This window comes from Clupea harengus, chromosome 7 (genome assembly GCF_900700415.2).
Source record: "Clupea harengus chromosome 7, Ch_v2.0.2, whole genome shotgun sequence".
Taxonomy (NCBI): Eukaryota; Metazoa; Chordata; class Actinopteri; order Clupeiformes; family Clupeidae; genus Clupea; species Clupea harengus.
This window is the reverse complement of record NC_045158.1, coordinates 24,342,305-24,486,483: the sequence shown is the minus strand read 5'-3', so window position 1 is coordinate 24,486,483 and position 144,179 is coordinate 24,342,305. Positions and strand designations below refer to the sequence as shown.

Below are 144,179 nucleotides of genomic sequence, written 5' to 3'. Positions count from 1 at the left end.
TCTGTTAACAGCCGTCATCCAATAGACTAATAATAATTCCATTACTGTCTTCCATTCGTTTCAGGTCATAGCAATTATTATGTTAAAAACTGCAGATCAGTCATCAGCAATGAAAGACACCACATAAACTGATATTAGGCTAATCATTTGGCTGCCTCCCATGCCCTGAAACAGGAACGATGTGAATGCGCACACCATCGTTGTCAGACAGTTGGACAAGTCAATGTCAATGTGTATGTCGTTATCTGGAATTTATCACGATGTTTAGTCAGATATTGATAACCATAAGTGATGGCTTTGCAACGTGCACGTCTTTCATGTTCATGCTCAGGGGTCTCGGTTAGCAAGAATTGAGGATTATGAATTGTGATGCATGTAGAAATAGAAAATAATGCTATAATTCTGTATATATACTGTTGGTCTGTCATCTCAAGTAGCTATTTATAGCTATTTCTGTGTTGTGATGCACGTGATGGCAGCTCAATACTATGTTGTTTGTCATTCTACAGGTCTAGTCTATGTCAGACAACACTTTGACCGGATAGTAGAGGCTGGAGCAAGTGGGACAACATTCATCAGATGAAGATGATTTATTTTCCTCAATGAAGGTCAGAAGGTACATGGGAGTTAGAAGGGTACCTAGCCTGTGTCTCAGTCAATATGGATCTGCTGAACTCCCTTCAGAATATCAAAAAACTGTCCCTGAAACCCAATACTGGTCATACCTGCCTCGGCCGCCTGCGAGCGACTCTTTAGCTGTGCTGGATTGCTGTTCACTCTACTCACCTTGAAAATCAGCTGCTGCTCAAACTCAACAAGAAGTTCGTAGACTAATGCTCGAAAGGTGGACACAATTAAAGTAACCAAAGTTTAAATATACAGTGGGGCAACACTTTAATGAACAATGTAAAAATGGAGATGATGCTGTGATGACAAAAAGATGATGCATACTATGCATTTACAGTATACTATGTTTTAGTAAAAAGAAAGAAATAACTGACCTCAAGTTTGAATAGAATACATAAAGAACACATTAACATGCAAAACACAATGAACAAACAATTTTCAATGGACACATTTTAGGACCCTTTCCTGTGAAAACAATTATGATGAATTATTATTCTTAACGGGGACACAGGGCTGGTGCTCTGCGAGGCACAACGTCCCTTGTGGATCAAACTTCGGGCCAGTCCCCTTCGGGTCCGTGCTGTTGTACCAGTGCCCCCCAACACCACCACCAACCTGGGAGACCTGCCCCCACCGAGATGGTCCACTCATCCCTGACCCTCCTCTGGTAGGGTGCAGGTTAGTCTGAGTGTGTAGTCAGGCAAGGTAACGAATTGACAAAATAAACATATTCTCATATCTTCTAACGAAAGAGGTTGGCTTCATTTTAAACATATAATATTTCCTTTTTGGGCTTTTTGGTATATACATGTGTGGTTACCATGGTAAAAGTGCGATAATGGTTCTTTGCCTCTGCCTCGTCCATATAAGCTCTGGACAAGAATAAGGAAATGTGATTAATCACAATAATAATTCACCACAGTGAATGCTTTTACCATTGCACTTAATTTTTTTTCAATCGAAAACTGAAATTCAGCCGGTAGATTAAGATAGATTAAGATTAAGATAGATTAAGTCTGCGCTCCATACTTAATGGGTTGCAGGCCACGTTGATATGACTCCTGTTCCACACAGTAGTAAACTTCTTATCCTTGGAGCCCCTAATTGCCTGTAAACACGATGTGGACTCAGAAGCTACAACTTCAGCTCTTTTGTATAGCTAATGCACAGATTGGTTTATTCTAGCATTTGGCCATAGACTTAAAGGGCACAGGTTGCTTTTAAAGCTGACCCAGCAGTAAGGCAGACTATTTACTGTGGAATCATTAGAATTACTACATCTTTTGTCTGAGGGACGAAATTAGAGGGTAACAAATGTTTTACCCACCTGTCACAAAATCAGAAGAATCAATCAAAAAAAAGTTTTTAAATTTTAGTTTGACATGCTTTACTTTGTTTATTCAAGATCTTACAGAAATAATAATTGCTCCTCTGCTGTAGAAAGTTCTCCAGATCACTTCGGCGCTGTCCCCCTGTTAGAAGGTCGACCGAAAACCAAGACCCGAGCTGCCACTGCTGATCGATTTTTATTCTCAACCTCAAAAAGTCCCTGCTAGAGGTGACATCATTGTTTCAACAGGATGTAACCTTGTAGCAATCGGTCCAGTATTGAGGTAGAATGCTATAACTGGCAACCGCAAAACAGCTATACAACTGTGCAACTGTGTCAAAAAGTCAACAATTTTTCAACTGACAGGCCCATAATGTTATCATAAGTGTCTGACTACATGAAAAGGATCCCTACAGATATAGATCTGTGTCTGTTCACCTCAGTAACTACAGAAGCTGTAGAACATTTACATTTAGTCATTTAGCAGACGCTTTTATCCAAAGCGACTTACATATGTGCGACTTACAATGTATACACATTTTACACTGATGGCACACTGCACATCAGGAGCAATTAGGGGTTCAGTGTCTTGCTCAAGGACGCTTCGACAGGGAATCGAACTAGCAACCTTCTGATTACTAAACGACTTCTCTACCACTGTACCACTGTCACCCGCAGTAGAAGCAGTCATTTCCATATGATACACAGTGTTACCAGAGCCATGATGGTGATGCTTCTGTCCAGACAGCGCCATGACCACCGGGGGCATCAGTCATTTACAACAGACCTGATTGATTTAGTGCTCGATCGATGCTCGGAATCAAAAGCTCCTCAAATTCCCAGAGTTTTTTGTCGACGAACAGCTGATCTTTGGAGAGTTGTCCTTGCAGTGGCACCCTGACATGGATGATGCGGCATACATCAAATGGGACGGTGAGGACCGGTCCGAACTGCTTCAGCGTAGAGTGTACTGAAGTCTGCTCCACGCTCCGGGGGTCGATTAGCAGCTTGGTGGGGTTATACACGTACTTCCTTTCTGGCTCTCGGTAGACGTGCTCCAGGATGTTCACACCAGGCACACTCCTCCACCGAGGCAGACGAAATCGGCCGCTGTCATCGAACTGCGTTTTGGGGAATATGTGGTTCTCGATCCTGAAGACCCCTGCGTTGGGATGCTGCTGCTGAAGAGTACCCATTAACTTTTCCAGGTTGGCATGCTTGTAAGGCATAATGATCTCATCAATGTCATTCAGCAAGAGGTACTTTGACTGGTACATGTATCTGTATATGCATTCGTTCAGAGTGGTCAGCTGTCCATAATAATGAATATCCCCATGGTGTAAGTCATACTTCCACCCAGTAGAGGGCGTTAGGAACTTGTCTATTGGCCAAGGCACAACCTCCAGAATGCCCTCTTTCCTGTAGTACTTGAGAATTTTCTCAACGTCTGGGCCACAGCTGGTGTTGTAGATGACAACCCTCTGAACCCCTGTAAGCTTGTACACCTCCATGGTTTGTGCAAATTGGAGGGCATTATTGTACTCCCCAAAAAGGTTAGATATGCATACAGTAAAGTTGTACCTAAACGAATCCTTGACCTCCTGGTTTTGGATTGATAAAAATGTCAAATTGTGGATGTCGTATGGGTTAGTTGTTATGCTGACACGTGTGAATTGCTGTGACATTGGACTCAAGCACAAAACGTCTGAAGTCACAAAAGGAAAGCCGAAGTCATCAGTGTGCACGTCAACTTTTGCCTGTAAATATGTGCACTGACTCAGAGCCCCATCAGTCTTAGCATTAGCATCAGCCTTAGCAGTGGTATCAGCCTTGGCGTTAGCGCATAGGACACAGTAGAGCGGCTGGAGCTCCTGCCTGCAGATGATGCTGATCACCCTGATAGCCCCGCCCAGTCTGTGGTCCTTAAAGGCAGACACCATGAGGTGCCTGGAGCCTGGGATGGGGGTGATGGTGTCCGTGGGCGCCCGTTGCCATGGCTGTACTGAGGTTGTCTCTCCGTTCATCAGGGTTATCACGTGCTCCCACTTCAGCATCAGAAGGATGGTCAAGGCACCGATGCCAACCAGCAGCGCCAGCTTCCTCTGCATCATGTCTTCGCACTGGGATACGGCGTCTACACATCTCTGGAAAACATGGATCATTACACTCATGATCTCTTCTATAACCACACACACACACACCCACACGCTAATGAATACATTTAAACATACTCTGACGTGTTCTTTGATTAAAGAACACATTTACACAAAGAACACTGTTCCTCATTTACAAAGTGGATTTTTGATGACAAAAAATGAAACTAACACTGAACGTAATACAACGATATCATTCTGAAAATGTAAATAAATGCATGAAATCGTTCAATTCAATTGTATATGGATAGTGGCAATAACAATTTAAATGTTCTCTAAATGCTTTACACAGCCCAGAGCCCAAACCCCTAAGGCGACTGGGGCAAGGAAAAACACACTTAAAGGTACAGTGTGTAGTATTAAGTGGCATCTATGAGTAAACAATGGAATGTACTATTCATAATTATGTTTTCATTAGTAGATATATTAATAAAACTTTACATAGTAAAAGTATACATGAAAAGTAAATTTTTTTGTATTACAAGTTTCTTTTAAAATTAATTTCAAATATGCACATGAGCTCCACACTTATTGAATATGTCCATAGGCAGAAACACCATTCATATGTATGACAAATACATCGGCCCAATCTTCATCCAATCATCCTACTGCCAATGGGAGATGGCAATGTTGCTTTTAGACTGGCCTCTAACCTGAAAATTGCCTGGCTTGGTAGTACCTGCCAAGGGTATGGTGTTTCTGCCTATGCAATCAGGACATATGCAATAAGTGTGCTCATGTGCATATTCAAATTCATTTCAAGAGAAACTTGTAATACAAAAAAAGTTACTTTTCATGTATACTTTTACTATGTAAAGTTGTATTGTGGTAGGAGTAGAGGAAAAAATTAAGCCTATGTGGGTGTATTTTGGGCATATTCGATTAGTGTATAGCTCATTTGCATATTAAAATTCATTTTCAAAGAAACTTGTAATACAAAAAATGGTACTTTTCATGGGTACTTTCATTGTGTTAAGTTTTATTTTGATAGGAGTAAAGGAAAAAATTTAATTTTTGAGATGTATTTTTGCCATGCATTATTGGCACAGATCTCAGATTTATGAGAATTAAACATATTTCCTCAACTAGGATATCTTAGGACTTTTCTGGACACCTCATAGAAATGATCTATGCTGAAAAAAATTATTTTACAATTAATTCCTTTTTTGGCTCCAAAATGGGTTACTTTGCCTGGCCTACTGGGGATGATTCCGATGAAGAGATCAAGGGTGAATTCAAGGTCAATAGGTGTGAAGGGTTTGACTACATTGTGTTTTTTGTTAGTTTAGAAATGGTGTTGAGGAGAAACCTTCAGTTATTGTTATTTTTTTTCAAAAATTCATAGTCCAGCTCGACAAAAAATTACATCAGAGACAACATTTTTATCTACTAGGGAGTCACAGAGCTCATCACATCAAAACATTTGAAAGGGTGCAGACGTTGTCACGCAGTCTGATTGGATAGCAACTCAAAGATGTTCTATTCCAATGTTTGTCGCTGGTGCAGGGTTATGAAAGCCTTAAGTGCCGTGACATCTGCCGACCACAAACTTTTTTGTTGAGCGACACTTGGCTTCGCCTGGACCTTGAATTGGGCTTAAGGGTTGTAACACTCTACCTTTCCACCGCATTCGGTGTTGATTAATTAATATTCCATTATACTGTACGTAGTTTTAGAAAAAAACACATGGCAACAGGACACAGATGCAAAAGTTAGCTCACAATCCGTCAGCCACTAGCGCTGCTAACTAGCTTTATGGCTCTGCTACACCAGGACACAGATGCTAAAGTTAGCTCACAATCCATCGGCCACTAGCGCTGCTAACTACAGTCCGTGTGTAGCTCGGGGGATGAGGAGGCTTTTTACTGTGTTAACTTAACTTGATTTTTGAGCGGGCAGTGGTTTTTATCATATTAAATTAGAACAATTATCAATTTAGGATTACATTTAGCGTTGTTAGTGGTCCTGTGGCATGACTGCCTGAGCTAAACCACAATAAAAAGGTGGATAAAAAAAACTACATCAACAGATGGAAACCTCAGACAAAAACAACAATAAGCGTTTGACAATATGCCTTAAAAAAAAAACTTGTGACACTAGAACAGTAATTGTGAATTAACAATGAAATCTGAAAACAGTACAGTTAACATCCTAGATCTGAATGTTTTCATTTGTTTGTTTGAGTTATTTGCATGTGGTCAGCTGTTTCACCTTCACTAACTGAAATAACAGTGAATACACAGTGTATGACAAGTTATTTACAAGAAGTATGAGATTGTCCAAGTAGAACCCAATGGCCCTGACCCCCCTAAAAAAAAATAATCACCCATATTCCAAACATTTACCTGATGTCGGCTATGCAGTTATTAGGAACTGCTGGATATTAAGCCATTTCTCCAGACCCTCTTACATTCCCATTCTCCGTGGTTACTACCTGTCTGTCATACTGGTAGTTTGCTATTGCATCATCGGCATCGTGCTTCATGAATGAGGTGATCATGAGGCTGGCTTCAGCTCTTGTGATGGTGCTGAAGAAGGCCTAATCTGTGGAACTTCACACAATATTGCTGCAGACTGCTGTGTAACTTGGAAACATAAACCCTCCCCATCAAACGACTTCTCCTTGGTACTGTCCTCCTCCTTCTAATTACCCTGCCATATTCACACAGTTCTATTTTCTCTGCAACAGGCCTCCCTAGAGTGGGGATGTTATAAATATAAATATATATAGCAGTGCATGCAGTTAGTCATGCTTTAGTTTATTTATATAATGTAGAGTTGCCTTCATTGGTTAGATCTTCTGATTGGGTCTAAAAAAAGGCCTGCTTGTCTCCACGGCCTGCTAGGGATGTGGTAAGTTTGTGGCCAGAAAAGAATTTTGAAAACAGTTCAGTAGAAATCGAAACGATCTCTGCCAGAAGTGGAAGCCCTGCGGAAACCCTCTGTTTACAGTTGCCTGGTTCCCACCACACTGTTGTGCACAAATTCTACTTTGCTTATAATACATACTGGATGCCAGCCTGTTTACCTGTAATCTAAACAGATGGCATCACCGACATAGTTTTCATTGCATCATTGCTCTGCTTATGCCTGTGACCGTAACCCTATGCATGTCTCAGCTTGCTCTTGATTCTCTCTTCTCCTTCTCTACTCTACTTCTTCTTTGTTCTTCTTCTTCTGCCGTTTTTGTCCTGCCTCGTCTCCACCCACAGTTTTCCACTATAACAACACCATTCTAGAATTCACAGGTCTGCCCTAATGCCTCATACGTGGCTTTCATCTCGCTTTTCGATAGACCAGCTTATTTATTTATTTATTTATTTTTCATCGCCATTTGTAGTCACTTATTTTGCCAGTGTAAATTAATGGGGGCATGTTGATGTCCCATGTCTCATGTCCCAAACAACTTTTTACAGTCCCGTACCCCTTCAGTCATTCAATCTCAATCTCATTCAAGTAAGCCCCCCCTAAAACACACACACACACACACAAACACACACCCACCACAGGTTAATGAGAAGGGTGTGCTTGAGAGGATATACATAACTGCAGTGTCTGGCTGAATTTGAGAAAATCTTCAATCGTTTCCAAAAAATCTCTGCCAGTATTTTGTTTTCATGCTCATCAGAGCTGAGAACCCACTCTCACATAAGTACGTCGTGGCAAAGGGCATCAAAGTCTTTTCACTGAGGTGCGTTGTTATGTCGCGTTTCACAATGTCTGTCACACTGAGTTGATTTGCACACAAAAAAGCTAGTAGCCTGGCTAGCAACAACTGTACTGCTGCTAACATCCTGCTCCGAGGTAGACTTGGAAGAGCAACCTGGGTTGCTGTCGCTGGCAGGTGCATCTTCAATTGTAGGCCTTCTACTAGTAGTAGCGGTTGGTGTCTCTTTGGACCGGGGATTACCCCTTTTTAATCATTTATCCATATTTCTACTAAGGGCATCAGCGAGTGGCATATGGGGTTTGGGATCTTTATCATCTTGTCTCAAGCTGTGCAGGTTTGTGAAAACATGTACATTTGAATAATTTAAAGTTATCAAATGTAACCTACATAAATTAGTGAATCAGTAGTGACCTTAGGCTAATGTTGGCTGACATATGGACCCATTGAAGACCATGAAGATAACATAACATAACAAGATAGCATTTAAAACTATCCTCAGGGTAAATTGTAAGTAGTTCACTTTAAAATCAAATGCATGTTGTGAAAAATGAATGTGCATTAAGGGCTGATTTGTGGTGTGTTGTAAGAGAAGTGTTGGCTTTTAAATTACTGAGATTGTTAGCCAACAAAACGGGGTTGTCTGAACAATATTGTTGTGAATTTAAGCTGTGATACTCATGGGTGTAATTCAGTGTTAACTTTTAAATGTTTTATTTAAGAGGTTGTTTGTTGTTAGTAGTTACTTTTTTAAGAGTTGTTAGGGAAGATGAATGCATTCACCAGCATGCCAATGTGGCTATAACGTTACTCCAACTTGTCAATGTCAGTTCTAACCCTTCTTATATCCTATGACACAATTTTAAAACGTCAGTTTATTCAAGCAAACTGTGCTTCGTGTCTCCAATTGTGTGTCATTAAGTACGCTGTTGAGCAATAGCCAGTTCAGTTTAGCTCTCTTCTTTGTGTGTGTGTGTGTGTGTGTGTGTAACCTGACAGCACAACCCCCGCACCTCAACTTCTGCTGTTCCGCCAGATGTTTAACGGCTATCACTATGAAGCTGGAGCACCACATGTGACACTCCCTCTTAAATAGTAGGCTATGCGCACACTGCTACTTCCCCTTGACCTCACAGCTGACACAATCAATGCACACTGTAATATCTGTATAATATCTGTATACACCCCACTCCCTGTGAACATGTTCTCCCTATGTGTATTGTTTTTCTACTGTGATTTGTGTATGTATGTTTGTGAGTTAAGTTAAGTGTATAAGCTATTTATTAATAAAGGGATTAATAAAGTATCCATCTATCTATCTATCTAGCTATGTTCGATGCCACAGAGCTAGCAGAACACATTAAATATAACACTATATTATAATAACAAGAACGTATCTGTCTCTATCTCCTGCAGGAGAGGATGCAGACAGGTCGATAATAAATGAGCTGTTTGGCACATTTCATACCAGCTGCAAAGGCCTGAATGAGCTGCTAATGAGGCTGACTTCACCTCTTTTGATGTGTATTTATAAAATTCCCACATAATAAAATTAAATATATACAGTATATAAAAAAAATGTCCCCACAAATAAAATAATCCCACACTCCCTTATTCAAACAGTTGTGTTTTCTCTGCAACGGGCCTCCCTAGAGTGGGGGGTAATGTGTGAACATGGCAGGGGAATGAGAAGGAGAAGAGGGATGGTTTGACGGTTTGTTTAAAAAAAAGTTATGTTTTTACATTTTTAGTTTTTTGTTTTAATATATAAAATGTACCTCCTTTAGATCTGTCTCTGTCTAAGCAACACACTCTTGCCAGATCTGGCAACACAGACTACCGTATTTCTTCAACCATATTGCTGCAGCTTCCTGTGTAGCTTGCACACATAAAAAAAAAAATGTAAACCTCAAACCATCCCTTATCTCCTTAGTACCCTGCTCTATTCAGTGGGGATTTATTTATATGAAATTTTATATCGAGTTGCACTTCACTTTTGATTTTATCGAGCAGTCACCAGTCAATATTCATTTAGAACATTCTTTTAAGTTTTTATAGAATCAAGGACCTAGTCCTTTAATGCAAGAGGTGAAAAAGACATAGAGTCTCCATCATTAAAAGAGAAAAGTCAAGTTAAGCTAAATTTTCGTTTTTATTGGTTCATTCTCTGAAGGCAAGAGCCGATATTTCAAAAAATCAAATGACTAGTGTAAAAAAGTTCTGGTTTGATGCTCCCAGGACAACCTCGGCTTTGTTATGCTGTAATAATATCAGTATTGCAACTACTCCAGTCTAAGTCTTCATTATTTTTACACACGAACAACAACATTAGATAAAAGCACTAACCTTTAGGAGAGCAGAGAAGAGGTTGAGTCAGGACATCTGAACAATGTATCATCTGAACAATTATTTGAAACGAGCCGTGTTAGCCCTACCCCTTCCCGAAAGCATCTCACACACACACCCAGCCAGCCCTGCCTGTCTGAGCCTGATACCACCTATCGTTTACAGTGAGGTGCTGGCCTGTGTGTGTGTGTGTGTGTGTGTGTGTGTGAGGTGCTGGGCGGCCGCCCCCTGCCTGTTGTGCCTCCCTGTCATAGGGGATATCTTTGGCATTTATATGATGGCTCAGGTCCCAGTGCACTTTCCAGCAAACACTGACACAGCGGCGATGAATAGGACTGGTTTAGCAAGTGTGTTTAGTGAACTTGCTGAAAGGATGTGCACAGCTTGCATTTGCTGCGTGTTTCGACTGTGTAAGCCTGCTCGTGCCGTGCTTGAGAATATGCCAAGTGCCCGCTCCGATCTGTTGTTACATTAGACATTGGAAAAGGGAGGGCTTTATCGAGTAATTCTCACAGGATTTCCTGGAAGGAAGCATCCAGCCCCCCCCGCCCCCGATGCACTTGCTGCCTCGGCTTTCACGTGTGGGAACATGTCTGGAATGGTTATGCATAGACATATTAGCGTTAGGTAGAGTTAGCTGTTTGTTAGCAGTTAGTTCATGTTTGGAGTGTGTAGTCATGTTGGGGTTGTCAGAGTTAACTAGTGATCAGGAGCAGGGGGAGTTTGAGGACGATGCTGATGCGGTCACCATGGTGAGGCCTGTTGAGTTCTGTAGAGGGAGGATGTCATTATGGAAATGCCTCAGCTCACCAAGTGCATTATGTGTCTCCTGCTGACGGTCTTAAGTGCAGGCATATTGCAACTGGCTCTTTCTGTGTGGTTCACCACGGGTCTTAATGTGCTCTGCAACACTGTTAATGACTTAAGAATGTATTAATGAAGCGCCTTGAAAATTACCTTGTAAGAATCATGTGCTTATGTAAGCAGGAACATGGCTTTTCTGTTTCTGTGTGTGTGTAACTTAGATTAGTTACAGACACCACTTAGTCTGCATATGTGTAAGAGCATATTTGGGTCAGAGGTGATAAGAAGGGTTGAACTGCTTCTTTCAACCTTGTGTAAAACTGACATCCTTGCATGACAGAAAGCATAGTAAGATGAACTCGGACGTCAGAGACCCACCACATGGTTATCCCTGCTGACAAAGTGTTTTGGCGTCAGAGAACGCTAACTTCTATCTAGGGCTGCAACTATCGAATATTTTTGGAATTGAGTATTCTATCGATTATTTCATTGATTATTCGAGTAATCGGATAAAAAGTACTTTTGCGTTTTTAAAAAACAATATCAATAGTGCGTCACGCAACATGACAGGCTTGTTAAAATGACCAAGCAATTGGCTGTTATTCCTGACAAAAACAGGTATTTATTCCAACTCCAACACTTTGATTGGATCAAAGCTCAACAGCTGTGTGTGTGTGTGTGTCCGTGCACGCGAGGGAGGGACAGAGGGAGAGGGAGAGCGAGATGAGGAGTGCATGACATGAGATCTGGGTGCATTTGCTCACTTGTTACTTAACATCATGCCTAGTCATCACTATCGGCATAACATAGGCTACAAATAATCACAAATACTGTAAGTTGTAACTAGCGCTAGTGTTCATGTTAGTTATTAGACTGCTTGCCTTGACTACACAGCACACTCAAGGTCACAGGCATGACCCCACTAGGCCCTGACTGCTTGCCTTGACTACACAGCACACTCAAGGTCACAGGCATGACCCCACTAGGCCCTGCCTGCCTGCCTGACTACCCAGCACACTCTGGGCTTCAGCAGTGACCTCCCTTAGGCCCTGACTGCCTGCCAGGCTACCCAGCTCACTCAGGGTCACAGGCATGACCCCACTAGGCTCAGTAAGGCCTTTCTACCTGGCCTTACTTGACACTTGTTTTTGCACACAGGACTCTCTGCCTCACCTTTCGTGACACTTGTTCTGCAAGGCTGCTCCATGTTCACCACATCACTGCATTACAACCATTGTATTTTTCTACATCCACCTTTCCTGAAACAGCTGAAACAATGAGTCAGATATTATTCTATTCTTGCAACACCGTTATGCTGTGGCTGTTACATCACGTTGTATGTTACAGAATCAGATGATACAAAATAAGTAGAATAGTTATATTTGGTTCCATCAGTTCCCCATATGAGCATTACTATGCTCACACACGAATTACCATGTGGAGGGTCTTTCTGCCATGTATGTTAATGTTCTGGGTGGGCAGTCTCTACCATGACAAGAAGTGCTGAATCAGGAACAGTTTTAAGAGTGATCTTCCAAGGATGTGGCTGGCAGGTTGAAGTGTAAGGGCCATGTATCCCTTTTGGCCATTTGATTATCAACAGTCCTTCACTTTAGTGTGAATATGTGTATCTCTTGACAGGCATGTGGAGTGGACTAAGATCCATCACAGACTACAAAGGGAGGGGTTGCAGTGAGACCCAAGTCCTCTGTCCTACTACCTGACGAGCTGAACGCCTTCTACACTCGCTTTGAGAAGGACAGTGACCCCCCTGCAGTGGAGTTACCTGATGGCCTAGCCAGTGGTGTGCCTACATTAACTGTAGCCGAGCATTGCCGGCATTGCTTCAAAAAGACCAACCCTCACAAGGCTGTGAGGAGATAGATAGACCAATCAAATTGTCAGGGCGGGCTTTATACGATGATGGACAGATGATCAACCCTAACGTAATCAACCACGTCACCAAAGAGCTTTTGGGGTGAATTCGTTTTCAACAAACATGGCTGCCGTTGGAGAGCTGAAATGTGGAAATTCGAGTCTGTTTTAGAAGACATTGACAGCACATTCATTTTGAAAGAGGAACAGAGAAACGCGATCAAGGCATTTGTCGATCGAAAAGATGTTTTTGCCGTCCTTCCTACGGGATCCGGTAAAAGTTTAATGTATCAGCTGGCCCCATGGTCTACATTATGGTCATACTACGTTGCTCTGATTGGTTCTAGATATATCCAATTGAGCGAAGAGGCATTTTTTTTCCTGGTTCGGTTGAAACACGCCCCATAATTACAGCCCAACGGAGCGGTATCAGACTCATATTCTGACTAGAATTAGTATGAGTATGACATCGTCAGGCTACCTCCCTATGCAAGTGGATCTTCGACTTCCTGACGGGGAGGCTACAGGTGGTGAGAATCGGTGACCGCACCTCAGCCACAGTGATCACCAACACAGGCACCTCCCAGGGCTGTGTGCTCAGCCCCCTCCTGTTCTCCTTGTTCACACATGACGTTCACACATGACTTGCGGCAACGCAGAGTTCCAATCTCGTTAAGTTTGCTGATGACACAACCATTGTGGGCCTCATCACTGAGAGTGACGAATCAGCCTACAGAGGGGAGGTTGATACCCTGGCAACATGGTGTCAGGAAAATAACCTGACTCTCTACTAGGGATGGGTATCGTTTGGGTTTTTTCCGATACCGGTGCCTAACCGATACTTTTAAAACGATACCGGTGCCTAAACCGATACTTTATTTCTTTTAAATAGCACAAAACGACGATTGACGACATTAAAGAAAGGCTTTTTTATTGCCAAGGCACATTTTTTTCTTCAAATTGAACAATATTAACTGTTTAAGGTGTACTATAAATACAAAACACGTGGCTTCAAACTACAGCTTCAAACCTTTTAACTTCAAACTGTGAACAATATATCATAAATAAATACAAAACACACACACACTCCGTTACTGCTCGTTAGCTATCGCTAGTTCTGTACTGTTTTGGAACCAGCCTCCGTGTTTCATGTTGCAGCCTGAAATAATTCCTGTTTATAAGACAACATTTTACGTACGTTTTGTTCATTTAGCTGCATGATTTGCTGCTGTTATTTATTTCAATCGGCTCAGGCACCGAAAGGAAGCACCGAAATCTGCGTTGCATTTCGGGCCGGGTAGGTACCGGTTGTATTGGAACCGGTTCTCGGTACCCAACCCTAGTCCTGTCAGTTGGCCTTTGACCGATTGAAGACTGCACTGTTGGAAGCTCTAATCCTGGCTTATGCGGACTTCAACCTGCCCTTCCGTGTGTACGTGGATGCAAGCCTGAGTGGGTGGGTTGGGTGCGGTGCTGTCTCAAGTCCAAGATGGGCAAGAGCGGGTGGTTGCCTACGCGAGCCGCAGCCTGCATCCAGCTGAGCGCAACGATCAAAACTATAGGTCAATCAAGCTGGAGCTGCTGGGTCTCAAGTGGGCAATCACCGAAAAGTTCAAGGATTACCTCTGAGGGGCAGAGATTGAAGTATTCACTGACAACAACCCGCGGGTGCACTTGGCAATGGCAAACCTGGGGCCCGCAGAGCAGCGGTGGGTAGCCCAGCTCTCCAATTATCACTATGTTGTCAAGTATCGGCCAGGTGCCAAGAACGGGAATGCAGATTCCCAGGGGAAGCCGGGGTGACTGCAGTTCAGACTGGCCCAGAAACACTGCCTTCCGGGGACGAAACTCCATTAGGTGCAGCAGAGGCCAGCGAGGCCGTGCTCGCCGCCACTCCACCAAGTCAGTGGAGGGATGCACAACAAGCCGACCCTGACCGTCGGCAGTTGTATGATTGGAAGAGGCCGAATTCCTTGCCCACCAAGGAGGCACGCTCTACCCTTACCCGTCAGGTCTAGAGACTGCTTGCCGACTGGGACCAGATCGAGATCCGAGATGGGGTCCTGGTGCGGCAGACGAAAGGACCAGGTACCGGGATGAACATTCACCAAGTCCTGGTTCCAGGTGGCGAAGCCCAAGGGGTATGGGCCCAGTACCACCGAGCCTCAGGGCATGCAAGCAGCGAGCGAACCCTGAGCCTTCTACGACGAAGATTTTTTTGGCCAGGCATGGTCACCGACAACAACGCTAGGACCAAGGACTGTGTGGAGTGTGCCATCAGCAAGGCCGGCCCTAAGGTGAGACAGCCCTACAGTCCATTCAGAGTAGCTATCCATTTAAAAATAGTTGGATTGGACTATTTGTCATTAGGGAGACCAGCTGACACTTATGCCTATATCCTTGTCATTACTGACCTGTTCTCTCGCTATGCAGTAGCCATGCCGACCCGTGACCAGACCGCCCACACTACGGTGAAGGCCCGGTGGGGCGCATTCATCCAGACATCTGGCTGCCCGGAGAGGATCTTCTCAGATCGAGGTGGTGCTTTTGAGTCAGAGCTCATGCAGCAGTTGTGTGCCCTGTATGGCTGTGTCAAGAGCCGGAGGACTCCGTACCACCCGCAGGGAAACGGAGCTGTTGAAAGGTTCAATCAGACCTTGTTGTCCCTGTTGAGCTCCCTGAATGCTGAGGAGCAGTCCCAGTGGCATCTTAGCCTGCACTAGTGCAGGTGTATAACAACACCATTCATAGTTCCACCGGGCTGACTCCTCATTTTGTGGTGTTTGGCAGACACGCCAGACTCCCCGTGGACTTGTGTGTGGAGGCCCAGCCGTCCCAAGAGCGAGCCCCCCTAGATGGGTGGGTCTCTCACCACCAGCAGGCCCTGACCACAGCCTACCAACAGGTCCGAGCACGCAGAGACAGGCCTGGGACCAGACACGCTACAATAGGAGGGCTCGGGCTGCCCCATCGCTGCCAGGGGAGTGAGTCCTCATACGAAACTTCAGACCTTGGGCCTGAGGAAAGCTTGAACCCAGGTGGGTTCCTTCACCTTTAGTGATTCTTTCTCAGGTGCGGCCTGAACAACCAGTCTACCGTATCCGGCCCGAAGGGAAGGAGGGTCCTGTTCGCACCCTCCATCGGAACAACTTGCATCCCTGCCCTGCTGGTCTCCAAGGGCCTCCCACCTCTTCGCCCAGCGATGCCCCCAGACCAACCAGGGAAGAGAGAGACCTGCCACCCCGATGGCCAGTGCTGGGAGAACACCCTCCTGTGCCGATGCCAATACCTGACCTGAACAACGCGCCTTTTGCCCCAGTGCCAGTCCAGGAAGCTATACCTGAGCCTCCTACTGATGCCCAGGAAGGTGAGGAGAGACAGGAGGAGTCTGTGCCTCTGGTCGCTGCGGTCGCAGCGGCCTAATCTTGGGGTATGTCTGCTACGTTATCAGCCGTGAAGTGGCTCGGGACGACCACCCTTTTAGTAGGGGGGGATTATGTTGTGTGGGCCCTGTGTGTTTTTATGAGGGATGTCTTATGTATATGTATAACTTGTGCTTGAATGTTGGGAGTGACTTTGTGGGCTATCTGCCATTGGACAATGGCTGCCCTTTCTGCTGCCCTGTTCTTTTACCCTCTAATGGTCAGACATCCCGCTAATTGCCGTTCGAGGAATAACTAATAAGACACGACTGCAGGCATTCAGTGAGGTTGGGTGGCGACGGCACAGAGTGGCTGAGCCATAATTGAGGTGGAAATAAGAGGACTTACAGCGGCGAGGGACTGGGATTCCACCACCGAGCCAAGGCCACGGGCTGAGTGATCCACGGTTGCTATCCTCCTCGCTGCTATCGCTGCAGCGTACTGGTCCAACGCCGACTGTAACGTCCGAGTCGCCTTATCGTCCCCATGCCAATGGTAGCGACCGGGCGTCAAGTTAAAAGTCCTGGCCACCCGAGAGTTTACTTAAAGACACTGGCCGTGCATCTAACTAAAAGTCCGGCTGTGGCAAGAGAACTTTGCGCCGGCCCTACACCTAGGTGGACTGGTGTTGCAGCCTGACCGATCCAGTCTTTAGTTTGTCAGTTTCCTTATTTTTTTATTTGTTCGGTCGGGAGGGACCCCGACCAAACGGACATTCTTCTCTGTGTGCCCGAGTGCTAGCCTGCCTGCCCTGACAGGTGATAGCGTTGAGGGTGGGCTATATGGGAGTTACTGGTAGCGGCTTGGTGGTCCTTATGTGCACGTGTGAAGACGGAAGTGCTGTGTGCTATTCGTGTGTAGCCTACCTCTGTTATTGAGTGTCTATACTATTCACCTAATCTAGCGTGTGGGTTAGAGTTTGATGCCCGGTGTACCCTTTTTCTGTGTGCTCTCTTTTACCCTATTTGTAAAGACCCTAGCCGTACTGTGTGGCCACTATTGGCCTGTGGCTCTCTGCTAAGCCTGATTGGGAATTAAGGGGTATTTTATGAATGATAATAAAAGTGTAATTATTTTTCTAAACAAAAGTGGGTTCGCTCGTCAGGTTCGGCGACATACACTTCAACCTGCCATCCACGTGCTTGGAAGACAATCCTGGAAACTGTTCCTGATGATTCAGCACTTCTTGTCATGGTAGAGACTGCCCACCCGGAAGACACTGACGTACAGGTGCATCTCCAAAAATTTTAATATTGTGGAAAAGTAAATTTTTTCCCTTAATTTCACTCAAAAAGGGACACCTTCATATATTTTAGAATCATTACACATAAAGTGGCCTGTTTCAAGCCTTTTTGTTTTAATCTTGATGATTATGACCTACAGCTGTCAAGGATTTGTCGGGGATCGGTACCCAGGTCGCTGGATCGGTAACCCCGCGCTCAGCCGTTTGGCTGTTTCAGCTCAGAGTAACATTATAGTAGTTACACATGGCTGTTTCCATTCATAGCAATGTTGTAGTTATAAGACGTAGCATAACCTAGTTCATAATGTAACCGTTACATCGGTGCACGTATCTTCAGTGGAAGCGTTAACGTTAGTTAGGCTTGTCAATCAATAAAATATGTAAATAAAACGTGTGTCCGTCTAAGAGAAAAATAAAAACATGTCGTGGTTACTTACTTAGACGAGTTGTCGTAGCTTCAGCCATCTTGAGGAGCGTGCGTCTGCGTAACTTGGCAACGTAACGTCACACAAGTTCAAGCCAAGTTCTCGACTATGGCGCAGAAGCGCCGCGATTGGCCCAGGTCCATACTTGTTCCGCGGCTGGATTGGATTACTGAGAATGGATTTGAAAGGCGAGGATTGGCCGACGAGACCCGAGCGGTCCTGCTCCGAGTGTTTCTTGGTTTCTTTATTCTTGAAACAATGATATTTCCATACAGCGGGAAACGAACACACAGAAGATAATCCAAGGAAACAGAGGATACGACCGAACAGATTACAGTCCAAAACACAGGAGATACTTGCAAATGGTTTAAATCCAAAAAACACCAACGGTGTTGTATAATCCAAAAAGGCAAACTAAAGTGGCTACTAAATGTAGCTCTCAAAGGTGAACTAATCTAGCATGAGAGGCGAAGCCTGGAAGCAACGCAAACAAAAGGCAGTGTGAGAGCTGCACAAATAACCAATTTAACTCACGCTAGGCCTAGGTGAATACTCGTGATTGCTACTCTCATCGAGTTAACGGAAACGACGCAATAATGAGCCGACCTGAGAAGAGCTCTAATTAGCTAGTTAACTCAAAACACAAAAAAGTACGTTAAATTATGCACTCAATACTTGGTTGGGGCTCCTTTTGCACAAATTACTGCCTTTTTTGTTTTAATCCTCAAGATTAACATAAATAAAGCACTTTACATTGGATTTAACTGACAACAATAATATCACTGACATGTTCACTTTTCATAAACGTCATGCCCAAAGAATAAGATGATTCACTTCATGCAGAGATTTACCAGTCATTTATTTTCAGTAATTTACATTATCTCTCTCTCTCTCTCTTTCTCTATCTATCTCTCTCTCACACACACACACACACAAACACCCCTGCACCCAGACCACAGGCAACATGTTGTGTTCTTACAGTCAGAATAATGCAACCTGCACCCACCCACTTCCCCTGTGGAGAAAGCTAACGGTCTGTATGCGGGTTTTGTTGTACGTGCTGCCTGACACGGGGCTCTGCGTTGTTGGGTGTTGCGTACGTGATGTAATAAAAAATAACTGAGAGATGTGAGACTGAACGGTCGCAATCGGAAGACGGTGCAGATGCAGAAAGCTGTCCAAAAAAGTAACTGCAAATATAAGTGAACACAGTGGTGTACATGAAAAGGGTTGAACCATCTGTTTCTGTTTTTATGGCTATTGCTATTGATGTGTGAGACCAGAAGGGAGAAGCAGAATCAGATTTCCCTCTAATAAGTGGTCTTCTTGGATGTATTCAGGTACTTCTTATATATCAACAACAATAAATAAACATGACTCAATGTTCAACTAAATGCCAGATGTGAGAAAGCACTGCATCACATGTGTCAAACTCAAGGCCGATTCTATCCGGCCCGCCAGCTCCTCTGAATGTTGCAAAAAGTTCCATCTATTTGAATGGGACACGGTGTGATTTTATTTGGCCCGCCATATAATATCTAATGTCTATCAGAGTCAATTTCAGGCCAGCCAGTGCGAGCCCTTGCCCCACTGTCTGCAGCCTCATCACCTGAAAGTTTAGCTTGCGGCCTGTCTCTCTCCCCTCAAAAAAATGGCAAACGAAAGGTGGACTTTGAAAACAGGGGTTTTCAAGAGAGGTGGGAGGCAGAATATATGTTTACCGTTGTAAAGGGCAAACCTGTATGTCTTGTGTGCGGAGCCAATGTGGCTGTAATGAAAGAATATAATTTAAGACGGCACTATGAAACGAAACACCAAGACAAGTACAAACATCTGGACATGAAACAGAAGCTCCAGAAGATAGATGAGTTGAAAAGAAGGCTGGTGTCACAGCAGACGGTGTTCGTAAAAGACAAATCACAAAGTGAGGCTGCTGTGAAGGGGTCACGAATTCCCCTGAATTCTAGTTTGTTTTCATCTGGTTTTGTGTTCATGTCTTATCACCATCTCCTGTCGTTTCAGATCCGGTCACTCCCACATGCCTGGCAATCTCCTCATCTCTCTCACCTGGTATTCTCCGCCCATCTCTGCACCTGCAGCTCATCTCCTCATTAGTATCTGTGTATTTATACCTGTCCACTCTCACTTGTTCTCTGCCAGATTGTCTTGTGTGTTTTTGCAAAGCTATCCCGCGATTGTTCGTTTACTATAACCTGACTACCCTGTTGTGATGTATTTAAATCATGAGTTTGCACTTTTGGATACTCTGTTGTGCCGTAGTCTTCTCAGCTTAACTAGATGCATGCTGGGATACCTGTATCGTGATTGACTTGAGTAAAGAGTGTGTTTGAAGCAATTGGCTGACAGTCTACTGTGTGATTATTTAGGGAAATACACCACACCTGTGTTTAGGCCGTTAGACTGTATCTTGGATTTCGTATACCCTGCCTGCCCCTCGTCGGATTTGTCTGCTGGATTGTTTGATCTCCCGGTTCTGACCCTGCCTGCCTGTCCATCGGATTCTGATTACTACTACTACCACCAAACACAGTCACAGTCTCGTTGCCAGTTTGTATTAGTCTCATCCGTGTTTCTAGCGTCCCAGTGATTTTTCCTAGCGTATTGATTTCCTAGTGTTTTTGACCTCTGCCTGATTAACAAACCCTGCTTTTGCCGCCTCCCTTTTGGATTTGTCTGCATGATCTTTAAACGGCCTGCCTATGTACCGAACCCTGACCTGACCCACACCGAACCATGTCGTCGCCTTCTCCTTGTTGGATTTGTTTGAGCTGTGGGCTCATGCTAAGGTGATGGACTGTCCACCCTTCTCCAGGGATACACATACTCACACTAAAGTGAAGGACTTGACAATCCAATGGCCACAATTAAACATGGCCCTTGGATACTTGTACATGTCGTGTGGGCCCTGTGTGTTTTTATGAGGGAGGTCTTATGTACTGTATATGTACAGTATATGTATAACTTTTGCTTGAATGTTGGGAGTGACTTTGTGGGCTATCTGCCCTTGGACAATGGGGATAAAATGTTTTATTTTGTAATATGAACTGTACAATACCCAGCACGGGGTCCGTGCTTTCTGCTGCCCTGTTCTTTTACCCTCTCATGGCCAGACATCCCGCTAATTGCCGTTCGAGGAATAACTACTAAGACACGGCTGCAGGCATTCAGTGAGGTTGGGTGGCGGCGGCACAGAGTGGCTGAGCCATAATTGAGGTGGAAATAAGAGGACTTACAGCGGCGAGAGGCGAGGGACTGGGCAGAGGATTCCACCACCGAGCCAAGGTGAGTGATCCACGGTTGCTATCCTCCTCGCTGCTATCCTCATCACTGCTATCCTCCTCGCTGCTATCCTCATCACTGCTATCCTCCTCGCTGCTATCCTCATCACTGCTATCCTCCTCGCTGCTATCCTCATCACTGCTATCGCTGCAGCGTACTGGTCCAATGCCAACTGTAACGTCCGAGTCCCGAGGGAGTGCAAGCTGAGTGGAGACATCTGACGAGACATATTGTTCTGCGCTCTCAAACCATAGGCGGAGATCCCGGGGGGGGGACCATAAAGTTCTCCCCCCCAACAATCATTGGAAACAAAATATTTTGAAAATAGTTATATATTAATATTAAATAAAAGCACGACGACACAAACGGTGCTAATTACAGTGGCGGCTCCTGAAAAAATTCTCAGGGGGGGCAATTTTTTTTATAAGGATTAAGGCGACCCATTCAATAGGTACATTAAAGGGGCCATATTATGAAAGTTCCACTTTTTTAGTGCTTCTATGCGTTAATTTGGGTATCTGGCATGTCTCCCAACACAAAAACGCTGGAAAAAAACAACTCACGCGGCTTGTTGTGGTGTGGTGTTGTGGTGTCAGAAACGATATGCTTGAGTGCGTCAAATGGGATTACCACCAACGTCTACGTAGATTTTGAAGCATGCCCATGTAGGGAGTCTGGCTACATGGCCTTGGACCGCCCCCCACCACCACTCGACCCACCCAGTTTAAAGACGGTTCGGTGACCTAGCGCCATTTTATTCTTGCAAGCCTTGGAAACACTTGGATAAGCTAGCTAGCAGCATGAATCAACGTCGACAACCAAGATGCTCAGTGGTCGGTTGCACAGATCAGCACAAATGCCTTCATGTGACTCCAGCTTCAGAAGACACAAGATTGAAATAGATTGATTTCATATATGAAGGCAATCTTCCTGCAAGAGTTGGCAAATATCTGTTAGTGTGCGCTAACCACTTTGAATTGGACTGTTTTATCAACCTGGGTCAATATAACGCTGGACTCGCTGGAAGGTTGATATTGAAAGGGGGGTCGGTGCCATCTATCCGTCGCAGGACTGAAGACGAGGAGCAATCCTAAAGATGTGGCCAACGAATTTTCGTGTGAACAGGCTAGCCTATTTTAATCTAGGCTTACTTATACAGTAGATAGTTCGTTTGGATGTCTATGGAGAGCAATTTGTGTCGAAGTATATAATGTCTTTATGAGAAATAGTTCTCTCATCCATTCCTTTGTGAAAATGCTTGTGTTGGGGTGGAGGTGTTAATAGTCTGCCTGCATATATGATTCAAAGCAATTAGTCCTCCTATTGACACCTTACGACACTACAATGACGGGGTCATATATGTGAAATGGGCACTTATTATTCCTGAACGACGTGATTAGCAGCTTTTTGGGGGGGTAGAGCATACTCAAGAACTTAGATACTCACCTGCAGTTTGTCACTATGGTGCATTTGAGGGTTTTGTGTACAGTACAGCACAAGGTAAAAATAGTATTTCATAATGATTTCTTAGAAATTCATAGTATGCATGCATAATATGACAATGTTATTTTTACCTAGACTTCTGTGTTGTGAAAATTATATTAGGTGAAATGGGTTACTACATTTCTTCACATGTTTTATTCGCTTTTAGTTCATCTTGTATGCATGACAGTAGTACAAACATGAATAACATTGCTGCTTTTGGTGTTTAGGCAAGCACACCTGTTCAGGGTGCTAGGGTACATCACATGGCCTGCCAGACGGACCCACCACAGATGTGCACAGTTGGCACGCAGCTTTCTGTGAAAACACTGCGACCTCACTACAAAAGTACAGGTTTGTTTACCCTCAGTTACTTCATCGTGTCATTGATTGTGTCTCCGTGTTAAAGTTGTAACAGCATCTAATTTTTTAATTTGTTGTGACTCCAAGGATACTGAATATCTGTTTTATCAGAGGCACACAGAAAACAATATATATTTATATTTATAAACAATAAATAAAAACAATGTAAAAGTTTTTGATTTTTTTTTTTTTAATTACAGAGTACGTGGATAACCTGTTGGACCTCATCTTTCACAAGGTTTTTCAGGACCCGGCCCCATATGTGAATGAGGTGCTGAAGATCCCAATACCCGCGTATCTCTCTGCCCAGTTTGAGAAACCTGACAAGCGGGAAGTTATAGCCAGCTATGTGTCGAGGTTCAATCGAGGGCAGGTCTAAACTCCGTATACCTTCCTTGAGCATCAGGGAACACTCTTCGTATCTGGAGCACAACGCAGGACCACCCTGATTCTCCGGCCCAGATAGCCCCAACACCAGCTAACAAAGCTTCTGTACGCCAAATACCTGTGACGGCTGAGCAAAGTTTACATTGTATTTAGAGAATAAAAGGTGACACACATATATAAAGTGTTCCTTTGTTTACAGTAGGGCTACTGATGGCACAAAGTGTAATTTTGTAATCAATGTTTTTATTATACTTGGTATTTTTTTGTATTTATTACCTATGTATCAGCCAGTACATTTAATAACTATGTTTGAAAGCTCTGTGGCATTCTTTCTAGCAATCTTTCTAACAATAAAAGTGTATACAAAAAGATTTCTGTGCTTTTAGTGTTTGATGTGTAACATGTCAACAATTGACACGTGTAAGATGAGCAGTTAGCAAAGTAACTCAGGGGGAAGAGTAATTTATTGTATTTTATTCGCCAGTCATATTTGTATTGCAGAAATGACTGATAACTCATGCATTTAAAAAAATAAACGTACTGCTCTATTCCTCTTTGACGTAAAGGCCCATAATCTGCCCTGTAAATGTTGAATGCATTCTGTAGTGAGAACACATTCAAACACAGGTTCCAGGCCTGGGTGGTCGACCATGCAGGTAGTTTGGTTCTGAAGCTGCAGTAGTCTTCTTGTAACCTTGAATATTGAAAGTGTAAGTGACATGGAATATAAAACAGATGATGACTGCATATTTACAATGTCACAAATAATTCTACCTGTGGTACCTGTGGTTGTGATCTGGCGACTAGACAGGCTGGTGAGAAGGGCAGGAGCTGTTGTTGGCACCGAACTGGACAGCCTCACAACAGTGGCAGAGAGAAGGACCCTGAGTAGGTCGCTGACTATCTTGGACAATGTCCACCACCCACTACACCAGCGTTTCTCAAAGTGTGGGGCGCAGAGACGTGACAGGTGGGGCGCGAATGGAAGCGATGAACGGAAGATACATTTTTTTAACCCCTGATGGCAATGCATTCCTTTATAGACAATAGATTTTGATTGACGTCGGCGTATTGATTGCAGCGGGACAATTAAAAAAAAAACTTTAGTTTAGTTAGGGCTGTGTACTGTTTCTGCTACGTGTTTTACACGTCCAGTGTGTTGACAGTCAGTTCAACAGTCAGCCAAACTTGATTTCACGAGCCAGGTAGCGAGCGTCTTGCTCCTTTATTGATGTCAGGTGAAAACCTATGAGTGAAACAATAATACTGTGGCGAAGATAAGAATGGGCTCGAGACGTTGAATGGTTTTAGAACTTTTTACTGGTTCTCGAACACTCATTCATACTCGTACAAAGATTAACACTAAATACACAGGATTATATTCACAACATCTATAACACATAAACACGGTTGACACTTCAGTCATATATACAAAACACATCAATACAGAACAGGAACAATTCTACATCAACCACACACACAACAATGGGACATACACAACAGATAGCACTGTGGCTAAGCTAACAGCTGCGGTGTAGTAGTCCCACAATACACCGCGGCATAATCAACAACACCAGTCCGTGTAGCGGAATCCGAGCTACGCTACATAGCCCCCTCCAGGCGGGTTACATGTCCTCATGAACCCAAGCCTGCATTACAAAGTCCTGAAGACGAGCAGGGGCCCTGCGGGTACGCCCTGAGTGGTTCGATGGCGTCCTCATTGCAGGCGGAGGTGTTACAGTCCCAGTGGACGATTCCCCCACAGTCTCTATTTCCCCACTGAGGCGAGCTAAAGGCCGGTAGGGTGCTAGGCGGTCACGGTGAAGGACTACAGTTCTTCTACGCCCTGTTAGCTGCACCCGGTACACCACATCCGACAGTTTATCTAATACAACACATGGCCCTATCCACTTGCTAGACAACTTTGGACACATACCTCTTTTCCGCTGCGGGGAGTAAACCCACACCTGGTCGCCAGTGGCAAAGTTTTGTCCAGTAGAGCGGTTGTCATAGGCGCGCTTCTGCCGTGTACCCGCCGTGTGCAGCGCCTCCCGGTTGAGCTCATGCGCTTTCCGGAGTTGATCGCGCAGCCGGTAGTAGTAACTCAGTCCTGCTTTGCCCTCGACCGCTGGCTCTGGGGGTGGTCCGAACGCCAGATCCACAGGCGTCCGGAGCTCGTGGCCGAACATCAAGGCAGCGGGTGTGCATCCGGTGCTCTCCTGGACTGCGCTCCTGTACGCCCACAGGACCATGGGGATGTGGAGGTCCCAATCCGCCTGTCGATTGCCGGTGATGGTCAACTGCTCCGCCAGCGTCTTGTTGAAGCGTTCCACTAATCCATCGCTCTGGGGGTGTAGTGGGGTAGTCCGTGTTTTCTTTACCCCCAGCAACCGACAGACGTCCTGGAACACCTCTGCCTCGAAGTTCCTCCCCTGGTCGCTGTGCAGCTCCTCCGGGGCGCCGAACCGAGAGAACATCTCGTTCACCAGGAACTGTGCTGTTGTTGCGGCACTCTGGTCGGAAGTGGCGTACGCCTCGGGCCACTTGGTGAGGTAGTCCATTGCCACCAGGATGTAGCGGTTATTCCGCTCAGTGACGGGAAAAGGTCCGAGGAAGTCCACGCCGACTCGTTCCATGGGTGCCCCGACCTGGTATTGCTGTAGTGGGGCATGGGACCGCCGCCCGGGCCCTTTCCTGGCTGTGCAGGCGTCACAGCAATGCACGTATTGCTCTGTGTCAAGGCGGCAACCCGGCCAGTAGAACCGTGACCGGAGTCGGTGTAATGTCTTTGAGATGCCAAAGTGTCCTGTCCCCACCGCGCCATGGTTCATCCGTAGCACCTGGCCACGCACACAGGGAGGCACCAGCAGCTGTAGTGTCTCGCGCTATCCAGATGGTTTTTGCCAGCGGCGATACAGCAGCCCTTCTCTGATGGTGAAGTTGGGCCACTGCGAGTACAGTGTTTTGGTCTCTGGATCCAGAGCGGAAACAGCAGACCACGGTGGACGCTGCCCCTCTCCCACCCAAGAACGGAGCCTGTTGAGGACAGGGTCTTGCTCTTGCATCTGCTGCAGCTGTTGTCTGTCGAAGACCTCCCACTCGTTGTCTGTGGCTGGCGCTGCGTCCGCGGTGTTGGCTGTGCGGACATCTGCCTCTCTCGGATGCTGGTCGTGTGTTGTCTCAGCCGTCGCCGTGCTCTTCTTCTCGTGACGCTCACACTGCCGGCACTCCGTCGTCACACACGGTCGTCGCCCCTCTGGTTCACGGAAGTTCAACAGCCAGGTGAGGGCGGCATGGTCTGTGCGTAGGAGGAATTTTTTTCCATAGAGACAAGTCCGAAAATTCTTTATCCCCAGGACCAACGCCAGCAGTTCTCTTCTCGTGACGCAGTAATTCCTCTACCTGCTCTCCGTGCTCACCTTTTTGCGATAGCACTGCCCCAACACCCACATCGCTGGCATCGGTGTCGAGGATGAAGGAGCGAGTGGGGTCGGGGAATGCTAACACTGGTGCCTCCACCAGCGCTGCCCGCAGCCTGTTGAATGAGTTGGCGCAGTCCGCGCTCCAGTCGAAGGGCTGCGCTTTCTGCGTCAGTCGATGCAGCGGGGTAGCTATGTAGCCCTTGACGAAGCGCCTGTAGTAGGATGCCAGCCCCAGGAAGCTCCGTAGCTCAGCGACGTTGTGGGGGGTTGGCCAGTCTCTCACGGCGGCGACTTTGCCCGGATCAGTAGACACGCCGGCCTCGCTGACGATGTGTCCGAGGAAGGCTGTTTGTCTCCGCAGCAGATGGCATTTCCGTGGGTGTAATCGGAGTCCTGCTGTTCGGATGGCCTCGAACACTTCTTGCAGGTTAGCCATAGCCCCCTCAAAGTCCGCAGCATGGCTTAGCAAGTCGTCAAGGAACACCACACAGCGACTCCGTGGCACACCAGCGAGCACTCTCTCCATTAAGCACTCGAAGGTGGCGGGCCCGTTGCATAGTCCGAATGGCAAGACTCGGAATTGCCATAGCCCTTGCCCGATGGAAAACGCCGTCTTGGCGCGGGCCTCTGCCGTCAGGTGTACTTGCCAATACCCGCTCCGTAGGTCCAGCGAGCTGAACAATCTCGACCCAGCAATGTCGTCGAGGGCGTCGTCGATCCGTGGTAAGGGGTACGAGTCCTTTCGTGTGACATCGTTCAGTCGTCGGTAATCCACACAGAACCGCCATGACTGATCTTTTTTTCTTACCAGGACCGCCGGCGCCGTCCATGGACTATTGCTGGGCTCGATGACCCCTGCTGCCGCCATCTCCGCAATCTGCTGCTCTGCTGCCTCCCGTTTGGCTAGGGGCAACCGCCGGGGACGAAGGCGAATTGGGTGAGCATTACCCGTGTTGATGTCGTGTTGCACTAATCTCGTGCCAACACACTCTTCGTCTCGTGCAGCGAAAATGTCAATAAATCCCTGCAGCAGTTGCCGTAGTCGGAGCTTTTGGGCAGGCAGCAGCCCTTCTTCACTACGAGCACACAGGTCTTGGACTGCTTGCCTGGTTTCCTCGGATGGCTGTGGTGTCGTAGTGTTGAAGCTGCTCGGCCCTGCGTTGTTTTGCTTCCGGCGTGATGTTGTTCTTCCGGAGCCTGGCTCTGCTGTGGCGGTGGGCGGAGACTGGCCCGGGCTGGGAGGGGCGTGCTGTTGGTGGAGCGGACCTTGTCGAGGACTGCCAGCCTTCGGTTGCCTGACAGCTGATGAGCTTCTAGCTGCCGGCCCGGCACTGACTGCTGCAGCGCTTCTTGTCGTTGACTCTTCTCCAACGGCGCGCAGTCACTCTGCCTATGTGAAGCTGAGAGTCTTTTATGTTCACTGTAGCCCCCCACAGAGTCAATAGATCCAAGCCAATGATGCTCTTATCTTGGATATTGGCCAGCCAGAACCAATGTTGGACAGTGCGGCCAGCAATGGAGACTGTCAGGGCTTTTCTTCCTCTCATTGACGCTTGTTCTCCAGTTACTGTCGCGATGCGTGTCTTTGTGGCTACCCAGCCCGGTGGTGTTGGCTGGTCGGTGTTGGGTAGAACACCCGGTCGGATGATGGAAATGGTGGACCCTGTGTCTACCAACGCCCGCACGACTCAATGTCGCAGTCCACATACAGTCCATGTGCTTGGCCAATACGTCCCAGTCTCTGTTGATCAGGGGAGGGGGCTATGGTGATAGACGAGGGTGGCGATCCTCCCATTAGGCCACCCTCTATCAGTTTAACGCCGGCTGCTGAGGTGCGATCCGTGGTGCCGGCGCCAAGCATTGGCGTGCCACATGCCCAGGTTCTCTGCATCGGTAGCGGCCGTCGTCTCGCCTCCTCTGTTGTCCGGGGCTCCGCCTGGGGTATCGACGTGCGTCGGTCGCCACTGCCTGTCGTGTCACCACTTCGTCCTTGTCGATCTCCCCAGTCACGTCCGCCTGTCGTATCTGATGTCTTGAGACGCAGAGGACATGTTCCACTCGCTCTGCTTCGTCCAGCGCCGTAGCCAGGGAGTGGGGAAAGTTCAGGCGAATGTGCTCTCGGAGCCGTTCTGGGCGCAGACCTCGCACAAACGCCTGCAGTGTGAGCTCCTCCTGCTCAGCATCCGCAAAGGTGGAATATCCTCTCCGTGTGTAGAACCTCAGGTCAGCGGCGAAGGCCCCGAGGCTCTCTCCTTCCTTCCTGAAGCGGTTGGCCAGCTTCTTCCGTGCGTCGTCGGTGAACACCCGCTGTCCGAAACGGCGCTGCAACGCGTGTCTGATCGCCGGCCAGCTGGCGTGCTCCAGTCCATCAGCGCTTGCAGCGCCTTTCCCTCCAGGGCGAGTGCGACTTGCACGCCGGTCTCTTCGCTCGACCAGCCGTTGAAATTAGCCGCCAGCTGCACCTGGATGAAGTAGGTCTCCAGCAGTCCCTCTCCATGGTACTTCGGCAGCTTCATGGTCGCTCGCCGGGGCGGGTTGTAAATGGGTCCAGCGTCCAGGGTGGGCATCGGGAGCAGTCGATCCTGCAGCTGTCCCGGATATAGCGGCTCCAGGGCGGGCAGCTGGTCCACGGCGGGCAAGGCGATGTCGTCCCCCTTCGTGTCGCTCTCTGCCGCAGGCGCTGGCGCCGTCTGTTCCCTCGAAGAGGCGTCGTGGTGGTGCGTCCAGCGGTGACTCCTCCATCCCGTAGCCTGGCAGAGTGGTCCTTGCGTAGTTCGCCGTCCGGTGGCACCTCCAGGTGCTCCCCATGGCGTGTACATTCTGAGTCTCCGTCAATCCCACTTCTGACACCAATGTGGCGAAGATAAGAATGGGCTTGAGACGTTGAATGCGTTTTAGAACTTTTACTGGTTCTCGACACTCATTCATACTCGTACAAAGATTAACACTAAATACACAGGATTATATTCACAACATCATAACACATAAACACGGTTGACACTTCAGTCATATATACAAAACACATCAATACAGAACAGGAACAATTCTACATCAACCACACACCACAAACAATGGGGACATACTACAACAGATAGCACTGTGGCTAAGCTAACAGCTGCGGTGTAGTAGTCCCACAATACACCGCGGCATAATCAACAACACCAGTCCGTGTAGCGGAATCCGAGCTACGCTACAATACACAAGAAACGTAAAATACTTAGAAGGTATCCTAACTAAACACAGCAAGTTACTATTAGATTCATTACACCAAGAATCAGAGCAACAACAGATTACATCACAGCTGGCTAATAAGTGCTAACGTTAGCAACCAACGGAGTTATAAATGAATGGTGTGCTAACGGTCACATATTATTAAATGAATAATAATTACATTTTCCGTTTCAACGAACTAACAGAGTTTCATAGAATTTAAACATAGGTCACTTAAACGTATTTATCACAGTGTGAGACAGCGAAAAAACGTAGTCATTGTTTTCGAGGGTGCGAGGAAAAGCATAATTTAATAGAGGCTTACTAGATATGTGCGTTACTAACGTAACAGTTGTTCCCTATCCCACGAGACGAGTATGATGTCAAAGTAAAAGACCGTCAGCAGAAAGATATACAATACTGTGTGCGTGCAGGGATGGATTACCGAACGGGCCCTCTGCCTTCTTAAAGATGCTGTGTTGCTAAGGAAATTGTATTGGTTTATCATGAGGATGCAAAGGGTGAACTGGAGAATGAATAGGAGAGGTTGCAGCAGCTTTGAGGACCAGGGGTGAATGCGTGTCAGGAACACCAGCGCAGAGCATGCACACCTCACGCAGATGTGTGCCTGATTGAAATGAGAAATATTCACTGTGATATCTGATTTTTGAACTGATGGAAAAGAGATGATTACATGATGTCTTCCAAAAGCAGTCATCTCTGTATGCTTGGACACTATATTTGAAAGGCTGTTTTTTGTCAAAGTTTACAAAGAACAGTACAACCATCTACATGACTGATAGCTGGTTCACCAAGAATGAGGGTTGTGCGTTGAAGAGGTGTTAAGACCCTTCCTGGTGTTGTGGTTGGATTGCTTTCTACTTTCTGTCTCTTCCCAGAGGCATTCTAATGTATTAACCATTTAACATACATCATTAGGAATTACAATCATGGATTTTAAATTGTGCAAAATATATAAATCAACTTGCTGATGTTAAATACTTTCAATGACCAAATGCCATAAAAGTGTGTGTTTGTGTGTGGTGTGTGTGTGTCCTGAAGTGTTAACACGTCCATCAGCCCGAGCCATTAAAGCCAAATGGATGTGTGTTTGTGAGTGTAAATGAGTGTGTGTGTGTGTGTGTGTGTGTGCCAGTATCAGGGGTTAAGTCCGTTTCCTCATCTGTGGGCAAATCAAAACTGACATTCTGTCGTTTATTTTAGTTTTGTGTGCAAAGAAAAATCAATTGGGGGGTTTCATCCCTGGAGAACTGTTTTATTGTAGGCTTCGTTTAAACTTTTCAAGCATTTTGAGCCACCACAGGTTTATCACATTTATGTACCCGTAAATTACGTGGCAAACATTTGCAAATGGGTTCAGGGATAAAAATCAATCTCGAAATACAGGCTATTTGGAGTTGAGATATTGGTACGCTTGAAAGGTCTTTGCCTCATACATTCAGGTATGAACATTACAGGAAATTATTCATAATAAGACCACACAGAGATATTTATCATTCTAATCGTCTGGTTATCGAGACATTTTGTTTGAACATCCCCTTAAACTAAAAAAATTGTATTTTCAATCGTATCACAGTATGAGCAGTTAAACTTAGAGTTAATCATGACTTATGATTACACAATGCTTCTCTCGACGCCCAAAGCTCTTTGCATACCTGATGACGGAACTCACCTCAGAGACGGCAAAGAAATCTCCTTTCCTGGTTCGTAGGGCGTTGGACTCTCCCAGTTCCTAATGCCTAATAGCTCTGAAGAACTTTTCTTAACAAGCAAAACCAGATGATCCTTTGTTTTTATTTAATTTTTTAATAGAAAAACACAGTACAAAAGGATGCAGTGGTGTGTCTCTGTGTAGAGAAGGTAAGAGAGCACGTTACATGAAGGCAGGTGCTTGAACACATCAATGCAGGAATTCAGCCAGCACTTCCACTGTCGTCTCCCTCTGCCCACAGACAACATTATTATGGGATGTGCCATGGCAAAACATTTTCTTATATGTCTTTTCTCTCCATCAGCATCTCCTCCTTTATTTATAAATCAGTATTTCACAACACACCTGATTCATTCAGTGCACAATCGATACTGGGGATCAAAAGCTCCTCAAATTCCCAGAGTTTCTTGTCGACAAACAGCTGGTCTTTGGAGAGTTGTCCTTGCAGTGGCACCCTGACATGGATGATGCGGCATACATCGAACGGGACATTAAAGACGAGTCCGAACTGCTTCAGCGTGAAGTGTACTGAAGTCTGCAACACGCTCCGGGGGTTGATGAGCAGCTTGGTGGGGTTAAACATGTGCTTCCTGTCCGGCTCTCGGTAGACATGCTCCAGGATGTTCACACCAGGCACACTCCTCCACCGAGGCAGGCGAAATCGGCCGCTGTCATCGAACTGTGTTTTGGGGAAGATGTGGTTCTCGATCTTGAAGACCCCTGCGTTGGGATGCTGCTGCTGTAAAGTGCCCATTAACTTCTCCAGGTTGGCATGCTTGTAAGGCATAATGATCTCATCAATATCATTCAGCAGGAGGTACTTTGACTGGTACATGTATCTGTACATGCATTCGTTCAGAGTGGACAGCTGTCCATAATAATGAATGTCCCCATGGTGTAAGTCATAACTCCACCCAGTAGAGGGCGTTAGGAACTTGTCTATTGGCCAAGGCACAATCTCCAGCATACCCTCTTTACTGTAGTACTTGAGAATTTTCTCAACGTCTGATCCACAGCTGGTGTTGTAGATGACAACCCTCTGAACCCCTATAAGCTTGTACACCTCCATGGTTTGTGCAAATTGGAGGGCATTATTGTACTCCCCAAAAAGGTTAGATATGCATACAGTAAAGTTGTACCTAAACAATTCCTTGACCTCCTGGTTTTGGATTGATAAAAATGTCAAACGGGTATATAGGTTAGCTGTTATGCTGACATGTGTGGCTTGCTGTAACATTGGACTCATGCACAACACGTCTGAAGTCACAAAAGGAAAGCCAAAGCCGATGCCGAAGCCAAAGCCATCTCTGTGCAAGTGAACTTTTGCCCGTAAAGATGTGCACTGACCCAAAGCCCCATCAGCCTTAGCATCAACATTAGCATTAGCCTTGGCACTAGCATCAGCCTTAAAGTTAGCGTTAGCACATAGGACACAGTAGAGCGGCTGCAGCTCCTGCCTGCAGATGATGCTGATCACCCTGATTGCCCCGCCCAGTCTGTGGTCCTTAAAGGCAGATACCATGAGGTGCCTGGAGCCTGGGATGGGGGTGATGGTGTCTTTGGACAGTTCAGGCTCAGCTGAAGGTTGTTTGCTGCTCATGAGGTTCTCTAGGGTTATCGTGTGCTCCCACTTCAGCATCAGGAGGACGGTCAAGGCACCGATGCCAACCAGCAGCGCCTGCTTCCTCTGCATCATGTTTGTTCAGTCCGCTGGGATACAGCATCTACAATCTGAACAGGATTAACACATCTTAATTTTGCTGAAATACTGCTCACGTTCAGCCATTACTCATTGTCTCTCACCCTGTACCCCAAAGGGATAGATAAGATGTCATTCTCCATATTACAAGTCAGTGTACCACCAAAATGATTTTGAAGCAGTTATTTGAAGGTGCATAATGTCACTGTAAGGCAGATCTCCCTCCTAGAATGTCCATATTCTGGATTTAATCATTCACAGTCTTTCGCCAGGGGGTCAGAATGTAGCTGTCAGACCACAGCTTTTCAACCTGGACTGTTTGTGTTCACAGCAACCCCCATGCATTGGTTGCTATTAGGCACCCCAGAGCCAGGTCACAGTTAGACTAACTGCCACTAGCTGTGTAATTTATTAGCCCATTGTAACCTCTGCCTGGGCATACCCAGATGCCCAGGCATGTTGGGACATCAAGGGTAGATGGTGGCCTCTCCTCCTCTGCACTCTTATTGTTTCATTCTGTCTGTCTCTCCTTCACCATTTCTCTCACCCATTCATTTCAGGATTGGTTATTCATCTCAGGTTATGTTATTTTTTATCTCATGCATTTATTTGGTCATTTAAGAGAATTTGGTCTCATTGGCATCCAACCTATGTATTAACTTGCTATCATTTACATTTGTACTTCATTTTGGTTGTATAGTACATTCAGTTTGACTGACACTTGTAACATTTAAGATAACATTTATTGTATTCATGAACTGTTTATTCATGTGTCATGTCATTACATTATTTCAGATCTCACAATTGGTACTTGAAGCCATTTTCTTTCATCCTTCCTACTCTCTCTTTTTAGGAGTTTAACAGTTAGATTTTGTTTTCATGGTACTTCCTGTTTGCCAGTGACTGTTTTAACAATTATTCAGCAAATCATCTACAGAGTCTGACAGTTGACTCAAGGTAATTAAGAGTGCCTGCTCAAAGAGAGCACTGATATGATTGTTTATGACTCTCTAAGGCCCGTTCCACACTGCTTATCTCACCTGTGCATGACGGTTACGGAACCATTTTGGCATCCATATTAACAAATAAAAATTGGGATTGGGTCTCGGGCTAGAAAAAGGCAGGGAGTCAAGGGATTGGGGGTGGGATGCGGGTGTGTCTTCCTCAGCATGGCTCTCCACGAGTGGGTTCGACTGTAAAAAACAAAACAAAATCGGTATTTATAAAAATGAAAATAAACTACACTGACAAATAGAACATTGGTATGGAAGCAACTGTATTAACTTGTGTACTGAAAAGATGTTTTTAAAGGTTCTTTGCTTTTTCAATGACAATGTTTTCCTTGTCAGTCTTTTTCAATGTGGGATTTTTGGTAAGTTTCACAATTTTTTTTTTAAATGTCATAACCTCATAAAACTACTCTGTAGTTTTTGTCTCCATAAGAGATCTATTGGTTTGCCAACAGGACAGTAACTGTTTATGGAATTCCTAACCTGCCTATGCTTGGCACTATAGCACAACGTTCAAGACTACATAATAAAATGATAAAATTAAATATATACTGTACATCACGAAATTAAGCAGGGAAGATATTGATACAGCTAACCAGGCACCATACCAGAAACACTCCAGTAGTAAACTAGGCTAGTGTTACCTCATAAAATGGTCTCCTAAGGCAGTCTAAAGCTAACGTTAGTCTGCTATAGCAATATTAGCTAGCTGGATAGAGGGGTGAAATGATGGCATTTTTACACACACGATACACAATATATGGACATTAATTCATCCTGAAAGTATTCAGTTTGGTTAGGTATCGTAATTTCTCATCAAGTGTTATATTATTAATGAAAATTATTTTTGGTTGATGAGAAGTGCCATTGAACCGGCTCACATAGGATTTTCTCCTCTTCTTTATACAATCCCCTAGGTCCGGCCATGATCCGTTGCCCACTGGATCTGTGCAAATAATATATTTCTTGTCTCTCCCTCAAGCTCCTACCCTTCCACGTCAGAACAGAGACGGCAAGTTCCGACATCAGAAAAAAAGAGTGGCAGCGTAACAAAAACATGCGTGTAATTTCATCCTATCACAGTATGAGTAGATTTCATTTCAGCGTTAATCATGACTTTATGGTTACACAGTGCTTCTCTCGACTCCCAAAGCTCTTTGCATACCTGATGAGGGAACTCACCTCAGAGACGGCAAAGAAATCTCCTTTCCTGGATCGGAGGGTGTTGTAATCTCCCAGTTCTCTAATGCCTAAAGGCCCTGAAGAACTTGCCCTATCAAGCCAAACCAGATGATTCTTTCCAGTGCAAAAGGGTTTGACACGATAAGAGAGCACTTAACATGAAAGCAGGGCGGAACTGCATGGAGGGAGTGTAACTAACCTTTAGATTATGTTTGTTAACACAAGCACACCAACATGTACAGTAGAGCCTTTAACATCTTTTTGTTTCCCTGTGTAATCAAAACCAATAACTGTAATCAAAACCAATAACACAATTTTTTGTGACAAAAAAGTCACTCACTCACACTCTCTTTCTCTCTCACACACACACACAAACACACACGTAACCGCACTCTCTCTGTCTCTCGATAAAACAATCAACCAAAAAAAAAAACCACTATGTTAAAAGAGCGGTGTGACACAGGGTTAAGTACGCCTACTACAGTGAGACACAAGCAAGTGTTTAGGTTTTCATCAACCCCTTTACTGAACCGTGTGTGTGTGTGTGGGTGTGTGTGTGTGTGTGTGGCATCTCCTTGGTGGGCTAGCCACAGTTTGAGCACGAAACGTTTACAGACACACAACGCAGGTCAGGCCTGTGGAAACGTGGACACTCTCATCTAAAGGTGTACGCTCGTGTGTGTGTGTGTGTGTGTGTGTGTGTGTGTGTGTGTATGTGTGACCAAATTCAAATTCAAATCCTGGTTGAGGATCAACACAACAAAAGCTGAAATGTGAGGTTGTTTATCATGATCCATGTGTAGTATTAAAAAACAAACAATCAAAACAAATTAAAAAACAAACACAGGCAGACTGGTTGGCATCTCCATATCATTTTCAAATGACACTTGAGATAAGACACAAGGAACAGGATTTAGACGGAAGTTATGTAGAGCACGTCAGTTAACAAACAGGACAAATGTGTGTGTCATGTACAGAGGGGGGTGGGGTAGGCCGGGGTGGTGGAGGGGTGGAGGGGAAGGCACAGGAGGAAACGTGTGTAAATGACTGCAGGTCCATTGAGGTGAAGTCAAAGATTTATTTACAAATACAAAACTCCTTTACATCCTTCACATCTGTATGATTCAATCACCTTCACACAATCACATTGTTACAGTGTGCGTGTGTGTGTGTGCATCTGTGCGTGCGTGCTTGTGTATATGTGTCATTTCACACTCTGAAGAAAGGATTGGACATGATAGAGACACTACACTACCACTTAGTCAACAGTTATACCACCACAAATACTAATCATTAGAATACAGACAATCACACATTTAATCCTCACTATGTTTCATTTACAGTCATTGGACTTCATTCTCCTTGTCACATGAAGTGGCGTGTGTGTGAGGCCCATGTGTCCATGGTGTGTGTGTGAGGCAGCTCTGTCTGTGAGTGTGTGTGTGTGTGTGTGTGTGTGTGATCTTTGAACCACATTTTCTTTGTTTTATAGTAAGTGATGACTTGATTTGGAAAATGAAACTGAGTATTATAAACACCTAATTATTGTGGTGCGAAGTGATTAGAGACACCGTTTGTATCACTGTAGCATAAGTTTAGCACCGTAATGCGTAACGTTGTGTACCTGTAGAAAGAAAATAATGTGTTGGGCCTCCATTAAATTAGTCACGCTTCGGTACTGTTACAAAGGTTTTTCTTTTTGTGCTTTTTTTTTTTGCTGCATGTGAGGCAAAACAAAAAGATATACAGCGTTACCAAACGGCTTTGTCACCGTAGGAAGCATCAGTATTTCACAACACACCTGATTCATTCAGTGCGCGATCGATACTGGGAATCAAAAGCTTCTCAAATTCCCAGAGTTTCTTGTCGACGAACAGCTGGTCTTTGGAGAGTTGTCCTTGCAGTGGCACCCTGACATGGATGATGCGGCATACATCGAACGGGACGTTAAAGACGAGTCCGAACTGCTTCAGTGTGGTGTGTACTGAAGTCTGCTCCACGCTCCGGGGGTTGATGAGCACCTTTGTGGGGTTAAAAACGTGCTTCCTGTCCGGCTCTCGGTAGACGTGCTCCAGGATGTTCACACCAGGCACACTCCTCCACCGAGGCAGGCGAAATCGGCCGCTGTCATCGAACTGCGTTTTGGGGAAAATGTGGTTCTCGATCTTGAAGACCCCTGCGTTGGGACGCTGCTGCTGTAAAATGCCCATTAAGTTCTCCAGGTTGGCATGCTTGTAAGGCATAATGATCTCATCAATGTCATTCATCAGAAGGTACTTTGACTGGTACATGTATCTGTATATGCATTCATTCAGAGTGGTCAGCTGTCCATAATAATGAATGTCCCCATGGTGTAAGTCATAACTCCACCCAGTAGATGGCTTAAGGAACTTGTCTATTGGCCAAGGCACAACCTCCAGCATACCCTCTTTACTGTAGTACTTGAGAATTTTCTCAACGTCTGGTCCACAGCTGGTGTTGTAGATGACAACCCTCTGAACCCCTATAAGCTTGTACACCTCCATGGTTTGTGCAAATTGGAGGGCATTATTGTACACCCCAAAAAGGTTAGATATGCATACAGTAAAGTTGTACTTAAACGATTCCTTGACCTCCTGGTTTTGGATCGATAAAAATGTCAAATTGTGAAAGGCGTATGGGTTAGCTGTTATGCTGACACGTGTGGCTTGCTGCAACGCTGGACTCAGGCACAACACGTCTGAAGTCACAAAAGGAAAGCCGAAGTCATCGCTGTGCTGGTGAACTTTTGCCTGGAAAGATGTGCACTGACCCGGAGCCCCATCAGCCTTAGCATCAACGTTAGCATCAGCCTTAGCGTTAGCGCATAGGACACAGTAGAGCGGCTGCAGCTCCTGCCTGCAGATGATGCTGATCACCCTGATGGCCCCGCCCAGTCTGTGGTCCTTAAAGGCAGATACCATGAGGTGCCTGGAGAATGGGATGGGGGTGATGGTGTCCTGTGGGCGTCTGTTGCCGTGGCTGCAGTGCAAACTGTTACTGAGGCTTTTTCTCCGTTAATCAGGGTTATCACATGCTCCACTTCAGCATTCAGAGGATGGCTAAGGCACTGATGCCAACCAGCAGCGCCAGCTTCCTCTGCATTCATGGTTGTTCAGTCCGCCTGGGATACAGCACTGTACAATCTGGCACAGCCAAAGCTGACATACGTGAGACAACCAAAATGACTCAAGAACACTTTCATGTACACACACAGACAGGAAACACACTCACACACAGACAGAAACCACCTCACACACAGACAGAAACACACTCACACACTAGACAGAAACCACCACTCAACACCCAGACAGAAACACACTCACCACACAGACCGAAACACACTCACACACAGACAGAAAACCACTCACACATACCACAGAAACACACTCACACACAGACAGAAACACACTCACACATACAGACAGAAACACACTCACACACAGACAGAAACACACTCACACATACAGACAGAAACACACTCACACACAGACAGAAACACACTCACACATACAGACAGAAACACACTCACACACAGACAGAAACACACTCACACAGAGACAGAAACACACTCACATACAGACAGAACACACTCACACACAGAGAGAAACACACTCACACACAGACAGAAACACACTCACACACAGACAGAAACACACTCACATACAGACAGAAACACACTCACACACAGACAGAAACACACTCACACACAGACAGAAACACACTCACACACAGACAGAAACACACTCACACACAGACAGAAACACACTCACACACAGACAGAAACACACTCACACACAGACAGAAACACACTCACACACAGACAGAAACACACTCACACACAGACAGAAACACACTCACATACAGGCAAATTATCACATTTACAGACACGCTCATGAGTCTTGTCTAAATGTAACAAGCCGACTAGTTCATGGTTAGGAAATTTGCCTTTGCAAACACCAAAATAACACAGCTGGCAGCAGCACTTATTGAGGCCAGTTAGCTTGAGAACTGATGGAATTATTTGGTGATGTTATGCTGTAAATGCTGTTTTTGAAAAATCTGTGGGGTTTGTGATGTGGAGCAAAAAACTACATAGTGGATAACCTGAGAAGGTAGTGGGAAAGACAGGTGTGGTTATCTCTCCGTCAAGACGCGTAGATACAGGTGTGGTTATCTCTCCGTCAAGACCGTTTTTTTAAATGTCATAACCTCATAAAACTACTCTGTAGTTTTTGTCTCCATAAGAGATCTATTGGTTTGCCAAAAGGACAGTAACTGTTTATGGAATTCCTAACCTGCCTATGCTTGGCACTATAGCACAACGTTCAAGACTACATAATAAAATGATAAAATTAAATATATACTGTACATCACGAAATTAAGCAGGGAAGATATTGATACAGCTAACCAGGCACCATACCAGAAACACTCCAGTAGTAAACTAGGCTAGTGTTACCTCATGAAATGGTCTCCTAAGGCAGTCTAAAGCTAACGTTAGTCTGCTATAGCAATATTAGCTAGCTGGATAGAGGGGTGAAATGATGGCATTTTTACACACACAGGATACACAATATATGGACATTAATTCATCCTGAAAGTATTCAGTTTGGTTAGGTATCGTAATTTCTCATCAAGTGTTATATTATTAATGAAAATTATTTTTGGTTGATGAGAAGTGCCATTGAACCGGCTCACATAGGATTTTCTCCTCTTCTTTATACAATCCCCTAGGTCCGGCCATGATCCGTTGCCCACTGGATCTGTGCAAATAATATATTTCTTGTCTCTCCCTCAAGCTCCTACCCTTCCACGTCAGAACAGAGACGGCAAGTTCCGACATCAGAAAAAAAGAGTGGCAGCGTAACAAAAACATGCGTGTAATTTCATCCTATCACAGTATGAGTAGATTTCATTTCAGCGTTAATCATGACTTTATGGTTACACAGTGCTTCTCTCGACTCCCAAAGCTCTTTGCATACCTGATGAGGGAACTCACCTCAGAGACGGCAAAGAAATCTCCTTTCCTGGATCGGAGGGTGTTGTAATCTCCCAGTTCTCTAATGCCTAAAGGCCCTGAAGAACTTGCCCTATCAAGCCAAACCAGATGATTCTTTCCAGTGCAAAAGGGTTTGACACGATAAGAGAGCACTTAACATGAAAGCAGGGCGGAACTGCATGGAGGGGGTGTAACTAACCTTTAGATTATGTTTGTTAACACAAGCACACCAACATGTACAGTAGAGCCTTTAACATCTTTTTGTTTCCCTGTGTAATCAAAACCAATAACTGTAATCAAAACCAATAACACAATTTTTTGTGACAAAAAAGTCACTCAGTCACACTCTCTTTCTCTCTCACACACACACACACAAACACACACGTAACCGCACTCTCTCTGTCTCTCGATAAAACAATCAACCCAAAAAAAAAAACACTATGTTAAAAGAGCGGTGTGACACAGGGTTAAGTACGCCTACTACAGTGAGACACAAGCAAGTGTTTAGGTTTTCATCAACCCCTTTACTGAACCGTGTGTGTGTGTGAGGGTGTGGGTGTGTGTGTGTGTGTGGCATCTCCTTGGTGGGCTAGCCACAGTTTGAGCACGAAACGTTTACAGACACACAACGCAGGTCAGGCCTGTGGAAACGTGGACACTCTCATCTAAAGGTGTACGCTCGTGTGTGTGTGTGTGTGTGTGTGTGTGTGTATGTGTGACCAAATTCAAATTCAAATCCTGGTTGAGGATCAACACAACAAAAGCTGAAATGTGAGGTTGTTTATCATGATCCATGTGTAGTATTAAAAAACAAACAATCAAAACAAATTAAAAAACAAACACAGGCAGACTGGTTGGCATCTCCATATCATTTTCAAATGACACTTGAGATAAGACACAAGGAACAGGATTTAGACGGAAGTTATGTAGACCACGTCAGTTAACAAACAGGACAAATGTGTGTGTCATGTACAGAGGGGGGTGGGGTAGGCCGGGGTGGTGGAGGGGTGGAGGGGAAGGCACAGGAGGAAATGTGTGTAAATGACTGCAGGTCCATTGAGGTGAAGTCAAAGATTTATTTACAAATACAAAACTCCTTTACATCCTTCACATCTGTATGATTCAATCACCTTCACACAATCACATTGTTACAGTGTGCGTGTGTGTGTGTGCATCTGTGCGTGCGTGCTTGTGTATATGTGTCATTTCACACTCTGAAGAAAGGATTGGACATGATAGAGACACTACACTACCACTTAGTCAACAGTTATACCACCACAAATACTAATCATTAGAATACAGACAATCACACATTTAATCCTCACTATGTTTCATTTACAGTCATTGGACTTCATTCTCCTTGTCACATGAAGTGGCGTGTGTGTGAGGCCCATGTGTCCATGGTGTGTGTGTGGGGCAGCTCTGTCTGTGAGTGTGTGTGTGTGTGTGTGTGTGATCTTTGAACCACATTTTCTTTGTTTTATAGTAAGTGATGACTTGATTTGGAAATGAAACTGAGTATTATAAACACCTAATTATTGTGGTGCGAAGTGATTAGAGACACCATTTGTATCACTGTAGCATAAGTTTAGCACCGTAATGCGTAACGTTGTGTACCTGTAGAAAGAAAATAATGTGTTGGGCCTCCATTAAATTAGTCACGCTTCGGTACTGTTACAAAGGTTTTTCTTTTTGTGCTTTTTTTTTTTGCTGCATGTGAGGCAAAACAAAAAGATATACAGCGTTACCAAACGGCTTTGTCACCGTAGGAAGCATCAGTATTTCACAACACACCTGATTCATTCAGTGCGCGATCGATACTGGGAATCAAAAGCTTCTCAAATTTCTTGTCGACGAACAGCTGGTCTTTGGAGAGTTGTCCTTGCAGTGGCACCCTGACATGGATGATGCGGCATACATCGAACGGGACGTTAAAGACGAGTCCGAACTGCTTCAGTGTGGTGTGTACTGAAGTCTGCTCCACGCTCCGGGGGTTGATGAGCACCTTTGTGGGGTTAAACACGTGCTTCCTGTCCGGCTCTCGGTAGACATGCTCCAGGATGTTCACACCAGGCACACTCCTCCACCGAGGCAGACGAAATCGGCCGCTGTCATCGAACTGCGTTTTGGGGAAAATGTGGTTCTCGATCTTGAAGACCCCTGCGTTGGGACGCTGCTGCTGTAAAATGCCCATTAAGTTCTCCAGGTTGGCATGCTTGTAAGGCATAATGATCTCATCAATGTCATTCATCAGAAGGTACTTTGACTGGTACATGTATCTGTATATGCATTCATTCAGAGTGGTCAGCTGTCCATAATAATGAATGTCCCCATGGTGTAAGTCATAACTCCAGCCAGTAGATGGCTTAAGGAACTTGTCTATTGGCCAAGGCACAACCTCCAGCATACCCTCTTTACTGTAGTACTTGAGAATTTTCTCAACGTCTGGTCCACAGCTGGTGTTGTAGATGACAACCCTCTGAACCCCTATAAGCTTGTACACCTCCATGGTTTGTGCAAATTGGAGGGCATTATTGTACACCCCAAAAAGGTTAGATATGCATACAGTAAAGTTGTACTTAAACGATTCCTTGACCTCCTGGTTTTGGATCGATAAAAATGTCAAATTGTGAAAGGCGTATGGGTTAGCTGTTATGCTGACACGTGTGGCTTGCTGCAACGCTGGACTCAGGCACAACACGTCTGAAGTCACAAAAGGAAAGCCGAAGTCATCGCTGTGCTGGTGAACTTTTGCCTGGAAAGATGTGCACTGACCCGGAGCCCCATCAGCCTTAGCATCAACGTTAGCATCAGCCTTAGCGTTAGCACATAGGACACAGTAGAGCGGCTGCAGCTCCTGCCTGCAGATGATGCTGATCACCCTGATGGCCCCGCCCAGTCTGTGGTCCTTAAAGGCAGATACCATGAGGTGCCTGGAGAATGGGATGGGGGTGATGGTGTCCGTGGGCGTCCGTTGCCGTGGCTGCAGTGCAAACTGTACTGAGGCTTTTTCTCCGTTAATCAGGGTTATCACATGCTCCCACTTCAGCATCAGAAGGATGGCTAAGGCACCGATGCCAACCAGCAGCGCCAGCTTCCTCTGCATCATGTTTGTTCAGTCCGCTGGGATACAGCATGTACAATCTGCACAGCCAAAGATGACATAGTGAGACACAAAATGACTCAAGAACACTTTCATGTACACACACAGACAGAAACACACTCACACACAGACAGAAACACACTCACACACAGACAGAAACACACTCACACACAGACAGAAACACACTCACACACAGACAGAAACACACTCACACACAGACAGAAACACACTCACACACAGACAGAAACACACTCACATACAGACAGAAACACACTCCACACACAGGCAGAAACACACTCACACACAGACAGAAACACACTCACACACAGACAGAAACACACTCACATACAGACAGAAACACACTCACACACAGACAGAAACACACTCACACACAGACAGAAACACACTCACACACACACAGAAACACACTCACATACAGACAGAAACACACTCACACACAGACAGAAACACACTCACACATACAGACAGAAACACACTCACACATACAGACAGAAACACACTCACATACAGACAGAAACACACTCACACACAGACAGAAACACACTCACATACAGGCAAATTATCACATTTACAGACACGCTCATGAGTCTTGTCTAAATGTAACAAGCCGACTAGTTCATGGTTAGGAAATTTGCCTTTGCAAACACCAAAAGTAACACAGCTGGCAGCAGCACTTATTGAGGCCAGTTAGCTTGAGAACTGATGGAATTATTTGGTGATGTTATGCTGTAAATGCTGTTTTTGAAAATTCTGTGGGGTTTGTGATGTGGAGCAAAAAACTACATAGTGGATAACCTGAGAAGGTAGTGGGAAAGACAGGTGTGGTTATCTCTCCGTCAAGACGCGTAGATACAGGTGTGGTTATCTCTCCGTCAAGACCGTTTTTTTAAATGTCATAACCTCATAAAACTACTCTGTAGTTTTTGTCTCCATAAGAGATCTATTGGTTTGCCAAAAGGACAGTAACTGTTTATGGAATTCCTAACCTGCCTATGCTTGGCACTATAGCACAACGTTGAAGACTACATAATAAAATGATAAAATTAAATATATACTGTACATCACGAAATTAAGCAGGGAAGATATTGATACAGCTAACCAGGCACCATACCAGAAACACTCCAGTAGTAAACTAGGCTAGTGTTACCTCATGAAATGGTCTCCTAAGGCAGTCTAAAGCTAACGTTAGTCTGCTATAGCAATATTAGCTAGCTGGATAGAGGGGTGAAATGATGGCATTTTTACACACACAGGATACACAATATATGGACATTAATTCATCCTGAAAGTATTCAGTTTGGTTAGGTATCGTAATTTCTCATCAAGTGTTATATTATTAATGAAAATTATTTTTGGTTGATGAGAAGTGCCATTGAACCGGCTCACATAGGATTTTCTCCTCTTCTTTATACAATCCCCTAGGTCCGGCCATGATCCGTTGCCCACTGGATCTGTGCAAATAATATATTTCTTGTCTCTCCCTCAAGCTCCTACCCTTCCACGTCAGAACAGAGACGGCAAGTTCCGACATCAGAAAAAAAGAGTGGCAGCGTAACAAAAACATGCGTGTAATTTCATCCTATCACAGTATGAGTAGATTTCATTTCAGCGTTAATCATGACTTTATGGTTACACAGTGCTTCTCTCGACTCCCAAAGCTCTTTGCATACCTGATGAGGGAACTCACCTCAGAGACGGCAAAGAAATCTCCTTTCCTGGATCGGAGGGTGTTGTAATCTCCCAGTTCTCTAATGCCTAAAGGCCCTGAAGAACTTGCCCTATCAAGCCAAACCAGATGATTCTTTCCAGTGCAAAAGGGTTTGACACGATAAGAGAGCACTTAACATGAAAGCAGGGCGGAACTGCATGGAGGGAGTGTAACTAACCTTTAGATTATGTTTGTTAACACAAGCACACCAACATGTACAGTAGAGCCTTTAACATCTTTTTGTTTCCCTGTGTAATCAAAACCAATAACTGTAATCAAAACCAATAACACAATTTTTTGTGACAAAAAAGTCACTCAGTCACACTCTCTTTCTCTCTCACACACACACACACAAACACACACGTAACCGCACTCTCTCTGTCTCTCGATAAAACAATCAACCAAAAAAAAAAAACACTATGTTAAAAGAGCGGTGTGACACAGGGTTAAGTACGCCTACTACAGTGAGACACAAGCAAGTGTTTAGGTTTTCATCAACCCCTTTACTGAACCGTGTGTGTGTGTGAGGGTGTGGGTGTGTGTGTGTGTGTGGCATCTCCTTGGTGGGCTAGCCACAGTTTGAGCACGAAACGTTTACAGACACACAACGCAGGTCAGGCCTGTGGAAACGTGGACACTCTCATCTAAAGGTGTACGCTCGTGTGTGTGTGTGTGTGTGTGTGTGTGTGTATGTGTGACCAAATTCAAATTCAAATCCTGGTTGAGGATCAACACAACAAAAGCTGAAATGTGAGGTTGTTTATCATGATCCATGTGTAGTATTAAAAAACAAACAATCAAAACAAATTAAAAAACAAACACAGGCAGACTGGTTGGCATCTCCATATCATTTTCAAATGACACTTGAGATAAGACACAAGGAACAGGATTTAGACGGAAGTTATGTAGACCACGTCAGTTAACAAACAGGACAAATGTGTGTGTCATGTACAGAGGGGGGTGGGGTAGGCCGGGGTGGTGGAGGGGTGGAGGGGAAGGCACAGGAGGAAATGTGTGTAAATGACTGCAGGTCCATTGAGGTGAAGTCAAAGATTTATTTACAAATACAAAACTCCTTTACATCCTTCACATCTGTATGATTCAATCACCTTCACACAATCACATTGTTACAGTGTGCGTGTGTGTGTGTGCATCTGTGCGTGCGTGCTTGTGTATATGTGTCATTTCACACTCTGAAGAAAGGATTGGACATGATAGAGACACTACACTACCACTTAGTCAACAGTTATACCACCACAAATACTAATCATTAGAATACAGACAATCACACATTTAATCCTCACTATGTTTCATTTACAGTCATTGGACTTCATTCTCCTTGTCACATGAAGTGGCGTGTGTGTGAGGCCCATGTGTCCATGGTGTGTGTGTGAGGCAGCTCTGTCTGTGAGTGTGTGTGTGTGTGTGATCTTTGAACCACATTTTCTTTGTTTTATAGTAAGTGATGACTTGATTTGGAAAATGAAACTGAGTATTATAAACACCTAATTATTGTGGTGCGAAGTGATTAGAGACACCGTTTGTATCACTGTAGCATAAGTTTAGCACCGTAATGCGTAACGTTGTGTACCTGTAGAAAGAAAATAATGTGTTGGGCCTCCATTAAATTAGTCATGCTTTTTTTTTTGCTGCATGTGAGGCAAAACAAAAAGATATACAGCGTTACCAAACGGCTTTGTCACCGTAGGAAGCATCAGTATTTCACAACACACCTGATTCATTCAGTGCGCGATCGATACTGGGAATCAAAAGCTTCTCAAATTCCCAGAGTTTCTTGTCGATGAACAGCTGGTCTTTGGAGAGTTGTCCTTGCAGTGGCACCCTGACATGGATGATGCGGCATACATCGAACGGGACGTTAAAGACGAGTCCGAACTGCTTCAGTGTGGTGTGTACTGAAGTCTGCTCCACGCTCCGGGGGTTGATGAGCACCTTTGTGGGGTTAAAAACGTGCTTCCTGTCTGGCTCTCGGTAGACATGCTCCAGGATGTTCACACCAGGCACACTCTTCCACCGAGGCAGACGAAATCGGCCGCTGTCATCGAACTGCGTTTTGGGGAAAATGTGGTTCTCGATCTTGAAGACCCCTGCGTTGGGACGCTGCTGCTGTAAAATGCCCATTAAGTTCTCCAGGTTGGCATGCTTGTAAGGCATAATGATCTCATCAATGTCATTCATCAGAAGGTACTTTGACTGGTACATGTATCTGTACATGCATTCATTCAGAGTGGACAGCTGTCCATAATAATGAATGTCCCCATGGTGTAAGTCATAACTCCAGCCAGTAGATGGCTTAAGGAACTTGTCTATTGGCCAAGGCACAACCTCCAGCATACCCTCTTTACTGTAGTACTTGAGAATTTTCTCAACGTCTGGTCCACAGCTGGTGTTGTAGATGACAACCCTCTGAACCCCTATAAGCTTGTACACCTCCATGGTTTGTGCAAATTGGAGGGCATTATTGTACACCCCAAAAAGGTTAGATATGCATACAGTAAAGTTGTACTTAAACGATTCCTTGACCTCCTGGTTTTGGATCGATAAAAATGTCAAATTGTGAAAGGCGTATGGGTTAGCTGTTATGCTGACACGTGTGGCTTGCTGCAACGCTGGACTCAGGCACAACACGTCTGAAGTCACAAAAGGAAAGCCGAAGTCATCGCTGTGCTGGTGAACTTTTGCCTGGAAAGATGTGCACTGACCCGGAGCCCCATCAGCCTTAGCATCAACGTTAGCATCAGCCTTAGCGTTAGCGCATAGGACACAGTAGAGCGGCTGCAGCTCCTGCCTGCAGATGATGCTGATCACCCTGATGGCCCCGCCCAGTCTGTGGTCCTTAAAGGCAGATACCATGAGGTGCCTGGAGAATGGGATGGGGGTGATGGTGTCCGTGGGCGTCCGTTGCCGTGGCTGCAGTGCAAACTGTACTGAGGCTTTTTCTCCGTTAATCAGGGTTATCACATGCTCCCACTTCAGCATCAGAAGGATGGCTAAGGCACCGATGCCAACCAGCAGCGCCAGCTTCCTCTGCATCATGTTTGTTCAGTCCGCTGGGATACAGCATGTACAATCTGCACAGCCAAAGATGACATAGTGAGACACAAAATGACTCAAGAACACTTTCATGTACACACACAGACAGAAACACACTCACACACAGACAGAAACACACTCACACACAGACAGAAACACACTCACACACAGACAGAAACACACTCACACACAGACAGAAACACACTCACACACAGACAGAAACACACTCACATACAGACAGAAACACACTCACACACAGACAGAAACACACACACATACAGGCAAATTATCACATTTACAGACACGCTCATGACACGCACCACAAATAACACAGCTGGCAGCAGCACTTATTGAGGCCAGTTAGCTTGAGAACTGATGGAATTATTTGGTGATGTTATGCTGTAAATGCTGTTTTTGAAAATTCTGTGGGGTTTGTGATGTGGAGCAAAAAAATACATAGTGGATAACCTGAGAAGGTAGTGGGAAAGACAGGTGTGGTTATCTCTCCGTCAAGACGCGTAGATACAGGTGTGGTTATCTCTCCGTCAAGACCGTTTTTTTAAATGTCATAACCTCATAAAACTACTCTGTAGTTTTTGTCTCCATAAGAGATCTATTGGTTTGCCAAAAGGACAGTAACTGTTTATGGAATTCCTAACCTGCCTATGCTTGGCACTATAGCACAACGTTCAAGACTACATAATAAAATGATAAAATTAAATATATACTGTACATCACGAAATTAAGCAGGGAAGATATTGATACAGCTAACCAGGCACCATACCAGAAACACTCCAGTAGTAAACTAGGCTAGTGTTACCTCATGAAATGGTCTCCTAAGGCAGTCTAAAGCTAACGTTAGTCTGCTATAGCAATATTAGCTAGCTGGATAGAGGGGTGAAATGATGGCATTTTTACACACACAGGATACACAATATATGGACATTAATTCATCCTGAAAGTATTCAGTTTGGTTAGGTATCGTAATTTCTCATCAAGTGTTATATTATTAATGAAAATTATTTTTGGTTGATGAGAAGTGCCATTGAACCGGCTCACATAGGATTTTCTCCTCTTCTTTATACAATCCCCTAGGTCCGGCCATGATCCGTTGCCCACTGGATCTGTGCAAATAATATATTTCTTGTCTCTCCCTCAAGCTCCTACCCTTCCACGTCAGAACAGAGACGGCAAGTTCCGACATCAGAAAAAAAGAGTGGCAGCGTAACAAAAACATGCGTGTAATTTCATCCTATCACAGTATGAGTAGATTTCATTTCAGCGTTAATCATGACTTTATGGTTACACAGTGCTTCTCTCGACTCCCAAAGCTCTTTGCATACCTGATGAGGGAACTCACCTCAGAGACGGCAAAGAAATCTCCTTTCCTGGATCGGAGGGTGTTGTAATCTCCCAGTTCTCTAATGCCTAAAGGCCCTGAAGAACTTGCCCTATCAAGCCAAACCAGATGATTCTTTCCAGTGCAAAAGGGTTTGACACGATAAGAGAGCACTTAACATGAAAGCAGGGCGGAACTGCATGGAGGGGGTGTAACTAACCTTTAGATTATGTTTGTTAACACAAGCACACCAACATGTACAGTAGAGCCTTTAACATCTTTTTGTTTCCCTGTGTAATCAAAACCAATAACTGTAATCAAAACCAATAACACAATTTTTTGTGACAAAAAAGTCACTCAGTCACACTCTCTTTCTCTCTCACACACACACACAAACACACACGTAACCGCACTCTCTCTGTCTCTCGATAAAACAATCAACCAAAAAAAAAAAACACTATGTTAAAAGAGCGGTGTGACACAGGGTTAAGTACGCCTACTACAGTGAGACACAAGCAAGTGTTTAGGTTTTCATCAACCCCTTTACTGAACCGTGTGTGTGTGTGAGGGTGTGGGTGTGTGTGTGTGTGTGGCATCTCCTTGGTGGGCTAGCCACAGTTTGAGCACGAAACGTTTACAGACACACAACGCAGGTCAGGCCTGTGGAAACGTGGACACTCTCATCTAAAGGTGTACGCTCGTGTGTGTGTGTGTGTGTGTGTGTGTGTGTGTATGTGTGACCAAATTCAAATTCAAATCCTGGTTGAGGATCAACACAACAAAAGCTGAAATGTGAGGTTGTTTATCATGATCCATGTGTAGTATTAAAAAACAAACAATCAAAACAAATTAAAAAACAAACACAGGCAGACTGGTTGGCATCTCCATATCATTTTCAAATGACACTTGAGATAAGACACAAGGAACAGGATTTAGACGGAAGTTATGTAGACCACGTCAGTTAACAAACAGGACAAATGTGTGTGTCATGTACAGAGGGGGTGGGGTAGGCCGGGGTGGTGGAGGGGTGGAGGGGAAGGCACAGGAGGAAACGTGTGTAAATGACTGCAGGTCCATTGAGGTGAAGTCAAAGATTTATTTACAAATACAAAACTCCTTTAAATCCTTCACATCTGTATGATTCAATCACCTTCACACAATCGCATTGTTACAGTGTGCGTGTGTGTGTGTGCATCTGTGCGTGCGTGCTTGTGTATATGTGTCATTTCACACTCTGAAGAAAGGATTGGACATGATAGAGACACTACACTACCACTTAGTCAACAGTTATACCACCACAAATACTAATCATTAGAATACAGACAATCACACATTTAATCCTCACTATGTTTTCATTTACAGTCATTGGACTTCATTCTCCTTGTCACATGAAGTGGCGTGTGTGTGAGGCCCATGTGTCCATGGTGTGTGTGTGGGGCAGCTCTGTCTGTGAGTGTGTGTGTGTGTGTGTGTGTGTGATCTTTGAACCACATTTTCTTTGTTTTATAGTAAGTGATGACTTGATTTGGAAAATGAAACTGAGTATTATAAACACCTAATTATTGTGGTGCGAAGTGATTAGAGACACCGTTTGTATCACTGTAGCATAAGTTTAGCACCGTAATGCGTAACGTTGTGTACCTGTAGAAAGAAAATAATGTGTTGGGCCTCCATTAAATTAGTCACGCTTCGGTACTGTTACAAAGGTTTTTCTTTTTGTGCTTTTTTTTTTTGCTGCATGTGAGGCAAAACAAAAAGATATACAGCGTTACCAAACGGCTTTGTCACCGTAGGAAGCATCAGTATTTCACAACACACCTGATTCATTCAGTGCGCGATCGATACTGGGAATCAAAAGCTTCTCAAATTCCCAGAGTTTCTTGTCGACGAACAGCTGGTCTTTGGAGAGTTGTCCTTGCAGTGGCACCCTGACATGGATGATGCGGCATACATCGAACGGGACGTTAAAGACGAGTCCGAACTGCTTCAGTGTGGTGTGTACTGAAGTCTGCTCCACGCTCCGGGGGTTGATGAGCACCTTTGTGGGGTTAAAAACGTGCTTCCTGTCCGGCTCTCGGTAGACATGCTCCAGGATGTTCACACCAGGCACACTCCTCCACCGAGGCAGGCGAAATCGGCCGCTGTCATCGAACTGCGTTTTGGGGAAAATGTGGTTCTCGATCTTGAAGACCCCTGCGTTGGGACGCTGCTGCTGTAAAATGCCCATTAAGTTCTCCAGGTTGGCATGCTTGTAAGGCATAATGATCTCATCAATGTCATTCATCAGAAGGTACTTTGACTGGTACATGTATCTGTATATGCATTCATTCAGAGTGGTCAGCTGTCCATAATAATGAATGTCCCCATGGTGTAAGTCATAACTCCAGCCAGTAGATGGCTTAAGGAACTTGTCTATTGGCCAAGGCACAACCTCCAGCATACCCTCTTTACTGTAGTACTTGAGAATTTTCTCAACGTCTGGTCCACAGCTGGTGTTGTAGATGACAACCCTCTGAACCCCTATAAGCTTGTACACCTCCATGGTTTGTGCAAATTGGAGGGCATTATTGTACACCCCAAAAAGGTTAGATATGCATACAGTAAAGTTGTACTTAAACGATTCCTTGACCTCCTGGTTTTGGATCGATAAAAATGTCAAATTGTGAAAGGCGTATGGGTTAGCTGTTATGCTGACACGTGTGGCTTGCTGCAACGCTGGACTCAGGCACAACACGTCTGAAGTCACAAAAGGAAAGCCGAAGTCATCGCTGTGCTGGTGAACTTTTGCCTGGAAAGATGTGCACTGACCCGGAGCCCCATCAGCCTTAGCATCAACGTTAGCATCAGCCTTAGCGTTAGCGCATAGGACACAGTAGAGCGGCTGCAGCTCCTGCCTGCAGATGATGCTGATCACCCTGATGGCCCCGCCCAGTCTGTGGTCCTTAAAGGCAGATACCATGAGGTGCCTGGAGCCTGGGATGGGGGTGATGGTGTCCGTGGGCGTCTGTTGCCGTGGCTGCAGTGCAAACTGTACTGAGGCTTTTTCTCCGTTAATCAGGGTTATCACATGCTCCCACTTCAGCATCAGAAGGATGGCTAAGGCACCGATGCCAACCAGCAGCGCCAGCTTCCTCTGCATCATGTTTGTTCAGTCCGCTGGGATACAGCATGTACAATCTGCACAGCCAAAGATGACATAGTGAGACACAAAATGACTCAAGAACACTTTCATGTACACACACAGACAGAAACACACTCACACACAGACAGAAACACACTCACACACAGACAGAAACACACTCACACACAGACAGAAACACACTCACACACAGACAGAAACACACTCACACATACAGACAGAAACACACTCACACACAGACAGAAACACACTCACACACAGACAGAAACACACTCACACACAGACAGAAACACACTCACACATACAGACAGAAACACACTCACACACAGACAGAAACACACTCACACACAGACAGAAACACACTCACACATACAGACAGAAACACACTCACACACAGACAGAAACACACTCACACATACAGACAGAAACACACTCACACACAGACAGAAACACACTCACACATACAGACAGAAACACACTCACACACAGACAGAAACACACTCACACAGAGACAGAAACACACTCACATACAGACAGAAACACACTCACACACAGAGAGAAACACACTCACACACAGACAGAAACACACTCACACACAGACAGAAACACACTCACATACAGACAGAAACACACTCACACACAGACAGAAACACACTCACACACAGACAGAAACACACTCACACACAGACAGAAACACACTCACACACAGACAGAAACACACTCACACACAGACAGAAACACACTCACACACAGACAGAAACACACTCACACACAGACAGAAACACTCACACACAGACAGAAACACACTCACATACAGGCAAATTATCACATTTACAGACACGTGTGTTTCTGTCATGAGTTTTGTCTAAATGTAACAAGCCGACTAGTTCATGGTTAGGAAATTTGCCTTTGCAAACACCAAAAATAACACAGCTGGCAGCAGCACTTATTGAGGCCAGTTAGCTTGAGAACTGATGGAATTATTTGGTGATGTTATGCTGTAAATGCTGTTTTTGAAAATTCTGTGGGGTTTGTGATGTGGAGCAAAAAACTACATAGTGGATAACCTGAGAAGGTAGTGGGAAAGACAGGTGTGGTTATCTCTCCGTCAAGACGCGAAGATACAGGTGTGGTTATCTCTCCGTCAAGACCGTTTTTTTAAATGTCATAACCTCATAAAACTACTCTGTAGTTTTTGTCTCCATAAGAGATCTATTGGTTTGCCAAAAGGACAGTAACTGTTTATGGAATTCCTAACCTGCCTATGCTTGGCACTATAGCACAACGTTCAAGACTACATAATAAAATGATAAAATTAAATATATACTGTACATCACGAAATTAAGCAGGGAAGATATTGATACAGCTAACCAGGCACCATACCAGAAACACTCCAGTAGTAAACTAGGCTAGTGTTACCTCATGAAATGGTCTCCTAAGGCAGTCTAAAGCTAACGTTAGTCTGCTATAGCAATATTAGCTAGCTGGATAGAGGGGTGAAATGATGGCATTTTTACACACACAGGATACACAATATATGGACATTAATTCATCCTGAAAGTATTCAGTTTGGTTAGGTATCGTAATTTCTCATCAAGTGTTATATTATTAATGAAAATTATTTTTGGTTGATGAGAAGTGCCATTGAACCGGCTCACATAGGATTTTCTCCTCTTCTTTATACAATCCCCTAGGTCCGGCCATGATCCGTTGCCCACTGGATCTGTGCAAATAATATATTTCTTGTCTCTCCCTCAAGCTCCTACCCTTCCACGTCAGAACAGAGACGGCAAGTTCCGACATCAGAAAAAAAGAGTGGCAGCGTAACAAAAACATGCGTGTAATTTCATCCTATCACAGTATGAGTAGATTTCATTTCAGCGTTAATCATGACTTTATGGTTACACAGTGCTTCTCTCGACTCCCAAAGCTCTTTGCATACCTGATGAGGGAACTCACCTCAGAGACGGCAAAGAAATCTCCTTTCCTGGATCGGAGGGTGTTGTAATCTCCCAGTTCTCTAATGCCTAAAGGCCCTGAAGAACTTGCCCTATCAAGCCAAACCAGATGATTCTTTCCAGTGCAAAAGGGTTTGACACGATAAGAGAGCACTTAACATGAAAGCAGGGCGGAACTGCATGGAGGGGGTGTAACTAACCTTTAGATTATGTTTGTTAACACAAGCACACCAACATGTACAGTAGAGCCTTTAACATCTTTTTGTTTCCCTGTGTAATCAAAACCAATAACTGTAATCAAAACCAATAACACAATTTTTTGTGACAAAAAAGTCACTCAGTCACACTCTCTTTCTCTCTCACACACACACACACAAACACACACGTAACCGCACTCTCTCTGTCTCTCGATAAAACAATCAACCCAAAAAAAAAAACACTATGTTAAAAGAGCGGTGTGACACAGGGTTAAGTACGCCTACTACAGTGAGACACAAGCAAGTGTTTAGGTTTTCATCAACCCCTTTACTGAACCGTGTGTGTGTGTGAGGGTGTGGGTGTGTGTGTGTGTGTGGCATCTCCTTGGTGGGCTAGCCACAGTTTGAGCACGAAACGTTTACAGACACACAACGCAGGTCAGGCCTGTGGAAACGTGGACACTCTCATCTAAAGGTGTACGCTCGTGTGTGTGTGTGTGTGTGTGTGTGTGTGTGTATGTGTGACCAAATTCAAATTCAAATCCTGGTTGAGGATCAACACAACAAAAGCTGAAATGTGAGGTTGTTTATCATGATCCATGTGTAGTATTAAAAAACAAACAATCAAAACAAATTAAAAAAACAAACACAGGCAGACTGGTTGGCATCTCCATATCATTTTCAAATGACACTTGAGATAAGACACAAGGAACAGGATTTAGACGGAAGTTATGTAGACCACGTCAGTTAACAAACAGGACAAATGTGTGTGTCATGTACAGAGGGGGGTGGGGTAGGCCGGGGTGGTGGAGGGGTGGAGGGGAAGGCACAGGAGGAAATGTGTGTAAATGACTGCAGGTCCATTGAGGTGAAGTCAAAGATTTATTTACAAATACAAAACTCCTTTACATCCTTCACATCTGTATGATTCAATCACCTTCACACAATCACATTGTTACAGTGTGCGTGTGTGTGTGTGCATCTGTGCGTGCGTGCTTGTGTATATGTGTCATTTCACACTCTGAAGAAAGGATTGGACATGATAGAGACACTACACTACCACTTAGTCAACAGTTATACCACCACAAATACTAATCATTAGAATACAGACAATCACACATTTAATCCTCACTATGTTTCATTTACAGTCATTGGACTTCATTCTCCTTGTCACATGAAGTGGCGTGTGTGTGAGGCCCATGTGTCCATGGTGTGTGTGTGGGGCAGCTCTGTCTGTGAGTGTGTGTGTGTGTGTGTGTGTGATCTTTGAACCACATTTTCTTTGTTTTATAGTAAGTGATGACTTGATTTGGAAAATGAAACTGAGTATTATAAACACCTAATTATTGTGGTGCGAAGTGATTAGAGACACCGTTTGTATCACTGTAGCATAAGTTTAGCACCGTAATGCGTAACGTTGTGTACCTGTAGAAAGAAAATAATGTGTTGGGCCTCCATTAAATTAGTCACGCTTCGGTACTGTTACAAAGGTTTTTCTTTTTGTGCTTTTTTTTTTTGCTGCATGTGAGGCAAAACAAAAAGATATACAGCGTTACCAAACGGCTTTGTCACCGTAGGAAGCATCAGTATTTCACAACACACCTGATTCATTCAGTGCGCGATCGATACTGGGAATCAAAAGCTTCTCAAATTCCCAGAGTTTCTTGTCGATGAACAGCTGGTCTTTGGAGAGTTGTCCTTGCAGTGGCACCCTGACATGGATGATGCGGCATACATCGAACGGGACGTTAAAGACGAGTCCGAACTGCTTCAGTGTGGTGTGTACTGAAGTCTGCTCCACGCTCCGGGGGTTGATGAGCACCTTTGTGGGGTTAAAAACGTGCTTCCTGTCCGGCTCTCGGTAGACATGCTCCAGGATGTTCACACCAGGCACACTCCTCCACCGAGGCAGGCGAAATCGGCCGCTGTCATCGAACTGCGTTTTGGGGAAAATGTGGTTCTCGATCTTGAAGACCCCTGCGTTGGGACGCTGCTGCTGTAAAATGCCCATTAAGTTCTCCAGGTTGGCATGCTTGTAAGGCATAATGATCTCATCAATGTCATTCATCAGGAGGTACTTTGACTGGTACATGTATCTGTATATGCATTCATTCAGAGTGGTCAGCTGTCCATAATAATGAATGTCCCCATGGTGTAAGTGATATTTCCACCCAGTAGATGGCTTAAGGAACTTGTCTATTGGCCAAGGCACAACCTCCAGCATACCCTCTTTACTGTAGTACTTGAGAATTTTCTCAACGTCTGGTCCACAGCTGGTGTTGTAGATGACAACCCTCTGAACCCCTATAAGCTTGTACACCTCCATGGTTTGTGCAAATTGGAGGGCATTATTGTACACCCCAAAAAGGTTAGATATGCATACAGTAAAGTTGTACTTAAACGATTCCTTGACCTCCTGGTTTTGGATTGATAAAAATGTCAAATTGGCGTATGGGTTAGCTGTTATGCTGACATGTGTGGCTTGCTGCAACGCTGGACTCATGCACAACACGTCTGAAGTCACAAAAGAAAAGCCGAAGTCATCGCTGTGCACGTTAACTTTTGCCTGTGAAAATGCGCACTGATTCAGAGCACCATCAGCGTTAGCGTTAGCGCTAGTGTTAGCACATAGGACACAGTAGAGCGGCTGGAGCTCCTGCCTGCAGATGATGCTGATCACCCTGATGGCCCCGCCCAGTCTGTGGTCCTTAAAGGCAGACACCATGAGGTGCCTGGAGCCTGGGATGGGGGTGATGGTGTCCGGGGGCAGTTCAGGCTCAGCTGAAGGTTGTTTGCTGCTCATGAGGTTCACTAAGGTCATCACATGCTCCCACCTCAGCATCAGGAGGACGGTCAAGGCACCAATGCCAACCAGCAGCGCCAGCTTCCTCTGCATTATGTTTGTTCAGTCCGCTGGGATACAGCATCTACAATCTGCACAGCCAAAGATGACATAGTGAGACACAAAATGACTCAAGAACACTTTTATGTACACTTTCATGTACACACACAGACAGAAACACACTCACACACAGACAGAAACACACTCACACACAGACAGAAACACACTCACACACAGACAGAAACACACTCACACACAGACAGAAACACACTCACACACAGACAGAAACACACTCACACACAGGCAAATTATCACATTTACAGACACGCTCATGAGTCTTGTCTAAATGTAACAAGCCGACTAATTAATGGTTAGGAAATTTGCCTTTGCAAACACCAAACATAGCACAGCTGGCAGCAGCACGTATTGAGGACAGTTAGCTTGATAACTGATCGAATTATTTGGTGATGTTATGTTTATAAAAATTCTGTGGGGTTTGTGACGTGGAGCAAAAAACGACATAGTAGATAACCTGAGAAGGTTGTGGGAAAGACAGGTGTGGTTATCTCTCCGTCAAGACCGCGTAGATACAGGTGTGGTTATCTCTCCGTCAAGACCGCGTAGATACAGGTGTGGTTATCTCTCTGTCAAGACTGTATAGGTACAGATGTGGTAATCTCTCCGTCAAGTATAGATTCTGGTGTGGTTATCTCTCCGTCAAGACCGTATAGATACAGGTGTGGTTATCTCTCCGTTGGTATAGATCATCAAAAAGATGTTGAGGATGTTCTAAAAACTCATTAAAGAAGACCTAAATTCAGAATAATGAAAACCTCTGCAGTGTTGCTATGAATTTGAAGTAAATAGCTTCAAACTGTGAAATGACCCATTGATGTCGTAACTCTTTCCTTCAAAGGTCTTTTCAAAGAAGGAATGAATACAACCTTCCTTTACTGTTACTGGTTCAAGAGCAAAACGTATTTGGCTCAAAGGATAGCCCTGAGCAATGGAAGACATCAAGCACCATTTAAAAAAACTAAAAAACTAAAAACAACCTTTACTTGTGATCAAAAAGATATTATGCAAGATATTTTGATCAACTGTGTCAAAGGCTGCACTGAGGTAAGAGAAGGACTGATGTTTTGCCTGTATTGGCATTAAAGCAACATTCTGAGAGAGTTGATCTTTTTTGCTACTGTGCTCCCCCTAAAGTTGCGGAGTGTAGCTCACTTTTACACCATTGCTGTACATTTTCAAATTGTGCTTCGAGACCCTCTAATGGACAGTGCACACATGTATTTGTTGACAAGCTGAAAGACATGGTGGGACTGACAAAGACAATGGCAGAAGTAATTTATATATTAATTTTATTTATTGGGACATTTTAATTTATCTAATTTTACTGCTTGTATTTTCAGCCCATATACATTGTTTTCTAAGCATTTGTGGAGTATGTGTAATCTAATAAAATAATAATAATAATAATAAAACTTTATTTGTATAGCACCTTTCATACAAAACAATGCAGCTCAAACAGCAAAGAAATTGACAAAGGAGTTTGCAATGTAACTTGGTCCTAGCCCATTGAGAGCTTTGTATATAAGGAGAAGAGCCTTAAAATCAATTATAAATGTTACTAGAAGCCAGTGCAGAGCAGCTAAAACTGGACTATTGTGCTCTCTCCTTTTGGTTCAGATTAATAGTCGAGCTGCAGAGTTTTGAATGAGCTGAAGTCTCTCAGTTTTTTCTTCTTCCTGGAGGCCAGTTAGAATTGCATTACAATAATCGAGCCGGCTTGAAATAAAGGCATGAATCAGTTTTTCAGCATCTTTTTGATTTATAAATTGTAGTACTTTCTAATGTGGAAAAATTATGTTTTCGTCACCTTGTTAATGAGGGACTGAACCTTAGATCTCAATCTAGGATGACACCAAGATTTGTAACCTCAGATTTAATCCAGGGAGTTCATTTTCCCAGATTATTAAACTGCATTTCTCTTTTTGTTTTAGGGCCAACTAGTAGGATCTCAGTTTTGTCCTGGTTTAACTTTAAGAAAGTATTGCTCATCCACTTATTTATCGCTTAAAGACCGTTAGTAATGGAGTTTATAGTTGCAGCATCATTTGGTTCAGCTGAGATGTACAGTTGTGTGTCATCTGCATAACTATGGAAACCAGGGGCGTAACTATAGGGGGTGCAGCAGGTGCGGCTGCACCTGGGCCCGTGGGGTTTCGGGGCCCGGGCCCAAAGAAATACATGTGTCGCTCGACGGGCCCCCCTCTCCAAATACGTTGCTCGACGGGCCCACAAGCAGTGCCATCATATTTTCTCGGATATGATTATGTTAATACACACTGTTTTTAAAGGAACAGCAGTGTCAAATGCTACTTATACACTTGAAAAGGCAAACTTATCTCAATCATGGTTTTTATAATTTTTTCAGCAATTTATAACAAAATCATATGCCTATCCTACATACATTATAGAAACTATCAAAAAACTATTCAACAAAATGTTATTTTTAGTGCTGTCAGTTTAACGCGTTATTAACGGCGTTAACGCAAACCCATTTTAACGCCGTTAATTTTTTTATAGCGAGATTAACGCGAATTTTTAATAAACATTCTTTTTGGCCTCGCAAACTGTGTAGTAGGCGAACGTTACGGTTTGAGTGAATGGTGAGCGCGATACGGCGAAATGGATGATAAAAAGCTTCTGAATGGAAAGTTTACTTTTAAAAGTTGTGTTGTGCAAAAGAAGCGAGCTTCACTGTTGTCTGAAAATGTCAACAGGCAGCTGGCTGAAAGCAAAGAAGTAGTAGGCTTACCTTTTATTGGTAACCTAACTGTTACGGTTCATTGTTTCTGAAATAAGAGGCCTGACTGCTATGTTCACAGCAAACTTGAAAAAAAGAAACTATTAAGCCATGGTTTAACTGCACTATAGGCTGAGTCCTTGTTTACCTGAAATGTGCACTTTTATTTTGTACCGCCCTGTTTGGCAATATTGGTTTTCAATAAAATAAAACATTTGCATAAAGCAAGCCAATCAACTTTTCCATGTTGATAAGGGCATTCAAATAAAAATAAAATGATGGAAAAAATGTATAAACGAAGGGACATTTAGAATAGATAAAAATTTGCGATTAATCGCGATTAATTTTGAGTTAACTATGACATAAATGAGATTAATCGCGATTAAATATTTTAATCGTTTGACAGCACTAGTTATTTTCTTCAGTATTTTTGTGATTAGCAATGATGATTGCTGGGTAATATTTATGTTGTTGTCCAATGTCAAGTCTCTATTTGATAATGTGACAACACAATACGCTATAGTTAATCCAATTTGAAGGTCTGATAACCTAGTAATTAGGTCCTAGTTCATTGAGCACAGCACAACTTTACTCGTAACAATGCCTTTTAAGCACAAGAGTGGAAGTAGAAAAGGGCAAGAGAAAAAAGAACAGGAGGAGAAGGCGGCAAAGTTGCCTAAATTAGATTATTTTGGCTTTTTAGCTAGCCCGTCAACGAGTAGCCAGCCCACGGAGTCAGCAGTGCAGCAGTTCAACTGGGATTAGCATCGCTGCTTCTGCCCTCAGTGGTGTGTCAGCAACCATGCAACAGGTAACCTGCGGCTATTGTGATAGATATACATTTCAAGACAAGTTAATGCCTACATACATTATGGTAGGGCAGGATTACTAGGCTACAAGTTGGGTAAATACTGGTCGCTATTATTATTGCTTTCGAACATTTTTTACGGTATGACACGGTTTTGGAAGTAGGGAAGGCTACGATTTTTTTTTTTTTTTTAAAGCATTCACTAGGGGGGCCCGTAATACTATCTTGCACCTGGGCCTGTCGTTACTACGTTACGCCACTGATGGAAACATACATTGTTGTTCTCTAATGATGTCCCCAAGTGGCAGCATGTATAGTGAGAATAATAATGGACCAGCAGATGACATGTTTCTTACTCACATGATCTCCAAGCCTGACGTAAAACTTTCTCCCTTTGATGTGTGTTCTGAACGAGAAAGTCCAACTAACTTTTCAAGATGATTGATTAGGATGTCATGGTCAATCGTATCAAACGCTGCGCTTAGGCCTAAGAGGACAAGGATTGAGACCTTATTTGCATCCAAATTTAGTCTGAGATTGCTGATTACTTTAGTAAGAGCAGTTTCAGTGCTGTGGCATGTTCTAAAGCCTAATTGAAATTCCTCCAGGATATTGTTTTCTTTAAGAAAAGGAGTTTATTTGCACTGAAACGATCTTTTCAAGTATTTTACTAATGAATGGAAGATTGGATATCGGCCTATAGCCGATAACAGTCAGTGCATTACCATCTAGGTTGGGTTTCTTTAGTAAGGGTTTCACAACAGCTGTTTTGAAGACATCTGGGAAGATGCCTGTTTGAAGAGATGTATTTATAATCTTCAGGACATGACTAGAAACACTGCCGAACACACGCTTAAAAGGCTAGAGGTAAAGAGCAATACATGAGGAAATGTTGGCGACATGCTTAATATACATTGGACAGTGTACTTTATTACACGCTAGCTTGAGGTTTTCAAGGTGGCAACCGGCTTCTTGACATGAGATTGAAGAAGACTGATCAAAACTTTTGTCCTGAGATTCATTTATTTGGATGCTAGGCTGAGACAGGACAGGTCGATAACTTTGGGCAACTGGAAAATCTTCCTCTTAAAGGTAGCGCATGGGGGGTCTAGTTGTTGTTGTGAGATGGTGCCATGAAGCATTACATACAGACGTGGACAAAATTGTTGGTACCCTTCCGTTAAAGAAAGAAAAACCCACAATGGTCACTGAAATAACTTGAAACTGAAAAAAAGAAATAATAAATAAAAATGTACTGAATATTAACTAATGAAAATCAGACATTGCTTTTGAATTATGGTTCAAAAGAATAATTAAAAAAAAAAATAAATAAATAAATGAAACTGGCCTGGACAAAAATGATGGTACCCCTAGAAAAGATTGAAAATAATTTGACAATAGGGACATGTTAAACTAAGGTGTGTCCTCTATTTAGTATTACAGGTGTCTTCAAACTTGTAATCAGTCAGTCGGCCTATTTAAAGGGTGAAAATAAGTCACTGTGCTGTTTGGTATCATGGTGTGTACCACGCTGAACATGGACCACAGAAAGCTAAGGAGAGAGTTGTCTCATGAGATTAGAAAGAAAATTATAGACAAGCATGTTAAAGGTAAAGGCTATAAGACCATCTCCAAGCAGCTTGATATTCCTGTGACTACAGTTGCACATATTATTCAGAAGTGTAAGGTCCAGGGGACTGTAGCCAACCTCCTTGGACGTGGCTGCAAGAGGAAATTTGATGACAAATTGAAAAGACGGATAATACGAATGGTAACCAAAGAGACCAGAACAACTTCCAAAGAGATTAGAGGTGAACTCCAAGGTCAAGGTACATCAGTGTCAGATCGCACCATCCGTCGCTGTTGAGTCGACCGAGGAGGACACCACTGTTGAAAGCAAATCATAAAAAAGCGAGACTGGAATTTTCCAAAAGGCATATTGACAAGCCACAGGGCTTCTGGGAGAATGTCCTTTGGACAGATGAGACAAAACTGGAGCTTTTTGGCAAGTCACATCAGCTCTATGTTCAGAGACGCAAAAATGAAGCATACAAAGAAAATAACATTGTACCTACTGTGAGACATGGAAGAGGCTCGGTTATGTTCTGGGGCTGCTTTGCTGCATCTGGCACAGGGTGTTTTGAATATGTGCAGGGTACAATGAAATCTCAAGACTATCAAGGCATTCTGGAGCAAAATGTGCTGCCCAGTGTCAGAACGCTTGGTCTCAGTCACAGGTCATGGGTCCTCCAACAGGATAATGACCCAAAACACACAGCTAAAACGCTCAAGAATGGCTAAGAGAAAAACATTGGCCCACTCTGAATTGGCCTTCTATGAGCCCTGATCTAAATCCTATTGAACATCTGTGGAAGGAGCTGAAACATGCAGTCTGGAGAAGGCACCCTTCAAACCTGAGACAGCTGGAGCAGTTTGCTCACAAGGAGTGGGCCAAAATACCTGTTGACAGGTGCAAAAGTCTCATTGAGAGTTACAGAAATCGATTGATTGCAGTGATTGCCTCAAAAGGTTGTGCAACAAAATATTAAGTTAAGGGTACCATCATTTTTGTCCAGGCCAGTTTCCTGAGTTTATTTTTTATTATTATTCTGTTGAACCACAATTCAAAAGCAATGTCTGATTTTCATTTGTTAATTTTCAGTATTTTTTTTATTTATTAGTACTTTTGTCAGTTTCAAGTTATTTCAGTGACCATTGTGGATTTTTCTTTCTTTAACGGATGGGTACCAACAATTTTGTCCACGTCTGTAGCTCTCGTGAGTGGTCTCTCACCCTGTACCCCAAAGTTACATAGTGCAACACCAGGCGCACCAGGTGTGTTGTGGTTATTAAAGTGCATGAAATTGAATGAAGATACGGTGGCTTCTTATTACAGTGCATTAAATGCCCTGTATTGTTATTCCTAGGCTTCTTATACTTCTTATTATTATTTGTACCAAACTTCTGCGCTTAATTCAGCTCGAACCGCTTAACGTAGAAACTTCGTTTGAACTTTTACGCGTAGGTCTTGTGAAGGACACTTATGCTTTTTTTACTTATACTTATTTTTTAAGATGTTAAAGAAAAACAAATACAAATGTTCCCATTGACTTACATTGGGCTATTGTGACATCATAATAGGGTCATTAAACTGGCTTGCACCTGTGCTTCACTGACACCTTGTGACGGGGCACCTGCGTGACCCGCCACTGCAGCCTGTGGGCTGCTGCCTTTACTTGACTGGGTGTTGGTGTTTTGGGTGTGTTTTGCGTGTTTGGTGTTTGTGTCAGTGTACAGTGTATATGTACGTTATCTAACCCACTCGGTTTAAAATAATCACTCAAATTCAATGTCTTGTCATAAATGTTCCGTTTATTTAGTTAACCAAAACGCATCCTAATATCACTTTGCATTGTCCGTCTTACCGTTGTTAGTGTTGTCTTCCGTCTGTTTGTTTGGTTGCGTGAATGGCGCAACCAAGCACGAGTTTTAAAAATAACTCCCGGGTTTACCCGATGTATTTCCGATTGTTTGGCTGAGATATTATGTGTCGGTTATGCCTTCACTAAGCCATTGTTGCTACATGTGGCCTAGGCCATTTTCCCAGCCAAGTGGGACATTGTTTGTTTTGAGTATGGCTGCTGTGAGCCACAGGTGTTGGTGCCTGGGCCGATGACACACCTGCCGTATAATAATTGGCTACTTTTTTTTCTCTCTATCCTTCTCTCTATCCCTCTCACTCTACTTTCTCTCACACTCCATCTCTCTGCGTCACTCCATTTTCTCTCCTTTCAATATTTTCCCTCTTCACTCTCTCTTTACTGTCTTTATCTAGAGCCTTTCTTCTTTCTTTCTTCCACTCTTCTTTCCTTTCTTCACTCTTCTTTCCTTTCTTCTTTCCTTTTTCCACTCTTCTTTCCTTCTTCCACCCTTCTTTCCTTCTTTCACTCTTCGTTCTTTTGTTCTTTCGAAGTGCATATGCGCAACATGAGTTTTTCGCTTGTCATCCGCAATGAATGGACAGTAAAAGCACTGCCTATTCTACCATTTTTTTGTATTTGATTATGCGTAACTGCTACATTTGTCATTGTAACGTCTAAACAATTGTAATAACACACATATTGCATATATAAATCACAAGAATAAACAGTAAAAATACAAATACAAGTTTATTAAATAAAATGATTTAATAAACATTTTTACGTTTGAATTTTGGCAGGGTAGGCAGTGCCTGGACTGCACGTCACTGGAGGCAGGTGCAGTTCCTTTCTGACCTCTTTTGGAAGCGCTGGGTGTTCAATTTCCTATATTCATTGAAAGTCGTCCAATTTTAAGTTATCCATTCTTCAACACTAGCTGCTACCTTATCTTCAAGCAGAGTTAAATCTCCATGGCAACAGCTCTCGAGGGTTTGGGAAATAATCGGATTCATTGCTTTCTCCATTATTCACAGCAAAATATATAATTTTCTATATATTTCATAGATGTATTACCAGACTCTATGTAAAAAGGGCCACGCACACCTTGCAGAAAATTATAAAAATTGAAGCCAGCTCGGAGGACATGGGCCACGTCTGGTGTAGCCATCCTCATTGTTTACAACGGATTAGAACTCTGCTAGTGTCTGCACCGTGTCCGCAGGGCAGAATTTCTGAAGGGAGAAAGTTGTGGGAGATGACAATTATTTGTCAAATTTGCGGGAAAGTTGCGGTGATGTGTTAAAATTGCAACGTCGCGCTGAATTTGCGGGGAATCGTTGGTGCGATCGCAACATTGCGAAATCCTGGAGGGTCTGATCATGTATAAAGCCTGAATCGCTTTTGTGGCATATAGGGCGTGGCATATTTAAACGTTTTTGAGAATTGTGAAAAGCACTAAATAAATGTGATTATTATTATTATTATTATTAGGGGGTGTCATATATACCAACCGCGTCAATCACTCTGTATAATTTCATGTATATTTCCACAAGCAATTGAAAAGGGGTGAATCCATAATTTCTGCAATAAATCCCTAAAAGTTGACGTGGACACCAAAGTTGACTGGGACCAGCCGTGGCAGTGGTTAAGCCAGACTATGCGTAACTTTACACCACCATCAGGAGGTCAGAAAAAGCGGGGGCAATTTAATATTAACATAAATCTTGTTTTCCTCTATTTTATGCGCAATTTATGCAGTAAGAAACACGCAAAAAACTGGATGAGTGAATAACTTACTGTTCGGCGGTTGTTCCATACCGCTTCTTCTGCTAGCTGTTTTGCTTAAGCTTATGTTCAATTTAGCACTGAATTAAAATTTGTCTGTTAGAAAGTTTGCTTTGGAACATCCAAACGCATTAAAGTTCACCTTGTTAATGTGACGACAAAATGAAGTACTCAGGCTATGGCATCGGGTATTATCTTACATGTAAAGTACATTCTATATTCCTAATATTCTAAACTTGAGATCCTTAAACCAGATCTACCAGCAATGCCTCCCGCTCAAGTTCCCAGAAAAAGAAACTTAAATTCAGCACTTCATTGAACATAAGCGTAAACCACTCATCTGTGTAAGAGCTATGCTTCCTGCTCAAATTCCCCGAAAACGGCAGCCAAAGAGATGATAATGATAACCCCTTATAACTTGCCCAGATGACTTACCAGATGACTACAGCTCCTTTATAAAGCTCCTTTGAGTCACCTTACTCGAAAACCAAAATCCAACAGAAGTGTTGTGGTTGATTTAGCTACAAAGCCTCTTACACCTATCTCTATCTAACTGGTCTTGTGCGTGCTTGCCAACCTCGTTGCCTAGCTTCCTCTACCCAGGGGCGGTGCTACGGTGTGCTATAGCTCCCCCTGGATTAGTCATAGCACCCCCATAGCAACCCCAAGAAAATAATGATTTATTACAGTGCATGAAATTCCCTGTATTGTTATTCGGTGGCTTCTAATTACAGTGCATGAAATGCCCTGTATTGTTATTCCTAGGCTTCTTATACTTCTTCTTATTACAGTGCATGATATGCCCTGTATTGTTATTCCTGTTATTCTGTTGGATTTTCCCATTGACTTACATTGGGCTATTATGACATCATAATAGGGTCATTAAACTGGCTTGCACCTGTGCTTCACTGACATCTGCGCCAAGGTTCCAAGGCACCTCTTCTCTCTGTCCCTCTCCATTCAACTGTATAACTAGGAATATTAAGAGACACCTTCCATACTCTGCTTTTTTTTTACTTTCTCTCTATCCCTCAGTCTACTTTCTCTCACACTCCATCTCTCTGCTTCTCTCCATTTTCTCTCCTTCTTTCAGTATTTTCCCTCTTCACCCTCTCTTTTTCTCATTATCAATAGCCACTCCTGTTCACTCTTCTTTCCTTTCTTCTTATGATCACTGTCCATCAATTCCCACCCTTTTTTCAACTTTTTATGTCAGCTTTCTCTGACTTACTTTCAACCAACATGACTTCCCTAACAACCAGCATAGCAACCACTTCAATTACCATAGCAACCACCATGACTGCCCTAGCAACCACCTCAATTACCCTAGCAACAACCTGGCAACCACCATAGCAACCACTATGACTACCTAGCAACCAGCATAGCAACCACTTCAATTACCATAGCAACCCACATTACTACCCTAGCAACACCCTAGCAACCCTTCAATTACCCTAGCAACAACCTAGCAACCACTACTATAATGACAACCTAGCAACCACCATAGCAACCACTATGACTACCTAGCAACCAACATAGCAACCACCTCAATTACCCTAGCAACAACCTGGCAACCACTATGACTACCTAGCCACGCCCTAGCAACCAGGATAGCAACCACTTCAATTACCATAGCAACCAACATGACTACCCTAGCAACGCCCTAGCAACCACCTCAATTACCCTAGCAACCACTACTATAATGACAACCTAGCAACCACCATAACAACCACTATGACTACCTAGCAACCACTTAAATTACCTTAGCAACCACCATGACTACCCTAGCAGCTACCTCAATTACCCTAGCAACAACCTAGCAACCACTCTCTGTAAAACCTCCATCCACTTGTTTTTTTATATCCCTCTCCAACTCCTCTTTCTCACACTCCATCTCTCTGCTTCACTCCATTTTCTCTCCTTCTTTCAGTATTTTGCCTCTACACTCTTTCTTTACTGTCTATCCATAGCCACTCTTGTGACACTCTCTTCTTTCCTTTCTTCTTTCACTCTTGTTCACTCTTCTTTCCTTACTTCTTCCTTTCTTAACTTTTGCATTTCATGCACTGGTATTTCCTTCAGGAAATGCATTTTCTAGTTATTGGTGCTGTTGTCAGGATAGTACCAATGTTCACAAGGGCCACCAAGATAAGACAGTATTACTGTTTATTCACATTTGCACCCACATTTACAGTATTTGGCACCTGCTCACAAGGTAAGGTACCAACATTATTCTGGTGCCCATGTGAGGCTGCTACCCATTGCATCTACAACAGGATATATCTGAATGAAAAGCACGAAGGGCACGGAAGTTGCGTCGCTTCTAGCCCACCAGAAGATGCTGTTGTTTCTATGAATAAAACATGCAGCTTAAGCTTCTGTGCACTAGGTGAAGTCATATCTGCCCTCTTAAAGATGCTGTGTTGCTAAGGAAATTGTATTGGTTTATCATGAGGACGCAAAGGGTGAACTGGAGAATGCAGAATGCAGCAGCTTCGAGGACCAGGGGTGAATGCGCGTCAAGATGATGTGTCAAACGCAAGGAACACGCACGCACACCTCACACAGATATGTGTGGCTGATTGAAATGAGAAACATCCACTGTGATATCTGATTTTTGAACTGATGGAAATTAGATGATTACATGATGTCTTTCAAAAGCAGTCATCTCTGTATGCTTGGACACTATATTTGAAAGGCTGTTTTTTGTCAAAGAACAGTATAACCATCTACATGACTGATGGTTACCAAGAATGAGGGTTGTGGGTTGAACAGGTGTTAAGACCCTTCCTGGTGTTGTGGTTGGATTGCTTTCTACTTTCTGTCTCTTCCCAGAGGCATTCTAATGTATTAACTATTTAACAATCAATCGTTAGGAATTACAATCATGGATTTTAAATTGTGCAAAATATATAAATCAACTTGCTGATGTCCATTCTAAATACTGTTCAGATCATGAATCTTTCAATGACCAAATGCCATAAAAGTGTGTGTTTGTGTGTGGTGTGTGTGTGTCCTGAAGTGTTAACACGTCCATCAGCCCGAGCCATTAAAGCCAAATGGATGTGTGTTTGTGAGTGTAAATGAGTGAGTGTGTGTGTGTCAGCATCAGGGGTCAAGTCCGTTTCCTCATCTGTGGGCAAATCATCAGCAAACTGACATTCTATCGTTTATTTTTGTTTTGTGTGCAAAGAAAAATCAATTGGGGGGTTTCATCCCTGGAGAACTGGTTTATTGTAGGCTTCGTTTAAACTTTTCAAGCATTTTGAGCCACCACAGGTTTATCACATTTATGTACCCGTAAATTACGTGGCAAACATTTGCAAATGGGTTCAGGGATAAAAATCAATCTCGAAATACAGGCTATTTGGAGTTGAGATATTGGTACGCTTCAAAGGTCTTTGCCTCATACATTCAGGTATGAACATTACAGGAAATTATTCATAATAAGACCACACAGAGATATTTATCATTCTAATTGTCTAATTGTCTGGTTATCGAGACCTTTTGTTTGAACATCCCCTTAAACAAAAAAATGTGTATTTTCAATCGTATCACAGTATGAGCAGACTTAAGCTTAGAGTTAATCATGACTTATGATTGCACAATGCTTCTCTCGACTCCCAAAGCTCTTTGCATACCTGATGACGGAACTCACCTCAGAGACGGCAAAGAAATCTCCTTTCCTAGTTTGTACGGCGTTGGTCTCTCCCAGTTCCTAATGCCTAATAGCTCTGAAGAACTTTTCTTAACAAGCAAAACCAGATGATCCTTTGTTTTTATTTAATTTTTTAATAGAAAAACACAGTACAAAAGGATGCAGTGGTGTGTCTCTGTGTAGAGAAGGTAAGAGAGCACGTAACATGAAGGCAGGAAGGAACTTGGTTCCTGTAATGAGTGCTGGAATACCACAATGCAGGAATTCAGCCAGCACTTCCACTGTCGTCTCCCTCTGCCCACATACAACATTATTATGGGATGTGGCATGTCAAAACATTTTCTTATTTGTCTTTTCTCTCCATCAGCATCTCCTCCTTTATTTATAAATCAGTATTTCACAACACACCTGATTCATTCAGTGCACGATCGATACTGGGGATCAAAAGCTCCTCAAATTCCCAGAGTTTCTTGTCGACAAACAGCTGGTCTTTGGAGAGTTGCCCTTGCAGTGGCACCCTGACATGGATGATGCGGCATACATCTAACGGGACGTTAAAGACGAGTCCGAACTGCTTCAGTGTAGAGTGTACTGAAGTCTGCTCCACGCTCCGGGGGTTGATGAGCAGCTTGGTGGGGTTAAACACGTGCTTCCTGTCCGGTTCTCGGTAGACATGCTCCAGGATGTTCACACCAGGCACATTCCTCCACCGAGGCAGACGAAATCGGCCGCTGTCATCGAACTGCGTTTTGGGGAAGATGTGGTTCTCGATCCTGAAGACCCCTGCGTTGGGATGCTGCTGCTGTAAAGTTCCCATTAACTTCTCCAGGTTGGCATGCTTGTAAGGCATAATGATCTCATCAATGTCATTCAGCAGGAGGTACTTTGACTGGTACATGTATCTGTATATGCATTCGTTCAGAGTGGTCAGCTGTCCATAATAATGAATGTCCCCATGGTGTAAGTCATACTTCCACCCAGTAGATGGCGATAGGAACTTGTCTATTGGCCAAGGCACAACCTCCAGCATGCCCTCTTTACTGTAGTACTTGAGAATTTTCTCAACGTCTGGGCCACAGCTGGTGTTGTAGATGACAACCCTCTGAACCCCTATAAGCTTGTACACCTCCATGGTTTGTACAAATTGGAGGGCATTATTGTACTCCCCAAAAAGGTTAGATATGCATACAGTAAAGTTGTACTTAAACAATTCCTTGACCTCCTGGTTTTGGATTGATAAAAATGTCAAACTGGCGTTTGGGTTAGCTGTTATGCTGACATGTGTGGCTTGCTGTAACGCTGGACTCATACACAACACGTCTGAAGTCACAAAAGGAAAGCCGAAGCTTTCACTGTGCACGTCAACTTTTGCCCGTGAAAATGCGCACTGATTCAGAGCACCATCAGCGTTAGCGTTAGCATCAGCCTTGGCATCAGCGCTAGCACATAGGACACAGTAGAGCGGCTGCAGCTCCTGCCTGCAGATGATGCTGATCACCCTGATGGCCCCGCCCAGTCTGTGGTCCTTAAAGGCCGACACCATGAGGTGCCTGGAGCCTGGGATGGGGGTGATGGTGTCCGGGGGCAGTTCAGGCTCAGCTGAAGGTTGTTTGCTGCTCATGAGGTTCACTAAGGTCATCACGTGGTCCCACCTCAGCATCAGGAGGACGGTCAAGGCACCGATGCCAACCAGCAGCGCCAGCTTCCTCTGCATCATGTTTGTTCAGTCCGCTGGGATACAGCATCTACAATCTGAACAGGATTAACACATTTTAATTTTGCTGAAATACTGCTCATGTTCAGCCCATACTCATTGTTTTCTAAAAGTTTGAATGTGAAGTATGTGAAATCTAATAAATATGTTTGGCAATATGCTTAATATACATTGGACAGTGAAATGTATTACAAGATAGCTGAGTTCGATTTTTCAAGGTTGCAACCTTCCAAGGCTTCTTGGCGTGAGATTGATGAAGACTGATCAAACTTTTTGACTTGAGATTAATTTATTTGGATGTCAGGCTGAGACAGGACAGGTGTAACCATATGACACAATATCTGGGTGAAAAGTAAATTCCCTTCCAGCCAGCCGCGATCCACATCGCAGAGAAAGGGAACTAACACTGAAACATTACTACTCGATCCTCGCGGGCAGAGAAACAAAACCACACCCTGAGAAAGCTCACTAGACAAGAGAGAGGTGTGTGTGTGTGTGTGTGTGTGTGTGTGTGTGTGTGTGTGTGAGATCTGCACGTAGCGCGAGGGGAGGGGGTGAGACAGTGTCCCTGCTGATTATGACCATCAAGTAGACGTTAAAAGAAAGGTTAAAAAGTCTTGTTTGCACTTGCTTTTAATACTTATATACTTGGTTGCACTTCTTGTTGATACACACATACAGTGATATAATACAGGGGTTTTGAACTGGTTTTGTCCCAGGGACCACCATTCTGACTAGAAAGTAATTTGCGGCCCACTGATGTGCCTGCACACGCGTGCGTGTTTCTAACCGCCGCCGCCACGCCCCTCCCCCTGCACAGATATTCTGCCAATAACACTTAAATACGTGAAATGATCAGGGTACATCGCTAGCCGCCACCACGCCCCCTCCCCCTGCACAGGGGGATGTTATTTTGGGGCATCAAGGATAGATGGTGGCCTTTTTGGTTGTATAGTACATTCAGTTTGACTGACACATGTAACATGTATTGTATTCATAAACTGTTTATTCATGTGCCATGTCATTACATTATTTCAGATCTCACAATTGGTACTTGAAGCCATTTTCATTTTCAGTCTTCCTACTCTCTCTTTTTAGGAGTTTAACAGTTGGATTTTGTTACCATGGTACTTTCTGTTCGTCAGTGACTGTCTTAACAATTATTCAGCAAATCATCTACAGAGTCTGACTGTTGACTCAAGGTAATTAAGAGTGCCTGCTCAAAGAGAGCACTGATATGATTGTTTATGACTCTCTAAGGCCCGTTCCACACTGCTTATCTCACCTGTGCATGACGGTTACGGAACCATTTTGGCATCCATATTAACAAATAAAAATTGGGATTGGGTCTCGGGCTAGAAAAAGGCAGGGAGTCAAGGGATTGGGGGTGGGATGCGGGTGTGTCTTCCTCAGCATGGCTCTCCACGAGTGGGTTCGACTGTAAAAAACAAAACAAAATCGGTATTTATAAAAATGAAAATAAACTACACTGACAAATAGAACATTGGTATGGAAGCAACTGTATTAACTTGTGTACTGAAAAGATGTTTTTAAAGGTTCTTTGCTTTTTCACTGACAATGTTTTCCTTGTCAGTCTTTTTCAATGTGGGATTTTTGGTAAGTTTCACAATTTTTTTTTTAAATGTCATAACCTCATAAAACTACTCTGTAGTTTTTGTCTCCATAAGAGATCTATTGGTTTGCCAACAGGACAGTAACTGTTTATGGAATTCCTAACCTGCCTATGCTTGGCACTATAGCACAACGTTCAAGACTACATAATAAAATGATAAAATTAAATATATACTGTACATCACGAAATTAAGCAGGGAAGATATTGATACAGCTAACCAGGCACCGTACCAGAAACACTCCAGTAGTAAACTAGGCTAGTGTTACCTCATAAAATGGTCTCCTAAGGCAGTCTGAAGCTAACGTTAGTCTGCTATAGCAATATTAGCTAGCTGGATAGAGGGGTGAAATGATGGCATTTTTACACACACAGGATACACAATATATGGACATTAATTCATCCTGAAAGTATTCAGTTTGGTTAGGTATCGTAATTTCTCATCAAGTGTTATACTATTAATGAAAATTATTTTTGGTTGATGAGAAGTGCCATTGAACCGGCTCACATAGGATTTTCTCCTCTTCTTTATACAATCCCCTAGGTCCGGCCATGATCCGTTGCCCACTGTATCTGTGCAAATAATATATTTCTTGACTCTCCCTCAAGCTCCTACCCTTCCACGTCAGAACAGAGACGGCAAGTTCCAACATCAGAAAAAAAGAGTGGCAGCGTAACAAAAACATGCGTGTAATTTCATCCTATCACAGTATGAGTAGATTTCATTTCAGCGTTAATCATGACTTTATGGTTACACAGTGCTTCTCTCGACTCCCAAAGCTCTTTGCATACCTGATGAGGGAACTCACCTCAGAGACGGCAAAGAAATCTCCTTTCCTGGATCGGAGGGTGTTGTAATCTCCCAGTTCTCTAATGCCTAAAGGCCCTGAAGAACTTGCCCTATCAAGCCAAACCAGATGATTCTTTCCAGTGCAAAAGGGTTTGACACGATAAGAGAGCACTTAACATGAAAGCAGGGCGGAACTGCATGGAGGGGGTGTAACTAACCTTTAGATTATGTTTGTTAACACAAGCACACCAACATGTACAGTAGAGCCTTTAACATCTTTTTGTTTCCCTGTGTAATCAAAACCAATAACTGTAATCAAAACCAATAACACAATTTTTTGTGACAAAAAAGTCACTCAGTCACACTCTCTTTCTCTCTCACACACACACACACAAACACACACGTAACCGCACTCTCTCTGTCTCTCGATAAAACAATCAACCCAAAAAAAAAAACACTATGTTAAAAGAGCGGTGTGACACAGGGTTAAGTACGCCTACTACAGTGAGACACAAGCAAGTGTTTAGGTTTTCATCAACCCCTTTACTGAACCGTGTGTGTGTGTGAGGGTGTGGGTGTGTGTGTGTGTGTGGCATCTCCTTGGTGGGCTAGCCACAGTTTGAGCACGAAACGTTTACAGACACACAACGCAGGTCAGGCCTGTGGAAACGTGGACACTCTCATCTAAAGGTGTACGCTCGTGTGTGTGTGTGTGTGTGTGTGTGTGTGTGTGTGTGTGTGTGTATGTGTGACCAAATTCAAATTCAAATCCTGGTTGAGGATCAACACAACAAAAGCTGAAATGTGAGGTTGTTTATCATGATCCATGTGTAGTATTAAAAAACAAACAATCAAAACAAATTAAAAAACAAACACAGGCAGACTGGTTGGCATCTCCATATCATTTTCAAATGACACTTGAGATAAGACACAAGGAACAGGATTTAGACGGAAGTTATGTAGACCACGTCAGTTAACAAACAGGACAAATGTGTGTGTCATGTACAGAGGGGGGTGGGGTAGGCCGGGGTGGTGGAGGGGTGGAGGGGAAGGCACAGGAGGAAACGTGTGTAAATGACTGCAGGTCCATTGAGGTGAAGTCAAAGATTTATTTAGAAATACAAAACTCCTTTACATCCTTCACATCTGTATGATTCAATCACCTTCACACAATCACATTGTTACAGTGTGCGTGTGTGTGTGTGCATCTGTGCGTGCGTGCTTGTGTATATGTGTCATTTCACACTCTGAAGAAAGGATTGGACATGATAGAGACACTACACTACCACTTAGTCAACAGTTATACCACCACAAATACTAATCATTAGAATACAGACAATCACACATTTAATCCTCACTATGTTTCATTTACAGTCATTGGACTTCATTCTCCTTGTCACATGAAGTGGCGTGTGTGTGAGGCCCATGTGTCCATGGTGTGTGTGTGGGGCAGCTCTGTCTGTGAGTGTGTGTGTGTGTGTGTGTGTGTGTGTGATCTTTGAACCACATTTTCTTTGTTTTATAGTAAGTGATGACTTGATTTGGAAAATGAAACTGAGTATTATAAACACCTAATTATTGTGGTGCGAAGTGATTAGAGACACCGTTTGTATCACTGTAGCATAAGTTTAGCACCGTAATGCGTAACGTTGTGTACCTGTAGAAAGAAAATAATGTGTTGGGCCTCCATTAAATTAGTCACGCTTCGGTACTGTTACAAAGGTTTTTCTTTTTGTGCTTTTTTTTTTTGCTGCATGTGAGGCAAAACAAAAAGATATACAGCGTTACCAAACGGCTTTGTCACCGTAGGAAGCATCAGTATTTCACAACACACCTGATTCATTCAGTGCGCGATCGATACTGGGAATCAAAAGCTTCTCAAATTCCCAGAGTTTCTTGTCGACGAACAGCTGGTCTTTGGAGAGTTGTCCTTGCAGTGGCACCCTGACATGGATGATGCGGCATACATCGAACGGGACATTAAAGACGAGTCCGAACTGCTTCAGTGTGGTGTGTACTGAAGTCTGCTCCACGCTCCGGGGGTTGATGAGCACCTTTGTGGGGTTAAAAACGTGCTTCCTGTCCGGTTCTCGGTAGACATGCTCCAGGATGTTCACACCAGGCACACTCTTCCACCGAGGCAGACGAAATCGGCCGCTGTCATCGAACTGCGTTTTGGGGAAAATGTGGTTCTCGATCTTGAAGACCCCTGCGTTGGGACGCTGCTGCTGTAAAATGCCCATTAAGTTCTCCAGGTTGGCATGCTTGTAAGGCATAATGATCTCATCAATGTCATTCAGCAGGAGGTACTTTGACTGGTACATGTATCTGTACATGCATTCATTCAGAGTGGTCAGCTGTCCATAATAATGAATGTCCCCATGGTGTAAGTCATAACTCCAGCCAGTAGAGGGCGTTAGGAACTTGTCTATTGGCCAAGGCACAACCTCCAGCATACCCTCTTTACTGTAGTACTTGAGAATTTTCTCAACGTCTGGTCCACAGCTGGTGTTGTAGATGACAACCCTCTGAACCCCTATAAGCTTGTACACCTCCATGGTTTGTGCAAATTGGAGGGCATTATTGTACACCCCAAAAAGGTTAGATATGCATACAGTAAAGTTGTACTTAAACGATTCCTTGACCTCCTGGTTTTGGATTGATAAAAATGTCAAACTGGCGTTTGGGTTAGCTGTTATGCTGACATGTGTGGCTTGCTGTAACGCTGGACTCATACACAACACGTCTGAAGTCACAAAAGGAAAGCCGAAGCTTTCGCTGTGCACGTCAACTTTTGCCCGTGAAAATGCGCACTGATTCAGAGCACCATCAGCGTTAGCGTTAGCATCAGCCTTGGCATCAGCGTTAGCACATAGGACACAGTAGAGCGGCTGCAGCTCCTGCCTGCAGATGATGCTGATCACCCTGATGGCCCCGCCCAGTCTGTGGTCCTTAAAGGCCGACACCATGAGGTGCCTGGAGCCTGGGATGGGGGTGATGGTGTCTTTGGACAGTTCAGGCTCAGCTGAAGGTCGTTTGCTGCTCATGAGGTTCACTAAGGTCATCACGTGCTCCCACCTCAGCATCAGGAGGACGGTCAAGGCACCGATGCCAACCAGCAGCGCCAGCTTCCTCTGCATCATGTTTGTTCAGTCCGCTGGGATACAGCATCTACAATCTGAACAGGATTAACACATTTTAATTTTGCTGAAATACTGCTCATGTTCAGCCCATACTCATTGTTTTCTAAAAGTTTGAATGTGAAGTATGTGAAATCTAATAAATATGTTTGGCAATATGCTTAATATACATTGGACAGTGAAATGTATTACAAGATAGCTGAGTTCGATTTTTCAAGGTTGCAACCTTCCAAGGCTTCTTGGCGTGAGATTGATGAAGACTGATCAAACTTTTTGACTTGACATTAATTTATTTGGATGTCAGGCTGAGACAGGACAGGTGTAACCATATGACACAATATCTGGGTGAAAAGTAAATTCCCTTCCAGCCAGCCGCGATCCACATCGCAGAGAAAGGGAACTAACACTGAAACATTACTACTCGATCCTCGCGGGCAGAGAAACAAAACCACACCCTGAGAAAGCTCACTAGACAAGAGAGAGGTGTGTGTGTGTGTGTGTGTGTGTGTGTGAGATCTGCACGTAGCGCGAGGGGAGGGGGTGAGACAGTGTCCCTGCTGATTATGACCATCAAGTAGACGTTAAAAGAAAGGTTAAAAAGTCTTGTTTGCACTTGCTTTTAATACTTATATACTTGGTTGCACTTCTTGTTGATACACACATACAGTGATATAATACAGGGGTTTTCAACTGGTTTTGTCCCAGGGACCACCATTCTGACTAGAAAGTAATTTGCGGCCCACTGATGTGCCTGCACACGCGTGCGTGTTTGTAACCGCCGCCGCCACGCCCCTCCCCCTGCACAGATATTCTGCCAATAACACTTAATTACGTGAAATGATCAGGGTACATCGCTAGCCGCCACCACGCCCCCTCCCCCTGCACAGGGGGATGTTATTTTGGGGCATCAAGGATAGATGGTGGCCTTTTTGGTTGTATAGTACATTCAGTTTGACTGACACATGTAACATGTATTGTATTCATAAACTGTTTATTCATGTGCCATGTCATTACATTATTTCAGATCTCACAATTGGTACTTGAAGCTATTTTCATTTTCAGTCTTCCTACTCTCTCTTTTTAGGAGTTTAACAGTTGGATTTTGTTACCATGGTACTTTCTGTTCGTCAGTGACTGTCTTAACAATTATTCAGCAAATCATCTACAGAGTCTGACTGTTGACTCAAGGTAATTAAGAGTGCCTGCTCAAAGAGAGCACTGATATGATTGTTTATGACTCTCTAAGGCCCGTTCCACACTGCTTATCTCACCTGTGCATGACGGCTACGGAACCATTTTGGCATCCATATTAACAAATAAAAATTGGGATTGGGTCTCGGGCTAGAAAAAGGCAGGGAGTCAAGGGATTGGGGGTGGGATGCGGGTGTGTCTTCCTCAGCATGGCTCTCCACGAGTGGGTTCGACTGTAAAAAACAAAACAAAATCGGTATTTATAAAAATGAAAATAAACTACACTGACAAATAGAACATTGGTATGGAAGCAACTGTATTAACTTGTGTACTGAAAAGATGTTTTTAAAGGTTCTTTGCTTTTTCACTGACAATGTTTTCCTTGTCAGTCTTTTTCAATGTGGGATTTTTGGTAAGTTTCACAATTTTTTTTTTAAATGTCATAACCTCATAAAACTACTCTGTAGTTTTTGTCTCCATAAGAGATCTATTGGTTTGCCAACAGGACAGTAACTGTTTATGGAATTCCTAACCTGCCTATGCTTGGCACTATAGCACAACGTTCAAGACTACATAATAAAATGATAAAATTAAATATATACTGTACATCACGAAATTAAGCAGGGAAGATATTGATACAGCTAACCAGGCACCATACCAGAAACACTCCAGTAGTAAACTAGGCTAGTGTTACCTCATAAAATGGTCTCCTAAGGCAGTCTAAAGCTAACGTTAGTCTGCTATAGCAATATTAGCTAGCTGGATAGAGGGGTGAAATGATGGCATTTTTACACACACGATACACAATATATGGACATTAATTCATCCTGAAAGTATTCAGTTTGGTTAGGTATCCTAATTTCTCATCAAGTGTTATATTATTAATGAAAATTATTTTTGGTTGATGAGAAGTGCCATTGAACCGGCTCACATAGGATTTTCTCCTCTTCTTTATACAATCCCCTAGGTCCGGCCATGATCCGTTGCCCACTGGATCTGTGCAAATAATATATTTCTTGTCTCTCCCTCAAGCTCCTACCCTTCCACGTCAGAACAGAGACGGCAAGTTCCGACATCAGAAAAAAAGAGTGGCAGCGTAACAAAAACATGCGTGTAATTTCATCCTATCACAGTATGAGTAGATTTCATTTCAGCGTTAATCATGACTTTATGGTTACACAGTGCTTCTCTCGACTCCCAAAGCTCTTTGCATACCTGATGAGGGAACTCACCTCAGAGACGGCAAAGAAATCTCCTTTCCTGGATCGGAGGGTGTTGTAATCTCCCAGTTCTCTAATGCCTAAAGGCCCTGAAGAACTTGCCCTATCAAGCCAAACCAGATGATTCTTTCCAGTGCAAAAGGGTTTGACACGATAAGAGAGCACTTAACATGAAAGCAGGGCGGAACTGCATGGAGGGAGTGTAACTAACCTTTAGATTATGTTTGTTAACACAAGCACACCAAAATGTACAGTAGAGCCTTTAACATCTTTTTGTTTCCCTGTGTAATCAAAACCAATAACTGTAATCAAAACCAATAACACAATTTTTTGTGACAAAAAAGTCACTCACTCACACTCTCTTTCTCTCTCACACACACACACAAACACACACGTAACCGCACTCTCTCTGTCTCTCGATAAAACAATCAACCAAAAAAAAAAAACACTATGTTAAAAGAGCGGTGTGACACAGGGTTAAGTACGCCTACTACAGTGAGACACAAGCAAGTGTTTAGGTTTTCATCAACCCCTTTACTGAACCGTGTGTGTGTGTGAGGGTGTGGGTGTGTGTGTGTGTGTGTGTGGCATCTCCTTGGTGGGCTAGCCACAGTTTGAGCACGAAACGTTTACAGACACACAACGCAGGTCAGGCCTGTGGAAACGTGGACACTCTCATCTAAAGGTGTACGCTCGTGTGTGTGTGTGTGTGTGTGTGTGTATGTGTGACCAAATTCAAATTCAAATCCTGGTTGAGGATCAACACAACAAAAGCTGAAATGTGAGGTTGTTTATCATGATCCATGTGTAGTATTAAAAAACAAACAATCAAAACAAATTAAAAAACAAACACAGGCAGACTGGTTGGCATCTCCATATCATTTTCAAATGACACTTGAGATAAGACACAAGGAACAGGATTTAGACGGAAGTTATGTAGAGCACATCAGTTAACAAACAGGACAAATGTGTGTGTCATGTACAGAGGCGGGTGGGGTAGGCCGGGGTGGTGGAGGGGTGGAGGGGAAGGCACAGGAGGAAACGTGTGTAAATGACTGCAGGTCCATTGAGGTGAAGTCAAAGATTTATTTACAAATACAAAACTCCTTTACATCCTTCACATCTGTATGATTCAATCACCTTCACACAATCACATTGTTACAGTGTGCGTGTGTGTGTGTGCATCTGTGCGTGCGTGCTTGTGTATATGTGTCATTTCACACTCTGAAGAAAGGATTGGACATGATAGAGACACTACACTACCACTTAGTCAACAGTTATACCACCACAAATACTAATCATTAGAATACAGACAATCACACATTTAATCCTCACTATGTTTCATGTACAGTCATTGGACTTCATTCTCCTTGTCACATGAAGTGGCGTGTGTGTGAGGCCCATGTGTCCATGCTGTGTGTGTGAGGCAGCTCTGTCTGTGAGTGTGTGTGTGTGTGTGTGTGTGTGTGTGTGTGTGTGTGTGTGTGTGATCTTTGAACCACATTTTCTTTGTTTTATAGTAAGTGATGACTTGATTTGGAAAATGAAACTGAGTATTATAAACACCTAATTATTGTGGTGCGAAGTGATTAGAGACACCGTTTGTATCACTGTAGCATAAGTTTAGCACCGTAATGCGTAACGTCGTGTACCTGTAGAAAGAAAATAATGTGTTGGGCCTCCATTAAATTAGTCACGCTTCGGTACTGTTACAAAGGTTTTTCTTTTTGTGCTTTTTTTTTTGCTGCATGTGAGGCAAAACAAAAAGATATACAGCGTTACCAAACGGCTTTGTCACCGTAGGAAGCATCAGTATTTCACAACACACCTGATTCATTCAGTGCGCGATCGATACTGGGAATCAAAAGCTTCTCAAATTCCCAGAGTTTCTTGTCGACGAACAGCTGGTCTTTGGAGAGTTGTCCTTGCAGTGGCACCCTGACATGGATGATGCGGCATACATCGAACGGGACGTTAAAGACGAGTCCGAACTGCTTCAGTGTGGTGTGTACTGAAGTCTGCTCCACGCTCCGGGGGTTGATGAGCACCTTTGTGGGGTTAAACACGTGCTTCCTGTCCGGCTCTCGGTAGACATGCTCCAGGATGTTCACACCAGGCACACTCCTCCACCGAGCCAGACGAAATCGGCCGCTGTCATCGAACTGCGTTTTGGGGAAAATGTGGTTCTCGATCTTGAAGACCCCTGCGTTGGGACGCTGCTGCTGTAAAATGCCCATTAAGTTCTCCAGGTTGGCATGCTTGTAAGGCATAATGATCTCATCAATGTCATTCAGCAGAAGGTACTTTGACTGGTACATGTATCTGTATATGCATTCATTCAGAGTGGTCAGCTGTCCATAATAATGAATGTCCCCATGGTGTAAGTCATAACTCCAGCCAGTAGATGGCTTAAGGAACTTGTCTATTGGCCAAGGCACAACCTCCAGCATACCCTCTTTACTGTAGTACTTGAGAATTTTCTCAACGTCTGGTCCACAGCTGGTGTTGTAGATGACAACCCTCTGAACCCCTATAAGCTTGTACACCTCCATGGTTTGTGCAAATTGGAGGGCATTATTGTACACCCCAAAAAGGTTAGATATGCATACAGTAAAGTTGTACTTAAACGATTCCTTGACCTCCTGGTTTTGGATCGATAAAAATGTCAAATTGTGAAAGGCGTATGGGTTAGCTGTTATGCTGACACGTGTGGCTTGCTGCAACGCTGGACTCAGGCACAACACGTCTGAAGTCACAAAAGGAAAGCCGAAGTCATCGCTGTGCTGGTGAACTTTTGCCTGGAAAGATGTGCACTGACCCGGAGCCCCATCAGCCTTAGCATCAACGTTAGCATCAGCCTTAGCGTTAGCGCATAGGACACAGTAGAGCGGCTGCAGCTCCTGCCTGCAGATGATGCTGATCACCCTGATGGCCCCGCCCAGTCTGTGGTCCTTAAAGGCAGATACCATGAGGTGCCTGGAGAATGGGATGGGGGTGATGGTGTCCGTGGGCGTCCGTTGCCGTGGCTGCAGTGCAAACTGTACTGAGGCTTTTTCTCCGTTAATCAGGGTTATCACATGCTCCCACTTCAGCATCAGAAGGATGGCTAAGGCACCGATGCCAACCAGCAGCGCCAGCTTCCTCTGCATCATGTTTGTTCAGTCCGCTGGGATACAGCATGTACAATCTGCACAGCCAAAGATGACATAGTGAGACACAAAATGACTCAAGAACACTTTCATGTACACACACAGACAGAAACACACTCACACACAGACAGAAACACACTCACACACAGACAGAAACACACTCACACACAGACAGAAACACACTCACACACAGACAGAAACACACTCACACACAGACAGAAACACACTCACACACAGACAGAAACACACTCACACACAGACAGAAACACACTCACATACAGACAGAAACACACTCACATACAGACAGAAACACACTCACATACAGACAGAAACACACTCACATACAGACAGAAACACACTCACACACAGACAGAAACACACTCACATACAGACAGAAACACACTCACATACAGACAGAAACACACTCACATACAGACAGAAACACACTCACACACAGACAGAAACACACTCACACACAGACAGAAACACACTCACACATACAGGCAAATTATCACATTTACAGACACGCTCATGAGTTTTGTCTAAATGTAACAAGCCGACTAGTTCATGGTTAGGAAATTTGCCTTTGCAAACACCAAAAATAACACAGCTGGCAGCAGCACTTATTGAGGCCAGTTAGCTTGAGAACTGATGGAATTATTTGGTGATGTTATGCTGTAAATGCTGTTTTTGAAAATTCTGTGGGGTTTGTGATGTGGAGCAAAAAACTACATAGTGGATAACCTGAGAAGGTAGTGGGAAAGACAGGTGTGGTTATCTCTCCGTCAAGACGCGTAGATACAGGTGTGGTTATCTCTCCGTCAAGACCGTATAGATACAGGTGTGGTTATCTCTCCGTCAAGACGGTATAGATCATAAAAAAGATGTTGAGGATGTTCTAAAAACTGATTAAAGAAGACCTAAATTCAGAATAATGAAAACCTCCGCAGTGTTGCTTTAAATGTGAAGTAAATAGCTTAAAACTGTGAAATGACCCATTGATGTTGTAATTCTTTCCTTCAAAGGTCTTTTCAAAGAAGGAAATGAATACAACCTTCCTTTTCTGTCAGTGGTTCAAGAGAAAAAGTATTTGGCTCAAAGGATAGTCCTGAGCATGTGAGCAATGGAAGACAGCAAGCACCATTTAAAAAAAAAAAACTTTGGTAGTGATCAAAAAGATATTATGCAAGATATTATGATCAACTGTGTCAAAGGCTGCACTGAGGTAACAAAAGGACTGATGTTTTGCCTGTATTGGCATTAAAGCAACATTCTGAGAGAGTTGATCTTTTTTGCTACTGTGCTCCCCCTAAAGCTGAGTGAGTGTAGCTCACTTTTACACCATTGTTGTACATTTTCAAAATGTGCTTCGAGACCCTCTAATGGACAGTGCACACATGTATTTGTTGACAAGCTGAAAGACATGGAACTGACAAAGACAATGGCAGAAGTCAAAGAAGCATATAGACTGGTAGAGAAATATCACAAAGATTTTACACAAATATGACACTGCATCATTTTATTTATTGTGACATTTTAATTTTGCTGAAATACTGCTTGTATTTTCAGCCCATATACACATAATAATAATAAAACTTTATTTGTATAGCACCTTTCATACAAAACAATGCAGCTCAAAGTGCTTAACAGCAAAGAAATTGACAAAGGAGTTTGCAATGTAACTTGGTCCTAGCCCATTGAGGGCTTTGTATATAAGGAGAAGGGCCTTAAAATCAATTCGAAATGTTACTAGAAGCCAGTGCAGAGCAGCTAAAGCTGGACTATTGTGCTCTCTCCTTTTGGTTCAGATTAAAAGTCGAGCTGCAGAGTTTTGAATGAGCTGAAGTCTCTCCGTTTTTTCCCCCCTGGAGGCCAGTTAGAATTGCATTAAAATAATCAAGCCGGCTTGAAATAAAGGCATGAATCAGTTTTTCAGCATCTTTTTGATTTATAAATTGTAGTACTTTAGCTGTTTTTCTAATGTGGAAAAATTATGTTTTCGTCACCTTGTTAATGAGGGACTGAACCTTAGATCTCAATCTAGGATGACACCAAGACTTGTAACCTCAGATTTAATCCAGGGAGTTCATTTTCCCAGATTATTAAACTGCATTTCTCTTTTTGTTTTAGGGCCAACTAGTAGGATCTCAGTTTTGTCCTGGTTTAACTTTAAGAAAGTATTGCTCATCCACTTATTTATCGCTTAAAGACAGTTAGTAATGGAGTTTATAGTTGCAGCATCATTTGGTTCAGCAGAGATGTACAGTTGCGTGTCATCTGCATAACTATGGAAACATACATTGTGTTCTCTAATGATGTCCCCAAGTGGCAGCATGTATAGTGAGAATAATAGTGGGCCAGCAGATGACATGTTTCTTACTCACATGATCTCCAAGCCTGACGTAAAACTTTCTCCCTTTGATGTATGTTCTGAACTAGTTTAACACAGAGTCAGAAAGTCCAACTAACTTTTCAAGATGATTGATTAGGATGTCATGGTCAATCGTATCAAACACTGCGCTTAGGTCTAAGAGGACAAGGAGAGCAAGAGACCTTATTTGCATCCAAATTTAGTCTGAGGTTGCTGATTACTTTAGTAAGAGCAGTTTCAGTGCTGTAGCATGTTCTAAAGCCTAATTAAAATTCCTCCAGGATATTGTTTTCTTTAAGAAAGGAGTTTATTTGCACTGAAACTATCTTTTCAAGTATTTTTCTAATGAATGGAAGATTGGATATCGGCCGATAGCCAGTCAGTGCATTACCATCTAGGTTGGGTTTCTTTAGTAAGGGTTTCACAACAGCTGTTTTGAAGGCATCTGGGAAGTTGCCTGTTTGAATAGATGTATTTATAATCTTCAGGACATGACTAGAAACACTGTCGAACACCCGCTTAAAAAAGGCTGTAGGTACAGGGTCAATACATGATGAAATGTTTGCGACATGCTTAATATACATTGGACAGTGTACTTTATTTCACACTAGCTTGAGGTTTTCAAGGTGGCAACCTTCAAAGGCTTCTTTACATGAGATTGAAGAAGACTGACCAAAACTTTTGTCTTGAGATGACTTGATTTGGATGCTAGGCTGAGACAGGAAAGGTCGATGACTTTGGGCAACTGGAAAATCTTCCTCTTAAAGGTAGCGCATGGGGGGTCTAGTTGTTGTTGCGTGAGGTGGTGCCATGAAGCATTACATAGCTCTCGTGAGTGGTCTCTCACCCTGTACCCCAAAGTTACATACAGTGCAATACCAGGCGCACCAGGTGTGTTGTGGCAGTGGCACAGATGCCATTATCCGTATTACAAGTCAGTGTACCACCAAAATGATTTTGAGGCTGTTATTTTAAGTTAAAATTGTAGCATAATGTTACTGTAAGGCAGAATTCACTTTTACGAACATATTATTGGTGCTGTTGTCAGGATAGTACCAATGTTATCTTGGTGGCCCTTGTGAAGACAGTATTACTGTTTAGTCACATTTGCACCCACATTTACAGTATTTGGCACCCGCTCACAAGGTTAGGTACCAACATTATTCTGGTGCCCATGTGAGGCTACTACCCATTGTATCTTCAACAGGATATATCCATAAAGTTGTCCCCCCCAAAAATCATTGTAAACACAAATAATTAATTTTGAATAATAAAGTAATATTAAATAAAAGCATAACACAAGCGGTGCTAATTATAAATGTAAAACAATGTGTTTTTTAAGTGTTGAACAATCCTGAACCCGGATTCATTTTTCACACGGATGGTCTTTTTCTTTGCGTCTACACGGAACCATGTCAAGAGAAATTTGCGTCTACGTGAACCCAGCGGATCGGATTGAATCCGCTGTAGTCCATCTCCCAGGCCTGTTGGTGGCGCTTTAACGGTGCTTCAGACAACTGAAGAAAAACAGAGAAGAAGACAGGAGCATGCGTATAAAGTGACAGAAGATCCAACTAGCAACGATTAGCCTAGCCGTATAGCCTACATTTAATCTGCACAGTAATACATTATGGTGGTTAATAAAATCAGTGGTCAGAGCAGACTGTAGGTTAAGTGAAAAAAAATTCAATTTTGTATTGATAATAAAGAGTTTAGAACAGTGCAACAAAGCAATGTGCAACATGACATGTCTGTGAGTTGTTTAAATACCTGTGCTTTATGGAGAGGCTGAGCTTGAGCACGGGAGACCACAATGCAACTGGTGTGGATCCTGGATGTTTCATGGTTTACAATTGCTTCCAATTTCATGGTTTTATTACTAACAACAAATGTAGGCTATTGTTGAGGGCTTTGTCCTTCACGTACTGTACCTCTGAAGTAACGTTAACGCTAGCTAGTAGCTATCGGTATCGTTGTCTGACAGGACTAGAGCTAACGTAACATTCATCTTTATTATAGACCGTTTTGAAACTTCCGTGATAGATTAAAGTGTGGCTTGTTAATGTCATCCCTTTCCTAACAACATCGATTTAGATAGATAGATAAACTTGTATTAATCCCGTTAGGAAAATTCACATGTAATAGCAGCAAGGTAATAGGAAGACATTTTTTTTTTTTTGAAGCTGGAGAGCTGCTAAAACAGGCTGCCACACTCGCTGCGCCATGGCAACCCATTCAGTTATTAAATAATGCCGGTCGTGTCCGTTGTTCTGGCTGGTCTCAAACATTACGTCCAACTGGCGTAAGACCACGAAAAACTACATAAAGGTAGAGTAGCACACTATCCCAATACAAACAACTAAGCACAGTAAAAAAAATGTAAGTCACGAAAAAGGCGCCACGTCATATACATTTAGTTTATGTTGTTGCTGTTATGAAGTGACAGTCGGGTTAATAAGGGTTCAGCCTGAGGTTGCGATGCGATCACGTGGGGTAATGACATCATCAGATTAGAAACGGTTGCGGATCGGCGTGCACACGAACACCAACCCGCGAACAGATTCGAATCTACTCACTTTGGAACCCCGATTAGAAAGAGTGCGGATTCAGTGTGCGGATTCAGTGTGTTCGTGTAGACGAAAGGTCGATCCGGAGACATTTCTCTCCGGATTCAGGCAAACTAGACTAAACGAGGTCTAACAGTCAATCAGCCTAACAGTACACGGTCAGATTGTGAGGAAACCAACCACAACAGTAAAACCTCTACAAGTGAAAGCCAGTAAGTAATTTATCACACAAGCATGTAACATGAAAAGTGACATTTCTCCTGCTCTGTCCAAAATTAGCCTCTTTTCAGCATGCTGGTTAAGCTAGCAAGTTTGAGCTTGTTAACAATCATTAGCTATTAGCTTAACCAGCGTACTGATAAAGAAGAGGCTGATTTTGGAGAAAGCACACACACACACATCCTCTCTTTTTCCTCCTCTCTCCCCTGTCACTGCCGCTATCCTACATGATTTGTAAAGAGATGAGTGCGTGTGTGTGTGTGTGTGTGTGTGTGTGTTTCCAATTGTCAGCCAGCCAGGTCAGTTGAAATGGCAGAGAAATGACAAATTACAGATATCCGGTAATTTTTTAAGTGCTCCGAATCGCCAAGTAAGTAGAAAGACTCCAGTAATATCAAGGCAAATTGATAAAGATATGCATAACAAAGGAATTAAATGCTTATGAAAATGTTTCATAATGGTTTCATTAGGCAAAGCCAAGTCAGAAAACACAGCTGGGCTCAGAGAGCCAGTCAGACAGAGGCATGGAGTGTCAGGTCAGTTTGTTGAGATTTTGTTTATCAGTGTTATGAAATAAGGAGAACTCTCTTATTTAGACTTATAGTATTGTGAAGACAACACTCTTGTTGTTGTGTTTTAATTATCTTTTGGGTAGTTCTGAATATCGGAAACACCTTATTTATATTCTAGGAGCCAGACTGTTCAGACATTGTACTTTAGTTTTTCACAGATAAAAGAATTAGGTAGCATACAGTATATACCTTAATAAATGGATGGTTAAGACATTTTGATGGAGATCATTTCCAAACACTGTTATTGACTTAAGAATATAATAATGAAGTGCCTTGTATTATTAATTACCTTATATAAATCATGTACTCATGTAAGCAGGAACATGGCTTTTCTGTGTTTCTGCGTGTGTGTAACTTAGAATATTAGGTGCCACTTAGTCTGCATATCTACAAGAGCATGTTTAGACCAGAGGTGATAAGAAGGGTTGAACTGTGCTTCTTTCCGACCTTGTGCAAAACTTCCATCCTTGCCTCGGACATCAGAAATCCACCATGTGGTTATCCCTGCCGAACGCTAAACTTCTGTCTATATAAACCTTGTGCGATGTGTTTAATATTGCTTCACTTTCAGCCTTGTGCTGGGAGTGAGGCCGATTGCAATTGTTGTTGTTGTTTGTCTAATAAATGTACTTATATGCAGCTCCGGAGTCCTGAGGTAAGGATGGTGAATTTTCATTTTCATATATTTTTGAAGAATAGTTTGATGTTGTTGGATTTTTCTTGAGGTATTTTCTCTAGTTTTAGAACTTATTTTGATCTTAAAGTTCTTGTAAAGCTACTTTGATGGACTGTAGTGGAAATTAGAACAGGGAGCAAAGACATTCTGTTAGATGTAGTCATATAAGGTGTATCATTGCCACCTTCCACCTAATACCATTGTTGGTATTGCTGGTTGAACATACAAAACTTGTATACCAGGTAGGATAAGGACTAAGACGGGACAATGCTATAACTGCTATTATTACTCTTAATACCAGAGCAAGTTGCAAAGGAGGCGTAAGGGAGAGAGAGATGGCGATAGGGCCAGACAGCAATTTGTTCATGTCTCCCCCCCAGGAATTACTCTCTGAAATTTGACTGTTTATTGTCCCCCCCAACAATGAGATGGGATCTCTGCCCCGTGTCCTCAGCATCTTTTTCCGTGAAAGCTCAAACACACACGGTTAGATGCCAAACCTTCATGGTTCAACTGACAGTGTTTGGTGATTTATTTGGACATGTTAGTGCAGGGGTTCTCAAACTTTTGCAAGCTGGGCCCCCCCAAAGCTGGTTAGGGGTAGTTGGGGCCCCCCCATCCACCCCGCGGCCCGCCGCCACCGCCCTCAACTACACCACCCATATATAGATAGATAGATAGATAGTGTATTGTTATTGATAGGCCTGACATGTCAAGGTTAGGCTATTGTTATTGTTAGGCCCCTACAGACAATTATTATAACTATTATTTTTATTATTGTTATTATTATTATCAGTAATAGTAGGTATTATTATAATTAATGATTATCGACCAATTATTATTATTGTATTATTATTATTATCATAATAATAATAATAAGTGGTATTATTGCTATCATTAGGATACTGTTATTATTATGGGCCTCTTGTGATCTTTACAAAAAAAAAGAATGACGAAAGAGGGGAGATGCTTAAGTCTACTGTCACTCTTCAGCTGCTCTTTCATGTCTAGTGGACAGCTCACTCTGCTGAGCAGAGAAATGGATCCCGAACTCAGGCGAATGAACGGTTAGTCCTCTTTGAAATAGGACCCAAACTGATTTCTGATATTCGCGTGATACAGTGTAATTTGACATAGAGCTAAACTCAGCACAATACCTATCATTATTCTTAACGGTGTTGCGTGGCCGGCAAAATCAGTGGTTTCGGCAATTGTATGGGGTTTGCCAAGCTTAGCAATTCTATGAGCAACTACATAAGATGCTCCAGACACTGCTTGGAGATAGTGCTATGCTTGGACATGGTGGTTCGTTGTTGCTGGAGGCCATCACGTTTATGTTTAAAGAAGTCCACAGGCTTCTCTTTCTGACTTTTACGAATCAGAAACTGTCCATGTTGTGTTTGTTTGCTGATACAGCGTAGAAGTTAATAAAGTTCTTAATTCAACGTCGTGTTCTTGTATTGTGTGGTTGTGAACGACTTGCACACGAACAATGGGATAAGGCTGTGCTAGGCAATGATTCCTAACCAAACGAACTGTACACAATGTAGACAGGGACAGCACAAAATAGTATTCAAAGTGCTGGTGTTTTATTTGTTGCGGTGGATGATCAAAAAAATGTAAAGTAGGCTAGGTGTAAGGAGAAAAGGGCTAGCTGTAGTTGGAAAAGGTAGTTAGCTAGGCTAGCTCTCGGGGCTACGAGCTTTTCTAAAAGATTGTGGAGCAAATTACTCCTTAGAATAGGCTACGAATAGACCTACTGCAAGTGCAGTAAGGTATTACTAAGGAAGGAGTGAGTCTTTTAAAAATACTGTTTATAAAGCAATGAATATCTGAATGATAGAGGAAACAAGAGAAATTGCACAAAACTCTGGCAAAGTGTCGTCTCAGGGTGAGCGCTTACCTCCATGCCTGCGTTTTTGTTTTATACTCGGAAGCGGAGTGCTACTCGCGTTGAAATGATAATACTCCGTTTTGATTGGGTGGATCAGGAGCAAAACAGTATTTGAATTTGTTTGGGGTCAGTCCAGCCCCTTGCATTTTCGCTAACTGAGGGAGCTTTCACTAACCAGTGACAGGTCGGCGGTTTTTTTTTCTTTCTCCGTCTGTGACATCGCGCCCCCCCTGGAGAGTGTTCGCGCCCCCCCAGGGGGGCGCGCCCCCCACTTTGAGAACCACTGTGTTAGTGTATGTGTGAGCCATCACCAGTGTTGTGCAAGTTCACACCTCTCATGAACTAGTTCAAAGTTCAGTTCATACAAGTAAACATGAATTGTTCACGTTCATAGTTCACCATTTCAATTCTGAACTAGTTCATAGTTCAGTTCAGGTCATTTTTTTTTATTTTTTATTTGTTAATTTTTCAGGAGGACATAATTTGCACAGAAAGGTGAGATTTTTACCGTCGGAAACTTTATCAGCAGTGTGTAAAAATCCCTGACATTGCCTGCGCAACGCGTGCTGTTCCTCAGTTAGATAGCTGCAAGTTTAGTTCGTCGCCAATTCAGTGCAAAGTAGTTAACATATGAGTGCTTAGTAATTTTGGAATCATCATTGTTTCCGACATGTATGTGAGCCATTGTGTGCGTACCTTATAAAAGTAAGTGGTTTTTCTTGAAGTTTACTGCGATAGATCGTGTTTGTAGTGGGCTTCATGTGAGCGCACATGGCTATTAGAAAGCGACTAGCAGTGCTAAGCGGAGATTTAATATGTTCTGTCTTATGTTGATTGATGTAATAAGGATGAGTTCATCCTGTTATACTGTTTAATGTAATACGAATGAGATCTATGTTGCTTAGTGTAATGTCCACTATGATATGAGTCTAATAATAGTGGTTATGTGTTATTGTTATGGTGAAGCAATAATTCATGTTGATGTAATCCAGTGCAGTGCTGATTGGTCCCTATTCCATTGCAGACCACACCATATGTACGATCTCATGCATTGTCACGTACTGAAATTGATGACAGAAACCAGACTTGAGTCCTTTAACCTCACGAACAATACCATTAAGTCATTCATCTTATTAGCTAGCTAGCAAACTACTTGCTATAAGCTGGGTAACGTTGGTTAGTTTGTTTACAAGTGCAACAGTTGCTAAGGAAAGAAAAAGCATGCTTTTAAACTGAGACGCGGAAACCGAGAGGGAAGAATGAATGGAGGTAGATGTTGCCAGTTGCGCAAGCTACCTGATACCCTCGAGATCTCCAGATAAACTGACTGCATCGGCGATCGAAAAACGTACTAGGATTAAGCTCTACTCATCACGCCTGTTTAGGAATACCGTCGGGTTAGGACAAAGAGTGAAATGAAACATTTTTGAAGAGGTGAGATTGATCTTTTTTTCTCCCTCTTTTTTGTGCTGGTGGCATTTCTTAAAGAAGGATTATCTCGCTGCTGTTTGGATTAATTCTTGTGGATATACCTGTGTTTTGGTTGTTGGACTAGAGCACAAAACTGCGCAGTTTTTGGTGTTTGGACTGTGATACAGACTCTCTGGCCTACGGGCTCTTTATATTTCCTCACTATCTTCTCTTCATTCACAATATAAGCGTTATATTCTGTTATATTCTGTCCTGCATGGTTTTAATGAAGCTTGATTTATTTTTGTCGACAAACTCTGAGCGTCTAGCCAAGATTTGTTACAACTGTGATATCTGATTTTTGAGCTGATGGAAAAGAGATGACTACATGCTGTCTTCCAAAAGCAACCATATCTGTATGCTTGGACACTATATTTGAAAGGCAGTTTAGTTTACAAAGAACAGTATAACCATCTACATGACTGATAGCTGGTTCACCAAGAATGAGGGTTGTGCGTTGAAGAGGTGTTAAGACCCTTCCTGGTGTTGTGGTTGGATTGCTTTCTACTTTCTGTCTCTTCCCAGAGGCATTCAATGTATTAACCATTTAACATACATCATTAGGAATTACAATCATGGCTTTTAAATTGTGCAAAAGATATAAATCAACTTGCTGATGTCCATTCTAAATACTGTTCAGATCATGGCTCTTTCAATGACTGTGAGGGACCAGACGGTCACCCCACGTTGTTTGGGATGTGGCGACTGGACTGGGTGGTGAAGTGTGGAAGAACAGTGCAGGAGATGGTGGTTGTCATATAAAAATATATATATATTTATTTAAACGGGGACTATAAACCCCAACACAGTGCCCACAAAAGAAACAAACCAATCAATCATTCAGGCCGTAACCACCGGAACTCAAGTGTCTGGCACCCTGAGCACCTGCTTGGTCGATTAGGCCTAAATACCGGCACCTTCTCAAGGCCCAAGCCAGGCCCCAAACGAGGCCCAGGCACTAAGCCCGAAGCTAAGTACATAGCTAGCCATAGAAACAAAATACCTACATACACTGAGCACAAAACAAGGCACACAAACACGGTACAGGGACAAGGCACAAGACAAGGCACACAGAACAAGGCATACAAAACAAGGGAACAAAACAAAGCTAACAGTGTCCACACATCTAGACACGTACTGACTTTCACCTCACACAGGTAAGCAGGGAAAGCAGTACACCTGTTTCTCCCACAGTTCTTTCCTTGCGCTGTCGAATGCCTCTCTCGAAGAAGTCTCTTTCAGTAGGGCCAATGATTTTCCGCGATAACGGAAAACGGACGGAATTCGCGGAATGTACCCTTTGAAACGGAATTGCAACTTTCAAACGGAAAAATTCCCCCATATTTTGTCCTGCAAGACTGTATTTATTTCAAATAAGCACAACAACGATTGCAAGGATGAACAAACATTAATTTAAAAAAAAAAAACATTGAGAAAATGTCACGTCTCAAGATGGCGGCGCGTGTAGACGCAGCGGCCACTCACGCTTCCGAAAATGCGGTGTTTTGTTTATTTAATAAGTGTTTGTCCGAAAGTTTGTCGTGTTCGTCTCGTCTGTATGCATCGGATTACAAATACAGTCAACAGGCTCTGCTAGACATCTGCAAGAGCAAGATTAACAACGTGTTGGATACTACAACAGAGACAACCATCAAGGAGCTCGGATTACTTCGTCAGCCCGTGATTACACCAGACCTGACCCGGACCCAACTGCGGATCCGACCGGACCCGACTGCGACTACAGCCCCGATTACAAGACGTCGGAAACGGTGTGCGAGGAAGCAGAAGAGGGGCAAGCACGGAGGTATCCGAACTAGGCTAGCGGCTAGCCCAACTCGCCCAGCCATACCATCCATCATCATGGCTAACGTACGATCCTTGGACAACAAAATGGACCACATACGACTACTGAGATCAGCGAATCGAACAGTGAGTAACTGCTGTGTGCGTTTTCACTGAAACATAGCTAAATGACAACATCCCCGACTCCGCTGTACATCTTGAGCAGCTAACATGCTATCGAGCACACAGAGCCCACGTTAACGGAGGTAAACAACGCGGTGGAGGAGTTTGTGTTTACATACGGGATGCGTGGTGCCAGGACGCTGTGGTAGTATGCAGACATTGCTCACCACTGGCGGAGTTCATGATCATAAAGTGCCGTCCTTTCTATCTGCCGAGGGAATTTACTGCGGTCTTGCTAATCGCGGTATATATCCCTCCAACCTCCAGCAGCAGTGACAGGAATGCGGCACTTTGTGAACTATATCATGACATCAGCGAACAACAGACAGCACACCCAGATGGATTCATTATCGTCGCCGGAGATTTAATCATGCTAATCTTAAAACTGTACTACCAAAACTCCATCAGCATGTCAATTTCCCAACAAGGGAGAAAAACACCTTAGACTTGGTCTACACCTCACACAAAGGAGCATACAAGGCCTCCCCCCTCCCCCACATCGGACTTTCTGACCACATCACTGTTATGCTAATGCCAGCATACAGGCCCAGGGTGAAAGTGGAAAAACCGGTTCGGAAAGAGATTTCAGTGTGGCCGGATGGATCAATGTGTGCTCTTCAGGACTGTCTTGCGACAACAGACTGGGACATGTTCAAGCAAGCAGCTACACACAACAACCACATAGACAATGAGGAGCTTACAGACACTGTCTGCTCTTACATCCGCAAATGCACAGATGATGTGACCCACACAAAGACCATCATCACTCGGGCTAACAAGAAGCCATGGCTGACAGGAGCTGTCCATCGGCTGCTGAGGGCCAGAGACAAAGCCTTCAGAGCCGGGGATAGAACTGGCCTGAGAACAGCGAGAGCCAGCCTGTCCCGTGGCATCAGAAGAGCAAAACAGGACTACTCCAAAAAAATAACCAGCCACTTCAAAGACAGCAGAGACACGCGCAGCCTGTGGCAGGGCATCCAGTCCATAACGGACTACAAGCTTGCATCACAGACCTGCGACGACAACATCTCTCTGCTCAACGACCTCAACAGCTTCTTTGCACGGTTCGAAGCAACAAATCACACAAGCCCACAGAAAACTCCCCCCCCCCCCCCCCCCAGGCCCTCTCCACTATCAACCCCCGAAAAGCAACAGGCCCTGACAACATTCCAGGCCGTGTACTGAGGGACTGCGCAGAGGAGCTTAAGGATATCTTCACGGATATCTTCAACACTTCTCTGAGTCAAGCTGCTGTTCCATCACATTTCAAGACCTCCATCATCATACCTGTGCCAAAGAAACCGGCTCCATCCTGCTTCAATGACTATCGCCCTGTAGCACTGAACCCCATCATAATGAAGTGCTTTGAACGGCTAGTCATGTCTCACATCAAGTCCATCCTCCCCCCCACCCTGGACCCCTTTCAGTTCGCATACCGGGCCAAACGTTCCACAGAGGACGCAATCTGCTCTGCTCTCCACCCAGCCCTCACCCACCTGGAAAAAGCAGACTCACATGTGAGAATGCTTTTCATAGACTTTAGTTCAGCTTTTAATACAATAATCCCACAACAACTCATCTGTAAACTGGACCAGCTGGGGCTCAACACCTCCCTTTGCAATTGGGTGTTGGACTTTCTCAGCGAGCGACCCCAAGCAGTACGAGTCGGCAACAACATCTCGAGCAGCATCACACTCAGCACAGGAGCCCCTCAAGGCTGTGTGCTCAGTCCCCTGCTCTTCACCCTGCTGACTCACGACCATAGGCGGAGATCCCGGGGGGGACGCGTCCCCCCCTGGAATAAAGTTGTCCCCCCCCCCCAACAATCATTGCGGAAAAAAAAAAAAAATTGAAAAATATAGTAATATGAAATAAAAGCACGATAACACAAGCGGTGCTAATTATGAACGTAAAACAATGTGTTTTTTAATTGTGACCCCCCTATTCCTCAAAGTGGTTTGGTTCACATGCTGTTTCCAACGGGCGGGGCTACCGACAGCTCCGTGTTTTAGTCAATCAGCCCAGTAGACGGTCAGATTGTGAGATTGTTTCCTCTCCCCTGTCACTGCCGCTAAAATACACTATATGTAAAGAGATTTACCTCATTCTCGAACGCAGTTAAGAACATGTATAGAAGATTTTTTTTCTAAACTCCATTTACGAAGTTCATGGGAAAATTCTGGCATTCATGTGGGATTCGTTTTTAATTTTGAAAAGAATGTAATAACGCAGTCGTAAATTGGAGAGCGCCCATGTTCTTAAGGGCTGCATTTGTGAGAAATCGATTGCGTTCACATCAATTCTACAGACATCCTGGGATTTAAAAAATTATAATAACAATAAACAGGAGAATATTTGTATCATAAACAATTATCTCTACATTTATAGTCAATATTTCTACGAGGCATCTTGATGTCCTAACATAAATAAAAGCACTAAACGAACACTGCAAATGCCATTGAATAAATAAATAAGCAGCACTAAAGTCAGTCAATCATCCTAGTACACGGTCAGATTGTGAGGAAAACAACTGTCAGAAGGTTGACGCTATACCAGCGGTATCCAGTTAGGCACCCCGTTGTGACATGAGGTGTTAGTGCACAGAGAGGTCACCCAATACGATGTTCCCAGAGTTCCGTAGGCCTCGTCTCTATATAAGGTAGCCCCACCTCTTTCTTGTTGATGGTAAATAAAGAAACAGGAGAAAATAGACATTGTGAAGAGTTCGTTTTTCGTTAAACAAGAGACTCAATTAAGATGGCGGAGAAAAGAAAAAATTCAGATATCCGGTCATTTTTTAGTGCTCCGAAACGCCAAGTAAGTAGAACTACCCCAGTTATATCAAGGTAATTTCATAAAGATGTCCATAAGAAAGGAATTAATTGTTGAATAATGGTTTCATTAGGCAAAGCCAAGTCAGAAAACGCAGCTAGGCACAGAGAGCCAGAGCCAGTCAGACAGAGGCATGGAGTCTCAGGTCAGTTTGCTAAGCTTCTGTTTATCAGTGTTATGAAATAAGGAGAACTGTCTGATTTAGACTTATAGTATTGTAAAGACAACCCTCTTGTTGTTGTGTTTAATTGTGTTTTGGGTGGTTCTGAATATCGGAACCACCTTATTTTTATCTAGGAGACAGACTGTTCAGAGTCAGTAACAGTGGTTGAAGGGCCAAGCAGAGAGCCTGAGACTTCGGATTACAGCAGGGACAGAGACGCAGCAGGCCATGAGGACCTTACTGTCAGAAGCAGCACCAGCACAGGGGCAGGCGATGGTTATACAGCAAGCCATGACGAGTCTACTGCCAGCACCAGCACAGGGACAGGCGATGGTTATACAGCAAGCCATGACGAGCCTACTGCCAGCACCAGCACAGGGACAGGGGATGGGGATACAGAAAGTTTTAGTTCAGACCTCAGTAACAGCACAAAACCTTACCAACCACATCCTCAGTTTATAGTAACACAAACTCTTGCTAATAGGACATTGTCATTCCAAGAGAAATGGTTTAAGGATTTTCCATGGCTACATTACAGTCCATCGGTGTCAGGAGTCTTGTGTTTTTATTGCAGCAAAGGCGTTTCACACCAGTCCTCTTTTGGACACAGAGCTGATGCTGCATTCACTAGTTCAGGCTTCACAAACTGGAAAAAGGCCATTGAAAAATTCACAGCACACCAAAAGTCAGAAGCCCACCACCACTACGTAAGTGTGAGTGCAAAGCAGCCAAATCCAGTCAGTGCCCAGTTATCCAGCACATGGGGTAAAAAGCAGGAGGTGGCAAGGCATTGCTTGGGTAAAATTGTAAGTTCTGTGCGGCATGTGGCAAGACAGGGACAAGCCTTAAGAGGCCACGCTGATGAAAGTGGGAATTTACATCAGCTCTTGAGACTTAGGGCAGAAGAGGATGATCCCATTTTGCTGACGTGGTTAACTGAGCGTAGCACTATGTACACAAGCCCCAAATTGCAGAATGAAATTCTGAATATCATGGCCAATAACATTATTCGAGGCATTGCAGCTGAAATAAGGGCCCTTCACTTTTTGCAGTTTTCACTTATAATTGATGGTACTCAGGATGTTACTGGTGCTGAACAGGAGAGTGTCTGTCTGCGCTATGTGGACCATGACCTTGTCCCACATGAGGAGTTTGTTGGGCTATACAGGGTTTCTGAGACAACAGGTCAGGGCATTGCAAAGGTGGCAGCTGATGTGTTGTTGAGGCTTAATCTGCCGATGTCTGGCTTACGTGGGCAGACATATGATGGCGCCTCAAACATGGCAGGAAAGTACACAGGTGCACAGGCAATTCTGAGGAGGCAGCAGCCATTAGCCCTTTATGTACATTGTGGTGCACACTGTGTAAATTTGATTACACAAGCTGGCTGCTTGGCCTCCCCACTGATCCGGGACTGTCTTTCTTGGGTCCACAAGTTGGGCATCCTTTTTGGCCAGTCAGGAAAGTTCAAGAGCATGTTTGAAAACATTGCTACATCAGAAAATGCTCCTCTGACCACCCTGAAACCTCTGTGCCCAACAAGATGGACTGTGCGTAATTCTGCTGTAATGGGTGTGCTAGGGCAGTATCAGAGGGTACTCAGCAGCCTAGAAGAGATGGCCAAAGGCACATCTAAGACAGCCTCAACTGCCAGTGGCTTATTTGAGCTCTTCAACAAAGGCAAGACTGTGTTGGGCCTCACACTTGCCTCTGCTGTTGTTGGAGAGCTGGAATGCCTAAACATTTCACTGCAGAAAAAAACCCAGACTGTGTCAGGTATGCAGGCTGCAGTTAATCATGTAAGGTCTTCTCTTAAGGGAAAGAGAAATGACACTAGCTACCTTGCATTGTACGAGAAAGCCACAGCATTGGTTGACTCGACTGAATCTATTGACTCCATTGAGGAGACTCATTCAAGGCGCTTTGCTGGGAAAGCAGTGGATCACTACAGGGCAGAGTTTTTTAAAGTGTTGGATAGAGTGGAGGTTCAGTTTGGTGAACGCTTTGACCAGGAGAGTCTAAAGATTCTTCAAAAGGTAGAGAGTGCCCTCCTCACTGGGGAGTTAGACGATTCTTTAGATCAGTACCCTGAGCTGAACAGAGCTTCTCTAAGTGTGCAGTTGCCCCTCTTTCGCAACAAATATCCTTGTAGCAGCAGTGTGGAGGCAGCAGAGGTTCTCAGGGGACTGCCAGTGGAAGTGCAGGGGTTATTTGATCAAGTTGAGGTTCTCATCAGGATTTTGTTGGTGGTGCCAGTGTCTTCATGTGAAGCTGAGAGGAGTTTTAGTGCACTGCGTAGGTTGAAGACTTGGCTACGGTCTACTATGGCCCAAGAAAGACTGAACAATATAGTTGTCTGTAATGTACATCAAGAAAGATTGGACAAACTCAACATTAAGATTATCTGCCAGGAGTTTGTAGGATCCAGTGACACAAGAAAAAGTACGTTTGGTTCTTTTGTTTAGAGAAGTGTTGCTTATCTTCTGTGAGTGTTTTAGTGTTCACTTTATTTTATTTATACACTTTATTTATATTTATAGTTACAATTTATTATTGTATTTATTTAATATTTTATATTCTATTTAATATTATATTTTCTATTTAATAATTATTTTTTATTTTCTATTTTATTTTAAAAGGGCTGTTCATTTTTAAGTTGCCTTATTTTGTGGCATAGTTGTCATATCTTGTTGTGTTTTGTTGTGTTGTTGTGACACTACAATAAATATATATTTTTGAAGAATATGTTTTGGATTATTCTTGAAGGTATTTCCTCTAGTTTTAGAACTTATTCTGCAAGGCAAGTTACAAAGGAGCGTTAGGGAGAGTGTTCTGCTTCTTTTAGAAATGCTATGCTTAAATGTAGTAGATTTAGTAGTTGTAGCTAGATAAACACTGCCACCTTGTGGACAGTAGATCCGATAGAAGACGCGGTCTAGTTTACTTTGTATTGTTGAGAAAAAGACGTTCATTTGCATGCATCTGAATTCCTCCTTGAAGAGCCTTCGTTTGCGTTTGAACTTTCGACATTATTTTTCTGTGAGTAGATATTTTGTGTTAGGACATTTAATGCCGTTTAGAGAATTAAAAAATGACGTCGAATTTCTGTTGAGTCAATGTTATTAGAGAATTCGGTATTTAGCAGCTAAGTTATGCTAGCTCTCTTGACAGCAATTTTTTCATGTCCCCCCCCCGGAATTACTCTCTGAAATGTTCCCATGTATTGTCCCCCCCTACAATGAAATGGGATCTCCGCCCCTGCTCACGACTGCACAACAACCCACAGTACCAATCACATGGTGAAGTTTGCGGACGACACAACTCTGGTGGGTCTCATCACCAAGAACGATGAGACCCACTACAGGAAGGAGGTCAACCTTTTGACCACGTGGTGCAGAGACAACAACCTCCTGCTGAATGTCAGCAAAAAGGAGATTGTAGTTGACTTCAGGAAAAGCCACACTGAACACCCACCACTGACCATCGATGGTGCTGCTGTGGAGTGAGTGAGCAGCACCAAATTCCTGGGGGTGCACATCAGTGAGGACCTCTCCTGGGCCACCAACTCTGCATCACTGGCGAAGAAAGCCCAGCGGCGCCTCTACTTCCTCCGCAAGCTCAAGCGAGTGAAAGCTCCCATACCAATCCTGAACACATTCTACCGGGGCACCATTGAAAGCATCCTGTCCAGCTGCATCACTGTGTGGGCAGTAGCTGTACTGAACACAGCAGGAAAGCACTGCAACGCATAGTGAACACAGCTGGTAAGATCATTGGTGCCCCACTCCCACTCCCTTCCTTGAAAGACATATACACCACCCGCCTCACCCGGAAAGCTACCTCGATTGCGAGTGACACCAGCCACCCCGCACACAGTCTGTTCAGCCTCCTACCAGACTCAGAGATAGCTTCATACACCAAGCTGTCAGAAAGCTAAATTCTCTCCCCTCACTCCCCCCAGCCATATCCGTCAGTCTGACATGATCCCCCTCCCCCCCCTTAAAAAAACTGTCTCTTGCACTTTTATCACCTACGTTTACCATAACCACTTACTGTTATACCTGCACTGGGAATGTAACAAATACATCTTACAGGATGTCTTTTGCTGCCATTACTAAATTGCCTTTTTTGCACTACCATAACCTCACTTTAAAGAAAAACTTATGCTGCTGCTGCTGCTGTACGTGTATCTGTATGTTTTTTTATATCTATATGTGTATCTAAATGTCTTGTCTTATCTGTTGTTGTGCCTGTGCACTTTATATGTTTCACCGTGGGAGAGTGGGAAACGTTTTTATCGATTCCTTGTATGTCTGACATGCAGGAAATTGACAATAAAGCTACTTTGACTTTGAACTCCGCTCCGGCCACGCCCCCCTTTTCAACGGTTGACGCTACAGCCTGTCACATAATTACTTCGCTCATCTTCCCAATCGCCTGCAAATAATTATTTTTTAGTCTTCTGTTCTGTTGATGGCTGGCAAACAACAATCTTAGAAGGTTTGGGTCACTTGTGGCACATATTATTTACTCATTTTAAGCTATCAATCTACCTCAAGGTGAACAAAATGAGCCGAAACAGAAAAAAACGGAATTCACCAAATGTGAAACGGAAAACTCATTTTTTTTAAACGGAAAATCATTGGCCCTATTTCAGCAAGTCTTCCCCATGCTTGCCTGAGGCACCCTTAACATAGGGCAGCCACTTGGGCTAAATTGGAGTACGGAACCAACTATTGTGGGTGTGTGTGTGTGTGTGTGTGTGCCAGCATCAGGGGTAAAGTCCGTTTCCTCATCTGTGGGCAAATCATTAACAGCAAACTGACATTCTATTGTTTTTGTTTTTTTGTGCGATTCATAATAAGACCACACAGAGATATTTATAATTCTAATTGTTTGGTTATCTGGTTATCGAGACCTTTTGTTTGAACATCCCCTTATTTTCAAGCGTATCAGAGTATGAGCAGAGTTAAGTTTTTAGTTAATCATGACTTGTGATTGCACAATGCTTATCTCGACCCAAAGCTCTTTGCATACCTGATGACGGAACTCACCTCAGAGATGTCAAAGAAATGCGGCATACATTGAACGGGACGTTAAAGACGAGTCCGAACTGCTTCAGCGTGAAGTGTACTGAAGTCTGCTCCACGCTCCGGGTTTGTTTGTTTGTTGTTTGTTTGTTTTTTTGCGGCATGTGAGTCAAAACAGAAGATAAACAGCGTTACCAAACGGCTACTTTACCATAGAAAGTATCAGTATTTCACAACACACCTCATTCATTCAGTGCGCGATCGATACTGGGAATCAAAAGCTTCTCAAATTCCCAGAGTTTCTTGTCGACAAACAGCTGATCTTTGGAGAGTTATCCTTGCAGTGGCACCCTGAGATGGATGATGCGGCATACATCGATGGGACGTTAAAAGACGAGTTCGAACTGCTTCAGCGTGAAGTGTACTGAAGTCTGCTCCACGCTCTGGGGGTTGATGAGCACCTTTGTGGGGTTAAACACGTGCTTCCTGTCCGGCTCTCGGTAGACATGCTCCAGGATGTTCACACCAGGCACACTCCTCCAACGAGGCAGGCGAAATCGGCCGCTGTCATCGAACTTCGTTTTGGGGAAGATGTGGTTCTCGATCCTGAAGACGCCTGCGTTGGGATGCTGCTGCTGTAAAATGCCCATTACCTTCTCCAGGTTGTCATGCTTGTAAGGCATAATGATCTCATCAATGTCATTTAGCAGGAGGTACTTTGACTGGTACATGTATCTGTATATGCATTCGTTCAGAGTGGTCAGCTGTCCATAATAATGAATGTCCCCATGGTGTAAGTCATACCTCCACCCAGTAGAGGGCGTTAGGAACTTGTCTATTGGCCAAGACACAACCTCCAGCATGCCCTCTTTCCTGTAGTACTTGAGAATTTTCTCAACGTCTGGTCCACAGCTGGTGTTGTAGATGACAACCCTCTGAACCCCTATAAGCTTGTACACCTCCATGGTTTGTGCAAATTGGAGGGCATTATTGTACTCCCCAAAAAGGTTAGATATGCATACAGTAAAGTTGTACCTAAACGATTCCTTGACATCCTGGTTTTGGATTGATACAAATGTCAAACTGGCGTATAGGTTAGCTGTGATGCTGACATGTGTGGCTTGCTGTAACATTGGACTCAAACACAACACGTCTGAAGTCACAAAAGGAAAGCCGAAACCGATGCCGTAGCCAAAGCCGAAGCCAAAGCCATCTCTGTGCAAGTAAACTCTTGCCCGTAAAGATATGCACTGACCCAGAGCCCCATTAGCCTTAGCGTTAGCGTTAGCACATAGGACACAGTAGAGCGGCTGCAGCTCCTGCCTGCAGATGATGCTGATCACCCTGATGGCCCCGCCCAGTCTGTGGTCCTTAAAGGCAGACACCATGAGGTGCCTGGAGCCTGGGATGGGGGTGATGGTGTCTTTGGGCAGTTCAGGCTCAGCTGAAGGTTGTTTGCTGCTTATGAGGTTCTCTAGGGTTATCGTGTGCTCCCACTTCAGCATCAGGAGGACGGTCAAGGCACCGATGCCAACCAGCAGCGCCTGCTTCCTCTGCATCATGTTTGTTCAGTCCGCTGGGATACAGCATCTACAATCTGAACAGGATTAACACATCTTAATTTTGCTGAAATGCTGCTCACGTTCAGCCCATCTTCATTGTTTTCTAAGAATTTGAATGTGGAGTGTAATCTAATATAATGTTGTTGGCGATATGCTTAATATACATTGGACAGTGTAATTTATTATTATTTGGTTTTCAAGGTTACAACCTCCCAAGGCTTCTTGGCGTGAGATTGACGCAGACTGATCAAACCTTTTGACTTGAGATTAATTTATTTGGATGCTAGGCTGAGACAGGACAGGTCGATAACTTTGAGCATTTGGAAAATCTTCCTCTTATAGCTAGCTGTTACGTGAGGTGGTGCCATAAAGCATTACGAAGCTCTTGCGAGAGGTCTCTCACCCTGTACCCTAAAGTTACATATCAATCAATCAATCAATCAATCAATCAATCAAACTTTATTTGTACGGTGCATTTCATACCAGGAGGTAACACAATGCGCTTCACAGAAGGAAAAATGGGGGGGTATTTTCTAGAGATTATTTTCTAGAGATAAATAAACAGGAAATTACGTACTGACCACACTGGCACCGTAAAGGACTGCTCAGTACGGTTTTCGTCAAACTAAGAGACAGCTGCTGGGGGGGGGGGGGGGGGGGGGAATTTACAAACTAAGAATTATTGCACTACCTGCTACTCCCATTTGTCTGTAGTATAGTATAGTTTATTATATGTTACTATATGTGTATTATATGTTAGATGTATATATGTTAGTATTATATGTATAGGTTGTTTATATGTTTTAGCATATTGTATTGTAAGGTTATTATATGTTACATGTAAATTATGTTCAGAGTACTTGTACAGAGTGTATGTCATGTTATGTTATGTTATATTATGTTTGCTATGTTATGCTATGGTAGGTTGTTGTGTGGTGCCTTGTCCTAAGAATTTCAGTGCCCAGTCTGACCCTGTGTCATTCTGTGCATCTGACAATAAAAGACTTGTAACTTGTAACTTGTAACAAACACTTGTTAAGACACACAGATTTTCCAGAGGTAAGTAAACAGATAAGTGTTACAGTGAGTGATAAGCAAGATAAAAGAGGTATGTCTTGAGTGCATGTTTAAAGGTTTCCACCGTTTCAGCCATTCTTAGATATTCTGGCAGAGCACTCCAAAGGCTGGGGGCATAGAAACTAAAAGCTGCTTTTCCATGTCTCTTTGTCCTGGCTTTTGGAACTGAGGAGTTCAGTGCCAGAGGGATCACTGGGTGTACTTAGATATGTATTTATATATTCAGACTATGGATGAATATAGAGTAAGAGAATCTTGAAATCTATTTGAAACTAACAGGTAACCAGTGCAGTGATTTTAATACTGGTGTGATGTGCGCTCTCCGTCTTGTTTTAGTGAGGACTCGTGCTGCTGCATTCTGTATTGTTTGTAGTTGACTAATGGCTTTTTTTGGTAGACCAGACAAAAGAGTTACAGTAGTCTAATAAACGCTGCATCATTCTTTCAGTGTCAGCCAGAGAGAAACGATTAAACCTTAGCAATGTTTCTTAAGTGATAAAAAGATGTTTTAATTATATTTTTGATATGGGTTTCAAAATTGAGATCTGAGTCAAATATGACAGTTTCTGGCCTGGTGCTTGGTGTTAAGTGCTAGTGTTTTTAAATGTGCAGATAGTTTCTCTCTCTGCTTTTTCACCAATGACTAATACCTCTGTTTTATCTTGGTTGAGCTGGAGAAAGTTTTGTGACATCCATACATTTATATCAGAAATGCAATTTACCAAGCAATCAATAGAGCTGTAGTTGTTGAGTGTTACAGAAATATAGAGCTGGGTGTCATCTGCATAGCTATGATAGTTGATGTTGTGCCTCATAATGACACTACCAATGGGCAGAGGTGTAAAAAGTACTGAAATGTTGTACTCAAGTAAAAGTACAATTACTTTGATGAAATTTTACTTAAGTACAAGTAAAATTACCCATCTAAAAATCTACTCAAGTAAAAGTAAAAAGTAGTTCATTTAAAATGTACTTTAAGTAATTACTTAGTTAATTGATAGGGGCTGCTCCTATATAGTGCAAAAAAGGACAAGGGGTCCCAATACAAATAGTTATTTTTTAATTAAAGGAAATCTTTAGAAATATAAACATGTCAAACATTAAACTTAACTTTAAGAACTTTTGGGAGGACATGTCAAGACATGAACCACATGACAGCTAAAATAAAAAAGTTAAAATGCCGCTGCCCCACTATATTTAAACTTTGGTTACTTGTGTCCACCTTTAGAGCATTAGTCTACAAACTTCGTATTGAGTTTGAGCAGCAGCTGATTTTCAAGGTGTGTAGAGTTCATCCGGGCTCGCTTTGCAGTAAACAGCAATCCAGCACAGCTGAAGAGTCACTCGCAGGCGGCCGAGGCAGGTAGGCCAGTATTGAGTTTCAGGGACAGTTTTTTGATATTCTGAAAGGTGTTCAGCAGATCGATATTGACTGAGACACAGGCTAGGTTCCCTTCTAACTCCCCTGTACCTTCTGGACTTCATTGAGGAAAATAAATCATCTTCATCTGATGAATGTTATCCAACTTGTTTCAGCCTCTACCATCCGGTCAAGATGTTGTCTGACATAGACTAGACCTGTAGAATGACAAACAACATGTCTGACAATTAAGTATTGAGCTGCCATCAAGAGTGCATCTAACACAGAAATAGCTATAAATAGCTACTTGAGATGACAGACCTACAGAATGATAACATTATTTTCTATTTCTACATGCATCACAATTCATAATCCTCAATTCTTGCTAACCGAGAGCCCTGAGCATGAACATGAAATACGTGCACGTTGCAAAGCCACCACATCGTGATAAATTCGAGATAATGACATACACATTGACATTGACTTGTCCAACTGTCTGACAACGATGGTGTGCGCATTCACATCGTTCCTGTTTCAGGGCATGGGAGGCAGCCAAATGATTAGCCTAATATCAGTTTATACGGTGTATCTTATTGCTGATGACTGATCTGCAGTTTTTAACACAATATGAGAGACTGAACATAATAATGCTATGAACTGAAACAAATGGAAGACAGGAATGGAATTATTATTAGTCTACTGGATGACGGCTGTTAACAGAAGGATGGGTATGAGTGTATAGCTAGCCTAGCTAGCTAGCTAGTTGACGTTAGCATACTTGGTTGCAAGTGCTAGCCAAAATGAGGCTACAAGTGCCATGACACACATATTTTGCTTATTGTAGCAAAGCTAATAAACAACAAAAACGCTGTCTGAACTACTAATGGAAAGGGACAAATACTGTACTTACCAACACATGCTTGCGCAGATTTGAAGATTCATTTTTATAAGCAGAAAGTTCTGTCTGGCGGGGCAGGCACAGCTTACACAGCATTATATAGCTGTTGCCTCTTTTAGGTTGGAAGGCAAACTGCTTGCTGAGTTTCTTCATCTTCTTTAATTTTAACTTGCGGAAAGTTCGGTGCTTCAGCTTGTTGGTCGTCCGCAGCTTGTTGGTCATCTTCCTCCATCTCTATCTCTCGTGACTTGACACCGGCGGCTTGCATCGACTCCATCATCCTCTCTATGCAGCATACACCACTGCAGTGAGAGTTGTCGTGCGCGATTCCCGCCTTTCGTTACCTTTCTTGAAATATGTTTTTTTTTTACTCAGTAACGGATGTAATTTCCAATGTAGCGAAGTACAATACTTCAGTCAAAATCTACTTAAGTAAAAGTAAAATTACCGATTTCAAAAACTACTTAAAAATTACAAAGTACACAAAAAAACTACTCAATTACAGTAACGTGAGTAAATGTAATTCGTTACTTTACACCTCTGCCAATGGGTAACATGTATGACTGAAAAGTAAGGGCCCTAAAATGGATCCTCGAGGGACCCCACAGGTCATGTAGACCAGTGGTTCCCAAACTTTTTACAGTCCCGTACCCCTTCAGACATTTAATCTCCAGCTGCGTACCCCCCCCCCCCCCCCCTTTAATTCCGTTTTAATCCGTTTCGGCTCATTTTGTTCACCCAGAGGTAGATTGATGGCTTAAATAGAGTGAATAATATGTGCCACAAGTGACCCAAACCTTCTAAGGTTGTTGTTTGCCAGCCATCAACAGAACAGTAGACTAAAAAAACATTATTTGCAGGCGATTGGGAAGATGAGCGAATTCATTTGACAGGCTACGGAGGTCTGTGTTGAATAGGGGGGCGTGGCCGGAGCGGAGTTCAGCACAGACGTGACATTTTCTCAGTGGTTTTGTTTTCTAATTAATGCTTGTTCATCGTTGCGATCGTTGTTGTGTTTATAAGAAAGAAATACAGCCTTGCAGGACAAAATACAGGGGAATTTGGGCGATTTTGATGCACAAAATGATGTTTCCGCAATTCTGTTCTGTTGGGAACCGATGATGTAGACGGCTTCAGTTGCGACACTACTTTGCTCAGCATTTCTATATCAGCCAGTGCAAAAAAGCTCATACTGTTACAGCATGGTGGAAGGGGATCAAAAAACAGGACATTTGGAATTTCATAAGCAATACTCATCCTAATGTTCGTTATTTTATCTCTGAAGCATGCTGCAAATTCCTCACATTTGGAAGTGGAAAAGAAACTATCATCTACTTTGGGTGCAGGCTGTCGAATGTTGAAAAGAGCATCCTAGAATTGTTAGAATTTATAGATATCAAATTTGAGAAATGATCTTTCATAGCATTTCTTACTGCTTTATTAAAGACTGAAAGATAATCATTAAAAATATCAAGGTGGACCTGTAGCTTTATTATAGCTTGTATCTACTATTCATTTTGAGCATTTTGTTTTGCAAGCAAAAAATGAAGCTTCCCTGACTGGTCCCCCCCTTGGTCTGTTGCATTCCACGGTAAAGACTAAAACTAATCCTGAAACTAATAAAAACTACACTAGCAAACCCGCTTTAAAAACGAATTAAAACTGAAATTGAAAACAAAAAGTCAAAACGAAATAAAAATAAAAACTAGTAAAAAATGCAAAACTATAATAACCTTGGTCCGGCCACGCCCACGTTCAGAGATCCGTTGCCCACTGGATCTGTGTAAATAATATATTTCTTTTCCCTCCCTCAAGCTCCTACCCTTCCACGTCAGAACAGAGACAGCAAGTTCACTTTAAAATGTACCGACATCAGAAAAAAAGACTTGCAGCGTAACAAAAACCTGCGTGTAATTTCATCGTATAACAGTATGAGTGGAGGTCATTTCAGAGTTAATCATGACTTTATGGTTACACAGTGCTTCTCTCGACTCCCAAAGCTCTTTGCATACCTGATGAGGGAACTCACCTCAGAGACGACAAAGAAATGTCCTCTCCTGGATCGGAAAAGGCACTGAAAAACTTGTCCTATCTAGCCATACCAGATGATTCTTTCCAGTGCAAAAGGGTTTGAGACAATAAGAGAGCACGTAACATGAAAGCAGGGAGGAACTTAGCTCCTATCAGAAGGAGAAAGGGTGTAACTAACCTTTAGACATCATAAAAACCTTTGTGTCCCTCTGCCCAGTGACGACATTATTATGGGATGTGACATGGCATGGCAACATTTTCTCTTATTTGTCTTTTCTCTCCATCAGCATCTCCTCCTTTATGTATTTACATATGAATTAATGAGTTAACAGCATCTTCTCCTTTATGTATGTACGTTTGAATTAATGAGTTACAGCATCTTCTCCTTTATGTATGTACTTATGAACTAATGAGTGAACAGGGGCCATGCAATCCCCAGCCAGATTTTACAACAGGTAAAAGAATAAAATCAAAACAAACAAACAAACAAACAAGCAAACAAAAACACAAACCACAATGGACTTCACGTGTAATTACAGTAGTAGGAGAATCAGAGACAAGTCATAGGCAGACTGGGTACAGTGATGCCTCCAGACAACTTAAGCTGGTATTAACAAAATGAGACATACATACATTTCAATTCAATATTATTTATATAGCATCAAAACAATGAAATCGTCTCAAGGTGCTTCACAGAGCCCTGGGCTTGTACCCCCTTAGAGCAAGCACAATGGCGACAGGGGCAAGGAAAAACTCCCTGTTAATCAGGAAAGGCCTGAAGCAGAACCGCAGCACATAAGGTGACCACAGAGTGTAGCTTTATCAGTGACATTCAATTTATACTGCACATACTGGAAAGGACATTAACAGAGTTAAGTAGTAGTTAAGCATTTAACACCTCTTATCTCCTAAATAATGAGCTTTGTCATTCAACCTGGTTGCTGTCTTCTCACCAATCAGAATAGAAAACAGTGGCTGTCTAACGTGAGCTAATGAACTGAATAACAACCAGAGAGTGAGTAGTTGGTCAGAGATCATTGTTGTGGTAAGCAATGGATGTCCACTTGGATTTGTTGTTGCAAAACGATTTTGTTAGGTTGCCATTTGAGCAACAGCTAGAGATTGACTGCTTGGTTAACTGCTGCCAGAAATCTGTGGGTTACCACAGGGTTTGCAGATGTATCTAATTTGGTCAGAGCAATTGATAAGACACGATATATCACAGTCCCACTTTACATTTAGTCTTAAATTAAGGCTATTCGGCAAAGTAAGGATTGGCCGATCAAGCAGTTGCCATAAGCGTCCAAAAGCACTGTAGCCAGGTAAAAACCACGAGATAATGAAGAGGCTAATACAGTGTGGTGTTGCACATGGGAGGGCAAGAAGTGGCATTTGGTGGGCATGAAGATTCTGCTCTTGGGGTAATTTCATTGAGTTTGTAAATGCCAGATAGTCATAGAGTGTTTTGCCTTATTAAAAAAGAGGAGAATGCTACTGTTGTACAAGTAAGTTGGGCAGGAGCTGTATATGTGTGTGTTTAATACCAATTATCAAATGTTTGACAAACATTTTGAGATTTTTACTTCGACTACTGTGTTATGAGGAGATTTGCGTTGCTTGCGTTGTAGGCCTACTTACAGTGCCTGAAGGCAGCCCATTTGTCCAATCATATATAGTTTTGATAGCCTCAATCCAACACAGCATGCAATGAATGCAAGACATTTGTCACCTGGATTATTTCATTCTTAGTTTGATCTTTGAAACACATTTTCATTGTTTTATAATAAGTGATGATTTGATTGGGACAATGAAACTGACAGTATTATAAACACCTAATTATTGTGGTGCAAAGTGATTAGACTTTTTGTATCACTGTAGCAAAAGTGTAGCACTGTAATGCTTAACGTTGTGTACCTGTAAAATGAAAATAATGTGTTGGGCCTCCTCAATTAAATTGGTCACGCTTCGCTACTGTTACAAAGTTTTTTTTTTTTTTAGGCTTGTTTGTTTTTTTGCGGCATGTGAAGCAAAATAGAATAAATGCAGCGTTACCAAACGGCTATGTCACCGTAGGAAGCATCGGTATTTCACAATACACCTGATTCATTCAGTGCGCGATCGATACTGGGAATCAAAAGTTCCTCAAATTCCCAGAGTTTTTTATCGACAAACAGCTGGTCTTTGGAGAGTTTTCCTTGCAGTGGCACCCTGACATGGATGATGCGGCATACATCGAACGGGACGTTAAAGACGAGTCCGAACTGCTTCAGCGTGGTGTGTACTGAAGTCTGCTCCACGCTCCGGGGGTTGATGAGCAGCTTGGTGGGGTTAAACACGTGCTTCCTGTCAGGCTCTCGGTAGACATGCTCCAGGATGTTCACACCAGGCACACTCCTCCACCGAGCCAGACGAAATCGGCCGCTGTCATCAAACTGCGTTTTGGGGAAGATGTGGTTCTTGATCTTGAAGACCCCTGCGTTGGGATGCTGCTCCTGTAAAGTGCCCATTAACTTCTCCAGGTTGGCATGCTTGTAAGGCATAATGATCTCATCAATGTCATTCAGCAGGAGGTACTTTGACTGGTACATGTATCTGTACATGCATTCGTTCAGAGTGGTCAGCTGTCCATAATAATGAATGTCCCCATGGTGTAAGTCATACTTCCACCCAGTAGATGGCGTTAGGAACTTGTCTATTGGCCAAGGCACAACCTCCAGCATGCCCTCTTTCCTGTAGTACTTGAGAATTTTCTCAACGTCTGGTCCACAGCTGGTGTTGTAGATGACAACCCTCTGAACCCCTAAAAGCTTGTACACCTCCATGGTTTGTGCAAATTGGAGGGCATTATTGTACTCCCCAAAAAGGTTAGATATGCATACAGTAAAGCTGTACCTAAACGATTCCTTGACCTCCTGGTTTTGGATTGATAAAAATGTCAAATTGTGGATGACGTATGGGTTAGCTGTTATGCTGACATGTGTGGCTTGCTGTAACATTAGACTCATGCAAAACACGTCTGAAGTCACAAAAGGAAAGCCGAAGTCATCGCTGTGCAGGTGAACTTTTGCTTGGAAAGATGCGCACTGACCCATCACCCCATCATCCTTAGCATCAACATCAGCGTTAGCGTTAGCACATAGGACACAGTAGAGCGGCTGCAGCTCCTGCCTGCAGATGATGCTGATCACCCTGATGGCCCCGCCCAGTCTGTGGTCCTTAAAGGCAGACACCATGAGGTGCCTGGAGCCTGGGATGGGGGTGATGGTGTCTTTGGGCAGTTCAGGCTCAGCTGAAGGTCGTTTGCTGCTCATGAGGTTCACTAAGGTCATCACGTGCTCCCACCTCAGCATCAGGAGGACGGTCAAGGCTCCGATGCCAACCAGCAGCGCCAGCTTCCTCTGCATCATGTTTGTTCAGTCCGCTGGGATACAGCATCTACAATCTGAAGAGGATTAACACATTTTAATTTTGCTGAAATACTGCTCACGTTCAGCCCATACTCATTGTTTTCTAAAAGTTTGAATGTGAAGTATGTGAAATCTAATAAAATATGTTTGACGATATGCTTAATATACATTGGACAGTGACATTTATTACAAGATAGCTGAGTTCGGTTTTCAAGGTTGCAACCTTCCAAGGCTTCTTGGCGTGAGATTGACGAAGACTGATCAAACTTTTTGACTTTTGAATTTATTTGGATGCTAGGCTGAGATAGGACAGGTCTTACGATATGACGCAATATCTGGGTGAAAAGTAAATTCCCTTCCAGCCAGCCGCGATCCACACCGCAGAGAAAGGGAACTAACACTGAAAACATTACTACTCGATCCTCGCGGGCAGAGAAACTAAACCACACCCTGAGAAAGCTCACTCGACAAGAGAGGGGTGTGTGTGTGTGTGTGTGTGTGTGTGTGTGAGATCTGCACGGAGCGCGAGGGGAGGGGGTGAGACAGTGTCCCTGCTGATTATGACCATCAAATAATCAGACACGTTAAATGAAAGGTTAAAAAGTCTTGGTTGCACTTGCTTTTAATACTTATATACTTGGTTGCACTTGCTTTTAATACTTATTTACTTGGTTGCATTTCTTGTTGATACACACATACAGTGATAGAATATATAATTGAATATACAGTACTTGGTTGTGATTATGGTTGCCACTGAATTTTGACTGTTGTTTTGTAATGCTTGCTGACATATACTGATATACATAAACACGGTAAGAGATGCTATGCCTCACGAGTGCTTAGGAGAAGTTTAAACGAGGGTAAGGGATAAGTTTAGACTAACTGCCACTAGCTGTGTAATTTGATTAGCCCATTGTAACCTCTGCCTGGGCATACCCAGATTACCAGGTTAGATGGGGGGGGGGGGGGGGGGGGGGGGCAAATGCATAGCAACGGGTCTTGAGGTGCAAAACCGTTTTAGAGTGTTTGGCCGCTTCCTCTTCTCACTTCTTCTTTTGCTCTTTCTGCTGCTGCTGCTTCTCCTTTCTTTGAGTTTGATGCTCCTCTCTTCCCCTGCACTCTTATTGTTTCATTCTGTCTGTCTCTCCTGCACTCTTATTCTTTCATTCTGTCTGTCTCTCCTTCACTCTTATTCTTTCATTCTGTCTGTCTCTCCTTCACTCTTATTCTTTCATTCTGTCTGTCTCTCCTGCACTCTTATTCTTTCATTCTGTCTGTCTCTCCTGCACTCTTATTCTTTCATTCTGTCTGTCTCTCCTTCACTCTTATTGTTTCATTCTGTCTGTCTCTCCTGCACTCTTATTCTTTCATTCTGTCTGTCTCTCCTTCACTCTTATTGTTTCATTCTGTCTGTCTCTCCTGCACTCTTATTCTTTCATTCTGTCCGTCTCTCCTTCACTCTTATTCTTTCATTCTGTCTGTCTCTCCTTTACCACTTCTCTCACCCATTCATCTCAGGTTATGTTATTTTTTATCTCATGCATTCAGGTTTATTTGATAATTTAAGGGAATTCGGTCTATTTGGTCTAATCCAACCTATGTATTAACTTGCTAATTTTACCAGTTGTACTTCATTTGGGTTGTATAGTACATTCAGTTTGACTGACACTTGTAACATTTAAGCTTACATTTATTGTATTCATATAATAGAACGTCCAGCCACGCCCCCATTCAGAGATCAGTTTCCCACTGGATCTATGCAAATAATATACTTCTTGTCCCTCCCATCAAGCTCCTCCCCTTCCACGCCAGAACAGAGACGCCAAGTTGACTTTGAAAAATACAGACATCGAAAAAAGATTTGCAGCGTAAAAGAAACTGCACTGAAAAAGGCTGACATGAAAAAACCTTGGGTTTCTTGGGGTCTTAATGAAATGCCTGTAACATATTTTGGTCAAAAAATAACAAGGATCCGTTTATCAGGCAATCTTCTCGTTCAGCAGTCATGGGCTATTTATTGAGTTATGGGTTTCACTCCCTCATCTTCATTTCAGATAAAACAGTAAAAACAGTATTTAGGAGTGCCATCCACCGTAGCTTCATCACATTTATGTACCCGTAGATTACGTGGCAAATATTTGCAAATGGGTTCAGGGATCAAAATCGATCTCAAAATACAGGCTATTTGGAGTTGAGATATTGGTACACTTCAAAGGTCTTTGCCTCATACATTCAGGTATGAACATTTCAGGAAAGGATTCCTAATAAGGCCAGACAGAGATATTTATAATTCTAATTGTGACCTGGTTATCGAGACCTTTTGTTTGAACATCCCCTTAAAAAAAGTGTGCATTTTCAATGGTATCACAGTATGAGTAGAGTTCAGTTCAGACTTAATCATGAGTTCATGGTTACACAGTGCTTCTCTCGACTCCTAAAGCTCTTTGCGTGCATGATGAGGGAACTCACCTCAGAGACGGCAAAGAAATCTCCTTTCCTGGCTCGGAGGGCGCTGGACTCTCCCAGTTCCCTAATGCCTAATAGCTCTGAAGAACTTGTCCTATCAAGCCAAACTAGATGATCCTTTGTTTTTACTTGTTTTGTCATGCGGTACAAAGGGATGCAGAGGCGTGTCACTGTGTAAAGATAGTAAGAGGGCACGTAGCATGGTCAACAAGGTTTCCAGACCTGTCAGCATTAAAAGCCTAGGAGGTGTCTTACACAGTATACAGTCATGGACAAAAATACTGGCACTGATGGAGATCATTTGGAAACACTGTTAACTTCTGTTAACTGTTGACTTCAGAATAAATAATCAAGTGCCTTGTATTAATATATACCTTGTATGAATCATGTCTTTATGTAAGCAGGAACATGGCTTTTCTGTGTTTCTTTGTGTGTGTGTGTGTGTAACTTTAAGATTATTAGGTGCCACTTAGTCTGCATATGTGCAAGAGCATGTTTGGGCCAGAGGTGATAAGAAGGGTCGAACTGTGCTTCTTTCGACCTTGTGCAAAACTGACATCCTTGCAAGACAGGGAGCCTCGGACGTCAGAGACCCACCACGTGGTTATCCCTGCTGACAAATTGTTTTGGCGCCAGAGAATGTAAACTTCTATCTATGTTAACCTTGTGCGATGTGTTTAATATTGTTTCTCTCTGGTCTGCTGCAGTGTGGGAGTGAGCGCGGGCTCCCTCTCTCTCTTTGAGAGAGGGCCCGTGTCTCTCTCTGGCCTGCCGGGACGTGGGTGAGCCCGATTGCAATTGTTATTGAATAAATATACTGATCTACAACTCCGGAGTCCTGAGATAACTTGAGATTGAATTTTCACCTAACAGGCACCCCTACACTTCTGTCAGATAATGCACCACTTCTCCCAGAAAATTGTTGCAATAACAAATGCTTTGGTATTCACATGTTTAGCTGGGTCTCCGTCGGAGGTCATTGGTCTTCCAAAAGCTTCAAAACACTTCAAAAAGCACCCAGAAATGGTTTAAGACAAAGCGCTGGAGAGTTCTGAAGTGGCCAGCAATGAGTCCAGATCTAAATCCCATAGAACACCTGTGGCGCGATCTCAAAACAGTAGTCGGGAGAAGGCACCCTTCAAATGTGAGGGAACTGGAGCAGTTGGCAAAAGAAGAGTGGTCCAAAATTCCGATAGAGAGATGTAAAATAGTCATTCATGGTTACAGGAAGCGATTGATTTCAGTTATTTTTTCCAAAGGGCCAAATATTAAGTTGAGGGTGCCAATATTTTTGGAGTTCTGTGTGGAATGGTGTCAGATTTGGCCTTTTTTCTCTGCTTTTTTGTGTTGTTTCAATGCAAACAAAAGAAATAAACATGTGAATACCAAAGCATTTGTAATTGCAATACTTTTCTGGGGGGGGGGGGGGGGGGGGGGGCAGCACCTGCAGGTGTTGGGGTGGGTGGCACCTAAAGTTCCATTGAATGATTATGCATAGCAGGAGTGAGAAAGAGAGCCTGACTATGCCCAGGAGTACACTGAACATCACGTGAGCACATTTATATGTGCTTTTACCATTTAGAACTGAATTCAGACAGTCTGAAACTGCAGGTAATTTGTGTAGTGTGTATGTTTTAGAGGATTTTCCTAGATTTAACAATGTTCTAACTGCAGAAAGAGAACCCTTCCCCTCTGAGGTGCTTTCTGCATATAGAAGCACCAGTGATGGTAGCCATGGAAAGTTTTAGTAGATTTCCTGTTCCTTATAACTGCGGAAAGACAGTTCCTAGATGCCCGTGACATTTAACCCTTTCTGATAATAAGCAGCTATAATGGAAAACTAATGACGTTTAACACGATAACTTCAACTGTAGCAGGATAGCGAAAAGAGGTACAATGTTAAGTAATGTAGGAACACACACAAATGGGAGATGTCATCTCATTGTCTCTCAGTGTCAGGCTGCAACATGGGCCTACTGGGCAGCGTGCGTGTGTGTGTGTGTGTGTGTGTGTGTGAGTGTGTGTGTGTGTGTGTGTGTGTGTGTGTGAGTGTGAGTGTGAGTGTGTTACGTCCCTCTACACCCCTACTGGCTTTGCAGTGGCAGTGCAACAGTCTTTGGGTGGTGAATGGACGTAATAAGCTTGATTTTCCACACCTGAGGAGGTGTGGATAAAAGCCATGCTGTTTGCCCTCAGAGGGAGCTCGCATTCCCACCATGCTTTCGAGGCTGGTGAACACCATGCGTTTGGTGCTGGTGTTTTGCAGACACCATTTTAGCCACTACTTTTAAGTTATATAGAAATAAATACTTTATTTTCATACAACTCTGTGGTCTGTCTCCAATTTATGTTGCGGCTCAAGAGCCGGGGGTAACAGAGTGTGAGTGTGTGCGTGTGCGTGTGCGTGTGCGTGTGCGTGTGCGTGTGTGTATCCTAACCTCACAGTAGCCCTATTTGATCTAAACTAGGATGACTGTAAAACGCCGCAACTACACCATGGTGAGTGTTTATGCTTAGTAATGAATAAAGTAATTGTGGTATTTATTGTATTAATATTATATTAATATATATTTTAATGTGATTTAAATACATCCCTTCAGTTACACGTGTTTATATGTGGTGTAACAGAACTCTCTCTTCCTGTCAATCTTTTAATCTTTAAAAGGAACTATGTAAGAATTTTAGATTAAAAATAGTTTGAATAAGTGGAAAGTATTATTCATCTATTCAACCTTTGCTTCCTCAGGTGTCCACAAGAGGGCGAGAGTCTATGCATTTCTGTTTGCGATTATGTTTGTTAACACAAGCACACCAGCATGTAAAGTAGAGCTTTTAGCATCTTTTTGTTTCCCTGTGTAATCAAAACCAATTACTGCACTAAAAAAGGTCATACTTGCCACCACATCATTTCAAGGATACATTTTTTTTTTCCACACAGACAAAAAAGCAAAGTCACTCACTCTCTCTCACACACACACACACGTAACCTCACTCTCTCTCAATAAACAAAAAAACAAAAAACACAACGGTAAAAGAGCGGTGTTACACAGGGTTAAGTACGCTTACTACAGTGAAACACAAGCAAGTGTTTAGGTTTTTATCAACTCATTTACTGAACCGTGTGTGTGTGTGTTTCATCAACTTCATTACTGAACAATGCCATGATCACCAACATGTGAATCCCTAGAAACAGAAGCCTGCCTGTTTGCCCATAGACGGGTCCAGAGAGTGTGTGTGTGTGTGTGTGTGTGGCATCTCCATGGTGGGCTAGCCACAGTTTGAGCAAGATACGTTTACAGACACACAACGCAGATCAGGCCTGTGGAAACGTGGACACTCTCATCTAAAGGTGTACGCTCGTGTGTGTGTGTGTGTCTGTGTGTGTGTGTGTGTGACCAAATTGACCTTTTTTTCTGAATTCAAATCTAACTGGTTGAGGGATCAACACAACAAAAGCTGAAATGTGAGAAGTTATGTAGACCACGTCAGTTAACAAACAGGACAAATGTGTGTGTCATGTACAGAGAGGGGTGGGGTGGGGTAGGGTGGTGGAGGTTGGTGGAGGGGCGGAGGGGAAGGCACAGGAGGAAACGTGTGTAAATACTTGGTCACGGTTGAGTGCAGGTCCACTGAGGTGAAGTCAAAGATTTATTTACAAATACAAAACTCAGTCCTTCACATCTGTATGATTAAATCACCTTCAAACAATCACATTGCTACAGTGTGTGTGTATGTGTGTGTGCCTGCGTGCGTGCGTGCTTGTGTATATGTGTCATTTCACACTCGTTTGTATCACTGTAGCATAAGTGTAGCACCGTAATGCTTAACGTTGTGTACCTGTAGAAAGAAAATAATGTGTTGGGCCTCCTCCATTAAATTTGTTGGACTTCGGTACTGTTACAAAGGTTGTTTTTTTTTTTGCGGCATGTGAGGCAAAACAGAATATATACAGCGTTACCAAACGGTTATGTCACCGTAGGAAGCATGGGTATTTCACAACACACCTGATTCATTCAGTGCGCGATCGATACTGGGAATCAAAAGCTTCTCAAATTCCCAAAGTTTTTTGTCAACAAACAGCTGGTCTTTGGAGAGTTTTCCTTGCAGTGGCCCCCTGACATGGATGATGCGGCATACATCGAACGGGACGTTAAAGATGAGTCCGAACTGCTTCAGCGTGGAGTGTACTGAAGTCTGCTCCACGCTCCGGGGGTTGATGAGCAGCTTGGTGGGGTTAAACACGTCCTTCCTGTCAGGCTCTCGGTAGACATGCTCCAGGATGTTCACACCAGGCACACTCCTCCACCGAGGCAGACGAAATCGGCCGCTGTCATCAAACTGCGTTTTGGGGAATATGTGGTTCTCGATCTCGAATACCCCTGCGTTGGGATGCTGCTGCTGTAAAGTGCCCATTAACTTCTCCAGGTTGGCATGCTTGTAAGGCATAATGATCTCATCAATGTCATTCAGCAGGAGGTACTTTGACTGGTACATGTATCTGTATATGCATTCGTTCAGAGTGGTGAGCTGTCCATAATAATGAATGTCCCCATGGTGTAAGTCATACTTCCACCCAGTAGATGGCGTTAGGAACTTGTCTATTGGCCAAGGCACAACCTCCAGCATGCCCTCTTTACTGTAGTACTTGAGAATTTTCTCTATGTCTGGTCCACAGTTGGTGTTGTAGATGACAACCCTCTGAACCCCTAAAAGCTTGTACACCTCCATGGTTTGTGCAAATTGGAGGGCATTATTATACTCCCCAAAAAGGTTAGATATGCATACAGTAAAGTTGTACTTAAACGATTCCTTGACCTCCTGGTTTTGGATTGATACAAATGTCAAACTGGCATTTTGGTTAGCTGTTATGCTGACATGTGTGGCTTGCTGTAACGCTGGACTCATACACAACACATCTGAAGTCACAAAAGGAAAGCCAAAGTCATCGCTGTGCACGTCAACCTTTGCCTGTGAAAATGTGCACTGACCCTGAGCCACATCAGCCTTAGAGTTAGCGTTAGCACATAGGACACAGTAGAGCGGCTGCAGCTCCTGCCTGCAGATGATGCTGATCACCCTGATGGCCCCGCCCAGTCTGTGGTCCTTAAAGGCCGACACCATGAGGTGCCTGGAGCCTGGGATGGGGGTGATGGTGTCCGGGGGTAGTTCAGGCTCAGCTGAAGGTCGTTTGCTGCTCATGAGGTTCACTAAGGTCATCACGTGGTCCCACCTCAGCATCAGGAGGACGGTCAAGGCACCGATGCCAACCAGCAGCGCCAGCTTCCTCTGCATCATGGGTGTTCAGTCCGCTTGGATACAGCATCTACAATCTGAACAGGATTAACACATTTTAATTTAGCTGAAATACTGCTCACGTTCAGCCCATACTCATTGTTTTCTAAAAGTTTGAATGTGAAGTATGTGAAATCTAATAAAATATGTTTGGCAATATGCTTAATATACATTGGACAGTGAAATGTATTACAAGATAGCTGAGTTCGGTTTTCAAGGTTGCAACCTTCCAAGGCTTCTTGGCGTGAGATTGATGAAGACGGATCAAACTTTTTGACTTGAGATTAATTTATTTGGATGCTAGGCTGAGACAGGACAGGTCTAACCATATGACACAATATCTGAGAAACAAAACCACACCCTGAGAAAGCTCACTAGACAAGAGAGAGGTGTGTGTGTGTGTGTGTGTGTGAGAGATCTGCATGGAGCGCGAGGGGAGGGGGTGAGACAGTGTCCCTGCTGATTATGACCATCAAGTAGACGTTAAAAGAAAGTTTAAAAAGTCTTGGTTGCACTTGCTTTTAATACTTATATACTTGGCTGCACTTGTTGTTGATACACACATATAGTGATATAATACAGGGGTTTTCAACTGGTTTTGTCCCAGGGACCACCATTCTGACTAGAAAGTAATTTGCGGCCCACTGATGTGCCTGCACACGCGTGCGTGTTTGTAACCGCCGCCGCCGCCACGCCCCCTCCCCCTGCACAGATATTCTGCCAATAACACTTAAATACGTGAAATTATCAGGGTACATCGCTAGCCGCCACCACGCCCCCTCCCCCTGCACAGGGGGATGTTATTTTGGGGCATCAAGGATAGATGGTGGCCTTTTTGGTTGTATAGTACATTCAGTTTGACTGACACATGTAACATGTATTGTATTCATAAACTGTTAATTCATGTGCCATGTCATTACATTATTTCAGATCTCACAATTGGTACTTGAAGCCATTTTCATTTTCAGGCTTCCTACTCTCTCTTTTTAGGAGTTTAACAGTTGGATTTTGTTACCATGGTACTTTCTGTTTGTCAGTGACTGTCTTAACAATTATTCAGCAAATCATCTACAGAGTCTGACCGTTGACTCAAGGTAATTAAGAGTGCCTGCTCAAAGAGAGCACTCATATGATTGTGTATGACTCTCTAAGGCTCAGGGTTAGCACTTCTGAACGGCAACTCAGAGCTGTCTGTACATTTCTTCAGGGAGTTTCTTAATCTCTGTGATAGTTAGGCAGGCAGGAGAAAAAGTGGGGAATGAGGGTGGGGGTCGAGTAGGTGGTTTGGGTGCTGGGCCCTTGGGATTGGGTCTCGGGCTAGAAAAAGGCAGGGAGTCAAGGGATTGGGGGTGGGATACTGGTGTATCTTCCTCAGCATGGCTCTCCACAAGTGGGTTAGACTGTATGGAGCTAAAACAGAGACTCCAAATGTGGCATTAAAAAACAAACTAAACTGACAAATAGATTATTGGTATGGAAGCAATTGTATTAAAGTTAACTTGGGCACTGAAAAGATGGTTTTTTGCTTTTTCAAGTTTCTTCATGTCAGTCTTTTTCAATGTGGAATTTCCTAACCTCATAAAACTACTCTGTAGTTTTTGTCTCCCTAACAGATCTATCGGTTTGCCAACAGCACAGTCTCTGTTTATGGGATTCCCGTTCAAGACTAGATAATAAAATTATCCTTGAATATATACATCACGAAATAAAAAATTAAGCAGGGAAGATATTGATATTGATGCAGCTAACCAGGCACCATACCAGAAACACTCTAGTAGTAAACAAGGCTAGTGTTACCTCGTAAACTGGTCTCTTAACGCAGTCTAAAGCTAACGTCAGTCTGCTATCGCAATGTAAAAGCCCCCCCCCCCCCCCCCCCCTTAGCGGAAAAAAAAATTGTGCACTCGCAAAACACGCACGCACACACAAACACCATTAGGCGTATATATATATTTTACCAACAATGTGTTGGATTTACCAGTTGAATTAGATACTTTGGCTATTGTATTGGGAAAGTAAACAGGTCAAAGTTTACTCTGTAACATCCACCTTCGGTGCACTGCCCTGCTATCGTTTCTGACATTACATGTGACAGGGCAACAGCCGAGTGATTCTTTTCCAAATTGAAACTAAATAAGACCTATCTGAGCAGCATGAGGCAGGAGAGGCTGAATGGGCTGGCTATTCTGTCCATTGAAAGAGCAAATCATGCATCACCACTTTTATGTTTGAAAGGCGTTGTTCGGCTAGTGTACTGTGCCTCTGGCTGTGCTCAGTCAGCTTGTAGGTCTTGACGTTCAGATTCTGCGCCTAAACTAGCTATATCGTATCGTCTCGTCACATGATCAAATAGAGACTTGACATTGGCGAACAAGATACATATTACCCAGCAATCATCATTGCATATCCGTATATGACAAAAATAACAAATTAAATGAGAAATTATTCATTTAATTGAATCGGCTTTTTAATAGTTTCTATAGTGTATGTACGATAAGCATATAATTGTGTTATAGATTTCTACTGACGATTTACACCTAAAAATTATGAAAACCATGACAGAGACAGGTTTGCCATTTTGAGGGAATATATAGCATAAGGTATCTTAGATAGTCCATAAAAAATCATCCTTGATCACTGTCGCATTAAACTTGCGATACTTTGACATCCAAATGTTCAAAATGTAGAGAGCAGGGTCTGCTCTGCCTATGAACCTTCCGTGCTGGCTGCATTGTCTATAGTTATGCCCCTGGCGCACATGCACATTTTCTAATACAGCACAGGTACACTCAATTAAAGCCATTAGCAAATAAAGAAAATACACGTTTTTCAACCACAAATAAGAGATACATAACAGCGACTTCACGCAGAGGCTCTGGCTTAGGGGCCCCTTGAGCTCATGGGCCCCCTGAGCTCATGGGCCCCTGGGCCTGGGCCCGGTAGGCCCGTTCGTTAATCCATCCATGATTATTAATGAAAATTCTTCTTTCTGGATGAGAAGTGCCATTGAACAGGCTTACAAGGGATTTTCTCCTCTTCTTTATACAATCCTCTACGTCCGGCCCACGTTCAGAAATCCGTTGCCCACCGGATCTGTGCAAATAATGTATTTCTTGTCCCTCCCATCAAACTCCTCCCCTTTTATGCCAGAACAGAGACGGCAAGTTCACTTTAAAAAGTACCGACATCGGAAAAAAAGACTTGCAGCGTAACAAAAACCTGCGTGTAATTTCATCGTACCACAGTATGAGTAGAGTTCAGTTCAGAGTAAATCATGGCTTCATGGTTACACAGTGCTTCTCTCGACTCCCAAAGCTATTCACATGCATGATGAGGAAACTCACCTCAGAGACGGCAAAGAAATCTCCTTTCCTGGATCGGAGAGCGTTGGACTCTCCCAGTTCCTAATGCCTAATAGCTCTGAAGAACTTGCCCTATCAAGCCAAACCAAATGATTCTTTCCAGTGCAAAAGGGTTTGAGACGATAAAGAGAGCATGTAACATGAAAACAGGGAGGAACTCTGCTCCTTTCAGATAGAGCAAGGGTCTAACTAACCTTTAGACATCATATAAGGATGGGCATGCTAGAACACCTGTGGTAAATGTAAAGCAAACATTGTATATATATGATGTCACGACCCAGCCTGGTCTGCCCCGCCCCCCTGTTATCAGTGCTCTCTGTTTTCCACAGTCTCACAATTATTTACATTGCAGGAAAATGCTAGCAGAGAGTATGGGATAGAATAAGTGTATGACCATGGTGGTGGTGGTGGTGGTGGGGGGGGGGGGGGGCATTCAAATGAAATTAGTATTAGCCTACAGCAAGATATTAATGAAAACTACATGGTGACATGACCTCATGATCATATAGGCCACATTAGTGAAATTGTAGGTTATTTTGCATGTATAGCGTTTTCTCTCTACAGTTTCATTTTGACAATGAATTGGGCTACGTTCTTGCAGCCAAATTGAAAGCTAGATCAACGTCTTAAACAAGGCTATATGCAATAGGGCAGGGGTACTCAATTAGAAACCCAAAAGGTTCACTCGCCAAATTTTCATTCAGTCCAGGGTCCGGAACAGTGACGGCAAAATCCAAAAACATAACTCCAACAAAAACGTTCGAACTATGCACAAAAGGTGATGTGGTCTGGCCTTATTTGTGTGAAAGGTGACACTTTTTTTGTGGTTTAAACTTGGGCTTAAAAGGTGTGAAGGCCAGGCGGATGCACTGATGTAAGTGTTCATTAGTGAGTCTGCTCCTGTATTTGTTTTTCACAATATTCATGTTTGAAAAGGCAGACTCACAACAGTATGTTGAGGTATGCACGCTCTTGTTGTGTGGCTGATCTAACTATTACACTTCATGTTGCTTGGTATTGATGGTTGCAGATGGTTTATTTTTCTGCCCCTTACCTCAGAGTTATGCGGGTATTTTTGTGTGTGCATGGTTTCATAGTGACGTTTCACGTTACCACTTTTGACAAGAGCAACCGTCTGGTTACAGATTAAACACATCGGTTTTGTGCTCCCCACAGGCAGCACAAATGCATACTTGTCAGTTCATTCCATTTTTGGAATCAACTTTTCGTTTTTTGTCGGGTTTAAAGCACGCCATGATTTTCGTTTGTTGAGAAAAACTGCCGTTTGCCGTTCACAAATCTATCTGCCCGCGTTGTTGCCATTGACACACACCTGCGTGACCCACAGAGCTGGCGGCCAACATTGAGTGAGTGAGTTGTCATAGTGATTTTGTTATTACAGCTCCTGATTGGACCTCTGGATTGCTCTTGAGTGACAGTTGCTATACCACTAACACTACGTAACCCGGGCACTTTTTGGTCAGTCTCAAGAGTCGTTCGAAAGCCATTAGCTACTTGTTAGTCACTTAATATTGTGCCTAAAACTACTAAGTATTCCGTTTTAGCTACACCTGCCGGTATCCTGTACATCAACATTTGCAGTCAATACTACTTTTTGAATCGCTATATATTGTGGCTAAACTAATTTTTACCCGGTAAATAAAGTGTTCCATTTTAGCCGTTGACATCATCATTTGCATTTCAATTGAAATTGTTTAGAGTAGAAATTCGTTTTTATAAAAAGGAGAAAATATACTGATATACGGTGCTTGTTTATCTACCTTTTTAGCAAGCCAGCCAGTTAATTTGCTAACATCTTAAATAATATACGTTGCTTGTTCATCTACCTTTTTAGCAGGCCAGCCAGTTAATTTGCTCACATCTTAAATACTATACGGTACGGTGCTTGTTCATATACCTTTTAAGCAAGCTAGCCAGTTAATTTAATAACATCTTAAATAATATATGGTGCTTGTTCATTTACCTTTTAAGCAAGCCAGCAAGTTCATTTTCTAACATCTTAAATACTATACGGTACTTGTTCATCTACCTTTTTAGCAAGCCAGCCAGTGAATTTGCTAACATCTTAAATAATATACGGTGCTTGTTCATCTACCTTTTTAGCAAGCCAGCCAGTTCATTTGCTAACATCTTAAATTATTTAAGATCTACCACTATTTGTTGATATAGGCCTATTTAGAAAGACTTGGGAGACTTCATACTAGCTTGCTAGCTATACACTAAGCAAAATAATGTGCCCCAGCTAGAGGAGGAATTGCTAATCGCTAACGAGATGCTAGCGGCGAAACCGGTTGAAATGTACTTACTTTGACACTATAACAAACTTGTGAGTCAACAACTTTCCTAACACAGTCAAACATCAAGCACATGGTTGTTTTGCTTGGTTTATTGCAGGTAAAATACAGGCAAGCTCGTCTCAGGTAGCGAAGTATAATGCGAGATGCTCTGGGGTAAATCACGTTATTGAGGTAGTCTGACTTCCAAAAAGAGCCCGGGTGACGTAATGCTAACGTTGGTATAGCAACTGTCACTCAAGAGTCGTTCGAAAGCCAATATTACATCACCTGGGCTCTTTTTGGCACCCGGTCACTTTTTGCCATGACAGCTCCCACTCGACCGTGTCAGATTTGGCTGAAAAAAAGCAAGGTTGTTCATACACTTCTTAATAGGTATAGTCCAAAATATTAGCTCTCTACTCCCAATAGTTTTGTCAGAAAAAGATGTTTTAGGGGGGAGGGGGTGCCTGTACTTGAGACGCTTTTTGAGCAGCGTTTTCTGAAGAGCCATTTTCAAATTGCTATTACTAGAAAAGTATTTAAGCTAGCTCCTTCAAACTTTCTAGGCTTAAAATGAGATACCATTACTTGAAGATTATGGACTCCCAAGGGTGTGGCTTGGGTATATCATAGTATTCGGGGTGCTTGAATTTGCGCGAAAATTTTACTTTACGCTTTGTTGCAGCATCTTTGAAGGCCTGTGGAAAGCTCAATGTTAAAGATGGATATTTGATATTATACACAGACCTTCCTATGTGTGCTTCGTATGTTGTATTAAAAAACTGTCCTTATGTGATGAATGGGCTGGAAGATATTAAAGCTTGAAAATGGATGAAAACCCATTTTGTGCCATTTTTGGCATGCTATAGCAAAAAAATGACAGCATTTACCAACATGAAACATTTTTTTTTGGAAAGATTAGATATTTGTTCTTAACATGTCAAAAAATGTGCCATGGTGTTCTGCCTCGTTTTCTCAAAATATGTTTTTGAAAATATTGGATTTTTGTACACGCCCAGCATTCAATGGCCTATGAAGCACATTCAAATGGTAGCAAAAGGTAAGTTTATGACACATAACACATTTTCATTACGTTAACCACACTGCATTATGATCATTGTCCTAAGCATCTTCAAAACTCTGTGATGGGGAAAATCGCTTGTCGCTAAGGCTACTCGTGTTAGGCTGTATAGGGGTGAGCTTGGGGCTGTTCATGTTTGCAATCACATTTGCTAACCAGTCGTTCTTTGAACTCTTTGAAAAGTTCGGGGTGTCTGTCTGAGACGTGTTGCCTCCCTTTGTCTGACATTTTTTGCAGACGGGGTCTGTGTGTCGATGGGCTTTCCTTCACTATCTGCGATGTATCCGAAATAATTCCAGATTTCACTTCTGGCATCTTTTTTATCAACAAGCGGAGGACGGTCGGCAAGAGCTGTCTTTGAGTGAGGGCTGCCTGCTGAGTGTGTGAGAGCTGGCAGCCCCGCCCACGCACTTAATGCACGGAGGCAGCCTGACAGGGAGCGGAACAGTAAGTGCCCTCTGATTGCGCGCTATTTTAACAAAGTATCGATACTAAAAATATGCAAAATTGTAGGCTATCGTTTTTAAAGTGAGGGTACCGCTCTAGTATCGCTACACCTTGCAACATTAGCAGATACTAGGTAGGGCTATAAGTGTGTTCCATTTGTACATAACAGAGTTAGAATTATATAACTGTATTAGCCATAAATACGATTTTTTTTAAATGTATAAGAATGAATGAGATGCTCAAATGCTTCATCTGCAGTGCATTTGAGGTAGGGAGAGCAATGTGGCAGGAGTAGTGAGGCCCTCCTGGGACGGGCTGCAAAGTGGTGAGTGGAAGTGAGGATGCTTTCAAAATAACATGAATAGATTTTACTTGTCAATGATTCACATACAACGGGCATACAAAAGAATGTCTGAGTCTATAGTGTTAAGTTAAACTTAATTTGCGTGTTGGTTTACAGAGAAATCAGAGTAACGGACCGCCACACGTAGCACTTGGTTTGAAACAGTTGAGTTTACTGGTTTAAGGATTGAACAAGATTCAGTCGGAATGAAGAGTTCTCATAATAGCTCTGTCACCCACAACTGAGAGAAGCCGTTCTAATTTTTACATGTGAGAATAAGGGTTATAAGTCCAGTCTTCACTGATGGTACTTCCTGGGTGCCTCCAGGTATACGCCTCTCTGGGACTGCATGTTTTAGTCGTAATTTCTGGCCTGACAATTATGTTCTGTGAGTCTCCATCCTCCCTTCTTAGAGATGGTCTCCCTATCTCGTCTGCGTCCTGCCCAGGCTGCCCTATGACCTTGGAATGTATGACATTGGTCATTCTAAACTTGAAAGCATGTGCTTTGAATGTTATCTTAGGCCCCTCTGTCTGAAACCTGTTTTCCAACTGCCTTTAGTTATACTGGTTAAATGGGCATACATTGTTAATAGAAATAAAATGTTAATAAATTCATACCTAAACTGAATTTATCTTACAATAGACACAGACATGTAAAAGTGAAAAAAATAACAATGTTAGAGTCCACGATTCTAATCCAAACTATCTAATTCAGCGAATTACTCATCGCAGTTCTCTAGCTGTCAGTTCTGTTTGTGCGCTCAAAAAACCTCTGGTGTTCCTACATAGTCCTGGCGCTGTAAATGGGAAACAAGCAAAGGACCGAGCCATAAGCAATTCCAGGCAATCAACACGTTGCTTCAGGAGCAAGGTTGGCAGGTTTGTAATTTGATTAGCTATTGATCAAATATCAACAACCTTTCGCCAGAATTGTGGACCGATAAAGTTAAGACAAATACCTAGCACTGTACGTCACATAAGGTTACTATGGTAACAACTCACACCGTTCAATTCACTGCTTGCATTCCATTGGTATAATCATTCCAATACATCACCAGAGAACACAACCATTTTTGTCTTGGAATAAATGTCCTCTTGACATTGACAGACTCATGTAAGGGGAGCGGCCTCTCCCTCTCTGTGCTGGTGAAAAACCATGTCACCACAACCACACTAGGTCTGAACTCTGCTTTTCTGCAGTATGACAGGTCTCCACAATTAGTCTCCAGGTCATACACAGTAAGTCTTATAGCAACAGATAGCACAAATACAGTTGCACTGGCCATAGTTCACACCGGTGCCAAACCCTACTCTGTATAAACTCTATGGTCCATAGGATGTGGATTCACCTTATCTTATCTTTCTCAGGTATCTTCACCTTTATCAGGTCTGTGCAGCTTTATCAGTGTCATTCAATTTATACTGCACACATTGGAAAGGACATTAGCAAGGTTACGTAGTAGTTACGCATTTAACACCTCTTATCTCCTCAATAATGAGCTTTGTCATTCAGAGTACATTTAGTTACAGATGGTGGATTTGGGTCAGGAGCTTGAAAGGAGCAGTACACGTGAGTAAGACTAAATTAATGATCTGTACCTCCTAATTCATACCAAGGGTTTGTTAGAAAAATTAGCCAATCACTGTTGTGTGTTACACTGCGCTGACTGGACTGTGAATGAGAAATAAATGTCCAGTGGGCGTCAACAAGAGGCCCAGGAATGTTTGGCGTCTATGACATCATACAGATAATTGTCAGTGGGCGGGTGTTACGGCCAGCCTCCCTGACTGCAACATTAAAGACAAAAGTCAACAGTAGAGATCCGTCTTGATGTTAGGAACAGGACGCGAGGCCACTCGGTACTGGCAAGATAACGCCCTCACCCACGGCAGGACATGCTTTATAAAGGCAACGGCTCCACCCCCGAACCTAGGTCGCACCTGAAACCCATTCATCAAAACAGAAAAGAGCAGGCTCAAACTAAACAGAACTACGCCACCCGCAGGCTAAAGAGGACTGTAACAGCGGGCAAGGGACTTCAACCTGCTGCTGTCTTCTCACCAATCAGAATAGAAAACAGTGGCTGTCTAACGTGAGCTAATAAACTGAATGTCAACCAGAGAGTGAGTAGTTGGTCAGAGTCATTGTCGTGGTAAGCAATGGAATGTCAACTTGGATTTTTTGTTGCAAAACGATTTTGTTAGGTTGCCATTTGAGCAACAGCTAGAGATTGACTGCTTGGTTAACTGCTGCTAGGGTTAGATGGGTTACAGATGTATCCAATTTGGTCAGAGTAATTGATAAGAAACACAAAGTAAGGATTGGCCGATCAAGGAGTTGCCATAGGCGTCCAAAAGCACTGTAGCCAGGTAAAACCCATGAGATAATGAAGAGGCTAATCAATGTGGTGTTGTACATGGGAGGGCAAGAAGTGGCATTTGGTGGGCATGAGGATTCTGCTCTTATAATAATTTCATTGAGTTTGTAAATGCCAGATAGTCATAGAGGGTTTTGCCTTATTAAAAAAGAGGAGAATGCTACTGTTGTAGAAGTAAGTTGGGCAGGAGCTGTATAAGTGTGTGTTTTAATACCAATCATCTGATGTTTGTAAAAAGACATTTTTATTTCGACACAGGAACAGTTCTTTCCCCCTTGCCGTCACTCTAATGAACAGTTGACAAATTATTATATTTATTATATATTATATTTATTTATTTTATCCTAAATTGTTGTGTTATACTGCATTATTTTTCAGTTTAAGTACATTGAGAGCAACTAAACCCAGAAAAAATTCCTTGTATGTGGAAATTACTTGGTACTTGGCCAATAAATATGATTCTGATTCTGATGAATAGATTTTTGTTGTTTGTGTTGTAGGCCTAATTACAGTGTCTGAACAGTATTTTTTTCTGCAGGTGCTATGGGGGAGCGTTTTACTGAGGGTGCTATGAAATGAGGGTGATAGCCTATGTGTCACATGGTTCTCTACTACAACACCTCCCCACCATATCGTCTGTCATCTGTTTACATATTTGCTCTCAAAAGCGCCTTTGGGGTCCATGAAAAGCGATATACAAATCGATTGTATTATTATCATTAGGCTGCTTCTGAGGGACACGCACATAGCTGTGTTCATTTAAATGCATGCAGCATGTTATAGATTCCGCAATCCCAAATATTTCACTTACTTCAATGGGTGTTAAAGTTGGACGCCAGATGACCACCAGGTCACCACTACCATGTCAGACAGAGTGAAATTAAACTAAACTTAAACTAAACACAAATAGTTCAATTCATTTTAAACTAAAGAGGGCAAATTAGAATAGCAGATTTATTAATTAACTAAAAAAGTCAAAGAGTCAGAAATGCGTTCAAAAAGTATATATTATTTAAGTTCACAATCATCAATAATCACATAGAACCTTTGTTGGACTCCAAACATGCGAGTTGGATATTTCTGGAGTATTGGTCTTCTCGGACCAACCTGGGCGTTCACACTTATGTCACCGATGCTGCTAGCACCATGGTTAGCACCCTCAGTAGTGGTGGAGGGTTGACCTCCTTTACCACAACGTTCCTCTTCTACAAAATCCACATCAGATACCCCTGGTATTTCTTCTTTGTTACTCTCGTTTCTCAATGATTCTTCGAGACGTGGACATTTAGGTAGCATTGTTGATGTTAACTTGAAACTACCGCACTAGCTCGCTTTCTCCTTCAACCGTCCGGGAATGTCAACGTTCACGCGTGCAACGTGAAAATTGGGTCAAAGGTTATCACAGAATGATTGCTCTGGGTCTAAAACAATCTGTTCATTTCAATCTGTTATTATTTTCTTTTGTGAGTGAAATATTATTATCACACAATAAATAGCGCAACATGAAATTAAATAACAATAATAAATAAACCATTATTTTCTTGTGGGTGCTATGGCTAATCCAGGGGGAGCTAGAGCACACCCTAGCCCACAAGGTTTTTTTTTGTGTGAGGCAAAACAGAATATATACAGCGGTACCAAACGGCTAATTCACCGTAGGAAGCATCAGTATTTTACAACACACCTGATTCATTCAGTGCGCGATCGATACTGGGAATCAAAAGCTCCTCAAATTCCCAAAGTTTTTTGTCGACGAACAGCTGGTCTTTGGAGAGTTGGGCTTGCCTTGGCTCCCTGACATGGATGATGCGGCATACATCAGACGGAACTTTAAAGACGAGTCCGAACTGCTTCAGCGTGGAGTGTACTGAAGTCTGCTCTACGCTCCGGGGGTTGATGATCAGCTTCCATTCTTTAAACACGTCCTTTCTACTCGGTTCTCGATAGACATGCTCCAGGATGTTCACACCAGGCACACTCCTCCACCGAGGCAGACGAAATCGGCCGCTGTCATCAAACTGCGTTTTGGGGAAGAGATGGTTCTCAAACCTGAAAACCCCTGCGTTGGGATGCTCTTGCTGTAGAGTGCCCATTAACTTCTCCAGGTTGGCATGCTTGTAAGGCATAATGATCTCATCAATGTCATTCAGCAGGAGGTACTTTGACTGGTACATGTATCTGTATATGCATTCGTTCAGAGTGGTGAGCTGTCCATAATAATGAATGTCCCCAGGGTGTAAGTCATATTTCCACCCAGTAGAGGGCGTTAGGAACTTGTCTATTGGCCAAGGCACAACCTCAAGCATGCCCTCTTTCCTGTAGTACTTGAGAATTTTCTCTATGTCTGGTCCACAGCTGGTGTTGTAGATGACAACCCTCTGAACCCCTATAAGCTTGTACATCTCCATGGTTTGTGCAAATTGGAGGGCATTATTGTACTCCCCAAAAAGGCTAGATATGCATACAGTGAAGTTGTACCTAAACGATTCCTTGACCTCCTGGTTGTGGATTGATAAAAATGTCAAATTGGCGTATGGGTTAGCTGTTATGCTGACATGTGTGGCTTGCTGCAACGCTGGACTCATACACAACACGTCTGAAGTAACAAAAGGAAAACCGAAGCTTTCGCTGTGCACGTCAACTTTTGCCTGTGAAAATGCGCACTGATTCAGAGCACCAACAGCCTTAGCGTCAGTGTTAGCACATAGGACACAGTAGAGCGGCTGCAGCTCCTGCCTGCAGATGATGCTGCTCACCCTGATGGCCCCGCCCAGTCTGTGGTCCTTAAAGGCAGACACCATGAGGTGCCTGGAGCCTGGGATGGGGGTGATGGTGTCCGGGGGCAGTTCAGGCTCAGCTGAAGGTTGTTTGCTGCTCATGAGGTTCACTAAGGTCATCACGTGGTCCCACCTCAGCATCAGGAGGACGGTCAAGGCACCGATGCCAATCAGCAGCGCCAGCTTCCTCTGCATCATGGGTGTTCAGTCCGCTTGGATACAGCATCTACAATCTGAACAGGATTAACACATTTTAATTTTGCTGAAATACTGCTCACGTTCAGCCCATACTCATTGTTTTGAAATCTAATAAAATATGTTTGGCAATATGCTTAATATACATTGGACAGTGAAATGTATTACAAGATAGCTGAGTTCGGTTTTCAAGGTTGCAACCTTCCAAGGCTTCTTGGCGTGAGATTGATGAAGACTGATCAAACTTTTTGACTTGAGATTAATTTATTTGGATGCTAGGCTGAGACAGGACAGGTCTAACCATATGACACAATATCTGAGAAACAAAACCACACCCTGAGAAAGCTCACTAGACAAGAGAGAGGTGTGTGTGTGTGTGTGTGTGTGTGTGTGTGTGTGAGAGATCTGCATGGAGCGCGAGGGGAGGGGGTGAGACAGTGTCCCTGCTGATTATGACCATCAAGTAGACGTTAAAAGAAAGTTTAAAAAGTCTTGGTTGCACTTGCTTTTAATATACTTATATACTTGGCTGCACTTGTTGTTGATACACACATATAGTGATATAATACAGGGGTTTTCAACTGGTTTTGTCCCAGGGACCACCATTCTGACTAGAAAGTAATTTGCGGCCCACTGATGTGCCTGCACACGCGTGCGTGTTTGTAACCGCCGCCGCCACGCCCCCTCCCCCTGCACAGATATTCTGCCAATAACACTTAAATACGTGAAATTATCAGGGTACATCACTAGCCGCCACCACGCCCCCTCCCCCTGCACAGGGGGATGTTATTTTGGGGCATCAAGGATAGATGGTGGCCTTTTTGGTTGTATAGTACATTCAGTTTGACTGACACATGTAACATGTATTGTATTCATAAACTGTTAATTCATGTGCCATGTCATTACATTATTTCAGATCTCACAATTGGTACTTGAAGCCATTTTCATTTTCAGGCTTCCTACTCTCTCTTTTTAGGAGTTTAACAGTTGGATTTTGTTACCATGGTACTTTCTGTTTGTCAGTGACTGTCTTAACAATTATTCAGCAAATCATCTACAGAGTCTGACCGTTGACTCAAGGTAATTAAGAGTGCCTGCTCAAAGAGAGCACTCATATGATTGTGTATGACTCTCTAAGGCTCAGGGTTAGCACTTCTGAACGGCAACTCAGAGCTGTCTGTAAATTTCTTCAGGGAGTTTCTTAATCTCTGTGATAGTTAGGCAGGCAGGAGAAAAAGTGGGGAATGAGGGTGGGGGTCGAGTAGGTGGTTTGGGTGCTGGGCCCTTGGGATTGGGTCTCGGGCTAGAAAAAGGCAGGGAGTCAAGGGATTGGGGGTGGGATACTGGTGTATCTTCCTCAGCATGGCTCTCCACAAGTGGGTTAGACTGTATGGAGCTAAAACAGAGACTCCAAATGTGGCATTAAAAAACAAACTAAACTGACAAATAGATTATTGGTATGGAAGCAATTGTATTAAAGTTAACTTGGGCACTGAAAAGATGTTTTTTTGCTTTTTCAAGTTTCTTCATGTCAGTCTTTTTCAATGTGGAATTTCCTAACCTCATAAAACTACTCTGTAGTTTTTGTCTCCCTAACAGATCTATCGGTTTGCCAACAGCACAGTCTCTGTTTATGGAATTCCCGTTCAAGACTAGATAATAAAATTATCCTTGAATATATACATCACGAAATTAAAAATTAAGCAGGGAAGATATTGATATTGATGCAGCTAACCAGGCACCATACCAGAAACACTCTAGTAGTAAACAAGGCTAGTGTTACCTCGTAAACTGGTCTCTTAACGCAGTCTAAAGCTAACGTCAGTCTGCTATCGCAATGTAAAAGCCCCCCCCCCCCTTAGCGGAAAAAAAAATTGTGCACTCGCAAAACACGCACGCACACACAAACACCATTAGGCGTATATATATATTTTACCAACAATGTGTTGGATTTACCAGTCGAATTAGATACTTTGGCTATTGTATTGGGAAAGTAAACAGGTCAAAGTTTACTCTGTAACATCCACCTTTGGTGCACTGCCCTGCTATTGTTTCTGACATTACATGTGACAGGGCAACAGCCGAGTGATTCTTTTCCAAATTGAAACTAAATAAGACCTATCTGAGCAGCATGGGGCAGGAGAGGCTGAATGGGCTGGCTATCCTGTCCATTGAAAGAGCAAATCATGCATCACCACTTTTATGTTTGAAAGGCGTTGTTCGGCTAGTGTACTGTGCCTCTGGCTGTGCTCAGTCAGCTTGTAGGTCTTGACGTTCAGATTCTGCGCCTAAACTAGCTATATCGTATCGTCTCGTCACATGATCAAATAGAGTCTTGACATTGGCGAACAAGATACATATTACCCAGCAATCATCATTGCATATCCGTATATGACAAAAATAACAAATTAAATAAGAAATTATTCATTTAATTGAATCGGCTTTTTAATAGTTTCTATAGTGTATGTACGATAAGCATATAATTGTGTTATAGATTTCTACTGACGATTTACACCTAAAAATTATGAAAACCATGACAGAGACAGGTTTGCCATTTTGAGGGAATATATAGCATAAGGTATCTTAGATAGTCCATAAAAAATCATCCTTGATCACTGTCGCATTAAACTTGCGATACTTTGACATCCAAATGTTCAAAATGTAGAGAGCAGGGTCTGCTCTGCCTATGAACCTTCCGTGCTGGCTGCATTGTCTATAGTTATGCCCCTGGCGCACATGCACATTTTCTAATACAGCACAGGTACACTCAATTAAAGCCATTAGCAAATAAAGAAAATACACCTTTTTCAACCACAAATAAGAGATACATAACAGCGACTTCACGCAGAGGCTCTGGCTTAGGGGCCCCTTGAGCTCATGGGCCCCCTGAGCTCATGGGCCCCTGGGCCTGGGCCCGGTAGACCCGTTCGTTAATCCATCCATGATTATTAATGAAAATTCTTCTTTCTGGATGAGAAGTGCCATTGAACAGGCTTACAAGGGATTTTCTCTTCTTTATACAGTCCCCTACGTCCGGCTCACGTTCAGAAATCCGTTGCCCACCGGATCTGTGCAAATAATGTATTTCTTGTCCCTCCCATCAAACTCCTCCCCTTTTATGCCAGAACAGAGACGGCAAGTTCACTTTAAAAAGTACCGACATCGGAAAAAAAGACTTGCAGCGTAACAAAAACCTGCGTGTAATTTCATCGTACCACAGTATGAGTAGAGTTCAGTTCAGAGTAAATCATGGCTTCATGGTTACACAGTGCTTCTCTCGACTCCCAAAGCTATTCACATGCATGATGAGGAAACTCACCTCAGAGACGGCAAAGAAATCTCCTTTCCTGGATCGGAGAGCGTTGGACTCTCCCAGTTCCTAATGCCTAATAGCTCTGAAGAACTTGCCCTATCAAGCCAAACCAAATGATTCTTTCCAGTGCAAAAGGGTTTGAGGCGATAAAGAGAGCATGTAACATGAAAACAGGGAGGAACTCTGCTCCTTTCAGATAGAGCAAGGGTCTAACTAACCTTTAGACATCATATAAGGATGGGCATGCTAACACACCTGTGGTAAATGTAAAGCAAACATTGTATATATATGATGTCACGACCCAGCCTGGTCTGCCCCCCCCCCCCCCCCCCCCCCTGTTTTCAGTGCTCTCTGTTTTCCACAGTCTCACAATTATTTACATTGCAGGAAAATGCTAGCAGAGAGTATGGGATAGAATAAGTGTATGACCATGTAGTGGTGGTGGGGGGGCATTCAAATTAGTATTAGCCTACACAGCAAGATATTAATGAAAACTACATGGTGACATGACCTCATGATCATATAGGCCACATTAGTGAAATTGTAGGTTATTTTGCATGTATAGCGTTTTCTCTCTACAGTTTCATTTTGACAATGAATTGGGCTACGTTCTTGCAGCCAAATTGAAAGCTAGATCAACGTCTTAAACAAGGCTATATGCAATAGGGCAGGGGTACTCAATTAGAAACCCAAAAGGTTCACTCGCCAAATTTTCATTTAGTCCAGGGTCCGGAACAGTGACGGCAAAATCCAAAAACATAACTCCAACAAAAACGTTCAAACTATGCACAAAAGGTGATGTGGTCTGGCCTTATTTGTGTGAAAGGTGACACTTTTTTTGTGGTTTAAACTTGGGCTTAAAAGGTGTGAAGGCCAGGCGGATGTACTGATGTAAGTGTTCATTAGTGAGTGTGCTCCTGTATTTTCTTTTTCACAATATTCATGTTTTAAAAGGCAGACTCACAACAGTATGTTGAGGTATGCACGCTCTTGTTGTGTGGCTGATCTAACTATTACACTTCATGTTGCTTGGTATTGATGGTTGCAGATCGTTTATTTTTCTGCCCCTTACCTCAGAGTTATGCGGGTATTTTTGTGTGTGCATGGTTTCATAGTGACGTTTCACGTTACCACTTTTGACAAGAGCAACCGTCTGGTTACAGATTAAACACATCGGTTTTGTGCTCCCCACAGGCAGCACAAATGCATACTTGTCAGTTCATTCCATTTTTGGAATCAACTTTTCGTTTTTTATCGGGTTTAAAGCACGCCATGATTTTCGTTTGATGAGAAAATCTGCCGTTTGCCGTTCACAAATCTATCTGCCCGCGTTGTTGCCATTGACACACACCTGCGTGACCCACAGAGCTGGCGGCCAACATTGAGTGATTGAGTTGTCATAGTGATTTTGTTATTACAGCTCCTGATTGGACCTCTGGATTAGACACGGAAGATAGAAACCACATCGAGTAGGACAAAAATAATCACGAAATCACGCACCAATGAAAACTCGCTTGGATCATGATTAAATTAGAATGTTGATTTTGGCTTCGGTCCAAATTTGATTGCGTCTCGGTCCGGATGCGGACCGCCTATTGAGTACCCCTGCAATAGGGTCATCCGATATCCCTTCGGCTAACCTATCCTTAAAAAATGGCCTTCTGCAACGATAAACACGACCCGTACTGATAGAAGATTAAATGCATCTATTTTCAGATTATGGCAGGTAACATTACTTGTGTGAAAAATGCGGTTTCATTACGTTAACCACACTGCAGCAGAGGTGTAAAGTAACGAATTACATTTACTCACGTTACTGTAATTGAGTAGTTTTTTTGTGTACTTTGTAATTTTTAAGTAGTTTTTGAAATCAGTAATTTTACTTTTACTTAAGTAGATTTTGACTGAAGTATTGTACTTAGCTACATTGGAAATTACATCCGTTACTGAGTAAAAAAAAAAAACATAGTTCAAGGCAGGAAACCAAAAGGCGTGAATCGCGCACGACAATTATCACTGCAGTGGTGGATGCTGCATAGAGTGGATGATGGAGTCAATGCAAGCCGCCGGTGCCGAGTCACGAAAGATAGAGGGAGGAAAATGATAGTGAGGACTACCAACAAGCTACGGACGACCAACAAGCTGAAGCACCGAACTTTCCACCAGTTGAAATTAAAGAAGATGAAGAAAACTCGTGACCACATCTCAGCAAGCAGTTTGCCTTCCAACGTGAAAGAGGCAACAGCTATTTAATGCTGTGTAGGCTGTGCCTGCCCCGCAAGACAGAATGTTCTGCTGATAAAAATTGATCTTCAAATCTGCGCAAGCATGTGTTGGTAAGTACAGTATTTGTTCTTTTCCATTAGTAGTTCATACAGCGTTTTTGTTGTTTAGTTAGCTCTGCTCCATTAAGCAAAATATGCGTTTCATGGCACTATAGCCTACTTTTGGCTAGCACTTGCAACTGCCCTGAGTATGCTAACGTCGACGATAGGCTAGCTATACACTTGTGTACACCCCTTGTGTCCATCCTTGTGTTAACAGCCGTCATCCAATAGACTAATAATAATTCCATCCCCGTCTTCCATTCGTTTCAGGTCATAGCATTATTTTGTTCAGTCTCTCATATTGTGTTAAAAACTGCAGATCAGTCATCAGCAATGAAATACACCACATAAACTGATATTAGGCTAATCATTTGGCTGCCTCCCATGCCCTGAAACAGGAACGATGTGAATGCGCACACCATCTTTGTCAGACGGTTGGACAAGTTAGTGTCAATGTGTATGTCGTTATCTGGAATTTATCACGATTAGTCAGATATTGATAACGATAAGTGGTGGCTTTGCAACGTGCGCGTCTTTCATGTTCATGCGCAGGGCTCTCGGTTAGCAAGAATTGAGGATTATGAATTGTGATGCATGTAGAAATAGAAAATAATGCTAAAATTCTGTATATATACTGTAGGTCTGTCATCTAGAGTAGCTATTTATAGCTATTTCTGTGTTATGATGCACTCTTGATGGCAGCTCAATACTTAATTGTCAGAAATGTTGTTTGTGATTCTACAGGTCTAGTCTATGTCAGACAACACCTTGACCGGATGGTGGAGGCTGGAGCAAGTTGGACAACATTCATCAGATGAAGATGATTTATTTTCCTCAATGAAGTCCAGAAGGTCAGCAGGTACAGGGGAGTTAGAAGGGTACCTAGCCTGCGTCTCAGTCAATATGGATCTGCTGAACTCCTTTCAGAATATCAAAAAACTGTCCCTGAAACTCAATACTGGCCTACCTGCCTCGGGCCGCCTGTGAGCGACTCATTGCTGTTCACTGCAATGCGAGCCCGGATGAACTCTACTCACCTTGAAAATCAGCTGCTGCTCAAACTCAACAAGAAGTTTGTAGACTAATGCTCAAAAGGTGGACACAAGTAAAGTAACCAAAGTTTAAATATACAGTGGGGCAGCGGCATTTTAACTTTTTATTTGAGCTGTCATGTGGTTCATGTCTTGACATGTCCTCCCAAAAGTTCTTAAGTGTTGTATTGACATGTTTAATGTTTTACATGTTTAATGTTTTACATGTTTAATGTTTAATGTTTGACATGTTTAATGTTTTAAGATTCTCCTTTAATTAAAAATAACTAGTTTTTGTATTGGATTTATGACCCCTTGTCCTTTTTTGCACTATATAGGAGCGGCCCCCATGAAGTTGTTGAAAGTAACTAAGTAACTTTTACTTAAAGTACATTTTAAATTAACTACTTTTTACTTTTACTTGAGTAGATTTTTAGATGGGTAATTTTACTTGTATTTAAGTAAAATTTCATCAAAGTAATTGTACTTTTACTTGAGTACAACATTTCAGTACTTTTTACACCTCTGCACTGCAGTATGATCATTGTCCTACGCATCTTCAAAACTCTGTGACGGGGAAAATCGCTTGTCGCTAAGGCTACTCGTGTTAGGCTGTATAAAACCATGACGCCACAACCACACTATGTCTGAACTTTTCTGCAGTATGACAGGTCTCCACAATAAGTCTCCAGGTCATACACAGTAAGACTTATAGCAACAGATAGCACAAATACAGTTGCACTGGTCATAGTTCACACCAGTGCCAAACCCTACTCTGTGTAAACTGTATGGTCCATGGGATGTGGATTCACCTTATCTTATCTTTCTCAGGTATCTTCACCTTTATCAGGTCTGTGTAGCTTTATCAGTGTCATTCAATGTATACTGCACACACGGGAAAGGACATTAACAGAGTTAAGAGTTAAGTGAGCTTTGTCATTCAGAGTACATTTAGTTACAGATGGTGGATTTGGGTCAGGAGCTTGAAAGGAGCAGTACAATTGAGTAAGACTATATTAATGATCTGTAACTCCTAATTCATACCAAGGGTTTGTTAGAAAAATTTGCCAATCACCGCTGTGTGTCACACTGCGCTGACTGGACTGTGAATGAGAAATAAATGTCCAGTGGGCGTCAACAGGAGGCCCAGGAATGTTTGGCGTCTATGACATCATACAGTTAATTGTCAGTGGGCGGGTGTTACGGCCTCCCTGACTGCAACATTAAAGACAAAAGTCAAAAGGGGCTCGTGTCTAAGGGGGTTATTTATTAACAAAAGACTAGTTGCACAATCAACAACAGTAGAGATCCGTCTTGACGTTAGGAACAGGACGTGAGGCCACTCGGTACTGGCAAGATAACGCCCTCATCCACGGCAGGACATGCTTTATAAAGGCAACGGCTCCACCCCCGAACCTAGGTCGCACCTGAAACCCATTCATCAAAACAGAAAAGAGCAGGCTCAAACTAAACAGAACTACGCCCCCCGGACCCCTTCAACCTGCTGCTGTCTTCTCACCAATCAGAATAGAAAACAGTGGCTGTCTAACGTGAGCTAATAAACTGAATGTCAACCAGAGAGTGAGTAGTTGGTCAGAGTCATTGTCGTGGTAAGCAATGGAATGTCAACTTGGATTTTTTGTTGCAAAACGATTTTGTTAGGTTGCCATTTGAGCAACAGCTAGAGATTGACTGCTTGGTTAACTGCTGCTAGGGTTAGATGGGTTACAGATGTATCTAATTTGGTCAGAGTAATTGATAAGAAACACAAAGTAAGGATTGGCCGATCAAGGAGTTGCCATAGGCGTCCAAAAGCACTGTAGCCAGGTAAAACCCATGAGATAATGAAGAGGCTAATCAGTGTGGTGTTGTACATGGGAGGGCAAGAAGTGGCATTTGGTGGGCATGAGGATTCTGCTCTTATAATAATTTCATTGAGTTTGTAAATGCCAGATAGTCATAGAGGGTTTTGCCTTATTAAAAAAGAGGAGAATGCTACTGTTGTAGAAGTAAGTTGGGCAGGAGCTGTATAAGTGTGTGTTTTAATACCAATCATCTGATGTTTGTAAAAGACATTTTTATTTCGACACAGGAACAGTTCTTTCCCCCTTGCCGTCACTCTAATGAACAGTTGACAAATTATTATATTTATTATATATTATATTTATTTATTTTATCCTAAATTGTTGTGTTATACTGCATTATTTTTCAGTTTAAGTACTTTGAGAGCAACTAAACCCAGAAAAAATTCCTTGTATGTGGAAATGTACTTGGCCAATAAATATGATTCTGATTCTGATTCTGATGAATAGATTTTTGTTGTTTGTGTTGTAGGCCTAATTACAGTGTCTGAACAGTATTTTTTTCTGCAGGTGCTATGGGGGAGCGTTTTACTGAGGGTGCTATGAAATGAGGGTGATAGCCTATGTGTCACATGGTTCTCTACTACAACACCTCCCCACCATATCGTCTGTCATCTGTTTACATATTTGCTCTCAAAAGAGTCTTTGGGGTCCATGAAAAGCGATATACAAATCGATTGTATTATTATCATTAGGCTGCTTCTGAGGGACACGCACATAGCTGTGTTAATTTAAATGCATGCAGCATGTTATAGATTCCGCAATCCCAAATATTTCACTTACTTCAATGGGTGTTAAAGTTGGACGCCAGGTGACCACCAGGTCACCACTACCATGTCAGACAGAGTGAAATTAAACTAAACTTAAACTAAACACAAACAGTTCAATTCATTTTAAACTAAAGAGGGCAAATTAGAATAGCAGATTTATTAATTAACTAAAAAAGTCAAAGAGTCAGAAATGCGTTCAAAAAGTATATATTATTTAAGTTCACAATCATCAATAATCACATAGAACCTTTGTTGGACTCCAAACATGCGAGTTGGATATTTCTGGAGTATTGGTCTTCTCGGACCAACCTGGGCGTTCACACTTATGTCACCGATGCTGCTAGCACCATGGTTAGCACCCTCAGTAGTGGTGGAGGGTTGACCTCCTTTACCACAACGTTCCTCTTCTACAAAATCCACATCAGATACCCCTGGTATTTCTTCTTTGTTACTCTCGTTTCTCAATGATTCTTCGAGACGTGGACATTTAGGTAGCATTGTTGATGTTAACTTGAAACTACCGCACTAGCTCGCTTTCTCCTTCAACCGTCCGGGAATGTTAACGTTCACGCGTGCAACGTGAAAATTGGGTCAAAGGTTATCACAGAATGATTGCTCTGGGTCTAAAACAATCTGTTCATTTCAATCTGTTATTATTTTCTTTTGTGAGTGAAATATTATTATCCAGTGGCGGCTCCTGAAAAAATTCTCAGGGGGGGCAATTTTTTTTATAATGATTAAGGCGACCCATTCAGTAAGTACATTA

At 43.1% G+C, this 144,179-nt stretch overlaps 11 protein-coding genes and 2 pseudogenes across 12 annotated transcripts; all 13 read right to left on the bottom strand.

Moving 5' to 3' along the window:
• Positions 1 to 2,571: 2,571 nt before the first annotated feature.
• Positions 2,572 to 10,260, bottom strand: LOC105905297 (glycosyltransferase family 92 protein F13G3.3-like). Of its 2 annotated transcripts, none has more exons than XM_031570914.2 (2): positions 10,124 to 10,260; positions 2,572 to 4,101 (listed from the first exon to the last, which is right to left on the bottom strand). In XM_031570914.2, exon 2 carries the CDS (start codon positions 4,066 to 4,068, stop codon positions 2,734 to 2,736), a length of 1,335 nt encoding a protein of 444 aa, XP_031426774.1. In that variant the 5' UTR covers positions 4,069 to 4,101; positions 10,124 to 10,260; the 3' UTR covers positions 2,572 to 2,733. The 2 variants fall into 2 exon arrangements, with proteins under 2 accessions (XP_031426774.1, XP_031426775.1); XM_031570915.1 differs by lacking the exon at positions 10,124 to 10,260 and adding an exon at positions 6,456 to 8,756.
• Positions 10,261 to 31,633: 21,373 nt separating this feature from the next.
• Positions 31,634 to 33,873, bottom strand: LOC116220953. The gene has a single exon (XM_042708150.1). It carries the CDS (start codon positions 33,482 to 33,484, stop codon positions 32,123 to 32,125), a length of 1,362 nt encoding a protein of 453 aa, XP_042564084.1. The 5' UTR covers positions 33,485 to 33,873; the 3' UTR covers positions 31,634 to 32,122.
• Positions 33,874 to 36,743: 2,870 nt separating this feature from the next.
• Positions 36,744 to 38,806, bottom strand: LOC116220952. Its single transcript, XM_031569871.1, has 2 exons — positions 38,769 to 38,806; positions 36,744 to 38,679 (listed from the first exon to the last, which is right to left on the bottom strand). Exons 1-2 carry the CDS (start codon positions 38,804 to 38,806, stop codon positions 37,470 to 37,472), a joined length of 1,248 nt encoding a protein of 415 aa, XP_031425731.1. The 3' UTR covers positions 36,744 to 37,469.
• Positions 38,807 to 42,271: 3,465 nt separating this feature from the next.
• Positions 42,272 to 43,962, bottom strand: LOC116221036. Its single transcript, XM_031570015.2, has one exon. It carries the CDS (start codon positions 43,803 to 43,805, stop codon positions 42,480 to 42,482), a length of 1,326 nt encoding a protein of 441 aa, XP_031425875.1. The 5' UTR covers positions 43,806 to 43,962; the 3' UTR covers positions 42,272 to 42,479.
• A 3,204-nt stretch (positions 43,963 to 47,166) lies between these two features.
• LOC116221035 lies at positions 47,167 to 48,742 on the bottom strand. Its single transcript, XM_031570014.2, has one exon. The coding sequence runs from the start codon at positions 48,583 to 48,585 to the stop codon at positions 47,251 to 47,253; it is 1,335 nt and encodes a 444-aa protein (XP_031425874.1). The 5' UTR covers positions 48,586 to 48,742; the 3' UTR covers positions 47,167 to 47,250.
• A 2,640-nt stretch (positions 48,743 to 51,382) lies between these two features.
• LOC105905298 lies at positions 51,383 to 53,063 on the bottom strand. Its single transcript, XM_031569870.1, has one exon. The coding sequence runs from the start codon at positions 53,061 to 53,063 to the stop codon at positions 51,729 to 51,731; it is 1,335 nt and encodes a 444-aa protein (XP_031425730.1). The 3' UTR covers positions 51,383 to 51,728.
• A 3,021-nt stretch (positions 53,064 to 56,084) lies between these two features.
• Positions 56,085 to 58,245, bottom strand: LOC116221034. The gene has a single exon (XM_031570013.2). It carries the CDS (start codon positions 58,109 to 58,111, stop codon positions 56,807 to 56,809), a length of 1,305 nt encoding a protein of 434 aa, XP_031425873.1. The 5' UTR covers positions 58,112 to 58,245; the 3' UTR covers positions 56,085 to 56,806.
• Positions 58,246 to 70,924: 12,679 nt separating this feature from the next.
• Positions 70,925 to 75,052, bottom strand: LOC116220951 (annotated as a pseudogene).
• A 1,100-nt stretch (positions 75,053 to 76,152) lies between these two features.
• LOC116221033 lies at positions 76,153 to 80,395 on the bottom strand. The gene is made up of 2 exons (XM_031570012.2): positions 80,240 to 80,395; positions 76,153 to 77,854 (listed from the first exon to the last, which is right to left on the bottom strand). Exon 2 carries the CDS (start codon positions 77,817 to 77,819, stop codon positions 76,500 to 76,502), a length of 1,320 nt encoding a protein of 439 aa, XP_031425872.1. The 5' UTR covers positions 77,820 to 77,854; positions 80,240 to 80,395; the 3' UTR covers positions 76,153 to 76,499.
• A 1,300-nt stretch (positions 80,396 to 81,695) lies between these two features.
• Positions 81,696 to 110,622, bottom strand: LOC116221134. The gene is made up of 2 exons (XM_042708316.1): positions 110,062 to 110,622; positions 81,696 to 83,414 (listed from the first exon to the last, which is right to left on the bottom strand). Exon 2 carries the CDS (start codon positions 83,377 to 83,379, stop codon positions 82,045 to 82,047), a length of 1,335 nt encoding a protein of 444 aa, XP_042564250.1. The 5' UTR covers positions 83,380 to 83,414; positions 110,062 to 110,622; the 3' UTR covers positions 81,696 to 82,044.
• A 75-nt stretch (positions 110,623 to 110,697) lies between these two features.
• Positions 110,698 to 116,078, bottom strand: LOC116221032. Its single transcript, XM_031570011.2, has 2 exons — positions 115,940 to 116,078; positions 110,698 to 113,505 (listed from the first exon to the last, which is right to left on the bottom strand). Exon 2 carries the CDS (start codon positions 113,468 to 113,470, stop codon positions 112,151 to 112,153), a length of 1,320 nt encoding a protein of 439 aa, XP_031425871.1. The 5' UTR covers positions 113,471 to 113,505; positions 115,940 to 116,078; the 3' UTR covers positions 110,698 to 112,150.
• Positions 116,079 to 119,890: 3,812 nt separating this feature from the next.
• On the bottom strand, positions 119,891 to 121,228 carry LOC122132980 (annotated as a pseudogene).
• An 11,440-nt stretch (positions 121,229 to 132,668) lies between these two features.
• Positions 132,669 to 134,110, bottom strand: LOC116220949. The gene has a single exon (XM_031569869.2). The coding sequence runs from the start codon at positions 134,108 to 134,110 to the stop codon at positions 132,812 to 132,814; it is 1,299 nt and encodes a 432-aa protein (XP_031425729.1). The 3' UTR covers positions 132,669 to 132,811.
• Between the last annotated feature and the right edge of the window lie 10,069 nt (positions 134,111 to 144,179).

Excerpts from the sequence above, each read along its gene's own strand:
- LOC105905298 (XM_031569870.1), bottom strand. The coding sequence starts at position 53,063 with ATGATGCAGAGGAAGCTGGCGCTGCTGGTTGGCATCGGTGCCTTAGCC.
- LOC116221035 (XM_031570014.2), bottom strand. The coding sequence starts at position 48,585 with ATGATGCAGAGGAAGCTGGCGCTGCTGGTTGGCATCGGTGCCTTAGCC.
- LOC116221034 (XM_031570013.2), bottom strand. The coding sequence starts at position 58,111 with ATGCAGAGGAAGCTGGCGCTGCTGGTTGGCATTGGTGCCTTGACCGTC.
- LOC116221033 (XM_031570012.2), bottom strand. The coding sequence starts at position 77,819 with ATGATGCAGAGGAAGCTGGCGCTGCTGGTTGGCATCGGTGCCTTGACC.
- LOC116221134 (XM_042708316.1), bottom strand. The coding sequence starts at position 83,379 with ATGATGCAGAGGAAGCTGGCGCTGCTGGTTGGCATCGGTGCCTTAGCC.
- LOC116221032 (XM_031570011.2), bottom strand. The coding sequence starts at position 113,470 with ATGATGCAGAGGAAGCTGGCGCTGCTGGTTGGCATCGGAGCCTTGACC.
- LOC116220949 (XM_031569869.2), bottom strand. The coding sequence starts at position 134,110 with ATGCAGAGGAAGCTGGCGCTGCTGATTGGCATCGGTGCCTTGACCGTC.
- LOC116221036 (XM_031570015.2), bottom strand. The coding sequence starts at position 43,805 with ATGATGCAGAGGAAGCTGGCGCTGCTGGTTGGCATCGGTGCCTTAGCC.
- LOC116220953 (XM_042708150.1), bottom strand. The coding sequence starts at position 33,484 with ATGATGCAGAGGAAGCAGGCGCTGCTGGTTGGCATCGGTGCCTTGACC.
- LOC105905297 (XM_031570914.2), bottom strand. The coding sequence starts at position 4,068 with ATGATGCAGAGGAAGCTGGCGCTGCTGGTTGGCATCGGTGCCTTGACC.
- LOC116220952 (XM_031569871.1), bottom strand. The coding sequence starts at position 38,806 with ATGAATGCAGAGGAAGCTGGCGCTGCTGGTTGGCATCA. Across the intron at positions 38,680-38,768 it reads GGCGCTGCTGGTTGGCATCA|CCACGGCAACAGACGCCCAC; the intron begins GTGCCTTAGCCA and ends TTTGCACTGCAG.